The sequence below is a fragment of the Malaya genurostris genome, chromosome 1 (assembly GCF_030247185.1).
Source record: "Malaya genurostris strain Urasoe2022 chromosome 1, Malgen_1.1, whole genome shotgun sequence".
In the NCBI taxonomy this organism is placed as follows: Eukaryota; Metazoa; Arthropoda; class Insecta; order Diptera; family Culicidae; genus Malaya; species Malaya genurostris.
In genome coordinates this window covers 132,941,456-133,085,634 of record NC_080570.1, presented here as the reverse complement: position 1 = coordinate 133,085,634, position 144,179 = coordinate 132,941,456, and the positions used below count along the sequence as shown (strand labels likewise).

At 37.7% G+C, this 144,179-nt stretch overlaps 1 protein-coding gene across 6 annotated transcripts; it reads left to right on the top strand.

The window, feature by feature from the left end:
• The first annotated feature begins 44,007 nt into the window (after positions 1 to 44,007).
• LOC131425812 (chondroitin sulfate synthase 1) lies at positions 44,008 to 111,541 on the top strand. 6 transcript variants are annotated; one of them, XM_058588016.1, is made up of 9 exons: positions 75,011 to 75,738; positions 87,264 to 87,763; positions 108,588 to 108,776; positions 108,844 to 109,158; positions 109,214 to 109,326; positions 109,387 to 109,699; positions 109,776 to 109,921; positions 110,019 to 110,331; positions 110,395 to 111,541. In XM_058588016.1, the coding sequence occupies exons 2-9, from the start codon at positions 87,628 to 87,630 to the stop codon at positions 111,450 to 111,452; spliced, it is 2,583 nt and encodes an 860-aa protein (XP_058443999.1). In that variant the 5' UTR covers positions 75,011 to 75,738; positions 87,264 to 87,627; the 3' UTR covers positions 111,453 to 111,541. The 6 variants fall into 6 exon arrangements, with proteins under 6 accessions (XP_058443995.1, XP_058443994.1, XP_058443999.1 ...); XM_058588015.1 differs by having other exon boundaries at positions 109,764 to 109,921; XM_058588012.1 differs by lacking the exon at positions 75,011 to 75,738 and adding an exon at positions 44,008 to 44,968 and having other exon boundaries at positions 109,214 to 109,699; positions 109,764 to 109,921.
• The last annotated feature ends 32,638 nt before the right edge of the window (positions 111,542 to 144,179 follow it).

Sequence of the window (144,179 nt, the reverse complement as noted above, 5' to 3'; positions counted from 1 at the left end):
AAGAGCCAGAAGAAGCTACCAGAGGGCAAGAATCCTCCCGGATAGAGAGGAGCGGAAGTTGGCGTTCCAGGAGGCCAGAGCCGCATTTAAAAAGGAGATAATCGTGAGCAAGTCGAACTGCCACAAGGAGCTATGCAGAGAAGCCGACGCAAACCCATGGGGTAACGCGTACCGAGTCGTGATGGCGAAAATCCAGCGACGCCAGCCGAAATGTGCCCAGATAAGCTGAAGATAATCGTAGAGGGTCTCTTTCCGAAGCACGACCCAACGACGTGGCCACCAACACCGTATGGTGAGGAAGACGAAAGTAGTGCGGAAGCTCGGCAGGTCTCCAATGCCGAGTTAGAAGCAGTGGCGAAAAAACTGAAAGTGAACAAAGCTCCGGGTCCGGACGGGATCCCCAACATGGCGTTGAAATCGGCGGTCATGGCCTACCCCGATATGTTCAGGTCGGCGATGCAGAAATGTTTGGAAGAAGGCCACTTCCCAGACATTTGGAAGGTACAGAAACTGGTTTTACTGCCAAAGCCAGGAAAACCGCCGGGGATCCAGCATCGTATAGACCGATATGCCTGCTGGACACACTTGGGAAGCTGCTGGAGAAGGTCATCCTTAACAGAGTGGAGCCGTTTACAGAAGGAGAGATTGGACTGTCACGGCTGCAGTTCAGATTTCGGAAGGAAAAGTCGACTGTGGATGCTATCCGGACGGTCCTAGAGAGGGCCGAGAAGGCGTCCAAACAAAAGAGGAGAGGAAACCGGTACTGCGCCGTAATCACAATTGACGTCAAGAACGCGTTCAATAGCGCCAGCTGGGAGGCTATCGCCGTAGCGCTGCATAGAATGTGGGTTCCAGACTACCTGTGTCGGATCTTGAAAAGCTACTTCCAGAACAGAATCTTGGTGTACGACACTGAAGCTGGACAGTGGAGGATGAATGTGTCGGCGGGAGTTCCACAAGGCTCCATCCTCGGACCAACGCTGTGGAACGCTATGTACAACGGAGTGCTTACGCTGCAGCTACCCACAGGCGTCGTGCTCGTGGGTTTCGCGGACGATATCGTTTTATCAGTAACAGGCGAGACGCCGGAGGAGGTAGAAATATTGGCGGTAGAATCGATCGGCATCATCGAAAACTGGATGAATGGAGTCAAGCTGAAGATAGCCCACCACAAAACGGAGGTGCTATTGATGAGCAACTGCAAGGCAGTGCAGCGAGTGGAAATCTCCGTCGGAGAACACGCAATAGCATCGAAGCGACAACTGCATATGCAGCGAGCGCATATAGAACGATATCGTCGGACGCAGTTTGTGTGATTGCAGGGATGATCCCAATCTGTATCACATTGGAGGAGGATATCGAGTGCTACGTGCGGAGGACGACCAGGCAAGTGAGAACGTTAGTGCGAACGGCCTCAATGGCAAAGTGGCAACAGGAGAGATGGACCCATCGGCTCATCCCTAATGTATCGACCTGGGTGAACCGGAAGCATGGAGAAGTGAACTTCCACCTAACCCAGTTTTTTGTCTGGTCATGGCTGCTTCAGGCAGTAGCTTCATCGGTTTGGCCATGCCGCTTCGCCCTTCTGCCCGGAGTGCGTGAACGTGGAGGAGACACCGGAGCACGTAGTGTTCATTTGCCCCAGATTCGAGGCGATAAGAAGATCGATGTCGGCATTAAATGTAGAAAACGTTGTCGACGAGATGTGCCGCACTGAGGAGACGTGGAACGCGATCAGCAGGGCAGTTACAAAAATGCTGACGGAGTTACAGAGAAAGTGGAGGAGCGACCAGCAAGCTGAGATCGCTGGAAGAGTTTTAGCAGTACGATAAGTGCATGAGCACGGATTAGAAGCGACCAAAAGTGCATGAACACAGCAATAGAAGAGTGCAGGAGCACATTGCCCCCCCTGAAGCAGTCGCATCAGTGCTACCAGGGGAATCGAGGCATATAGGTGTAGCAGAGTTTTTCCAATCGGTTTTCTCTGCTGAGGGAGGTTGGGAGGAAAAAACACACACACACACACACACGGATCAGATTTCATCCATTTCCAAAAAATAAAACCCAGAGAAGTCTACCACATTCGAGTAGTTTCCAACACTATACATTTTTGTTTCAACTGCATTATTCTATGAAAAAATTGTTGGTAAAATTTTTTCAAACCAAAACTTCCTGTAGCTGACTGTTTCGTTATTATTTCTAAAAAACTAAGAGGTCGAAAATAATGCTACATTTTACATTTACACATAAGAATGTTCAGAAATATTTGAACTGATAAGAAAGGTCAAAATATCATTTATTAATCTTTTATTCGGAACAAAGCTCTACACATAATCATAATACAAGGCACAAATCGAAATCTGGTGTGGGAAGAAAACGCTTTTGGAAAACATGACCTTTTCTGCTAATTTATCCCCAGGGCAACTAGTCCGGAAAAGATTCTTCCAGTTGCTTTCGGTTTAATTTGCTACCACTCGTTCCACATTCGTCACACGGCAGCAAATATTTCCTTATCCCACATCAAATAAAAGCTATTTTTGTCATCCGAGACCTATTCACTTTGCCCCGAGAAGTTTCATTACTTTCCCTCCTAACCAGCCGGGTTGGGAAACTCATTACGTGCTGGGTAGGAAAAACTGCCAAAGAATAGTTATCCATCTTTGCATCACATTCAAGAGCAAGTGTCCAACAGATGATGCTATGTATGACTGATCCGGGCTGACCAATCCGTCCAGCCGGGCTCGTAATGATAATTGGTCCCCAGCCAGGAAGCCGGGCTATATTACGAGTGACCAAACGCCTCCCTTCCGTACCGTAAAGGTCAGTCATTAGAACAGGAGCAGTTCAATAAACCAGAAGTGACGTGGCCGTTTATGATCCGGTTCGAATTGACTACCACTGTTTCCAGATGAGATTTATTGCCACTGCTTGTCCCGACACTCCGCAACTTGTGTGTAACAAGTGCACTTTGCTTTATTGTGTACCACCTTTTTGACATGTTGCCGAGTGACCGAAGTGCAGGGCGTCTTTTATTGATCATCCGGACAAATACCGCCCCGCCGGTGGATCCAGATGAGATATACGGTTCGGGATGCCTTCGGCCGGGGGAATTTTATGACAAACAAAGATAAACAATTGACCAACGCACCTGATCCGTCCGTCTTCCGCCTTGATTGACGTGCAATTGAAATAAAAGTGTTGGTCCGATCTAAGGTTTTTATGGTAGCCAAGAGAATAGTTTATCGACAGTTAAAGAGGATGTGTATTGTCTTGGGTGGAATTTGATTGATGTGATTGAGAAGTTTTCAGGAAGAAACTTCAATCGAATTTCAACGTTATTTGACATTTAATGCTGAAACAGTTTACAACTAATTGAATTTTGTTTCGACTGCAATTCCATTCCAGTGTTATCTAGTAACATGTATCATTAAATCAACTGGCGATAGAAAGCATCGATAACCTCTCAAATGCAATGGAACGAGTTTTAAAAACTCCGCTGAAGCTCCGAGAATAATAAAACCGACTCTAATTCTCTGTCTCCTTCTATCTAAATTGCACACACACGCAATGAATTCCATTTCACTAATGCTTCTTGAACGCCTAATGCATTTTAAATTACACACAATTTCCATTTCAATTTCCTACACTATCAATAAACGATTTTGCAACACGATTTCACCTCAACGGCTCGGAGGCTATCCTTCCGGCATAATAAAATCGAAACATGCATCCTTTCCCCCATCATACAAAGTATAAGATTGCAGGCTTTCGGGCACCGGCTTTCTATCTGCCAGTCAAGGAAATCCCCGACCCCGAAATGACCAATCGCAATCTCACTTAAAATCCGGATCCTATTATGCTAGTGCCTGTCGTCGGTCCCGTAATACTGCATATTGCACAATGGATCCTGCAGCAGTTGCCTCTCTCGACTAAGACCGGCCGGAAGGCGTTCAATTTCACACCTTTCAGATACGGGTGCAAACCCGATGGCCCGTCGGCCTCCGAGTAAACTAACTTCACATGGACTTCGACTCAGTGGGACTTTGTACCATTTCCGAGAGCTGTTCAAGTGGAAAATATTATAAATGCGGAAAAGATTAGATATGTCGCTTCCAGCCTCCAGAATGATAGGCTTTACTGGCTCGGGGCTTCGGTTTGACCCCCCCGTACGTCACTGGTCATCAGTTGAAGGATTTTGTTCATTTTAATTTTAATATTGAAGGAATGGATAACCTGCTGCCTGACTGAACACTGGAACTGAGTGAGTTTGCACCCCCACCCGGTGCCAGGTTGACAATGATTATATTTGAGTTTTAAGCAAATCTCCTTTGGATCGGAAACCCGGACTGGCAGTGGAAACTAGTTTCCCATCCTCCGTTCAAAGAACCGGACACATTGTAGTCACCAAACGCGTGTGAGTGGGAAAGCACGAAATGCACCTTCCTGGAGCCATCAATCGATCATTAATTTATTGAATAGTGCATAGTCAAAAAGTTTTTTTTGGTTTAGAAATACTGCAAAGGTAGTAAGTATTTTATTTATTCATATTTGTAAGGTTGTACCATTTGCAATTGTTCAAATTCAAGAAAGTTGATCAATAAATTTTGAGTTATACGAAGTTTTATGTCACATTTTTCAGTTTTTTGCTAATATCTGTCACAATTGACCTTGAAAACAGAATATGTTTTTAGAGTTAGATTGCGCATGGTAATAGCTATTCAACAAGACATACATTGTTGAAATCCGTCCATTCTTAACGGAGATATCGATATTTTTTATGTAAGCGACTTTTCGCCTTATTGCAGTAGTAGGAGTTTTACACGCTTGATAATAAAGCGATGTTTCGGAGCAAAGTGAAACACGATTTTCAATACTGAATTTTTACAGTTGTTTCTTAGCACCTAAACGACTATATAAAGCACCCTTTTTCATGACGTTTCGATTTTAGCACGGTTCGTTTTTGGTAACAGAATCGTCCGAATATGACATATGTAAACCATATGATGGCAGAATTTTCGAGTTGAAAGCAATTCCATAATTATATTGAAAACATAGCACTGATATACCATTCAAACACTGAAAACAGACAACCAAGCTAGTACAAACTTTTTCAAAAAAAACTGTGTGAAGCATAAAAGTGAAAATCCTTTAAAAATCACCGATGCGTACGACTTTGCACGCATTAATTACCATTGTGTGGAAGCTCGAACGCAAGAACCCATAAGGGATTACTGGACTATTCGAAGCGCCTATACCGTTAAATTTCTTACACACATTGAAATTTCTACTTGGATGTCTGTTCTCTGTGATTCGAATCAGTTCGTCGAGATCAGCAAGTGTTCTACAAACTCAGATTCATATTAAAAGTCGTATGCTCCCAAACAAGGTTCCTGAATTATGTTTGGATCCGACTTCTGGTTCGGGAACTACAAGATGATATGTGAAACGAAATTAAAATAGTATTACTCCTTTTTCTCGTAGATGGCTAAACCGATCTAATATTCAAATGAAATCTAGGAACCATAAAAGATTAAAATGAAAGGTCTTAGTCCTATAAAAAATCCTGCATTGCAGTCAGATCCGATTTCCGGTTTAGGAGATACAGAGTATAAATTAACATAAAAATGTCCATTTCACATGATTTAATCAGATTCATCGGGTTTGCAGATTTGGATAGTCGACAACCAAATCAACTTATTTCAGTTTTAGCGGTATTCAGTTTTTGATTCTGAAAGTATTCTTAAATTAAACTCACGCTTGGATATCTCAAAGATGTCTACACTGATTTTTGAACATTTTGAATCAAATGTAAACTATACAGCAGCTTAGGTGAATTTAACTGACTTCGGCTAGACGGATTTTCGAACTCCGGTTCCGGTATCGAATCGTTTCTAACATAAAAGCTCAATCGTTTTCTCAAAGAAAGTTAAATCGAATTTCGTAAACGGAAATTCAAATTAAAAGACTTATTGGTGAATTTTATCCAATTCCGACTTCCGATTCTGGAATTACAGGGTGAAGAGTTTTGTAAATTCGAACCGATATAGAAGATGACAATTCTAAAACGCTTCAAAGTTGAACTCAAAACTATTGCGATTTATTCATCATACTTATTTACGGCAATAGGAATAGTTTTGGGTTATGCTGGTACTTGAATACCGGCTCTGGAAGTACCGTAAATAATAACGAAAAACTCTAAACTGTAACTTACTTCGACATCTCAAGGAATGTTCAATCGATTGTCACACGTTTGGACTCAAATTCGATCCATTCCGAGCAGTTCCGACAATACAGGGTAAAGAGTGACGGCCATTAAAATAATATCATGAGAACTAAAACACCGAAGAGTATTCACGCAAAAAACACATGTGGATTGTTAATAAAAAGGTATCATCTCACTGCTAGGAGGATTAAGAAAACAAAACTGCAATATTTACGATGCACGTAGGGTGGTCATTATGAACAACAATATTTTTTTCCACATTCCAAATAGTGATAATAGCGATGAAAAGCTGTTCTAAATTCTAATAATTGATCACACTGCACTATTTAGATTAAACCCAATAAAACGCTTTTTACTGAATTTGATTCATAGAAGTATCAGGAAATTAATTTGAATTTGACTCATAGAAGTAACAGGAGACAGCAGCGTAGCGTTTGAACGACGCGTTTAAATTGGCGTAGTGATAACCTGCACTCCTGTTACTTCCTCGTATGATATTCTAGCTAAACTGGGTTATATTTTTTAGTCGGCTGCATAACCTGTTTTGTGATTGGATTTTGATTAATGGTTTTATCATCATTATAATCATTATTATTAATCACAGCACATGTGAGAGAGGAGAGTGCTGCTCTCAAAAAAGTATGATTCGAATGTGTTGTTCGATACGTATAGTTAAAAATTTGGTTGAAATAGTTGTTTTGAGTGGTAGTGCTGGTGTGACAAGTATGTGTTTAGTAGTGAGAGTGCTATTTATTGAAAAATATTGATCCGCGATTGATGCTGAAGATGCTAAAGCGGCGGATACTGTGAATTTGCCGCCCCAAAATTCAACGGTGTTAACCTGTTAACCGATCGAAGCGCCGTCTGCATGTCATTGTCGGTGTTGTCGGATTTATATGGAATGTGTGAAAGTTTACAAGTCGATCGTGTCTTTCAGACTGAATGTCTAGGGTTGGTTTGCAGCGAACCCATTCGCGAGTGTTTTTATTTTATTCTTTCTTTTCGCGTTGCTGACAGCAGAGCGAGCAGGAGAAAAGGGATACTGGTGAGATCGTTCCTTGCAGATATTTTATATTTTTCTTACTTATTATATTTCTCCTGAGTATCAAAAATTAGGTTTTGATGAGATCATATTGTTTACCAAAACATATCCGGATCTCTTTCCCTCCCTACTGACAAATCTCCCATCCCATGATGCTCGTGGAGATACAGTGGTCCCCGCGGTCTCTAGAAAGCACGAGTATCGGACTAACATTTCTTCTTTTCCCTTCGTAGCACAGCCTTTGGTCGTAGCCAGCGTCGTTATTGATCATTTAATGAAAAGTTAGGAGTGAGTGGGTATGTACAGTGAAAATGATTTGCTTCTCCCAAGCTTCATTTTCTTGTTTCATTGTACATTTACACTCATTCGGTCAATCACGAAGTGCAACTACGGGCGATCTACTTCAGCTCAGCTCATTATAACCATTATTATTAATCACAGCACTTGGTGTTTTTATTGATGATATTACTCTACCACCACGGTATTGCTAAATAAATATCAAATACACCACCACTATTGATCAACTTGTCAACAGACCATCGAATTGCAAGAGCTAAATATTTAGCATGTTGATTTTTCAATCTAACGCTAACCCTACGCGCTTTGAACATTTTCAGATAGGTTCAATTTTTGTTAATCGGCGAATTTATTCATAATGCATTCTGCAAAGGGTTGAGATAAAGCGGCTATGAAAATTCATTTACCAAAAATCTTCTGGTCGAGAATCATTTCAGATATACACTCTGTTACATGAGAGCGTGGTCACTATTACTCGCTATATAACTCTGACCTCGGGAAATTGCTAGATCCCTGAGGGGAATCAGCCAAAACTCCGACTCCTGGAGATTTCGGATGTGTGGAAGTCCTAATCGTGAAATAAAAGAATAAATACCTTGTTTTCCTATCCTATATTGAATATGATTGGGGGCTGGATCTCTCACGATGGTGTCGTTCGTGGTGACAACGAGGGTATCTTAACGGAGGGCTACGGTGCTGCTAGGTTTTGATTATTTCACGGGTATCGGTCGAACGTCTAGTGATCTTCGGTACTTCCAGAGACTGATGTGGTCAATCTAGAGTCAATCCGGAACTATGCGATGAGACGTCCTGGGATAGAGCACGTGCTATAATTCAGCAACAGGTGGGTACCTGCCAACCTAACCCTTTTGATGTTACGGTGAGGATGCTCGCACAGGCTCCCAATTTAAGTAACAATAAAGCTGTTGGGACCGGCGACTTCACCGTCGACTCTGCAGAAACTTGGAAAAACTCCCAATACTTTTGGGTAGGACTCTTGTAACTACCTCCGTGCTCTACGATGGATCTCGTTCAACTCCTCTTGCAATACCTTCTTTCTTTCAACCAACCCGTTCAAGAAGTCCTCTCTCGACCTCTCTCTCACTCGCTCAGTTCTTCCGCTACATTTCAGTTCATTGGAGGGCCTTCCAATCGCCACCCACCATCGTGACTCCAACGCAACCTAATTTTTCGAACTCCACTCGGTAAAGTGGAATGGTGTTTCAGCATTTTTCCTAAATGAGTACCGCGTACGCTACTCGCTTCGAAGCAGTTTTTTTGTGCTCGCACCCGAAAGGTCCCAAAATGACTCAAGCTGCCGCGGCGATATACATGAAAAAGTCGAAGCAGTTTAAGAGCAAGTGGGTGAATCGTTTTAAAGAGGTGAAGAATGTTGACGACTTTCCAAATCGTGGCTTTGTCGGTGTATTGTCGGGAAAAGACGAAAAAGTGATTGTTTTTGAAGAATATTGAAGAAAATTGACCAAAAAAGGTTTATATATCGTACGGAACTGTTCGCAGACATTTGATCGCGCATAATTCGAAATTTCGAAGTACTTTTCAAAAAACAGATGTTGAGTGAAAAACATGTGCAAAAACGTTCCTCTCAGTCGCCCGATGCCAATCCAATTGAGAACGTTTGGGCAACCACACAATTTCAAACAGCTTGTTCGCTGGATTCACAAGTTTGGAGGTCGTTTTCAGAAGAATACGCGCAAAATCTCGCTCGAAGTAAGCCTCGAAGGTGTCAAGCCATTATTAACGCTGAAGGGGATTGGACCAACGTTGCCAGGTATACGGATTTATCGGTATTTACACAGATATTTGACCTCTATACCGCAATACAGATACGTACTCCCAAAATACCGATAATTCACTGATCGTACTGATAAATACCGATTTTCGTTGATAGCATAGATAGACAGAAGAAAAGTTTGCTACGAGACCTTTTTTTTTGCTCACCAAAATGAGCGGACTTTTCAGCTGTTGAACTTACAGAACGCACTTGAAGTTTGTACAGGGTCCGGCACTCGAAGTGTAACCAATCAAAAAGGCCATAAATTCAGATAGGATAATTACTTTTACTTAATTCAAAGCACAAAATGTGTAAAAATAATACAAAATTCAGAATCAATTCACTTTTGCTCGATATGACCACCTTTTGCCTTGACTATGGCCTTGAGACGGTCAAAAAACGAATCGCAAGCTGCCCGAATGTGACTTGCAGGTGTATTTTGGCCCACTCGCGGACAATAACTTTTTTCAGCGCCTCGAGACTGGTGTATCTTTTAGTTTGGACTTTGCTCTCCAAAATGGCCCAAAGAGAATAATCCATTGGATTCGCATCTGGTGAATTCGAGAGCCATTGTGTGCACGTGATGAAGTTCGGAACGTTGTTTTTCAGCCATTCTTGGTTCACTCGAGCTTTGTGAGACGGTGCCGAGTCCTGCTGAAACGTCCATGGTCTGCCACCGAAATGTTTGCCTGCCCACGGCTTCAAAGCAACCTCCAGAATACTTTCCCGATAATATGTCGCATTTACCTTGACGCCAGGCTCGAAGGTCTGAAGTTGGTTACACTTCGAGTGCCGGACCCTGTAGTACATGTACAAATTTTGTGCATTCTGCGCATTCAATACACTTATGCGCCTTATTTGCCATCAGTTGCTCTTTCCTTTCGACAGATTGTTGTAGATTATATATAATAATTATGTAATTAACTCTGAAAACTATGTCAGGCTTTTTATTACTTTTTATACATTCTTTCATCATTAAAAACGATGAAACTTCTTTTTTCGATCGGGATGTTTTCTCCTGGATAACGTGAAATAAAGATAGAGATAATTTATTATGGATTGAACTACATTTTTTCGTATTAAAGAATAAAAATTCGTTTAACCACCATAAAATCTCTCCTACAAAAATTCCGTAATAATTGATATAAAAACGTGAGATAGTGATAGTTAAGTGAGATGAAACCTTTTTGTATCAATCCGCATGTGTTTTTTACATTTTACATTCTTCGGTGTTTTAGTTCTCATGACATTATTTTAATGACCATCGTTTTAGGCGGCAATTTGGGATTTTAATCACTCATTACCCTGTAATGTTGAAACTGCAAATCGTATCGAATTTCAATCTTAACGTGTGGCAATCGATTGAACATTCCATGAGATGTCGAATTAAGTTCCACTTTTAAGGTTTTCGTCATTATTTACGGTACTTTCAGAGCCCGTATTCAGAAACCAGCGTAGCCCAAAACGATTCGGATGGCCATAAATTGATATGACGAATAAATTGCAATAGTTTTGAGTTTAAGTTTATTTGGTTGTCGATTATTCAAATCTGCAAACCCGAGAAACTGGATTAATTTATGTGAAATGGACATTTTTATACTAATCCGCTTGTATAAGTGAGTGAAATTAGTGCATTTGATCTCGACAAACTGATTCGAATGGTATATAAGTGTTAAGGTATTCCAGCATTTATTGCAGTAAGCAGTTTAAATCAATACAATTACGAAATTGTTTTCAACTCGAAAATGCTGCAACCATCTACTTTACATATGTTATATTCGAACGATTATGTTGCAAAAAACGAACCGTGCTAAAATCGATCCGAGGTAAAATGTCATGCAAAGGGATGCTGTACACTCTTTTTATTACTTAGGTATAATTGTATGTAACAATGTATTGGGAACGGGTGATTTCGCCGCAAGTCGTTGCACCGAAGAGGACATTTCGCCGAAAGGGTAATTTCGTTTTCATCACATAATGAACTAGAAAACAGCAAATTCTGATTATTCATCAAAATTATCTATTTGTTTTTATGTCTCCTGGATAATTGATGTGTCGCAGCCACATAACCAAAGCCAAGATGGCTTGGTGGCACTAAGCTTCCGAGGCGACGCCAGCTGAGTTTGCCACCGTCCTGCCGTCGGATACTCTATCTGGTAGATACTCTAACAAAGCCAACCAATTTTCTTGGGAATTCCGTTCTGAAGATTATGAAATAAAAATAAAATAAAAAAGAAAATAAAAACAATCATTGAAGTCTTTCTGGATTATTTCAGAGGTACGATTGTAGTTCAACAAAACTGGAGTAAACATTATCATTTTTCATTTGTCTTTATTTCAAATCAATACCAATCACGATAAGAAGACCATTGAGGAATTCGGTGAAATAATCCTTTCGGTGAAATGGCTTTCGGCGAAATGGCTTTCGGCGAAATGGCTTTCTGCGAAATGACCCGAATCCCAGTATTCACATTGCTCCCCGAAGAATATTCATTTCGCTTTATCATACAGCGCTCAAAACTACTGGAATAGAGGGAAAAGTCGCTTATACAAAAACATCGATATCTCCGTTAAAAATAAACGGATCCCAAGAAACTTTGGTTTGTTGGTAAGCTATTACCGTGTAAAGGACAATTATGACAGATATTGTAAGAAAAAACTGTAAATTTGGCATAAAACTTTGTATAACTCAAAAAGTAAACATCTGATCTAGAAACCAATCAATAGCCTTCAAGGTGACGGGGAGATCTCTCATTTAAGACTAATTTGATCAAAATCGGTCCAGTCATCTCTGTAAATAGACCCTGTTGGACGTTTGCTTGCTTCAGTCCATGAACGGACACACATCGAGTGCTCATGCTGCCATCTACCCCAAGGCAGTGGACCTACCACTGTGACCCGGCATTACTCAGCTGATGATTCAGTCAATGGCGAATATGAGGCTCCGTTCCTCAAACCTAAACGCAGAAAAACAACAACTAGTTATTCTATGAACATATCTGCTGTTGGAAATTCACAGTGTTAAATTAGTTTCAAACAAGAGTGATTGCATCATTCAGCTTCTGGTCGTTTGCATTGGAGAAAAGGAAACGAAAAAGAGACAACGATGGGGAACATTACACGAAATCAGTGTTGTGAAATTTTGAAAATATACAAAACCAAACATACTAGATTTCAAGAATCCAAGACTGGCAAGACATTGTTTTCACATTTTGTAGCGTTTACTTACTTTCAGATCGAATGATGATGGGTTTTACGTGGTATTCTGATTATGACAGATTTACACGAATCTTCCGGTTCTTTACAATACTCAACGAACATTTTTTTAACTACATTCATATTTAGAACTCGACCATAGAAAACGCTACTAAAATTCAAAGTACACTGAGGTCTTTTTTTATGCGGTCTTTTTTTATGCGAATTTTCAGAGTTATGCGGTTTTTTTATACGAATTTTCAGAGATATGCGATTTATTTATGCGTTTTTTTTATGCGATACTTAAATTCGCATTAAAAAAACTTCAGTGTATAGCTTCTTCTAGGTCAAGTCTCGAACGTGCAAATGACTTGAAATGGCGCCCTACTTCCGGGAATAGAAACGTAATCATCCGTAACCAATTTTTCAAGACTCCAAAGCCACTAACGATCCTTTTCAGGAACCCGAAAGTAACGTGAAGAACTTATTTAGAAAACTATCCTAAACTGCCGCCCTACTTCCTAGAACACAAACAAAATCGTCCTTTTTCAGTACTACAAATCTTAAACGGTCAAACGGTATCAAATTAATTGCTATCTCAAACGCACATCTCCAATGCAGTCCTACGTCAATCTTGCGGTTATGTCTTTGGCATTGCCTACTCCAAGTTTTTAATCTACACTGTCATTGTGACCGCATATTGAAAAACGTTGGCTCGAGAATTTAACGGAGCATTCCGTATTATAATTTGTATTTGGTATAAGATCGTTTACTTGAATCTAAGGTGATCTATTTAAGGGTTTTTACATCGTCGATTGGAATGACGTTACTAATTGCTCTGCATTTCCGTAACCGTAACTCGGATCCCGATAAACCTCAATTTGAGCCCAGTAGACTATAAGACCGAATTCGAATCTAAGTTTGAATCAATTTGGCTGGCTTCTCTGGGAAAACGAAGTGAATTTTGTTTCAGGGTTTGTGACCATTAAATCCGGTACTTCTGGAAACGGAATCCGGGATCGGTATAGCCGAAATCGGTTCATTTAGCCATCAACTTACATGACCGAAAATTTGAACCTAGTTTTGTGTCAAATTTAGATGGTTCTAAATGTTTTTGCATCATCTTCTAGAATGACGACTGAAATATTAAACACTCATCGCCCGGAAGCACTGAAATCGAAAAACTTGGAACCGCTATGTCTGTTGCGAGTTCATGTGGTCATCGACTTACAATACCAGCAAACTAGAGTACTTTACTACTTTTTTTGTGAAATTAGTTCCTATTTGCTTCTTTTTCACATGATTTCAATTAGCAGTATTTTTTTCACTTTTCAATGTGTAGTCCAGAACCGGAAGTACGATAAAAAAAGTGCAAAAGTCGGTTCTCATAGTATTGCATAGCCGTTATTTTTGAGAAGGTAAACACAACAAAATTGTTTCTAATATGTTTCATAATTTTCACAGTAGCAATTGATAAAACGAAGCCGTTTAGAGAAAAAGCGAGAGAGAGAGAGAGACTGCTCTGTATCAGGGTCGCATTTAGCCCCATCATCCCCCTGGGAAGACAGCCCGTAACAATAGAAGCAACAACCATGCGAACCAACAAAAACAGACATCATTGGCCATTGGAGAAATGAAATGAAGCGTATCGTAGAAGACACACATGCATTTTCCCACTCCAGCAGGTTTCGAAGGTCCTTCAGGTTGTGTGCAAATAGACACGGATGCGAGCGATGGGTTCTAGCTTATATCATCATGGTGGACGGAGCAACCATTGTTGGATGAAAATTGGAAAACCTGTTAAGGGATTTTGTTGAATACTTCTATGTAAGCAGAAAGAAAAAAGCACTCATCTCCTAAGATACTAAGTTCACAAATGATTTATGTTGATAAGTTTTGATTTACTTGAGGAATTGAGTTCCATATCTTCGGTTCAACACAGCAATTTTCGATTAAGCTTCGAACGCCGAGATTAAACTAGTATCATCGGACAAACGCAACGAAATAGACTCTATCCGGATAAGTTTTATGATAATTAAGGCAAACAACAGATGCAGGAGTCTTCCGTCAATCGTTCGGACATGGACACTATCTCCCGGACACCAGCTTTGTCTTCTGTTACACAACCGGGGGTGCTCGGCAACCGGAAGAGAGGAATTAGTTCCACCCGCATTTCGCTACTCTCGCTAGACTGAAGTGTATAATCCAATGTTTGATCAAGTTTTGAAACAAATATTAATCTGGATTAGGACATGTTCCCGTAATGACGCTCTGATGGACTTCTGTTTGTGTTTGCGGTGCAGCAGATTTTCATGCCTGTCTTTGTGTCCTGGATGCAGGTACGAGTTCGGGATTTTACTTCTCGGTGGAGTTGGTTTCAATTTTTTGTTTTATTATCATCCTAAATTGTTAATTTTGTAATGATTATTGTGGTCTGAGTATTGAGGTTTGAGTCTTTACTCTTGAAGTTTGAGTCTTGAGTCTTGGCTCTTGAGGTTTGAATCTTGAGTCTTGCGGTTTGAGTCTCGACTCTTGAGGTGTAAGTCTTGAAATTTGAGCCTTGAGTCTTGACTCTCGAGGTAGGAGTCTTGAGGTTTGAGTCTTGAGTCTTGAGTCTTGACTCTCGAGGTAGGAGTCTTGAAATTTGAGCCTTGAGTTCTGAGTCTTGAGTCTCGAGTCTTGAGTCTTGAGTCTTGAGTCTTGAGTCCTGAGTCTTGAGTCTTGAGTCTTGAGTCTTGAGTCTTGAGTCTTGAGTCTTGAGTCCTGAGTCTTGAGTCTTGAGTCTTGAGTCTTGAGTCTTGAGTCTTGAGTCTTGAGTCTTGAGTCTTGAGTCTTGAGTCTTGAGTCTTGAGTCTTGAGTCTTGAGTCTTGAGTCTTGAGTCTTGAGTCTTGAGTCTTGAGTCTTGAGTCTTGAGTCTTGAGTCTTGAGTCTTGAGTCTTGAGTCTTGAGTCTTGAGTCTTGAGTCTTGAGTCTTGAGTCTTGAGTCTTGAGTCTTGAGTCTTGAGTCTTGAGTCTTGAGTCTTGAGTCTTGAGTCTTGAGTCTTGAGTCTTGAGTCTTGAGTCTTGAGTCTTGAGTCTTGAGTCTTGAGTCTTGAGTCTTGAGTCTTGAGTCATGAGTCTTGAGTCTTGAGTCTTGAGTCTTGAGTCTTGAGTCTTGAGTCTTGAGTCTTGAGTCTTGAGTCTTGAGTCTTGAGTCTTGAGTCTTGAGCCTTGAGTCTTGAGTCCTGAGTCTTGAGTCTTGAGTCTTGAGTCTTGAGTCTTGAGTTATGAGTCCTGAGTCTTGAGTCTTGAGTCTTGAGTTATGAGTCCTGAGTCTTGAGTCTTGAGTCTTGAGTCTTGAGTCTTGAGTCTTGAGTCTTGAGTCTTGAGTCTTGAGTCTTGAGTCTTGAGTCTTGAGTCTTGAGTCTTGAGTCTTGAGTCTTGAGTCTTGAGTCTTGAGTCTTGAGTCTTGAGTCTTGAGTCTTGAGTCTTGAGTCTTGAGTCTTGAGTCTTGAGTCTTGAGTCTTGAGTCTTGAGTCTTGAGTCTTGAGTCTTGAGTCTTGAGTCTTGAGTCTTGAGTCTTGAGTCTTGAGTCTTGAGTCTTGAGTCTTGAGTCTTGAGTCTTGAGTCTTGAGTCTTGAGTCTTGAGTCTTGAGTCTTGAGTCTTGAGTCTTGAGTCTTGAGTCTTGAGTCTTGAGTCTTGAGTCTTGAGTCTTGAGTCTTGAGTCTTGAGTCTTGAGTCTTGAGTCTTGAGTCTTGAGTCTTGAGTCTTGAGTCTTGAGTCTTGAGTCTTGAGTCTTGAGTCTTGAGTCTTGAGTCTTGAGTCTTGAGTCTTGAGTCTTGAGTCTTGAGTCTTGAGTCTTGAGTCTTGAGTCTTGAGTCTTGAGTCTTGAGTCTTGAGTCTTGAGTCTTGAGTCTTGAGTCTTGAGTCTTGAGTCATGAGTCTTGAGTCTTGAGTCTTGAGTCTTGAGTCTTGAGTCTTGAGTCTTGAGTCTTGAGTCTTGAGTCTTGAGTCTTGAGTCTTGAGTCTTGAGTCTTGAGTCTTGAGTCTTGAGTCTTGAGTCTTGAGTCTTGAGTCTTGAGTCTTGAGTCTTGAGTCTTGAGTCTTGAGTCTTGAGTCTTGAGTCTTGAGTCTTGAGTCTTGAGTCTTGAGTCTTGAGTCTTGAGTCTTGAGTCTTGAGTCTTGAGTCTTGAGTCTTGAGTCTTGAGTCTTGAGTCTTGAGTCTTGAGTCTTGAGTCTTGAGTCTTGAGTCTTGAGTCATGAGTCTTGAGTCTTGAGTCTTGAGTCTTGAGTCTTGAGTCTTGAGTCTTGAGTCATGAGTCTTGAGTCTTGAGTCTTGAGTCTTGAGTCTTGAGTCTTGAGTCTTGAGTCTTGAGTCTTGAGTCTTGAGTCTTGAGTCTTGAGTCTTGAGTCTTGAGTCTTGAGTCTTGAGTCTTGAGTCTTGAGTCTTGAGTCTTGAGTCTTGAGTCTTGAGTCTTGAGTCTTGAGTCTTGAGTCTTGAGTCTTGAGTCCTGAGTCTTGAGTCTTGAGTCTTGAGTCTTGAGTCTTGAGTCTTGAGTCTTGAGTCCTGAGTCTTGAGTCTTGAGTCTTGAGTCTTGAGTCTTGAGTCTTGAGTCTTGAGTCTTGAGTCTTGAGTCCTGAGTCTTGAGTCTTGAGTCTTGAGTCTTGAGTCTTGAGTCCTGAGTCGTGAGTCTTGAGTCTTGAGTCTTGAGTCTTGAGTCTTGAGTCTTGAGTCCTGAGTCTTGAGTCTTGAGTCTTGAGTCTTGAGTCTTGAGTCTTGAGTCTTGAGTCTTGAGTCTTGAGTCTTGAGTCTTGAGTCTTGAGTCTTGAGTCTTGAGTCTTGAGTCTTGAGTCTTGAGTCTTGAGTCTTGAGTCTTGAGTCTTGAGTCTTGAGTCTTGAGTCTTGAGTCTTGAGTCTTGAGTCTTGAGTCTTGAGTCTTGAGTCTTGAGTCTTGAGTCTTGAGTCTTGAGTCTTGAGTCTTGAGTCTTGAGTCTTGAGTCTTGAGTCTTGAGTCTTGAGTCTTGAGTCTTGAGTCTTGAGTCTTGAGTCTTGAGTCTTGAGTCTTGAGTCTTGAGTCTTGAGTCTTGAGTCTTGAGTCTTGAGTCTTGAGTCTTGAGTCTTGAGTCTTGAGTCTTGAGTCTTGAGTCTTGAGTCTTGAGTCTTGAGTCTTGAGTCTTGAGTCTTGAGTCTTGAGTCTTGAGTCTTGAGTCTTGAGTCTTGAGTCTTGAGTCTTGAGTCTTGAGTCTTGAGTCTTGAGTCTTGAGTCTTGAGTCTTGAGTCTTGAGTCTTGAGTCTTGAGTCTTGAGTCTTGAGTCTTGAGTCTTGAGTCTTGAGTCTTGAGTCTTGAGTCTTGAGTCTTGAGTCTTGAGTCTTGAGTCTTGAGTCTTGAGTCTTGAGTCTTGAGTCTTGAGTCTTGAGTCTTGAGTCTTGAGTCTTGAGTCTTGAGTCTTGAGTCTTGAGTCTTGAGTCTTGAGTCTTGAGTCTTGAGTCTTGAGTCTTGAGTCTTGAGTCTTGAGTCTTGAGTCTTGAGTCTTGAGTCTTGAGTCTTGAGTCTTGAGTCTTGAGTCTTGAGTCTTGAGTCTTGAGTCTTGAGTCTAGAGTCTTGAGTCTTGAGTCTTGAGTCTTGAGTCTTGAGTCTTGAGTCTTGAGTCTTGAGTCTTGAGTCTTGAGTCTTGAGTCTTGAGTCTTGAGTCTTGAGTCTTGAGTCTTGAGTCTTGAGTCTTGAGTCTTGAGTCTTGAGTCTTGAGTCTTGAGTCTTGAGTCTTGAGTCTTGAGTCTTGAGTCTTGAGTCTTGAGTCTTGAGTCTTGAGTCTTGAGTCTTGAGTCTTGAGTCTTGAGTCTTGAGTCTTGAGTCTTGAGTCTTGAGTCTTGAGTCTTGAGTCTTGAGTCTTGAGTCTTGAGTCTTGAGTCTTGAGTCTTGAGTCTTGAGTCTTGAGTCTTGAGTCTTGAGTCTTGAGTCTTGAGTCTTGAGTCTTGAGTCTTGAGTCTTGAGTCTTGAGTCTTGAGTCTTGAGTCTTGAGTCTTGAGTCTTGAGTCTTGACTCTCGAGGTTGAAGTCTTGAGGTTTGAGTCTCAAATTTTGAGGCTTGAGTGTTGAGTCTTGTGGTTTTCATAAAACGTATTTCTTCTTTCGACTTCCGACTGACGTCTTTCGTCTTTAGCTATTCATATTTTGTGATTCGTTTTATAATAAAACTACTCTCTAAAAATTTTCCACTTTCTCTCATTCTAGGATCACGATTCTGCTAAAACCAAAACATACAATCGAACCCAAAATGTGCCCATAAATCTTGCAATTTGAATTTGCCATCATATTTTGGCACTGTTTTCTTAAGTGCCAGCCAGCAGCCCTCATTGCTAAACCCTAACTAATAACAGTGTTTGTAATCGCGACAATGAAAGAAAAAAAAATAATAGAAATAGAACCATTCACTCATCCGCGACTTTCGAAATGGATTGCAATTTTATTGTTTGATTTGTCGTTCAGCGATGGGTAAGGCATTTTAAAGTGTCAAACGCTAAAATTAATTATTATTGTTGCAAATGTCGCTATTTTCGTTCCCCCCCTTCCCGTCTGGCTAGTGCTGATATTGCAATTGAACAACTTCCGCGGTACGTTCCCTCCGATGGTCTGCGCCCTGGAGAATCGAGGGTACACCGATCAGGACATAAATCAAGGTACACTTTTAGCCAATAATGGGCGACGATGGTTTTAAAGTTTTTTTTTTTGCTCGTCGGCTGCCGAAATAATTGAGAGGGGTCTGAATCGCATATTGATCTCTTTAGAACTCGATTTGGCATGCTCGAGTGCGGGACAATCTGGATATTTTTGCCGAGATAATAATTGGTGGCTTTGAACATGTGTACTTTGGGGTGCGAAATTGAAGTAGGTTCGAACGGAAGGGGTTGGCATTGAGAATAGCTCGTCTTCGATGGCACTGGCCATGTCGAATTACTATCGTTCGGAAAGCCGAATGGATATGAAACATTAATTTTGAAATACCAATTTTGGTGGTCTTCAAAGCTTATCCGAGTTGTAGTGCGTTTTCAGATTTTTGTGGAAAAGATTCGAGAGACATTTTCCGTTTTTGTTTACACATAAAGTCTTCAGTAGCAATTATGTGTAAACCTGCTCTCAGGCAAGGCACGTTAAAATTTATGCAATATGCCAACGCATTCTGTCTACAATAAAAATCATGTCATTAATTTGGCTCATCTGCTATTTTATAAAAATTTGCATCTCGTTTCGCCATCACTTTTGAAAAAATCCCTATGAAATTGAAATTTTATCGAAACTTATCGCGCTGTAATACCGGAACCAAACGTCGGCTCTAAAAGAAAAGCTCAAAAAACGGAACTCACTTCAATTTCTCACCAACGGTCAAATCATAATTCAAATATAAGCTCTCAGTATCTTTAAAGACACTGTGCAATTTCATCTAGATCCGACTTCCAGTTCCGAAATTATAGGGCAATGAGTATCAAATTTTTCAAACTGTCATGCAAAATGATGCTAAGTCGGTGCGCATCGGTACGTGCTGGTACGGAAGAAGAAGAAAACGCACCCACCTAGCGTGCTTTGTTAAATTTTGTATAGCCACATTTAAATCTATATGCACTTGATTTTTTTGATTTAATTAAAAAAAAACTACTAGAGCCATTGATGTAGAACAAGGCAACCAAAATTTCTAATGATCGACATTTTCAATTAATCGTCACACTTTGAATCCGCAAATGCACGAGAGTCCGCTTAGATTGATCTTTATAAAGAACCAACACTGAACACGCGAACCCAGAATATAGACTCTATTTGTCGTGATTTGTATTTGTATTTGTAGTCGACGAAATTACATCAATAGCCCAAATGTATGCATTTATATGTTTGTACATGCTTGCGATTCGGGTATCGATATTTAAGCTTCTCTTCGCTAAGCTTGTTCAAGATTTGTATGCAAGCAGTTATTTTTATAGCGTTTCTCTACCATTACAACCATTCTGTGATTTACTCTGGGGTAGTTGTCAATTTCTCAGCTTTTTCCGGCTTTTTCCGTCACCGTCACCGGAACGTCAGCCTCCGTCAAAATTAGTCAAATGAGTTTTCCTTTTGCGCATTCACACGATCCAGCAGAGATCCAGAACGTCAACGTCCGTCAACGGCAAGCTCCGTCAACATTTCTCCGAAAGAATATTTGACGGACTGTGATTATCGCACACATGCACGATTCATATGATTACGGTATTGATCTGACGTTTGTTATGTATGTATTCGGTGTCAAGATCCCACTCTTAAACGAAATATACCACATATAAGTAATTAAACTTATCAGTAGATTTGCAAAGTACGTTACGTTGTAGAGTGGAACTGATTGTTTTGTTTTTTCCTCTTTCTAATTAATTTTAAAAGATATTTATTCGATTAAAAGATAGGAAAACCACAGATCGATTGGCTTCAAAAGCTTCCAGATTTTGTATTAGTGGAATAAAATTGTGCGAAACTAAGTTCTTCAAATTCTGCGTGTAAGAAAATGACATGACGGACACGGATAGGAAACCGGATCGTGTGAATCAGAATGACGGTGACGGACGCTCACGTTCCGGTGACGGTGACGGAAGAAGCCGGACCGTCTGAATCGTACTTAAATCTTTAAATTGTTTTATGGCACATTTTGTCTTGCTGCCTAGCAACAACCTACCTCTAGCATGCTACGCGTAGGACTGAAACGTTAGCTATAATTTGCACCCCTATATAGAAAAAAATGTGTTCCACATTAAAAGTTTGAAAAAGAAAATCTTTATCGAATCTTCTAGTGATAAAAAACATAAGTAATATAAGAAAGGCATCATTACACCACTAGGTGGATTAAAAAGGGTTTTTGCCTTTCTCATATAGAAAGGTTATGTAATCACTGTGAAAACCGACTTTTGAACCGAGGCCCGGAGGGCCGAGTGTCATATATCATTCGACTCAGTTCTTCGAGTACGCAAAATGTCTGTATGTGTGTATGTGTGTATGTAACGTTTTTATGCGCTAACTTTTCTCGGAGATGGCTGAACCGATTTTCACAAACTTAGATTCAAATAAAAGGTCTTGAGGTCCCATAAAAATTTCCTGAATATTATTTGGATCCGACTTCCGGTTCGGGAGTTAAGGGGTAAAATGAGCAAAAAAAGAAAATTTATGTTCTAACTTTTCTCATAGATGGCGCAACCGATTTTCACAAACTTAGGTTCAAATGAAAGGTCCTGTGGTCTCATACGTAATTTCTGAATTTCATGCGGATTTGACTTCCGGATCCGGAAATATAGGGTAAAGTGGGTTAAAAATACCACAGTATTATATATGATAGTTTGATTGATATGAGAAAGGCATCATTACACCACTAGGTGGATTAAAACAGATTTTTTGTATAGCCTGGCTATATGAGAATATTCCTTAAATTGTTATTTTTGAACTGTTTAAGATGTGCCGAAGTTTCCAAGCTATCATAAATTCTAAAGCAATTGTTTTTCTTTTCTTTTCTAAGCTCATTTTATTTCCGAGGTGAGCATTCATAATGGCTATTCAATTTCTTTAATGTGAATTTTTCTCTTCACTGTTCGCTTCAGACATATTTTGTTCTGATACACGGATAAAAATCTATTGCCGGTACCATGATTTTTTAATCATGACCATGTCTTCTCATGAAATTTCATGACCAAAATGATTGATATCATGATAATTTTTATAGAAGTAGTGTTATTGTTCATGATATCGATCATTTCGCTCAAGAAATCATGACTTATTGTTCATGATTTCATGATTTTTAATCATGGTACCGGTAATGGATTTTTATCCGTGTAAATTTGAGGCACACTTGACGTTAGCACCGATACGGCGTTGTGTATAAAGGATGCATTCGATAAAAACAGAACACATCTATTGACTCACTAAAATTAAAGCAATTGTCGAATTTTCTTGAAATTTTGAAGAAATGAAAAATGTGTAGGGAGATCTGATTAACAATTTTTTTGTTATTTTTGCCCAAACTTTCACCAACTCCAGCTATGTTTCAATAGTTAGATAGCATATTTGCGATGTTTGGTATTCATGATTTTTTCAATTGGGCGAAGTTTGAGTGAGCTTGGTAGCACAAAACTGAGTTGCTTCTCTGTGCTTCGTTGAGAATGGTAAGAGTTGGTTCGATGACCAACTTTGTGTAAAATTTCCGGAAGAAGGTTTTGGCAGTCATTGAGTAAATTTTTTATAAAGATCGATTTAAAAAATTTTCCAATAGACCTTTCTTTGTGGGATCACGTAATTGGTCGGCTACAACACAGTTGATTATTTATCTCAGTGTTGCTTGAAACTTCATGGAAGATTGCTTTAACAAAATATTGTTTAGAGCAAATGTTGAGAAATAAACCATTTCTGTGCTTGTGAGAAGCCAAGGCTACAATTAGGGAAGTCGCAATAAAGTTTGGTTAATCGAATAATCGATTAATAATCAAGATAATATAACACTATTTAATCGATTAGATAAAGACTAATATTCGACTATTAAACTAATCGAATAATATGAAAATTTCGTTGTAGGTGAAGTTACAGACATAACCGCGAGATTGATGTAGGACTGCTATCGATAAGGGGCAGATCACTTTAAAAATGCACATTTTTTTATGCAACTTTCTACTAATAAATCAGCTATTTCAAGTAAAATCTCATTAGTTCTTTGTAAAATATTTTAGATTCGGAAATGTTTACGTAAAAAACATGGTATTAAAAACAATTTTACACCTTCTACAATTTGTTTCGTGAAAGATTTAGAGAAAATACCAACTCTGGAGCAATTTGATTACAGTTTCGTTCTGTGTTATTTTGAAAATGCATTCAGGTGAGCATAGTGAAGAAAAACGTAGTCCTATGTCAAAATTCGATAACAATAATCGTATAATTAACCGAATAATCGATATACGATAATTATACCTTTTTTGTTGAACAATCGAGTGATTCAAAAAATCCGACACGTAGTTACACCTAGTTACAAATTAATACAATGAACCCAAGTAACATCTTTAATTTTGATAAATACTTGTTACAGTCTTCTGTGTTACATCATAGATCTAGCATTCAAACTTTAAAGTCCACGAAAATCTACTGGAAATAACTGGCTTTAATCTAATTAAGGTCGTTCACCGGGGTGATCTACGTTAAATCTATATCTAGATTATTTAAAATTTAGGAAAGTTTTAAAACCATCTTTGTTAAAAAGAGTGAATTTTTAAGCGGTATAGGATTTGACAAAAAAAAAACCCTTTTTAACCCACCTAGTGGTGTAAAGATGCCTTTCTCATATTGTTTATATTTTCAAAAACACCACTAGAAGATTCTGTCAAAAACTTTCTTTGCTATAAACTACCATCACCTTTTCAATTTGTGAAAAGTTTTGTAAAGTAAAAATAGATTTAAATGAGGCAACCCTGCACGCCACACAAAACTGAACAAAGCACGCTGTGTGTTAGGCGGTGGCGTTTTCTTCTTCCGTACCAGCACGTACCGATGCGTACCGATTTTGCATTATTTTGTGTGACAGTTTGAAAGTTTTAATACACATCGGATCTAGATGAAATCTAGATATCTTTTTAGACACCAATAGCTTTAATTTGAATCATGATTTGTGAAAATCGCTTTAACCGTTGTTGAGAAATCGAATTGAGTTCCATTTTTGGAGCTTTTCTTCACTATTATCGTTGCTTCCAGAAGCGGAAACCGAGGACTACTAGTCCCGAAGTAGAATTATGTGTCCACTAACTAACAAATCTGCCAACTAGATGAATTTAGCAGTAAGTTCTATAAAAATGTGCACCTCGTATCGCCATTGTTTGTGATAAAATACTCATGAAATTGAAAATTTTCACCAATCGCTCTGCAATACCGGAACCGGAAGTCGGATCTTGATCAACTTTTCGTTAACTTTTTAAAAAATTTCAAGACCTTTCATTTGAGTCTCAGAGTGTAAAAGCGGTAGAGAAACTTCCTAGAAAATAGAATGCGCATTTTTTTCATAGATTTGCACATATTGCCTTGTAATTACGGAACCGGAAGTCGGATAAAGATAAAATTCAAAAGCGATCTATGGGACCATAAGACCGTTTGAGTTCAAGTTTGTGAAAATCGGTTCAGCCATCTATGAAAAAATCGAGTGACATTATTTGTCACATTTACACATACATACATACTTACACTCAGACATTTTCTTAGTTCGTCGAGCTGAGTCGATTCACATATGGCACACTGCTTAAGCTCTAAGATGCCAAGGGTAGCTACTTTTAGTTATTGGTGTTCAATATACTCAAGTGAACACGGTGTGCAACAGACGGAAAATGGCATCTACACACCGTACACAGTACCAAAGTGACTTTGCTCACAGCCAGGGGTTGACCAAACAAAAATGTGTTGGAACATATATTTATAGATTCCGTTTTATGCGATAGTTCATACTATTCAAATCGGATGAGACGATGCCATCATTATGGCCTGCTGTGATTGGCTCGTGAAAACATAGGTTAATTCAAACCAATATTTCAATGATATACTATTAAAATACTTTAACGAAATTGCCTCATATGTTTAAGGTAAATGTTTCTGAATCGATTAAAGTTAAATTATATAAATTCGTCAACATTTTGAGCATTCAAAATTATGCCAGAAAAAGGTTATGCGGCTAATTTTGCATTTTTTTTTATTGACACCCGATCCCGCATTAAAAGAAAAGGACAAACATAGTGAAATATTTGTAAAAACAATAAGCGGAATATTTGTAGATGAACCTTTAGGTAGAAGAGCCTGACAGCGTAAGTGAGAGAAGCTAATCCGAGTTGAAGACTGGCATTAGCATGTGAAAATTGAGAAATTTACTAGCAGCAAATCAAAGAGAACATGGGATAGTAGACTAATTCGGCAAGCGATCTCCAATCGCCTGATAGCAAATATGAAAAATACAAATGGTTGGGAATTGGATTCCACACAAATTGAACGAACAACAAATGTAAATGCGAAAAACTCAGTGCAATGTGCTCTTTTTACGTTACGTACGAAAGATTTTTTTTTGTATCGGATTGTAACACGCAATATCCATTATCTTTTTAGTTGGTTTGACGAAAGGTCGCCATAACTGAATTAAGTTTTTGCCACTGCAAAGTAGAAAGACAAACTGAGAAGTTATATGAATTGAAACTCCAAGATAAGATGATTCATTTTTTGGAAAAAAATATACATCAAGAGGCAGGCCTGCGTTTATTAACTTTGTTATTCTCTTCTTCTTAGTTTTTGCAAAACCTGAATAAAACGAGGAAGTTCATAGAGAATTCTGAACCTAATAAATCATTTGTAGAAACCAGGCAAGTCATCAACATGGAGTGTAACACCGAATCCTTTAAGAAAAAAGCGTGTTGTGGAATCAGAAGAGGTTTGTGTGCTACGAGATTCCTAATTCCGGTGAAACATTAATGAGTTGAAGAAAGCATTAATCGAAAATAAAGACTGTTCTAGAAAGTATGGACGCACATTGATTTGGCTGTAAATAATTCACAAGTATTAGATATTCAAATTTTATTCGATATACTGATAATATTAGATTACAACAACAGAATATTATTCTCAACATTTGCTACTTAGCCATTCTAGACTAGCTGGCGCATCTTCTTGCGAACGTTCCTCATTAAATTCCGTACAGACTTCTTGGCGACAAGTTTTGACACTTTTTCCAATCTTTTTCGAACTTTTGAATGGTTTCGGCTGCCGAGACATGTTTCCTAAGATGTGCCTTCGTTAATGCCCAAAATTCCTCAATTGGTCGAAGTTGTGGGCAATTTGGTGGATTCATGTCTTTTGGGACGAAAGTGACATTTTTGGTAGTGGCAAGACATTTTTGGTAGTGGCAAGAAGCAAGATCTACCCAAAAGACAACGGGATCCTTGTGGCTTCGAATCATGGGTAGAAGTCGTTTTTGTAAACATTCCTTGATGCATATTCCGCTATTCATTGAAGTAGTGGTGATGAAGGGTTTCGAAATCTCACCGCAGCTACAAATTGCTTGCCAAACCATAGCTTTCTCACCAAATTTTTCGATTTCAATCAATGTCTCGGACTGGTTTAATACTTGCCCTTCTCGCACCGTATAATATTGTGATCCCGGCAAGGATTTGTAATCGAGTTTCACGTAGGTTTCATCGTCCATGATTATGCAGTTCAAATTTCCAGCTAGAATTGTATTGTACAGCTTTCGAACCCTCGGCCTGATTGATGCTTCTTGTTTCGGACTACGTTTTGGTTGTTTCTGCTTCTTATAGGTTCGAAGATTCAAACGTTCTTTAGCACGAAGAACATTTGACTTCGTAGTGCCCACTTTTTTGGCCACATCCCGAACTGAAACCTCCTTCTTTTGCTCGAACGCCTTCAGTATACGTTTATCCAACTGAGGGTTGGCAGGACCTTTTTTCGACCCGTTTTCGGTTTATCCTCAAAGGTGTTATCCTCACCGAACTTCCTGATTGCATTTCGCATGGCTTTTTCACTTACTCCTTTCATTTTTGCTATCTTTCTCAGTGACAGTCCGCGTTCTGTGCACCATTTGTACATAATTTTTCTACGTTGTGGTGCTGAAAGTCCACGCATTTCGAAACAAACTAATGAAAACGAATAAACAACTGCACAAGTGGTTAGAGAAGAGTGTAAACAACAGGTCGCAGGCATAAAAATTGACAGATTCTGAACCATGGCAGTGATTTTTGGTTGCGTCCATGCTTTCTGGGACAGTCTTTAGTCAGAATAGGTTCGTAGAAACGGTAAAATCATTCTATAGTTTGATAACGCTCTTGCAAATTCTGCCACAATTCTTACGCTTTGTTGAGACCCACCATTTTCACCAGACCGGGCTCCTTCCGATTATCACCTCTTTTTATCGATAGGATACGCCTTGGCTGAGTAGCATTTGCACTGTATTTGTAGCAGTCAGTTAACAAATATTGATGAAAATTGACATTTTATATACATTAGATGGTAAGAATTTAACGTTCGATTATATGATACAAATTTCGTTCTGAGAAAATCTTTGTAAATCATAGTATAGCGATTTGATATCACTGTTTATTGCACTGAAGTAAATAAAAAAATCATTTCTTCCACGTACATTCATGATCAGAAATCATATTCAATGCATTTGTTTCATGAGTTGCGTCTTTCCGCTTGCTCTTCCCCGGATGCTTCTGCCTATAGTCGAACAATGCTTCAGGAATGTCACCACCAAAGGACTGCAAACATCAACTGCAAGATAAACACACTCATACACACAAGCCCCTTTTCATTACTGGTGGATGGTAATTTTGCCCCATTTACCTAGTAACCCACTCGCCCTCCGGATCGGCTGAGCTATTCAAGTTGTACAGCGGCAAGTTCCAAGGATTCAGCGCAATAATCAGAATCAACCCTTTCTTTTTTTTTGTTTGTCGTCATAGCTGTTACAAATATTATAAATATGGGAAAACTCCGAAACACGACCAAAGAGGGGAAATTGTCCGCATCACGCTCCCCAGAGTGAATTGGGTATGCATCAGAAATATAAAAAGCATGCCTGATCCATAGTAATCTGCACGCACTTTCATCTGCTGTCTCAGTTTGTCTTGGGCAGCCTGGAGAAGGGGTTGATTTTTAATCTTTAAGACAAATGGTTTCAATGATTTCTGTTGCAGCTGGAGGAAAACCAGAAACCAGCTTCCCGCAAGCCTTGTGTAATGTGTGTGCATTGAAAAGTGCAACGACCTTTCTTTATGCGAATTCTTATGAGGGGGGGCTTGTGTTGTGTGAAATAGAAAATTTACTTGAACCCATTCGCTGATGGAACGAAAAAGCAGACCGGTAGCTGAATGTTCCAATGAGAAGAAAAAAAAATTAGAAATTCAAACATTTAGCGATTAGGCTTTGATTACAGTCTGCTTCATTGATAATCTCTTTTTATTTCCATGGCTGAACATTTTCCGTACCCCAACAAATCCCTCCAGCAGATGTTCTCAGTTTCGCAAGGGCGCATCGATTCCTTTGTTTCAGCAGTTCTTGGTCGAGAGATTAAATCCGCATCAAGGATTTACGCAAATAGCACGCAAGTTGCGTGCAGGAGCACAAAATGAAGGGTTCCGCAATGCTCTGTAAAGTGTAATGACTTTCTTTCTTGCATTCCCTGTCACCATCTCCTCCGACACCAATCCCGTACGGAATCGGTTGGTAGGGTCTGCGAAACCTCTTCCTTGAGTAACTTCTTCCGATTCCACGTTACAATTAAAATTTGCTCGGTGCAAAAAAAAAGAAAGAAAGAAAAAAGTGCGTGAATAATACTTTTAAACGATTCATTGAACAACTGAATTCCGCCCGGGAGGCGAATGTGGAGCAAATTAATTGTAAACCACCTGTGCGTTAATTAATCGCAAAATGCTGCAGGATTTAGCCCCGTGGCAAAGAACTGATTGTCGATGACTCCTTTCAAGTTTACTTTCATCCGAAAGAGCTCAGGTGCAACCAGCCGGCGGGAGTTCTGTAACGAGTTATCCCGCGGTAATTCAATTTACGAGCCAAGCGGACCGTGAATTACGGAACTTCTGCTGCACTCGACGACGGTACGCCTACATCGCCTTCTCGGTGGGCAGACACCCCCTTGCGATGGAATGCTGGAAAGGGGACAAAAAATACGATTTCTCCGTTTCGAACGACCAACTCTAATGAGTCGTTAATCAGGAGGAAAATTAGATGATTAAAAGTGGTCGAAACCGAAACGAGCCCGACCGATGATTTGATGAAGACGTAGAAATGCCACGCTACTATAAGTAAGTTAAGTACGAACGGTGCAATGCGGGTTGCAGAACAGCTGAGAGTTTTCGAAATTTCATCGCTTCGCTTGGATGGTACCGAGCAGTGATTTTGGAGCTCGCCGCTGGCGGAGTGGCGTGCAGCTCTTGAAAAATGCTGGGAACAAGCAAATGCAAACGGATGAAATTAAAGCAAGGGTTCTGTCTAATTTAAAACTGTCCAATGTTTTTTAGGCTGTGAACCTTTTCGCGGTTAATTTTAACTTTTGGTTAAAATCTGACACTCGAACGGTTAATTTGGTGTTGTCAAAAATAACCCTGTTCGAGAGCATGATTTTTTTGACAGATCGATGGTTATTTTCCGACACTGAAAAAAATCTTGCAATGAAATTTCTGATATTAATTCTTTAGTTGAAATTATTTCCAGTGGAAAATAAACCCAAATTACTTTCCGTCCGTCAAATTTTGAAATGGGCCGCAGTTTTAGTTAAATTAAACTACTCGACACAAAATAACCACTCAAGTGTCAGATTTCAATCAAAAGTAAAAATTAACCGCGAAATGGTTCACAGCCTTAGTATCATAATCTGATATGAATATTTAGTTCGACTTCCAAACTATCAACGAGTGAGCACGTCGTCTCGTGTTATTGCGGTGAAACTTCAACTAACTTGACTAGCTAATATAAGAAAAGTATATAAGCATTCTATTTGAATCACATTAAATCTAAAACGAAAAACTTTGTTGAGACGCAGTAATGTATTGGAACCAGTGGCCGCGCTCATAATGAAATTCAAGCTCGGCATAATAAAATGCCGAATTATATCGGCAACACGATTGTATACTGATAGGTTAGTAAACCAAATGCTCTTTTCCTACATTCGTTTAAATCAGGGGTTCCCAAAGTGGTCGATATAGACCCCTAGGGGTCGACATCCCTTTTGCGGGGGTTGACGTAAACGAAAACTGACTATGAGGGTCGACGAAGTCTAGAAATCAACCTTCTATTGTTTGATATAAGTTGTTATTTGAAATATTTACGCTAAAAAAGTTGTGTTTATTTCACCGTTCGCAGAAATTCGTAAGTATTTTACATCAATATTAAAAAAGCAAGAAATTGAATTTTCAAAGGAATATGTTGATGAGGGTCTGAGGCCTAAGTTGATTTTAGTAAAGGGGACCATGACCCAAAATAGTTTGGGAACCCCTGGTTTAAATTATACTTGATATCTCGGCAGATGACCCTCTTTTCGCCAAAATTTGGAATAATTATTTGATAAACTTTTCAGTAAATAAAAAATATAACGAAAACAGCAAATTCGTTTACCGAGATTTCGAGTAGTGAGTTACGCACTTAAAATAAATTCTCGTGCTCGGTATAGAAAAATGCCGAGACAGATCGGCAACACACCATTTTGCTGAATGCTCAATAATAATTAATGTTATGTTTCCAGAAATTTGTTTAGCTAATTTACTGATTTTACGCTAAAGTGCATCTTTTTGGCGAGATTTGGCAGAATCTTGTGCTGAACTCATCAACGATTAACAATTATCCCGAAATCAGCAAATGCGAGATTTCGGAACATGTAAGAACTGTTGCCGGCAAGACAACTGTCATTTGCGTTTCCGTTTTCGCTTGGCACTACGCAGTTAATTTCTGATCAAATATTTCGAAAAAATTGTCCAAAAGAATAGTATAGTAGGTATAATAACTACAATACATTATTGGTTATTTATTGAATGCACCTCCTTCGTTGACTATCGGAAAGTCATTATAGGAAATACCGAAGAACTTCCATGACATGCCAACCACGCATTCAACAAACAGCTTTGGGCCGAATGGCATATTTTTAAACTGTACATGCTCGAAACAAGTAGTATAATGTATAGTTTTTGTATGTGTATAGAATGAAATCATGATCCCCAATTATATGTTATGTTATGTATATAATTCGAGTTCTTTGTTTACTTTTAATTACTGAAGGCACAGTAATTCATAAATTCCACTTCGCTGCTTTTGCCGAACATTCAGTAAAGTGTACTTTATGTTTCGTCTTGGACTCGTCAGTACAAAACAGTTTATATTGAACTGTTATGCCACCCAGCAGTTCAACACAAACTGCTAGAGAGCCATGAGGTTTCTGCTACTTGCATAACACTTTTTTTCAATAACTGACGTTTGTCCAATTTGAGATTACCGAGACTCTCAGCAATTTCATCTTTTGCCGAGATGATTACAGGCTACTCGGCTGTGCAAATCTCGGCAATTATTTTGCCAAGATTCAGCGAAAAACGATAAGTGTGTAACTTTTACCGAAATTATGTAGCACACTTCAGTTGTAGATTTTGCATCACACCACGTTGCCTTTTCTCGTGAAATAGCAAAAAATTACAAATTGTGTGAAAGAAAAGATCTCAATATTTCACGAAAAGATATGAGAAAAAGATTCAATAGCCTACTGATTAAGTGAAATCATAGTCTAAGGACGCTTTTCTCTTACATTCTTTAGGGCGTGAATCATCTCGTGAATTATTTTAACTTTTATTTAAAATTTGACTGTCGAGCAGTTATTTTGTCTGTATCAAAAATAACTTTGCTCGGAACAGTTATTTTTTCACAGTTCAATAGTTACTTGCCGACACTGAAAAAAAAAGTGCAAAAAAACCAATTTCAGATCTTTAGCAAAGATTTTTTCTGTGTAATTTCTTTTTATACTTTCAGTCTAAGAAAACACCTCAATAGAAAGATTCAATACATTGTCAAACGACATAAGTTTTTCTCGAAGTTCTTCTTACGTTACAATCATTATATAATTTGATATCATTTTATTTTCGGTGCAAAATAAACGGTTCACGGTCTTAGATATCTATTCATTAATAGGTAGAGCCGAATTCTTCAGCCATCCTATTTCTTGCGACGGGGTTTCTGTTTTTGTTTTAAATTAAAATAAACTTTATTTAAAAAAAAACATCTCTTCCCAAACACTAACAATAATAAAGCAAAATTTTTTGTACGTTCCATCTATGATTGCCCAGATTCTCAGTAATTGTGCATTTTGCCGAGATGATTACGGAGCGCAGGTTGGGCAAAATTCGTAATTTTTTTCACCGAGATTCAACAAAATTTTATCCAAACGTTGTTAAAGCCGCTAACAAACGACAACAATAATAACAAAATTTTAGGGATGCACACTGCAAACAAACTGTTACCGAATATTGCTTAAAAACTATTTTATTAAGGCCATCGTCCAAGTACCATGCGCGCGGGTGAGTTTAGGGAAATTTTCGATGAAAATTTTGAAAAATTTGACAAAACCAAAAACATACAGACCTTTGAAATACTTTTATCTATCTACAGGGAGAAAATGGCTGGAAAATTCGAAGGATTTTCCGAGTCTTATCAAAAATAGCACTGGAAAAATGAGCTTTTTTGTAAGTTTTCACAATTATTTGAAAAAATAATTCGATGGAACGAAATTTTTTTTTCGAAAAAAACTTATGCTGTCAACAAGGATCACATTCGAAAACATTTTTGGAAAACCTTTTCACGCTTTTCATGGAAAATCAACTAATTTCATATTACCGATCTCGTGGAAATTTTTGAAAGCGTGAAAAGGTTTTCCAAAAATGTATCCGAATGTAATCTTTGTATCCATCATAAGGTTTTTTTGAAAAAAAAAATTATGTCATCGCATTATTTTTCCAGATAATTGTGAAAGATCACAACAACACTCATTTTTCAGAGCAATTTTTGATAAGACTCGGAAAATCCTCCGAATTTTCCAGTCATTTTCACCCTGTAGATAGATAAAAATATTTCAAAGGTCTGAATGTTTTTGGTTTTCTCAAATTTTTCAAAATTTCCATCGAAAATTTCCTAAAACCACCCGCGTGCATGGCACTTGGACGATGGCCTTAAAAAATAAATTTATAAAAAAAAATATTTAATTCTTATTCTTTTGAAGTTTTTGTAATAAATTTTAATTGATAACTGAAAATTCATACCGAAAATCTTGATAGATGCTAATTATCTGTCATATCGAAAATACTGGGAATTCCGACAGTTTTAGAGTTTTTCGATACCAATGTCAAGCCGTCAGTTGTTAGAATTTCGGCAAATTTAAGTTTTCACAATTCTTCAAAAATTCAATTTTTGTCGTGAATACGACTTACTTTACTATGGGGTGCCTTTCCAAAATTTAACCTCTGAAAGAGTGATAAGTTTTTGATCGTGAATATCTCTTGTTGTAACTAACGGATCAACATAATTCTTGCTACATGTCATCGGAAATATGATCACAATTTTATGATAAAAGTTTCACTTGTGTGACATAATCTCAAATAGTTCAAAATTAAACTTTTCTGAAATGTTTGGTATATACGAGTATCAAAGAGGCGGTCATAAGGCGCGTTTACCTTTCTCGTATTTTGAAAGCTCATAGCTCAGTGATCTGTGAAAGGATTTATATAATTTAACTACCAATAGAATCGAAATTTTTCAACTTAAACGTGTATAGCAACAGCATTGAAGTATTTCAATAGAACATTATTGAAAAATCTGTCTCATTTGACTCATGTCAACACCATCCAATCAGAACGCGTTCTGAGGAAGAGAACAAAATATCTGCTGCTGTACAACAAATCGTTCGAGAAAAATTTGACGAACATTGCTTAATATCGTAGTGAGTTCAACAATTTGGTCCTTCTGAAGGCAGGAATGAATCCCGTACAGCTTCCTAATAGTTTCTTTGAATGAAATAATCGACATTAAAATTCTCTATGCGGCTATTTTTATAGCCGTTAGGACCGCCCATTAGTGAAATAGCCACAAACGAAATCACGTAAAAAGAAACCTCTTATCAAAAATTGGATCAATTTGAATTCTACCGCCACTGTGAGCAGATGTATTGTGTTTCGTTTGCAAAGCTAGTTTCGCTTCTCATAAGAGCGATTACGTCACAGCTGCTAGTCGTTTGCCTTGGTGAAAATACAACGAAAAGGGGACAACGGTGAAGAGCATCACACAAAATCAGCCGTTCTAATGGCTCTAAAAGTTTTCTAAAGAACTATTAGGATTTCTTCGCAAATCGAAGGTAAAAAACCTCAGTTTAGTGCAAATCTAGAACTGTTTGATTATATTTGTGCACTTTTCGCTGTGTGAAATTCACAATAATCGAGATCAAGTGAAGTCTTCTTTGTTTTTGCGAAAAATGTGAAAAAGGGAAATGCTTGCATAATTCATACAATTGATCAACTAATTGATATTCGGAAGTGTTAAGGAACATGTCAGTTGTTTTCGTATTCACGACATCCAGTTATGTCTTTGACATTACCCACCCGCCTTTTTTAAATTCATATCTTGACGTCGAAATTTAAAAAAATCAGTTCTTAATCCTATTTATTCGTCTTCACTTTTCAATACTTTGAAAATGCATCGAACTTCTGTAATCTAAAAAATGTTTATCGAGATTTCAGCTAATTGATAACATTGATTTACTGATTCTGGTGAAATTGGATATTGCTGTTGAATACCAGTTCTTTACTAATGTGTTTATCAGTATAACATTTTGAACTGTTTAAATTTCCGAATTAGGCAATCGAATGTTTTAAAATAATTTATAAATTACTTTATTCTGAAGTAGAATAAATTATTGAAATGAAATCTAAAATTCAAGCTGGTATTATTTCTATAACACAAGCTATTCTGGCTGGATTTAGCTTCGCGTCATTGAAAAGTACTGGATCATCATGAATTAGACGCTACGGAAACATGGTAAGGAAGTAGAATCGGAAGATAGGAAAAAAAAATTGGATTTCCAAACGTTTTAAAAGTCCTTATGAGTAGTGTTAAGAAGAAGGTTCTTGTATTTGGATATCGTATTGAAATTGAATAAAACGAACATGAAAAACGTTAAATAATATCTTAGATTTGATTCCTTGAAAGTTTGAAGATGACCGGTTGAATGGGTGAATTTATCCAAAAATTTTCTCGTAAAGCAACTTGATTCCTATTCAAGGCTTTAGACCGTAAACTATCTCGCGGTCTTATTCAAAGTTTGGCGGATGGAAAGTTATATTCCAACAAACTTCTAAATAGTATACAGAGAGAAAAAAGTTTTTTTTTTATTGAAATAGTGACAAAAATATAGTGACAGAAAATCTGGTTTGGTATAGCAAATATCGCTGCTTTAAACTACAAAACATAATAACTAATTTTTGTCAGTGGATTGGTTTGTTTCAATCAATATATTGATAAAAATAACAAATATTTAGACATGTGTGCTCCTGTCAATTTATTGACCAACAATTTCACAGTAAAAACAATTTGACAGATTTGTTTTAAATGAACGAACTCTAGTTGAAGTTGATAATTGTAAAGACTGTCCCAGAAAGTATGGAAACACTTTGATTTCGCTGTAAATAATTAACAAGTGTTAGATATTCAAATTTTATTCGATATACTGATAATATTAGACTACAGCAACAGAATATCATTCTCAACATTTGCTACTTAGCCGTTGTAGACTAGCTGGCGCACCTTATTGCGAACGTTCCTCATTAAATTCCGTACAGACTTCTTGGCGACATGTTTTGACACTTTTTTCCAATCTTTTTCGAACTGTTGAATGGTTTCGGCTGCCGAGACATGTTTCCTAAGATGTGCCTTCGATAATGCCCAAAATTCCTCAATTGGTCGAAGTTGTGGGCAATTTGGTGGATTCATGTCTTTTGGGACGAAAGTGACATTTTTGGTAGTTACCATTCTACCGTTGATTTCGAGTAGTGGCAAGAAGCAAGATCTACCCAGAAGACAACGGGATCCTTGTGGCTTCGAATCATGGGTAGAAGTCGTTTTTGTAAACATTCCTTGATGTATATTTCGCTGTTCATTGAAGCAGTGGTGAAATTGCTTGCCAGACCATACCTTTATTACCAAATTTTTCGACTTCAATCGATGTCTCGGGCTGGTTTTTAACACTTGCCCTTCTCGCATCGTATAATATTGTGGTCCCGGTATACGTTTATCCAACTGAGGGTTAGCAGAACCTTTTATTCGACCCGTTTTCGGTTTATCCTCAAAGTTGTTATCCTCACAGAACTTTCTGATTGCATTTCGCACGGCTTTTTCACTTACTCCTTCCATTTTTGCTATCTTTCTCGGTGACAGTCCGCGTTCTGTGCACCATTTGTAAACAATTTTTCGACGTTGTTCTGCTGAAAGTCCACGCATTTCGAAACAAACTAATGAAAACGAACAAACAACTGCACAAGTGGTTAGAGCAGAGTGTAAACAACAGGACGCAACCATAAAAATTGACAGATTCTGAACCATTGCGAAATGGCAGCGGTTTTTGGCTGCGTCCATACTTTCTGGTACAGTCTTTATCTACACATTTGTGTCTTAACGCTCGCATTATACGGGTATATCGAATCGAAAGCGTGAAAACATATGATTCGCAATTGTTAAGCATTTTTCACGCAACAAATACATTTTCAATAAATTGTAAAAGGAGTGGTAGATTCAAAAATCAAATGCAATGAAAATCCATAGAATCAGCCTACCTCCGTAAATATGACAATTATAGGGTTGAAATTTTGGGAAGATTGTCTCAAGTCCAAGCTCTGTTACATATGGTAAAAGGATATGGATTTTCTTTGGGGCAGAGTTCAGATTTTGACAGATCCACAATTTTATTACCAAACGCTTTGTTATCAATTCAATTATCGAATTAATTAACGAACGATAAGCTATTGGAAACTCGGTAAATCTTTACAAAAAAATTTCAAATAAGTAAATGTTTTGTTACCGTTTAGCATTTTTTAATTGTGAGTGGTTGATATTTTTTTCATTTATTTAATTTTTCATATTTATTTCATCCAAGTACAAAGCAAAACGATCCAAGACTATGCTTCTGGAAATCCATTGCACTTTATCGTGTAGGAGGAGCTCGGAAAATTCAGTAGTAATTTCTTTTAAGAATTCTACGAAATGTGCGATGAACTTTATCATTTCGACCGGAAATGACGACATTGACAACGCGATTCGGTGAGAAGTGAGTACACGTGGTAGAGAGATAGAAGTGGTATCGAATACTCGTTAATCGATTTCGATGGCTTTTAATTACTTTTTTGTAAAATAAACATTATTTGTGTATAGAACTAAAGAGCCGCAGCATCCTATCCAAAGAGCCTTGGGCTATCCTGATTCCCGCCTTCCTGTTCCTGAAATAGTGGTCATATACTCAAAAATGGAACTCACTCACTTTTCGTAGAGGTCGTTTAACTGATATTCACAAATTTAGGTTCAAATAAAAGTCCAAAACTCCTGAACTTTGCGCGGATGCACTATTCTGAAATTATAGGTATTTAAAATTTAAACCGTCGTTTAAAGTACGATGGTCGAATCATATAAAATTGACTAAAATTGACTAAAATTAATACAGTTTGTAAGTCATGTTAACAGATGGTCATTCGAACCGACTTCATTTATACCGGTTGCAGAAGTACCTGCAATACTAAAACTGTTTCATTTTGTTGGTTGTACTAATTGATGCGCAATCAATTTTTTTTTGTTTTCTTTTAAGAAGCATTGAACAGTCATCAATACACCATTCCTTCTAACTGGAACTTAGTCCACCAGGAAATTGATTCGAAACTCACGAAGCTTTTCCTTTCCTGACACTAAATTAGATTGAATTGTTCCTGTTCGGTTGCAAAAAAACTTCCGCATCGTGGAACTAAAAAAAACTATTGAAGCAACAAACTGTTTATCAACTCATTGTAGAAATTTAATTGTAGTGGAGGTACTATTCTGAACCATCGGAACTGTCTGCTACTGACACTGACTGTTTTTATCCTGAGTTTTTCATATCTTCCTTTTATTGCTGATATGCTTTGAGGCTGTCATTCTGATATGGTGAAAAAAACAAACTGTCTAAGCACTTCATATTAGTAGTGTATAGAAATGAAAATGGCATATCGAAATGAAATTCCCATCCGAGACGTAAACTTCCTCACATGTCTGCAACATTTAGTCAATGTTTAATTTGCATCCGTCTAGTTTCGGGTCAGTCAGTAACATAACAGTGTCCGCACACATGGCAAAAGTTGCTTCGGTGCATGCATGCTTGTAAACTTGACTGCGAAATGACCGAACATATTCCGACAACGAGTGCCGCACAAAGTTACTACGCTAGTCCCTGTTGTGGGATAACAAACGTGTGAGTGTGTGTCTAACTTAGAAAGGCTGCTCCCAGGAGAACCGGGAACAAGCGATAAATTGTTGCGGTTTTAACCAGCTGCATTGCAATATGTTTGAAATTGGCTCTTCGAAAACGAACATGACTTGAGAAAGTTTTCAACTGCTCTTACGTGACAGAACTCCGGTCGAGCGGTCGTGACTGTTGAGTTAAAAGCAGTTGTTTGAAAGTGCCCGGACTCTTTCATCACTTCCTGTAATTTTGGACCTGAACGAAAACCTTTCCCGGCGTACGATCAGAATTGGAGCAAAGAATGTTAATAAGATGAGAAAATAAAACAATTTCGATTCGTTTCGGATTTTTTTATTCAACATTTATAACACAAAGCACCCAAATACACTCTTCATCTTCGTTTTCGACACTCCCAATTTCACTTACCGGCCAATACATAACAGCCTATTATCGGGCATCGTTACAGACAATCTGCAGTATCGGTTAGAAATAATTGCAGCCTGGCGCTATTTGTCTGTTGGTGGCCGCTCGTGCATCGTCGAAAACCGTACGGCTAATGGTATTGTTGTTACCGCACAGCACCCGTGCGCAAAAATAAAAACTTCGTAAGTAAGGCGTGTGTGCGCAAAAAAGAAAAACGAAACTCGGTGACCGGCTTTCTGTAAGCATTTTCTCTCCGTTAGCAGTTCACTTCTATCCGAACTCCGGCCACATTCCGACCGAAACTGTACGTACGTAGGAAACTTCACAGATTGATGGAAATGCTTTTCTCCAAAGCGGCTCATTAGCATATCACTGTTGAGAGATTTTTCTAAGGCGCTCAGAATCGGCATTCTCTCGTTCTCTCCCCAAGCACGCATCGACGCGTTTTCTCTCGGTAAAGATTTGATGACGCTTTGTGAACCGGTTCAAAACTATTGCTTTTCTAGCGACTTAAGTGCGATTCAAACATCACAATTCTTATGGAGATATTCACACACCAGTATTATACTAATTTTGACGCTGACGCAAACATTGACGGACTGTCTGAGTCGACCTTTAGGCATAGACATTTAAGCCTAGCGCTGTTCTTCTCGTAGTCTTGTCATTTCATCCAACCGGTAGAGAAAACCATAGTCGCCCGGTTCGTTCCAATGCACGATGTCGCTTCGACGAACGAATGATAAAACGAAACAAACATTGCTGGGTTTGTGTAGACATATTACGGATATGCGATGATCAGGCAAGAATGGTTCTCGAAAGCATAAAAATGGAAATGTGACGATGTAGCAAGTACGTAGTGAGCAATGAAGGAGATTTAGGGGCCCAATGATATGAGGTTTGGTTTTGTATCTTAGAAAAAGACTGGAACGCACAAAAATTGGTTGACAAAAAATCGTTTTACCTTTTTTTTACCTTTTTTTATATATATATAAAAAATAGGTATAGAATTCGCTCAAACTTTTGAAAAATTTTCTGAGGCCCGGAGGGCCGAATGTCATATACCAATCGATTCAGCTCGACGAACTGAACAAATGTCCGTGTGTGTGTGTGTGTGTGTGTGTGTGTGTGTGTGTGTGTGTGTGTGTGTGTGTGTGTGTGTGTGTGTGTGTGTGTGTGTGTGTGTGTGTGTGTGTGTATGTGTGTTGTCAACTAAGAGGTTATTATTTTTAACAGAAATACATCGAAATACTCAAACAATATTACATGTTCCTGTACTTAATTTTGCGTCAACTGCGATGCTCCAATTATATGCAAGTTTAAGATGTAAAATCACAATGTTCTTTTCGGGTGGGCAACGTCAGTGATATAACTGGATTAAGAGAATACGAATCAAACTGACATATTTTTCCAAATTTTGCCAAATTTTTCTTTAGTTAGAGCGACTTCTATATCTGTTTTTACTTATTTTATATAAATAAAAAATAGGTATAGAATTCGCTCAAACTTTAGAAAAATTTTCCGAGGCCCGAAGGGCCGAATGTCATATATCAATCGATTCAGCTCGACGAACTGAACAAATGTTCGTGTGTGTGTGTCTGTTTGTGTGTTGTCAACTAAGAGGTCGAGATCTCAGAGATGGCTGGACCGATTTTGATCAAACTAGTCGCAAATGAAAGGTCTCTCCGTCACCCAGAACGCTATTGAATGGTTTTGAGATCGGATGTTTACTTTTTGAGTTATACGAAGTTTTATGTCAAAATTTTTAGTTTTTTGACAGTGTCCGTCACACTTGACCTTGAAAAAAGAAAATGTTTCTATACTTAGATTCCACACGGTAATAGCTATCCAACAAACCATAGATTGTAAAAATCCGTCCATTTTCAACGGAGATATCGACATTTTTGTATACGCGACGTTTCCCACTATTCCAGCAGTAGGAATTTTGAGCGCTGTATGACAAAGCAATGCTTGGGAGCAACGTGAAACACGATTTACAATACAATTTTTTCTAATTACATACAATTTTTTCTAAGTACCAAAAATACTGTTTACAGCATCCTCTTCCATGACAATTTGCCTCGGACCGATTTTAGCACGGTTCGTTTTTGGCAAACATAATCGTTCGAATATGCCATATGTAAACCAGATGATATCAGCATTTTCGAGTTGAAAGTTATTCCATAATTATATTGATTTAAACTACTTACAGCAATAAATGCTGGAAGAACATAACTTCCATATACCATACGACTCAGTTTGTCGAGATCAGCAAATGCGTGTGTGACAAATAATTTCACTAAATTTTTTTCGGAGATGACTCAACCGTTTTCTACAAACTCAGATCCTTATGAAAAGTCGTATACTCCCAAACAAAGTTCCTGAATTATGTTTGGTTCCGACCTCTGGTTCCGGAACTACAGGATGATATGTGAAACGAAATTAAAACTGTGTAACTCATTTTTCGCGTAGATGGCTGAACCAAACGAAATCTAAGAATCATCTATGATTCAAATGAGAGGTCTTAAAATCGTATAAAACATCTTACTTTTTAGTCAGATCCGACTTCTGGTTTAGGAGATACAGGGTGATTAGTATAAAAATGTCCATTTCATATAAATTAATCAGGTTTATCGGGTTGGCAGATTTGGATAGTCGATTACCAAATAAATTTATTTCAGTTTAACAAACACTCCTCAGATGAATTTAACTGATTTCGGCTACACCGATTTTAGAATTCTGGTTCCAGTATCGAATCGTTTCTCAAAGCTCAATCATTTTCTCAAAAAGGCCAAATCGAGCTTTAAAAACAAAAATTCAAATTAAAGGACTTAGGCTCCCATACAAAATTGGTGAATTTTATCCGATTCTGGAATTACAGAATGATGAGTTTTTGAAATTCATACCGATATAGAAGATGTAAATTGTTTGGCGCATTAATTTATGGACATTCGAATCATTTTGGGTTATGCTAGTCCCTGAATACCGGCTCTGGAAGTACCATAAATAATGACGAAAAACTCTAAAGTGGAACTTATTTCGACATCTCATGGAATGTTCAATCGATTGTCACACGTTAAGGTTGAAATTCGATACGATGTACATAAATTGAGTGTCGCATTACACGTAAATATACGTTCAAGAACATGTACATGAAATTCAATGAAATAGAATAAAAATACTGACAGTGGAAGCGGCGACTTGATCCGAGAATCATTGGATCGCAAAGTACGTCCATTAATCGACTGAGCCATGCAATCTGCTTTTCTTACACATAATTTCAAGCAGTTGCACCTGCTAGCCGAATAGAAATATCATTCGGAACCAGGCTCATCCAGCATTAAGTCATTACAAATGGAATTTTCCGTCATTTGACAAATTAAGTCTTAATTAATTACATCATATGTGGGATTAGATCACCTGTAAAAATTCAAAATTTGTGTGTGAGTATTTTTTAATGAATTCGTTGTTCATTATCAAGTTCAGTGCGGTAAAATTTCATTTTCAATCGAATTATATAAGATGAAAATGAAATTTATGGCCGCTGACCGTCAGCATATCCCTACTAATTCATTTGACTTTTGCTGCCATTTTCATGTGAAGCTCCCAGAATTCATCGTCATTTGAATAATCGTACCTAGTCATTTGAAGTTTTGCTTGCTCAGTTTCAAGTGCCAAGTAGTGTAGCTGCTTCATTATCTTCGCTCTTGGTAGTAAGCAGATTCGAACGAATAGAATTATAAATGGAGTAAAGTATTAAAAATAAAAACTGAAGGAGGAAACAATTAATTTATGTGTATTCTGTGATTGATATTTCAGTTATCTGATTTGTCTTTCATCTATTATTTTGAAGCAATTCGAATGTTTACATGAACCTCATTTGAAGGCCGCTCTCACACTATTGAAAGATATATTTTGTTACTTCAAGAGCTCAACTGACGGTGGTTAAACTGAGCCTCGATTGAAGAGAAACGTGATGAACTGAATGCTGCTCGTTCGGGCTGTCAGCAAACATTGTGTGTGTCAGAGAGTGAAGTTTACTGCAGTGGAGAGATCGTCAATGTGTTCCACATTCAGTTTCAATTGAATTGAATGAAGTTTTACTGCACTGATCAGGTTAACGAACAGTATATTGAATGCCACTGTCATTTGAATTTTTCAACGTCCAGCAATTTATCATTCTATTGCTATATTTCTAATAGAACATTTATTTGGCACGCTACGTAACATCGATTCTTTACGACTTCGTTATGGTGGATCTCGCTTAAAGCGGTGCCTAGACTAGCGGTGAGAGAGAAGTAAAAAAATAAATTTTCCTCCTGGTGATCTAAAACGATTTAACAATCGGGTTGAAAAGTCCTGTAAACTTAGGAACGGCTTCGTATTCGACAGAAGAGAAAATAAATAATAAGTTGCGACCATTTGAAAAGTTCACAGAGAATTCAAGAAAACTATTTTGGTTGAGACGAAGTTCGACGGGTCAGCTAGTTGATAATAAAGTTTTTTCAATCGATTGAATCAACTTAGTTTCTTATTCAGTTGTTAGCAAGGACTCTAGCTTTCCATTGATGTATATGTCCGCATAATGTGCACTTAGTCAGAAATTATAAGCTTAAAAGAAAAGGGTGTCGGTAACCGAACACTCTCCCCTATTAAAAAATAAAACATTTTCGACCTACAAACAGTTGAATCTCGCAGTAAATATAATATATATATATATATATATATATATATATATATATATATATATATATATATATATATATATATATATATATATATATATATATATATATATATATATATATATATATATATATATATATATATATATATATATATATATATATATTGAAAGAAACAAACAAGTATTTCTTTTTTCCATCGCAAACCCCCTCGACAGCGCAACCTGAGAACAAATGTGTTGTCTAATCTATATGAAGTCGCAGACAGTAAACGAGCCAACCAGCCAGCGAGTCAGAATCAGTGTAGCTTAAGAAACCGGTTTGTTAACACGCACAAGGCGATCTCTTCAGAGACTGTGAACTTTATGCATCTTACACTCTCTCGCTCTGTTTTTTTTTTGTTCTCTCTGCCGCCACTTTTCTCATTCTATATCTCCCGCAAAGAGCCACCTTCGTTTTTAGATATGCATTTTCTCGAAAAAATGTTTTGAATGAAAAAAAACAGCCGCTCAAAAGATCACTGCAGCACACGAGAGGAAAGATGCTGGCGCAAAATCTGTCGACCGCTGGTATAGTCAGTGCCTCTTGATCTTGAGCCGCAGCCGCAATGTGTTGAGCAGATCTCGCACAGATGCTATCATCGGTCTCTGCTGGGATCGTTTATCGTTTGAGATTTTGAAGTGAAAATAAGTGATTAATTGAACGGAATATAAGGCAACGATTGTGCTTACGAGCACGGTCAATCACGGCTAAATTATGATGCTGAGATATCCCGTTAGGCGGGCAGTGTGAAGACATTTATCTATTCCAACTCTTCGCGGGAAGGATTTTACGGTTACACGGCAAGGGAATGTGTGCGCGTCCCGTCTAAATATACCGGTTTTATTTTCTTCTAAAGCACCGTTTTAAGCGACATCCACGGACGGCACTCAGCGGTGGTGTGACACTTATCGGAAGTCGATAATCAACAAAGAAAAAAAAAAACGCAGACCAAGTGATACTAGTCGTAGTGCCAAAATTGTAAATGCGACTGTGTAGAGATAAGCTATCGCTATCTATCTGCGTGACATTGAATGCGAACTATTCCGAAGGGCTATGCGCTGACAATCCTGTTCGTAGTAATCCTTGCCAGAAGGCGGGCGCCCAAAAACTAGTATTTTCTTCGGTCTCCAGGGCGCCGCGACTTTGATCAAGTCACTTTCGTCACGCGGGAATCACCGAGCAAGCCATGGAAAACACGGGAGCATTGAGCTGTCATCGGTGCGTGCGGTGATCGTTGCTGGAGGTAAGACGAATCGAATTACAATGTCTAGGGAAAACACGTTTGTTCGGTAGGTAGGTACATATGGGAAAAGAGTTGACTGTCGGTATGCATTATGCTAGTCTGAGTGTGCGATAGTTTAGATTTTTTTAAATCCATTGTGCACTATCTGATTTCAATTTCAATTGATTGGATTCACTTCTCACTATATCGCTGTGACAGCATGACAACACAATCAGTAAATTACTCTTCCCTTTTCTTACCACACAAATTACTTTAATTTGTCAATGACAGAACACAAATTTTGACTGACATCTTGGATGCTGGTTGCTTGGCATTTCAACGATCTAATCCGAAACGGGGACAAAATAGGAAAACAAGTGTAGGAAGCTGCGCAGTCATATTTTTTCGCGATTGCACTAAATTTCTTTTGCGAATCTATTTTCTTTTTTTTTGTCATTACCACCACCGAAGGCACACAAACAACATCAGTAACAGCAGCAGCAGCAGCTCGTTGCTACGACGATGGATACGGTAAATACGTTACCGATGAGGATGTTAGTGGATAGGCATCTTGTTCAGGTGAGCAGTTTTGCTGCTGGCGGAGAGTTCAAGTAGACCTTGAAGAGATATTCACTCCCACTTATTTGGAGAAAGACTAAGTGGTCCGTATGGAGTTGTGTGCGGAATTCCGCTCCCTTGAACCACGGTTGCTCCAGTGAAAATGGGCATCGAAAGAATACTCGTTTGCTACGGAGTGATCACGCGAGCTTAAGGTGACTCCGTTGCGCAGGAAAATAATTAGAAACACACATTTGGCGGTGCGTGTAATTACTTAGTGTACGCAACGCACCCTGCCTGTCATTTGTAGCTCAGATGTTTTCGATGTAACCGAATGAACGTAAAAACCTTAGGCTTAGATCACTTTACTTAGGCAATGATGTGTCGTTTGATGTACACACGCTGCGGTCTTGGCATATTGCAGTCTCCATTATTCGGCAAGCGCAGATGCCGCTTTTATAGACACCAAAATAAATGTGTGTAAATGGTTTGTTTACATTTCAATTTCAAGGTGAAAGTGCTCCAACACCAACGCTGCTGGGTAAATCTTTTAACCTTACAGAGTATTTCGTTTTTTTTTCGATGGGAATTCTATGCATCTGCATGAAGTTCAAAGTGAGTTGCAATAGCAGAACAACAATCTGGAATCGGCAATCAAAGCATATTGACTCAGCTGGCACGTTCACTTTCAGTTGTACTTTACCATTAAAGTTTCACCTTTTTTTTATCCTGATCTTAAACAAAATTCCGAAATCGAATATTTTTTTGATTTTCGAAATCTCAGCTCCAGAGAATTGATTTCTTTTCAAAAAATGTTTTTTCAAGATAACACCAGATCACGACGTTTCATGCAATTCTACGACATTTGGCATTAAACAAAAATGTTCAAACTTTGATCTCTGGGCGTTTGTCTAGGGATTTTTTAAGGGTGCTTAATCAATTGAGCACCACCGCACAGTGGGGAAAAATGAACCAAAAACAAGACGATTTTTTTGGAGGTAAGCCTGACCACAAAGCACATTTTTGGTGTAAAATGATCAGTAAAATCGATTCCGCGTATTTAGAAGGACCGCACGAAACGCTATCATGTTTATTTTACTTCAAGTTCCTTGTTCATACTGCATTGTATTCAAGCTTAACAATATAACATAAAACCGAAGAACTGGCAGAGGAGCGAATAGAGTGTTTCTGATGTAAAAAAGTCTAACAAATCGATTGCATATAGTTTCAATGACAGCAGCAAACTCGTTGTTCCATTTTACCCCATTTCTTTTCTAATATTCAGTTGAAATATGATCTACAATCCATAAGCAGATCCAAAACGATCTATCAATATTGGTTCATATTACGTACAAAACATCTGTGGTCCAATTAAACACAATGGGAATGACAGTACTAGCCTGTTTAACCGGTTTTACCTCAATTTATATCAGAAGTCGTATTTCTGGTTAAAATTTCTTTCGCATACCGAAAGCAGGCTGATTATGGTTGATGAAATTCGATTGATATTACGAAGAAAGACTTAGAAATATGATTACAAATGGATTCAATGGCCGCACGATTCTTGTTGTACCGTTTCACATGAATTTTTTTCCAATTGAGCCTTTTGATCTACAATTCGGAAGCATATCCAATACGAATTATCAATAGTGGTCCATATTACTTAAAAAAACTTCAGTGATTCAAATACATTCTCTGGTTTATAACTATCATTGAAGGTTTTAAAACAGTTTTGAGGTAAAATTTTCCTGAATTCTGAAAAGAGTCTGGTCGAATCGATTTTTTTTTTATTTGAAAGATATTTTATTCAGGCCTATTTGCGTACAAGCTTTACGTGGTCGATTTAGCTGAGTTTTCAAATATTTTTTTTTGTATTGGATCTCGTTGTCACCCTTTTTCTAAGGGGAGAGGAGCTTCCATTTTTCTCCTGCGAGGATTGAGGGGCAGTTTGTTCGCGGTTCGTCTCGTCATTCATCGTCGCATCGGTGGTATTGTTGTTGATTTCGTAGCTGGTTGCTGTAGATGCGTCTTATTGTACATTGTTGGTTGGTTGGTTGGATGGTAATTTGTTAACTGCAGCTGGTGTACTTTGTTCTATAGGGGATACGTTGGATGGTTTCGTTGAAGGGGATGCTTCCCTGTTGTTGGTGACTGTCACAGGTGTACTGGGGTTGCTTGGGGTTGGTGTGAAGGAAGCACCGTTGTACTTTGGTGTAGTTATCTCCTTGTCCAGTTTATCACATGGCTTACCGTAATGAACAGCTTCTTGGCAATATTGACATGTGACCATCTGATTGTCATAGGTAACAAGTGATTTGCACGGGATTCTTGTATCCTGACCGAAAATCACATAAGTAGGTATAGGCCTCCTCAAGCGCATGCGTAACAAACGTACGCCATTTAGAATACCGGGGAAAAAATTCTTCCACTTTTCTTTTTCGATAGAGAGAAGCTCTCCGTATTGGGACATAGTTTTACGAATATAAGGATCGATGACGCTTGAGGGAAGATCATGCACACACACTTCTATAGCACTATCTTCCATATATACTGGAATGTTGTACTTAATGTTCTCGTGCTCCACATAGTGCACATTATTATTGTCTTTAGCGAATTGAATTGCATCCAACTCTTTATAGAACTGGATATAAATAACATTATTGGTCTTATTGCATTGAAGTAAATGCACACGTTTAATATCAAGATGCATTTGCTCCTTAAGCAAACCTTCAAGTTCTCGTATCGAAGGTCTAATTTTGCACTGCCTGAAGTCAACAACAATTGTGTTCTTTCGTGTCGGCGGTAGCTTTTGTTCATTTGGTTAACTCATTTCGAGGTCGTTCTATTGTTCACTACACAATACTGTACTTGGTTTCTTCTGTCCCGAACGTAAGCGGTTTTGTTTTATCGACTGATTTGGATGAGATGAGAAAGCGAACTGAATCGATTATTGCTAAAACATTATACAAACATTTGGTTGAAAATACGCAGCGGCCTAAGCAGCTCTTTGAACATTTTCGCAGTAACATGATCAATGTACCTTGATTTGAAAAAATGAAGGTTCAACCAGAAATATGACTTATGAAATAATTCGGGATAAAACGGTATAACAAGATCCGTGCGGTCATTGATTTTCATTTGCAATCAGCCTCCTATCGGAATGCGAATGAAAGTTCACCCAAAGATACAACTTATAAAATGAATTGGGGTTAAGGGGGTTAAACGGGTTAGTACTGTCATTCTAATTATGTGTATTTGGATCACTGAAGTTGTCTACGTAATATGAACCATATTAAATCTGCTTCGGGATTGTAGATCTGAATTCAACATAAAATTGTATTTGTGGATCAAATGGGGTAAAACGATGTAGTTATATGTGAAACACAGAACTGCCTTGTTTAACCATAATTGGTCCAAACACCGATCAGTAGAACTTTTTTTCTGTAAATTCATGGAAGAAGATGACTGGGGGTGAAACAGAATACAATTGTTTGCGGTCAATTTTATTAAAAACAATCCTTTCATCTAACTTATGAACATGTCAGGAATACCTTCCGATTGGTCGAATTAATTTTTTTCCAGAGTTTCACAGTTAGTTTTTAAAATAAAGTCAGAAAAAGAGGAATTGGAGCAAAACGAGCTTGATAGTGAATTTTGCGGATCTTCTAACTATCATAAATCGATTCTACGGAAAAATTTGCATAAAAAATACTAACTTTGAAAATATTTGTTTAGGTTTTTCCAAAATATTTAGCAAAGTCGCGTTTTAAATCGTTTTTCCCCACTACCCGAACAGATGCACATAACTAAATCATAACACAAGTATATTAACAGTTGATATGTATTGCAATTTGTGTTATTTTGAGATATTTAACAAATGAAAAGGGTTGAAAGCTAAAACTTATGATTACAATGTAATAACAAAATCCCAACAAAATAATGTTTTACTTTCATTTGAAAGACTCATAACGCTCATTAATTGAAAATATGAGTTCTTTCGTTGCTTTATATCGAACTATAATGATCAGAATTTCAAAAAACTAAACGACGAAACCCGATCACTAAATAAATTATTCATTTAATAAAAAAAATCAATCAACAATTTTGGATTGAAACGATGTTAGATGTTGACTGTGAAATAATTTTCCTGTGTTAAATTTGCTATCTAACTTATCACAACTATTGTTGAAAATTCCTGCTTTCGGACACCTGCAGTTATATAAAATTCAGTAATAATTGTGATACAAACATTTCAAAATGTTATGATTTTTGTTATTTTAACAGTTTACCAGCCAAAAATATTTCAAACTTTGTTACAAAATATTTCTGAAATAAATTACTCCAGTTGTTATAATTCTGTTATCTTCATCTGATCGGGTGTGCACCGCTTTACAAAATTATAGATAACTTATAAAACCGATACACTGAAGAAGGATGTAAATAACATTCCGAAATACGCGTATCTGTATTGTAACGTTTGTTAGGCTTCATTAAAGTTGTAGTGACTTTGTGAAAGTGTAATAACGTGACAGTGAAATAGTGGAATTAAATGGTACATAAATAGTGCAAATATTGAATATATTCCGCTAACAGCTCCAGGTAAAAATAGTGTCTGAAACAAGCATACGGATTTTTCCTCAGTAATTTTTTAACCAGTTATTTATTATATAATACTAGTAGTTTAGCAAAACATTGATAACAGTTTGTAAGGGAAAGCAACAAATTAAAAAACTGAAAAAGTTCATAAATGAAGTGATTGAAATAATAGCAGCATGAAACAAAAAAAAATCAAAGTTATCTGATAACATAAAACCTGTTTTAATCCACCTAGTGGTGTAATGATGCCTTTCTCATAAAAATCATACTAACATATATAATACTGTGGTATACTTCAAAACAATTTTCTTCAGTTCTTAAAAGAATAATCGGAATCGCTTTGTTTGGTCGTCAACTGATAATGACTATACTTGAAGTAGTTTTGAGGCCGGTTTAGAAAATTTTTCAAGTTTATTGTTTCACTCTTTTAAGCGAGAAATTTTTAACACACTTTACCCCATAATTCCGGGACCGGAAGTTGGATCCAGATGAAATTCTGAAGTTTTGTATAGGGCAGCCATTGATTTAAATTTAAATTTGTGGACCGATTTTTACAAATCTAGATTTAAATCAATGGCCGCTCTATACAAAACTTTTGAATTTCATCTGGAACCGGCTTCCGGTCCCGGAATGATGAGGTAGAGTGTTTTAAAAATTTCTTGCCATCACTTAAAAGAGTGAAACAAAAAAACTTCACTATCTTTACGTTTCGTCTTAGACTCGTCAGTGCAGAGCAGTTCAAATTGAACTGCTTACTGCGAACTTAAACAGTTCAATTTGAACCGCTAAGCAGACATAAAGTTATTGCTATTTGCAACACACTTGTAATAAGCACCGAAGTGCTAAGTCTTTCCTGACGTGCCGAACGAAAACAAGTTTCGACTAATACTGGCCGATTCAGATGGTCATTTAGGGGTTATGTGCCCTAGCACAAAATAAGGTTAACCCCTAAATGACCATCTGAATCGGCCAATATTAGTCGAAACTTGTTTTCGTTCGGCACGTCAGGAAAGACTTAGCACTTCGGTGCTTATTACAAGTGTGTTGCAAATAGCAATAACTTTACGTCTGCTTAGCGGTTCAAATTGAACTGTTTAAGTTCGCAGTAAGCAGTTCAATTTGAACTGCTCTGCACTGACGAGTCTAAGACGAAACGTAAAGATAGTGAAATTGGTTATGTGCCCTAGCACAAAATAAGGTTAACCCCTAAATGACAAAAAAACTTGTTAAAAATGAATCCATCTCTGAGAAAAGTGAGTAAGTATTTTGAAATGGGAATTTTCACACTACTCACTCTATAATTCCGGGACCGGAATTTGAATCCAGTTGAAATTCAGAAGTTTTGCATAAGACTTGAATCTAAGTTTGTAAAAATCGGTCACATCATCTCTGAGAAAATTAGTACGCATATTTTTATAAATTCAGATTAAAACAAAATTCTGGAAGTTTGTTGAAATTTCTTAAACCATCTCCGAGAAAAGTTGGTCCAATTGAAATTCAGGAATTTGATATGGGACCACAAGACTTTCCTTTTGAATTTAAGTTTGTGAAAATCAGTTTAGCCATAATCGAGAAAAATTAGTGCAAAAAATGGTATACATACACACATCCATACACACACAAACATTTAGCGTACTCGACGAACCGATTCGAATTGTATATGACACTCGATTCAAAAGTCGATTTTCAAAGTGATTGCATAACCTTTCTATATGAGAAAAGTAAAAAGGTGAGAGAATAATGTCAGAGACATAACTGGATGACGTGAATACGAATAAAACTGAAATCCTGTTTCCCTACATCCGATTATCGATAATCGCTCGTACAAATTGATTGATTGTGTGAATTTTGAAAACTTTCAATGCGTCACTTGCCTAATTGTAACGATACACACGAGAGCAAAAGTTATGGGGTCGTCTACAAAACCGATTAAATCCAAACGGGCAATGTTTAAATTCATTCATAAATTGAAAAATCCACAACAAATTGTTTTTAGCCTTTTAGGACTTCTAAATTTAAGTTGGAAATTAATATGACATTTATTTCAATATCTCCGCCTCGAAAATCCCATTTGTATAGCGGTTGGAAATAATATCCTCAAACCGAATTTAGGAGTTCAAAATTATTAAATAATGATATCCACGCGCCAAGCGTGGACAAAAAGTATCTATAATTCATTAAAAATTATAAAAAATGGTAAAGTTTTTGGCCAGTTGCGATTCCATAAGAGATCTAGTTTGTATATTATTATATTCTTTTAAAAAATAATATATAGTTGGGATCAGCTAGATGAAGTATGCCATTATGTCTGTAACAATAAACAATTTCGCAATAGCAGACAAAATCAAATACAACAGCATTTTGGTTATAATGTCGTAAGCCCACTGCACTCAACCACTGAAAATATTCCCTATTCCTATATGTCGGTTGTGCATGATATGCTTTGTGCGATGATTCGTTCAATTCATGCGGTTGCGCGCCTTACTTTGGCACCGAATTTTACCTTAATGCTTGTTCATCATAAACAGCTGACCATGTTTCCGATGATATGGAAATAAAATTATGTTACTGCGTTAAATGCAACAAGAGATATTCGCGATTAAGTTCTATCCATTCTTGTACAGGGTAAATTTTGAAAAGGCGCCCCATAGTAAAGTTAGTCATATTCACGACAAAACTTAAAACTTTTTCTATTAGAAGTTATTAGTTTTCGATAGAACTTTGTATTTTATTCTCAACTTTGAGTCACAGATATCTTGAGATTTGGTTAGCTTCGCTGTTTCACAAATATTGAATTTTGGGTTAGTCACTTCTACGCGGCTTGTTACGAAACTAATCAACATATCAACAAATTGGGAATGGTAGCTAAAGGCTGAAGCTATACAACGTTAATAAAATAACGAGTAAAAATTTAATTGTAATGAATGTTTTCTTTTCTAATTTACAAAAATATGTCCGGTTTAGCTTCGGTATCAGCTACCGGGTTCGGAAGTACCGGATATAGTGGTCGGAAGCCTTCGTCATTCAGAGCGACGAGGTAAAAATGGGGAAATCCCCTATAAAATTGGCTTAATGCTGTTTCGATGGGGAAGCGGCTAATCATATTTTGCCCCGGGTGCTTATTATCCTAGTTATACGCCCTCAGAGAAAAACAATTCTTTCTTACTATTAAATGCTGTTATTGATGGAAAAAATACTACTCTTTAATCCGTTTATTAAAAATGTCTAACGTATTTCAAAATTAGCTCCGTGAGGTTCTTCATTTATGAACTGAAACTATCCTCGCTGCTCGGTTTATTTATAAAAATTGTTACGGATGGGAAAGGAAATCATTTCGTGAGCAAACATTATTTCTTTCACACTATAATGAACCAAGACTTTGATACGAAAAAATATTTGTTCAACATGGTTTGTTAAGAAAGGAAACAGTTCTGTTATTGCACTCGTCTAACCAGTTGAAGATAAACACAAGATTCTCATTCATTGATCCTTGTGTTGGTTCAACTAATTGGAGCCATTATTACAATTTCAATTCTTAAATTAGCGTACAGATACTTGTGAGCTTTTATTTGCTTTAAAAGGATTGGAATAGCAAAAACGATGTATTATAAACATATGACGTGATACATACGCAAAGGTACGCTAAAACGCATAGAAACCCATATCACAAAACTGTTATCTATAAGGATTCCAGGTCATTTTTTTTAAATTTGTCATCGGACCAAAAAACAATATGAGCTAAATCTGTGTACACTTTCCATAATATCATTTCATATCGGAATCATTTTTGCAAACAAAAACAAAGTTTCAATCTGTGTTTTCCCTAGCAATTTTGAGACTTTTAGGGCCTTATTGTATGTCTGTGATCGATTTAAAAAATTTGTGTCATTTTCTAAATCTTTGCAGCACATTGAGAATCTGTGAAACGCAGATTAATCTGTAAACCTGGCATCCCTGGTTATTTGCGCAAATTTGATTCGAAGCTATCTGTTTTGGTGCGACTGACCTGTCAACACATGTCAAAAGCTCAGCTGAGATGCCAGTTTCACAGATTAATCTGAATTTCAACGATTCTCAATGTGCTGCACAGATTTAAAAAATGACACAGATATTCACAGATTTTTGAGATCGATGACAGACGGCCATAGTGAAATAAGCCTCTAAAAGTCTTCCAATTGTTAGGGAAAACACAATAAAAACGTATTTCCTATAGAGCGTTTTAAAGTGATTAAAAAACAAGCTTTGATTAAAACTTCAGATGAAGATAGGTGAAATGGTCACTTACTGTTTTTAGTCAATGAAAGTAAATGAAATACAAAGCTTTGCAGCAATCATCGACAAAAAAACGTTAGACAACATCAGCTGATTTCAATCATCGCTCATATGGAATGGCACAGTTTCGTTTAATTAGAGTAATCAATAGCACTTACTGCTCAATTGACAGAACAATCATATGACACTTTCTGGACAATATAGGTTGAATTATTTTCAGGTGTTGATCTTATCTTACAAATGTTATTCGAAGTACAATCTGTCATTACGTAGTATAGCGGACGGGTGTCGTACACAATTTGTGTCTTGCAAAATTGTTGAACAATTGATGGAACAATATAATGAAATTTTGATTTTCAGAAATATATTCGCCAACTAAGACATGAGTAAGATACCAGAGAACATTTTTTTATCTTTATTCGGAGATTAGCCTCATTTTGTGCTCGAAGCACATAACCGTTTTTTGTCAATTCCTATGCATCACTACTAATCAGCAACAGACAAAGGAAAAAAATAAATATACATGAAGGGCTCGAACCTGCACTCTTTTTCTTTACCAGGGAGACGCTCTACCAACAAGACTACTCTGGCACATGTGTAGAACACGCTCCAGACCTTAACAAATGAACTTGTGTGTGATACTGCACACGAGCCGAGTGAGTTTCAACTACTGTTTTTAATACTATTTCTAGGCGCAGAATAAATAATATGTACAGGTGTTCCTGAGCCGCAATTTTTAAAAATATACTATGAAATGACTAAATAATGTTTTCGATAATTTCGTTATTCGAATTGATTTAATTACAAATTAAAAGAACTTTGTAAAAACATTAGGTGGAAACCTTAAAGGTATATTCAGACTTAAGATAACTTATTAACATTCTATCAAACAATCCCACCACACGAGGCCGAATTTTATAATAAACAATTTTTTTAAATTAAATTTTTAATTAACAAATATGAGGCCGACGTATTTGTGCATGTTGTTTAAGCAGGTAAATTTAGTCATTAAATTTATAACCAAAACACTCTTATAATTGATTTGCTCATATATATCAAAATTGGTTCCTCTGAAAATACAAAAAATACGAATAGTTTGTGTAATTAATTTAAAAAAAATTGGTTTCATTTGACCTTTTACATGTTACAGGTCGTCGCCATGATTTTACTTACAGTATCGTGAAAAACGCAAATTATCGAATTTTTGATAGGATTCGACAGGAATGTATTCCTGTAGAATCCGCTTTAGAGAAAATGTTTCCAAAGTGTGGAAAAACGTGTCAGTTTTATTCGGATTTACGTCATCCAGTTATGTCTCTGACATTACCCATCCGTCTTTTTAACAATATTTTAAACTCTTTCATTTCCTAGCAGAGTGAAATAATCTTAACATGATGATATAGACACAATATTGAAGAATTTGTTTCGAAAATGCGCATCGCTACAATACAAATCAATCAATTTTTTATGATTTTGCTTCATAGTTCCGAACCAAAAATATTAACTTCGCTCTGTATTGTATGATAGGTAAACATTTAAGTATCAAAAGAAAAAAATTGAAGATTTCGTTAAATATTAAGTTAAATACTACTTTGTGTTTTGAGTTAAACGAAAGAACATTCAATTTGTGAACATAAAATTTCGTTTTTTGCGAATTGAGTTACCCTAATCAAACAATCAGTTACTGAAGCGAACAGCTGAATCAAATCAGGATGGCACTGTCACTGTCAGATCTTGTAATACACTGAGATAAAGCAGACAATTGGTTCGTTATCATTGATTTCTTTGAAATGCAGCCATGATGATTTTGCTCTATTTTTTTTCTGTTTCGCGTGTAAGAATTTAAAAGCATATGGTCATTTACCTCTCTGCCTTTTTTTTACTTTTTAATTCCATGTGCGGGATAAGGGGATGGGGTCCAATGAGAGATTGATAGTACCTTTTCGCTTTCTCCGGACAAAAACAGCCTAGAGGCCGTGTGGAATAAGGCGGCAAACACAAGAGAAGATCCACTAGGCTCCTGCTTTCATATCGTAATATACCCTAGTAGGGATACTTTCACTTCTAGACTTCAACAAAGTGTTTATATTTATTTAACATTTTTCGAGATAATTTTTTCTAATCTTTTAAGAATAGTCTAATCTAGGGAAATAAGATTTCTTCTTTCGTGTTATTTCTCGCTATAGGTTGTTGAGCTCAATTCATACGCGTTTCTCATCGCTCATTCTCACGAAGCTTCCACTGAAAGCGTTCCGCTTAGTTAGTTTTCTTTATTTCACAAACTTTTTTTCACTAACTTAAATTTTGAAATTAGTTTTATAATGCATGTTCTAAGCCGTCTTAGATGGTGCTGAGTCAAATTTGTTCGCATTTGTCCTTTGTCTCTTTTTCGAATATGGCGATTCATCGGCAATAAAATTGTTCCACTAGAATAATATGCATGATTTTATTGATCTTACACCTTCTTATTAAATATGCTGGTTAAATGATTTGTTTAGTGTTTTTATGTTATAATTTTCATATAACTATTTCTCTCTCTCGGTAATCGGCTGCCTAGAGATTGAAGGAAAAAAAACTATAAGTTTTAAAACTAACAATTCATTAGAAATTTACCAATGCATTTCAGCATTTCCTTTTTGCTTGATTATATCGCGTTTGGAGGTACGATTGGGGATTCTATTGGTTTCAAATCAATTGACTACCGACTATTACATCTTTAAAATATCGCGAAGGTAAGCGTCGTCGTGATCGGTATTGTTAAAATCAATTTACATTATCATTTTTTTCTTTAATACAAGAGTCTTCAAATCTTGATTCTGTAAAAATCTCAATCTTGATAATACAAAATTGACAAGCGAGTTATTTCAAAGACATAACCGAATGACGTGTATACGAATAAAAGAATCGTTCGGTGCTAAAAACTGTCGAGAGAAATGTGAAAAAGCAATTGTTGCTGTCCAAATAGAATTCCAAATGCTGGAACTGGATCTGATGCTACTCAATTACTGGAACTGGATCCGTTTAATTAAAAGTGCAGGACCGGTTCTAGATCCAGGTTCAGGATTCGCATTTCGAACTCCTAGATCGAGGAACTGGGTCTGTAATATGATAGGTGCAAGTCCACTACCAGGATCGAGACTTCAATCAGTAATATGTGAAATCACGGTTCAGTTCCAGATACAAATACATGTTCAAGTTGAAATACATAAACGCAATTTTTACTAGATCTTGAATTCAGAATTGGCTTTGAATTCTGAAACATAGTTGTCAACTGAATTCTGGTATTGAATTTTGGAACTGAATTTTTGAACTAAATTCCAAATCCGAATTCTGGAACTAGCTCGTGGACATTAATTCAGGACCTTGGTTCTGAAGCTGAGTTCTAAGAGTGAATTCTAGAACTAAGTTATGATAAGGAGCTGAAATTTGAAACTGAATTTGAGAATTGATCTGGATTCTGGAACTAAATTCTGAACATAAATTTTCGAGTTAAATTTTTTAAATGAGTTCTAGGTTTGGATTTTGGAACTGAATTCTGGAATCGAATTCTGGAATTGAATTCTAGAATTGAATTCTCAAATTGAATTCTGTTCTTGGATTCTGGATCTGAATTTTTAAATTGAATTTTGCAACTAAATTCTTGAATGGAATTCTGAATCTGAGTGTTAGAACTGATTTTTGGATAACTGTATTGTATTTTTACTGTAACTCTGTTACTAAGTACTGGACCTGAATCCTGGATTACGGAATACGGGAATGATCAAAGCTCGTTTTTCGAGCAAGAAAACGACAAATAAATTTTGGAGCTGAATTTTGGAACTTAATTTTGAGCATGAATTCTGCAACTTAATTCTAAGCCTGAAACCTTGACTCTGAAAAGCGAGAATGATCAAAACTGTCCGTAAATCTCGGTAAAATAGTCATCAAAACGTTTCGTGCGGCCAGTGTAGGTTCTTCCATTCGATTCTACAGACTTTTTTACATAAGATAAGCTAGATTTAGTAAACTTTCAATAAGTTTTACCGAGATTTAAGGACGATTAACAATAAGATATCATGAAATGGGGTAAAACAGCCACCAAAACGTTTCGTGCGGCCAGAGTACACTCTTCCATTCGATTCTCCAGACTTTTTTACATAATATAAGATAGTTTTCGTATGCTTTCAACGTGGTTCGCTTAAGACTTAAGGATGATTTAGATGAAAATTACACATATTGGAGGAATTGGGGTAAAATAGCCACCAAAACGTTTCGTGCGGCCAGTATAAGTTCTGGCATTCGATTCTACAGACTTTTTTACATAAGATAAACTAGATTTAGTAAACTTCCAATAAGTTTTACCGAGATTTAAGGACGATTTACAATAAGATATCATGAAATGGAGGAAATGGGGTAAAATAGCCGCCAAAACGTTTTGTGCGGCCAGTGTACACTCTTCCATTCGATTCTCCAGACATTTTTACATAAAATCAAGCTATTTCAGTAGATTGCACTCGATTTCTTTTCAAGTTACAGAACAAATACTACAGAAAACCCTTAAACTGCTGGGCATTTGGGGTAAAATGAGCAGGATGGCGATTCGTACGGCCATTAAAAACCACTCCATTGAATTTCTTTGATTTTTTACATAGGAAACACTCTTGTTTGATGCCTTTTTTCATGGTTCCCGATTTCTTTGCGGGTTTCCCACTGTGCAATGCTTCTCAAAAAAGTTTGATATGGGTCGGTGACATCATCGAACCGGACTTCTTCAAAGAAGACGATAGGCAGAACGTTACTGCGAGCGGCGAACACTTCCGTGTGATTTTCTATGATTTTTTTTACCCAAAATGGAAGAAATTGACATTCCTGACCCGTGGTTTCATCAAGACGGTGCCACATCCCACACGGTACGCGAAACAACAACCAAATTGAGAGTCGCCTTTGGAAAACAGTTAACCTCACGTTTAGGACTCGTCAATTGGACGCCTTTGGACTGTTTCTTGAGCGGCCATGTCTACAAGGACAAACCAGCATCAATTGACGCACTGGAAGGCAATATTGAAACATTTATTTGTGAAGTACCGACCGATATGTTTGAAAGAGTGTGCCAAAACTGGACCTTGCGCATGGCATCTAAAGCGGAGACATGGCCAACATTTACATGAAATCATCTTCAAGCATTGAATTAAATTTTGTTTAACATTAAATTTGCATTCGTGACTTTGAATCTTCTCTACTTCTCTAACTGAACGAAAATCTCTATAGCGCTTCAACCATATGCAGTGATCGTAGCTCAGATGACGTTTGATCACGTTGTCAGGCGTTCAGAATTGTATACTTCTTTTTGGCAAACTAAAATGTTAATAACGAGGGAGCTGTAATTTCGACGAGGACAACACACATAAATATTTAAAGATATATAAAGTAAACAACAAAACGCGAACAAGCACAACCGCTTGACAGTTGCGTCTTCTTGCGATCAATCTGCGTGTTTTTTTTCATCGGAATGCCAAATTCGAAGGCGAAATCTCTTCCCTTGCGTTTGTTGACGCGGTGTCATTTTGGGCTGGTTCTTCGCGATGCTTGCTGTACTTTCATTGTGACTTTATTGTTTGGGAAAATATGAGTTGGAAAAAACATACTGGTGTTTGTTTATTGTTCCAAAGGTATAGTGCCGTCTGTTGACATTGGCGGTGATTGCCATGTGCCACGGATGAATTCTCCTGAAGATCTCTTACAATATTGATGTGCCATCTGGTTTTGGTGGTGAAGTAAATATCAGTTTCAAGAGGGCACCGACGGATTTATGAACGGTATCTTGTTAACCCAATAAAATATTAAAATACCTCAGAAGAGAATGCTTTATGTTGTATGAAGTTGTGGAAATATTTAACTAATTCGCTAATATTATAGGAAGAATGAATATCAAATTTGAAATGAATGAGTGTGTTTACTCACTACAAAATAATTCATGTTTTTTTAACATGTGCGGAGTTAGCACATGTTTTCATATATTAAATTGGCTGACGTTGGATGACTAGTAATCGAACAACAGCTGCGCTCGTTGACCATATTTGGAAATTCCTGAATTAGTTCGGTGACTCCACATAACTTACCTACCATCAATAAGTCTGGTGGAAACTGAAATATTATATGGGCCGTAAATTCGCAAATTCATCATCATTACAGCAAGCCAAAAAGTTCATGCCATTGGACACTGCTGTTGTGCCAAGTGCCAGCAAGTCCATCGCCAGGTCCCGGGCAGCCAAAGCAAACCCCTTAACACCCATCAAAACGCATATTAAAACAAAAAATAAATGAGAGCATCGTTCCATCGCTCTGTCCGTAAATCGTACGAAAAACCAAACGATTAAAAGCGCCGAGTAAGATTTCCATTAGTCTCATATTCCAACTTCCTCTTAATTGCGGACGCATTAAGCTAACGTTCCACTTTTGTTGCTCGCCATGTTTTTTTTTCGCGACGATGCGACGCTACGCGACACTACCACAGTGACACTTCCTCCGCGCATCTCCGTATCGAACCGAGACATCACGGAGGAATCGTGCACTCGTGCACACTCTGTCAACTAAACTAACGCAAGTACTTCCCATCAATGAGGCGTTACGAATCATTTGAGGTTAGCTTCAATTAGCCATGATCCGGTGAGCTGAATGGTTTAGAGTTGCGTGAGCTGATTCTCGGTCGCGTAGGACAGTTAAGTTATTTGTTGGATGTGACGTTGCTTGAGTTACATATGCTTTTTTGCCGTCCCTATCGTTGAGCTGTCGACTGATTTGATATTGGAGAAGATCTGAACGTTCTGGCGTTTTGCCTTCTGTTCTTTGTTTTCAACTTACTAGTCTATCAAGACGGTCTAACCTGTCTAGTCCAGTCTAGTCCAGTCTAGTCCAGTCTAGTCTTCTGTCTAGTCTTCTGTCTAGTCTTCTGTCTAGTCTTCTGACTAGTCTTCTGTCTAGTCTTCTGTCTAGTCTTCTTTCTAGTATTCTGTCCAGTCTTCTGTTTAGTCTTCTGTCTAGTCTGCTGTCTAGTCTTCTGTCTAGTCTTCTGTCTAGTCTTCTGTCCAGTCTTCTGTCTAGTCTTCTGTCTAGTCTGCTGTCTAGTCTTCTGTCTAGTCTTCTTTCTAGTCTTTTGACTAGTCTTCTGTCTAGTCTTCTGTCTAGTCTTCTTTCTAGTATTCTTTCCAGTCTTCTGTCTAGTCTTCTGTCTAGTCTGCTGTCTAGTCTTCTGTCTAGTCTTCTTTCTAGTATTCTGTCCTGTCTTCTGTCTAGTCTTCTGTCTAGTCTGCTGTTTAGTCTTCTGTCTAGTCTTCTTTCTAGTATTCTGTCCAGTCTTCTGTCTAGTCTTCTGTCTAGTCTGCTGTCTAGTCTTCTGTCTAGTCTTCTTTCTAGTCTTCTGTCTAGTCTTCTGTCTAGTCTTCTGACTAGTCTTCTGTCTAGTCTTCTGTCTAGTCTTCTTTCTAGTATTCTGTCCAGTCTTCTGTCTAGTCTTCTGTCTAATCTGCTGTCTAGTCTTCTGTCTAGTCTTCTGTCTAGTCTTCTGTCCAGTCTTCTGTCTAGTCTTCTGTCTAGTCTGCTGTCTAGTCTTCTGTCTAGTCTTCTTTCTAGTCTTTTGACTAGTCTTCTGTCTAGTCTTCTGTCTAGTCTTCTTTCTAGTATTCTTTCCAGTCTTCTGTCTAGTCTTCTGTCTAGTCTGCTGTCTAGTCTTCTGTCTAGTCTGCTGTTTAGTCTTCTGTCTAGTCTTCTTTCTAGTCTTCTGTCTAGTCTTCTGTCTAGTCTTCTGTCTAGTCTTCTGTCTAGTCTTCTGTCTAGTCTTCTGTCTAGTCTTCTGTCTAGTCTTCTGTCTAGTCTTCTGTCTAGTCTTCTGTCTAGTCTTCTGTCTAGTCTTCTGTCTAGTCTTCTGTCTAGTCTTCTGTCTAGTCTTCTGTCTAATTGTCTGTCTAGTCTTCTGTCTAGTCTTCTGTCTAGTCTTCTGTCTAGTCTTCTGTCTAGTCTTCTGTCTAGTCTTCTGTCTAGTCTTCTGTCTAGTCTTCTGTTGTGGAAATCGAAGCTATCCAATCTCCATTATTGCAAAAAAAAATATCACAACAATTACAGAAATTTAAAATCAGAATCGAGAGATCTTTGAGTCCAAGATTGTGAAAATCTGTTCAGGCATTTCTGAGAAAATGAAGTGAGTTCGGTTTTAGAGTTTTTGATCACTATTTCCGGTTCTTCCGGAACCAGGAACTGGGAACTGAGAACCAATATATCGAAAATCAAATTTTTCGACCATCAACTAACAAAAAAATTTGATGGTTATGCGTTAGTAGCAGAATGAGAGGGTACGATATGGCCTACAAGTTACCGCCCATCCATTTTCAGCATTGTCATTGCGGTTTGAAATTTTGAACACAATTCACCCTGTTGTTCTGGAATCGGAAGTCGGATCTGCACAAACCTCAATAAAAGCTATATAACCCTATCATTTTTGTCAAAGTTATGGCGGCTGATTGGATGCCTCTGAGAAAATTGAGGAGAGTTCTGTATTTTAGTTTTGGTCACTATTTCCGGTGCTTCCGCAACTGGGAACTGGAAATTGGTATAGCTGAAACCGGTTGGCCAGCAACTAACATAACCTATAAATTTAAATAGTCAAGAGCCAAATTTTGAAAAAAAATCCGGTTTTTGCATTATCGTTCTGAATGATGGGTTGCAATTTCATGTACACTTCACTCTGTATTTCTGTTATCAGAAGCCGGATCTCGACAACTTATGGGAAAAACAATACTTTTCATTTGAATCTAAGTTTGTAAAAATCGGTTCAAACGTTTCTGATAAATTGGAGTGATTTTCAGTTCACAATCTTTTTTCAGGTTCTTCCGGAACCAAAAACGATGATTCGGTATACTCAAAATCAAAATAACTTGATCGGCTAAATTGAATAATTATACGACTAGGTGAAATCATTTTGTATTCTGTAAAAAAAAACACGTTTTTTTAAATGAAATTTTAATAGTTTGTAAGATCTTTCATTTGATTTACTTTTGAATTTGGTCCATCGCTCCCTGAGACAGTCGCGTGCACTTTTTTGTAACATATTTGCACATTTTACCCCGTTATTCCGAAACTGCAAGTCGGATGAAGATGAAATTCAATAACAGACCATGGGACACTAAATGGCCTCTCATTTGAATCTGAGTTGAAGATAATCTGTTAAGGTGAAATGTAGTCCCGAAAAATGTGTGCAAAATTTTAGCCACTTGAGTTGAACGAATCGTCGCACAAAGCATAACAGGCAAAACTGACCCATAGAAACCAGGAGTATTTTCAGAAATTGGGCGCAGTGGGCTTACCACACGTTTTGTTGGTTTGTACAAGAGACTCTTATTACGAATCAATAAGAGATGGATTTTTTAATATTTCACAATCTGAATATATCCTAAAACAATGCATTTTCTGTTATTGATTACTATTACACTAGAACTTTTAACCAATAGTATTTATAATTGACTAACATGCTAGCAATGTATGTGCCTGAGTTTAGTAGCAAGCATAGATTCCTTCTAAAAGACGATTGAAAACAAGAAAATAATCAAATACTCGCGATGCTAGTACCAAAATGTAATTCACCGCATGAGAGAGCGTGGACAAATTTCATTGTCGTTAAAAAAACTGTTGAAAAAATAAATTACTGGACATTCTCCAGATAACGAAAATGCACCAAATAAATACATTTTCCGTAAACGTTTATATTTTTGAATTGTGATTCTGGCACCAGGTTATATGACTGGTATATGTTTCAACGTTCTAGCTGAACTATAATATTTGGCTTGTGTTCATTTCATTCACTAGCCTGTCTAGGTATAATTTGTATTTTTATCTACAACCTGAAATAATATCTATTATATTGTTCTACACAAGCAACGTCAATCAATTGAACTAAACCGAGTTGGACACTACTGGCATTATTAGCGTCAGTTACCTTAGAAAAAGAAAGTATTATAAATCCATTTTATTATATTCAACTCGTTGATAGTTCAACACAAAACCCAATGCATAAATTTGTGTAATTTTTTTATATGTACCGAACCCACCGTGCATTTCTCACACCACCATACGAAACAGCAGCGCGCAAACAATACAGAAAATGAAGATAAATTTATGAAATTTACTTGAAATTTTCTCACATTTCGGTTAATTCGGCTAAAATAATAAAGTTTTATAATTTTGAATTGCCTTTTTAGATTCTTTGTGAAATTTTGCTTCAAATACTATTTTTCAGTTATAAAATCATCCCCGTGGAGCGGAACAAATTTCGGTTCGGCAAATTTCAAAATTTTACTTGTTTTAGCTGTAACTAATTTTCTGAAAGGTGCTAATCAAATTATCGCAAAATCTTAGTTTAAACAGTAAGTTTAAAATAATAAAACACTGAGGTCGTTTTATTACGTGGGGTAATACGTATCGTATTGCGTAAAAAAATCGCGCAAAAGAACCCCACAAAAAGAACCGTATAGTTTCGAAAATTTGCGTATAAGACCGCAAAACTAAAGAATTTCTTTTTTTGATGTCAAATGTCTTAGAAATGTATGAAACGCCGAGATCAGGTGAAGTTTAAAAAAATATTTTGTATTTAAATCGTAAATTTTCTTAGTGTCAGAGAAAGGACTTGAAACAAATTCGGGATAACATCAGATCTCGACGTTTCATGTATTTCTTAGATATTTGGGATAAAAAATTCTTCAGTTTTGCGATATTTCTACGCGGATTTTCGAAGTATCCCCTGCGTAATAAAAGATGTCAGTGTTTTATTATTTTAAACTTACTGTTTGAACTAAAATTTTTCGGTAATTTGATTTGCGCCTTTCAAAAAATTAGTTACAGCTAAAACAATTCGCAAAACTTCAAATCAATTTACGTATTTGACTCAAAATTCGACAAAAATTTGCACTTGATTTTCTCAGAAACCGGTTAAGGTGAAATATAGCGGAGTGCGCGCGTCGCCTTTTTCGATCAATTAATCAAAAATAAAACAGAAGTATTCTTAGAATTATTGAATTTGCCGAGCCGTAATTGGTTTTTGAAATATATAAACGGTTACTTTTCCGCTTCACGGGGATGATTTCATAACCGAAAAATAGTATTTGAAGCAAAATTTCACAAAGAATCTAAAAAGGTAAGTGGCAAGTGAATTTTATAAACTTATCTTCATTTTCTATATTGCTTAATAACGTTGAAAATTTGCATAAAAATACCGCGTAACTTTGGAAATCCGCTCTAAAAAAACCGCGTAACTTCGGATATTCGCGTTAAAAAATCCGCGTAAAAAAACCGCATAAAAAACCGCATAATAATAGACCTCTGTGTATTGAAAAACCCCTTTAGAAATTCTTCCTTCTCAATATCGTTTTTCGAATGATTTTCCAATTATTTTGGTGAAATGTAGCGGAGTGCGCGTGTCACTTACTTGATCAATTATTCTAAAACTAGGTAGAATTTACAAAAAAAACCCAAAAACACTAAAATTGGTGCAATTAAATTTATCACAACTAAGTATTCTTAGAAATTTGAAATTTTGCTTTGCTGAGCCGTAATTTTTGTTTTGAAATATATAAATATTAAATATGTATGACACGTTTTGTGTTAAAATAACAACGTGTTCAATACAATAAAATGGGTGTTAGAAGAAATCATTCATTTTCTAAGCCAACTCTCGTTCATAATGCAAGTAATGTCTGTTTAGCTCAAAGTATTGATGTTGCTTTGTTCTGTAATATCAACTACCCCTTCGGGGCCAATTTAATAAGTGTTTTGCAAATAGCATTAACTTTACGTCTGCTTAGCGGCTCAAGTTGAACTGTTTAAGTTTGCAATAAGCATTTCAATTTGAACTGCTCGGCACTGACGAGTCTAAAACGAAACGTAAAGAAAAATAAATCAAATAACAGATAACAATCACAAATTTCTTACGGATCAAAAAGAGTCTTTTTATTACAAGCCAATAAAATGTGTGGCAAACCCACTGCGCTCAATCACTGAAAATATTGCTGGTTTCTATGTGCCAGTTTTGCCTGTTATGCTTTATGCGACTATTCGTTCAACTCATGTGGTTAAAATTTTGCGCCCATTTTCTCGGAATACATTTCACCTTAAGGTCTGAGGACAGAGGGCCACGTGTTGAGCTTTAAATCGACCACGTGGCTCGCTCAATTCCCTTTGCGCATCGTATTTCTTATGTACTCTCTCGTATATGAGCAAACTGTACCGGGTTGCCAGCATACATTTTATTATTTTGATTAGATGTTTTATCACATAAATCTATCGTATGGATTGAACATTACATGGATTCCAATGAACAATGAAAAAATATTCAACTTTCACAAAGATTGAATGTCTGTGTGTTTGGCAGCCTTGTCGAGCCAATTTTATTTCTCTCTCCTTGTTCAGAATGCTATCAGGAAACCAAAGCGAAAAAAATGGTGGATGCATTGAAACTGGCTTTGTTTCACAGAAGAATACAAGATTTTATTTTTATCGCGATAACATATATGTTTTTATGTACTAATCGCATCTAAACTAAATTATCTAGACTTTGTCACGGTAGATTTATGATACAAGCCTTCAAAGCCGAGATATTCGATGAACAAGTAGAGGTATGCATTTCCGAGCGTTCCAATTTTCAGCAGTTCTTCAGTCAAAAAAAAATATAACACGACCGCTAAACTCAATGAATGATTCTGAAAATTTCACAGAATATTCTCAACTAAATTTCGAAGACATTGTCAGGTGGGTTCTTCTATATTCTGCACCGTTCCCAACAAAATTTAATTTGAAACGGGAAAATAGCAAAAAACCTACCACTTTACGGTACTGTCCTCAGCCCTTAAAAGGAGTAATCTACTTTTTCTCCAGGGTGTATTTTTTTAATTGAATTTAGGTTTCCAATTGATTTCCTACAACTTATTCTTGGACACTATTTTTTTTTCAAGTAATAGTTTTTGAATGAATAAATCTGATGACCTGCTTTCCATGTCCGGAATTGCCAATCTACGGACAAATCAACACGTGTTTTCCAAGGGAATGACGTACACCACTAAAAATGTCAAATAACATGAAAATAAATTCACCTAATCTCACATGTCAATCAAATTTATCAGCAGTTGGTCAAAGCTCACTTTGAACTCATACGTAAGAAAATGATCCTGCTATTGAGTAATTATAGAGTAGGCATTATCTCCCAATCATTCCCTATCAATTACGATGGAGCTGAATTTGATATGAGAAATGGAGTGCCAAATTTATAACGCACCAAAAATTGAAATCGTCGATTCTCTGATTCTCATGTTTTGGTTGCTTAGGAAACCCAATCTTACTCATTTTATCAGCACAGCTTAGAAGCCGGAACTGAAGGCTGCTCCAATCGGGTACAGCGTCGTCACGGCCGTCGTCGTGACCGTCATCGGCAAAATAGCGAACTCGGAACGTTTATAATTGAAATTTATGGAAATAGAACAGCAGTCAGAGGCGGGAAGATTAGCAATGCGAGATATGATACAGGACAGGATTGGGACTTGTTGTTGTTGTCTATGGATATCTAAACGTACCAAGGCAAGTGCTAGTCGGGGCTAATTTCGGTAAACTATCACTAACGATGATATGTTCCGGTTGTCGGTCGTGGGTGTGACAAGATCAGCACCAATGTCGTGTTTTTGCTGTAGCGAGCGCGGTTTTTATTGGTGGTAAAATGTGGCGCGTTTGATTTTACCGTCAACTATTCGGACAATCAACGCTCATTTTGAACCACCAAACACTTGTAGGTAGCGTGCAATTAGTTCTGCCACGGCAGCGTTTGTTCCTTGTGTGTCTAGCAATTTGCGTGTCGTTGCGGAATTGTTTTCCCATGATTATGCATACGATTTAAAAATATTGACTGCGAGAACGAACGCGCTACGAAAATAGTCTGGGAAGCCGTACTTTCGAACACCGTTTATAAATATTGATTTTGCTGCTACTGCGATAAGTTGGGGAAACAAGGGTTGAATGAGCAAATCTGATTTTTTTTTCTCGGAATCAAATATTTATCACCAAGAAAAAAAAACGGTCTAGTATCACCAAGATTGTTGTGATATTATATCGTAATCGCTGCACATCAATAGTTAGTAGTGTTGGTGTCTTTCTAAAGGTTGTAATATTACACGAAAAGATGCATAATTTCCATCAGAATACAGTCTTCAGTCAAGCTGATGTAATCTACTCAATACGTTGTTTCGATGTAATAATGTGTGATATATTTTTGGAATATATTATTCAACGAAAACCACACACTGGTAACGGACATTCGTTCCTTTGCCGTGCCTTCCTTCAAAACGGTTGAAAATTCGGGCTCATGTGTGCTCGGTGCCGATGGACTCACCTGTGTCAAGCCAAATCAAGCTTTGGTGTTGAGTTTCGTTTTTTTCCCGTGTTTATGAAATCGATCACCGTACACAGCGTGCTTCGTTCGTAGAGGTGGTGTTGTGTTTTCTTCTTTCGTGACACTGCATGAATGTACCGGTGCGCTTAATAAGACGGTTTGAAAGATAATCATCTACTTCTTACAAACAGCGAAAAAGCTCGAAAGTAGTTCGAGAGTATGTTATTTGGTTTTAATTGCCGCATAATGTCTACTATATCAATTTTAATTGTTTTTTTTTTGGAAAGCTATGAGATATGAGATGAAATAAAGGATGGGTATTCTAGATTGATTCTATTTTACCTTCTACTTGAGGGGGTCGAACACTAAATTCGAGTCCCCAAGTATGGTCGGAAGAACTACACTTGTTCTGATTAAGCAAAATACTTGGGTTTAAGGTATACCAAAAAAACTCACTTTCAAGGATCACATTGAAGGAATCCAGGCAAAATGTAATAAACATATTAAATTTTTATATCCTCTTATAAACAGAAATTCTAAGTTCTTTTTAAAGAACAAATAACTATTTAATAAACAAATTTTCAGACCAGCCATGCTTTATGCAGTACCAATTTGGTCAAGTTGTTGTTCCACCGGGAGGAAAACGCTTCAATGGAGTCAGAATAAAATTCTGAAAATGATTTTGGAGCGTCCTCCCTGGTTTAGTACAAATGAGTTACACAGACTCACAAATATAGAACCATTAGATGTAATGTCACATAATATTATAAGCAAATTCCGACAAAAATCGATTCAATCTTCAATTGAATCGATTCGTTCTCTCTATTAGTTAGTAAGTTAGTATATATGTTCTGTTTCCCCATTACACAATACAAGTAGGTTTAGAATTTTCCCTACACAAAAATCACAGAATTGCGGAAGCAAATGATGTCTTCATGGTAATAACCAAATCATGTATATATCAGGTGTAAAATTCACCACTTGTCCAATTTAAATTTCAATCCTAATACTTTAATTCATATTACAATAAATTATACTACAATAAATTATACATTAAAAAAGTAGTAGGTAATGTTGGAGACATCCCGATCAGATGGTTATAAAAGAATTATAACAACTGAAGTAATTTATTTCAGAAATATTTTGTAACAAATTTTGAAATATTTTTGGCTGGTAAGCTGTTAAAATAACAAAAAAGACTCTAGCGGGAACAAAATCGTATCAGATTTTGAAACGTTTGTATCACAATTACTACTGAATTTGGTATAACTACAGAAGTCCGAAAGCAGGAATTTATAACAACAGCTATGATAAATTAGTTAGCAAATTTAACACAGAAAAACTATATCACAGCTAACTTTTAGCAACGTTTCAATCCAAAATTTTTGAATGATTTTTTTATTAAATGAATATTTTATTTAGTGGTCTGGATTCTTTTTTTAGTTCTTTGAAATTCTGATCATTATATTTCGATATGAAGCAGCCGAAGAACTCGTTTTTTTTTTTTCAATTAATGAACTTTATCATAGGTCTTGCAAATGAAAATAAAACATCGTAACTGATTTTGTTGTTATATTACTATCATAAGTTTTAACTTTCAACTGTTTTTATTTGTTAAATATCTTAAAATAACAAAAATTGTTATACATATGAACTGTTGATATATTTGTGTTATGATTTTGTTATGTGCATCTGATCGGGATAGCAGCGAGATTGACGTAGAGCTGCTGTCGACAAGGCGCAGATCATATGAAAAAATGCACATTTTTTTACATTGTTTTACTAATAAATTATCCATTTCAAGTAAAGTTTCATGAGATCTTTGTAAAATGCTTTGGATTATGAAAAGAACATAAGGTTACCATTTCTCCAACTTTCAACACAGTAGAGAATTATTTCCATAGGCAAAATTCCGAACAAATCGGTTGCCTCTCGTTTGGCGAACGGCGCGCAAAGTAAATCTGCCACATGCTTGTGTGCCGTTCGACTACAAGTGTGGCACCCATGAAGTTAGAAGTCGTATGGATAGGTGACGACACTTAGAACTGTCGATTTGTATTTGCATTCTCTACGTTGTGTTCATACTTTGATGAATTATCCGCACTTGTTTGAAGCGAAAGACGCACTGCAAACGGAACGAATAATGAAAATAGTAGATCAAAAGCTCAAAAGAACGATTCTAACGGCTACAAAAATAACAACGTATAGTATTTTAAGGTTTATTACTTCATTTCGGATTATCATTTTTCATTTTGCGGGTCGATTAAATGTATTTTTTCTGTTACCCTCATGCAAACGACCAACAGCTGAATAATGTAAACGCGGAATTCATATTGATATACCGTTTGCAAGGAAAGTAATATTAATAGTTCTTTAAATAACATTCAGAGCCATTAGAACGGCTGATTATGTAAAATGTTCCCCATCGTTGTCCACTTTTCGTTTTCTTTTCCTCCAATGCAAACGACCAGACGCTGGATGATGCAATCACTTTTGTTTGAAGCGAAGCTAGCTTTGCGAAAAAAAACCCAACACGTCTGTTCGCACTGCCGACTAATTTTAAACTAAAACGATTTTGGTTTTTGGTAGCTTTTTCACATTAAAAAAGAGTAAAATATAGAATGTCGATAATTTCATTTTGGATTTGCATACTTCATTGAAAGAAATGATCAAAATGCTGCACGGGATCAATGACTGGCATTCAGAAGAGCCAAATTGTGGAACTCTCTACGATGTTAAACACTGTTGGGAACATTTTTCTCGAACGAATTTCGCACAGCGAAAAGCTTAAGAAGCTAATGAAATTATTCTAGATTTGCACTAAACTGATGATTTGCAAAGACAGTAATCTTAACGATTAGTGCGTCATCGTTTAAATTTTCAATCGCACGTGAGGTGTTTCGATTCGTATTAAAAACAAGAAGTTTCGTAGAATTTCATAGTGCTCTCCTTTGCACTTCAATAGAATATTATTATTTTCATTACCGAGCATTATTGTGTTTCCTACGAGTCGGACAAAAAATCTTTATTTAAAGCAAAGCGAGGCATTGCACAGCGTTTAGCAACGTGTTATCTTACTCTGCCCGAATCAGTGCAAACTCTGGTACATGGTCTGATCCTGATTCCTGAAGAACTACAGTGAACAAGAATGGATAGACTTAATCACAAATATTTCTTGTTGTATTTAAGGCAGCAACATAATTTTTTCTCTATATCACCAGAAATATGGTCAACAATTTATGATAAAATTTTCAGTGGTATGAAAATAACCGCAGCAAACTGAAAATTGAAGTTTTCTTAAAATGTTTGGTATGAACGAGCAATAAGGTGAAATTCAGAGTCAAAATAAAGCACACGAGATTCCAACTGCATGAATTGAACGAATCGTCGCACAAAGCGTGTCGCACAAAACCGATGCATAAAAATATGGAATATTTTCAGTGGTTGAGTGCGGTGGGCTTATCTGTCTAGTTTGCTAGTAAAACAGACACTAACTATGTATGGTAATTAAGCATGCATATTTTTATTTTACTATTTTTTATTATTTCAGCTGTCCAGTTTTTTTAACTCCTACATGTTTTGGGACACTGTACCTTCCTTCCGAAAGTGCCGCTTGACAATTGCCTAATACCTTTCAATTGGCCGAAGATCCGGGCAGTTCGGTGGGTTCATGTCCTTTTCCACGAATTGTACATTATTTTTTGAAAAGCCAAATCCGGCCAGAGGAGAGAAGGAGCCTTATGCTTTCTGTACAGTGGCAGCATTCTCTTCTTCAAACATTCTTCTTCGTACACCTTGCCGTTAATTGTGCCCTTCGTGAAGAAAATCGACGACCGCAAACCACAGGTACAAATTGCTTGCCAGACTAACACCTTCTGGCCAAACTTTTCCATCGCCACCGTGGTGTCAGTGTCGTCCAGGCCTGGTACACCGATTTCGTATAATATTGCGGTCCGGGCAGCGCTCGAGAGTCTTCCTTGGCGTAGGTTTCGTCGTCAATGCATCCGTCTTTATTCTGTTGAATCCAGTTATACAGTTTTCGCGGTCTTGTTTTGGCCTAAACTTGCTGTACCAGGGACTTTTTCGGCACCTTCTGTTTCCTGTACGTTTTCAGGGAGTTCCGAACTTTGATCCGTTGAATCATCCCGATGCTGGTGTTGAACTACTTGGCTAAATCCCGCGTCGAGGCCGATGGGTTTTTCTTGATGTACTCAACCACTTTTAAGTCCCGGCCGGGCTGGCTGGGATCTGTTTTCCTACCGGATCGGGGCAAGTCCTTCATGGAAAGGGTCGTACCGAACTTCACGATAATATTTTTGACACCGGTGTGGTGCACTTTAACCCGTTTTGCAATTTCGTTGTACGTGACACCACTTTCTGAGCACCAAGTGTGCAGAATTTTCTTTCGCGTTTCCGGATCAATTCGACTCATCATTGAAACGGTAAACCGTACCGAAACCAATCGATTGCGCAGCTGTTATTGACATGTAAACAAACATGTCACCGCAAAACACGCTGCAAAAAATTAAGCCATTTCAGAGTAATAACTGTTTGAACGTTGCTAACTACTTATCGATACACTCCTTAGTTGAATTTATTAAAGATGGTCGAGCTGTATATGTTCGAAACCCAGAAACAGTTATTTATAGGTTTTTATTTTCAGTATTTTTAGTTTTCACACGTGTATTAATAGAACCAAGATGTAGTTCTATGTTAAAACCGAAAGAACTTGATATACTGTTGCTTTGAGTGAAATAAAAAATTCTTGTTCCCAAGCAATGAAAATATACCGATAATCTTTGAAAAAACTTTTTCGTTTGCCGGGCAAGTTAAAAACTACAAGGGATAGCTGGTTGTTCGAAAAGTTGACGTAGAACTACGCATATATTGTTTAATTTTACAGTTTATTTTTGTTCTGAGTATTCAGGTAGCAGCTATTTCACGGTTCACATATACACTGAAGTCTTTTTTTTATGCGAGTTTACGTACCGCATAAAAAAAACCGCATAACTCTGAAAATTCGCATAAAAAAGTCGCATAAAAAACCGCATAAAAAAAGACCTTAGTGTACTCATTTTTATCTCTTCAAAATATACTTTTCAATATTATTGTTTGAGAATTCTAAATGCCCCGAAAAGGAGCGTTTAGTTTGTTGGTGAGAGGTGCTGATTATGGTCGTCAGGCATTTTTATCAAATTCAAAAAATCATTAAAAATTCCAATGAAAATGATTGCCGTGATCTACTTACTGATGTGTACAATAAACTAATGCGTCAACGAACCGCACAGAGAACAAATCGATTCAATACTAATTCCGGTTGTATGAAGAGAATCAGTTTTAAATAATACTACCCATGCAATGCGAAATGCAAAGTGAACTTATTTATATCGAATCACCGCCCATGTTAGGGAAAGCCATGATAATGGATCGAAACATAGCAGACAATTAAACATTGTTTGTTATTAATTGAGGTTTCGACCACTAATTACCAAAGTATGAATAGTGTATTTCCAAGCAATAAGTGCAATGAAAATATGGTAAAAAATTGATCAAACAGTAACCATTAAACCTACTGTTTGCACGATACATTTCTTCGTCTGGAAACAAAGACGTAGTCCTACGTCAAAAGTAAGAAATAGTTCGCTTAAATACCTAATCTAGTCACAATGTTCACAACAGTGCTTTTGATCAACCTTTTATCTAAGATTAAAACTTTTACGAAAGTCGAAATAAAGACGCATTTCTTACGAAATAAAGATAGGAAGTTATTAGTTCTTGTTCATAACATTTCACTATTCACGCTCAGATCAGTAGTTTGAGAGATTTTTTTAATCGTATGATTGCACGATGTAAATATCACCATTTTTAGTGGAAAGGTTAGTTGCGGTTTTACTATCGAATTCAGAAGTTACACTTTATCTCTGAAGGAGTGCCAAATTTTAGTTAATTAACAGAAAAGTAGTTCTCTAGTCAAGAATAATAATTCACTAAACACTTCGTGATTGGTTCATCAAAACGAAAATGTTTCAAGCGATATTTTTCCAATCGGATCAAATTTTATGAGCCGTCCTTCTATAAATTCCCAAAGTGGAACACCGCGCCCCTCTGCCAGTAACCTGAATCGAGTTTCATTGAACTATGCACAAAAATAAGCCTACAACCCTGAACATTCCCGTCACCTCATTCCAGGTCAGTCTCTCTTATCATTTGAGTGGCGTCGATTTCGTTGCTATCAGCTAGGTCTCCCGATAGTAGGAATTGATACGTCAGAGGGAACACAACAGCGCAAACGAACACGGAAGGTGGGGGGACGGGACGGGTAACAGGCGAGGTTTCCCAAAAATATGATAACGGGTTTGCCGAAAATGAAGCACAGCTCGTCGCTCGTCGAAGCGCGTCTTGTATTCGCTCCAATAGTTAGTAGGTGCTCGCATTCCCGGGCGGCGCACATTTTCCACGACGCGCCACAGCCACTATTGATTCGCCAATCTTTTCGCGGTGCAATATCGCCTGTTCGGTCGTTTGTGGCTCTAATTATTTGATTAATTAGCGAAATAGAAAACATTATCGCCGGTGAATGTCAAGGTATGGCGGGCTGGCAACGTGCGGTCGGTTACTGACTAACAAGCTTACGCTGGTCGGTCATGAAGGTGGACAAAAACTGCAAAATCAGAGAAATTATTATCGCGCGAAGGCACCTTCAGTGGCGGGTGATCGGCAGTGCATCGGTGCCATTCCTAGAATTGATTCGCGTGGTTGTTTGACAAATGTGTGCCATTAATGGCGATCGGTTGTCGTTAGTGATTGTGTTGTTTTCCGTTCGGGTTCAGTCAGATTAGGACTGATAAGTCGTGGTTTAGACGGTTGTGCGTCCCTGAGATTATCCTCAGTTTAGTAGCCAGGATTAGTAAAATTCCTTGAAGCAGTGCGTGCGGAATCGATATGAAGCAATAAAACGTACCCAGATATGGTAAGTCCAGTGGATTTCGGCTAACGGAAATCAAGCAACCTTGTGTGAAACGTAAACAGGGCCACATTCGCCAGAATCGTTCAGTCAGTCAATGCAATTAGTACTTCATTTGTTGAGTTATGTCATAAACACCGTAGTGGCCTCTCCAGAAAAAAAAATTACTCATGCCGAGTGTTGTTTGTTTTACCAGTTTTTCACATCGGGCACGCTTTGAAGTAAGAAGCAAACTGCTGCTGCTGCTGAACCATTGAACTGCGAGAATTGCTATCCGACCGCGTGATATGACTCAACACCGAATTCTTCTTCCGTGCAGTGGCGAAGTAAGGCACCGCTTTTATGGAGGTTAAATATTGATATTTGTTATGCATGAAATGAGACAGTAATTAGGTAAACAGGAAGTTATCAATTCTGTGTTCAAAATTGCATTAATTCGTGATAAAACTCGGACAAAACAAATAACACCGAACTCGACTGTTTAATTAATAGTGTTTTGAATTTTCGCATGAGAAGAATACTTGCTCAGCGAAACATTAAAAATCAAATCAAATTCAATATAGGATATAAGAAATACCAGTGCTGACAGTAATGAATTTGTGTACACATCAAATTTTGCTTTCGTTATTCAGTAATCATTTTTATTATTACGAAAAATAAGCTGTGAGGCTGTCCATAAAATATGTCACGCTTTTTTTTGGCAATTTTTGACTCCCCACCCCCCCTTTGTCACAAATTGTCACAGAAGCAAAGACCCCCCATCTCCCCTATCACATGTCATGAATTCAAAATAAATAAAATTCATCTTAATACATACTCAATATGTATGACGAACCATACAAATATGAGGGGAAATTCTATTTATTACATGCTGCCATTAGATTAAAAAATATCACTAAAACTACAAAGCCATCGAAATTATTTTATTAATATTAATTATAAAATTTAACAAAATGTATTTGATTGGAATTTATGAAACATTTAAATCATCTGTTTTAATCCTCCTAGGGGTACACAGATGTTATATTATTTTTTTTGCTAAGAAATAATATTTCCTTAGTGTAGCATACAGGGCTGAAAAAATAAAGATCAAAACCTCATCAAATCGAGATCACTGCCGAAGAAAATTGCTTGTGATCTTTCCCAATAAAGATCACTTCTGATCTGATCTTTTGAAGATCAGTTGACCAGTGATCTTTAAATCACATCGATCAAAATCGGTACTGATCTTCCGTCACACAAAATCGGTAGTGATTTTGAGCTTAAATGATTCTTGATTCATGTAAGTTCAATCATTGAATGATCATCTTTGATCTTGGTGGAGGAAAACCATATATGATCAAGATAAGACATGACATGATCTTTATGATTGAACATGTTTTTCTTATCATTATAATTATTGATAATCACAGCATATATGTTAATGTTATTTGCTGGTTTCATTAATATTACTCCGCCTGAATGAATTATAAATACACCAAGAAGCATGAAATTTCGATGCGACCGACCAAACAAACTTCTTGAAATTCTTTCATTCTTTGTGTGGTTCATAATCCACATCCGCTTACTACCTATCATTAGATTTCCGAAAGTTAAAAAATCCAAATTTCCAAGCGATTGGTGCACCCATATACTCATATACATTGACTAAAATTGTCAGTGCATAACCTAAGTTAAACCGTTTGGAGGCATCTATTTTTTACTCATATTAGGCAAATTTATTAATTTTGCTAATTTACTCGCCCCTTCGTGCACTTTGGCTGATCACAACAGAAATGATTTCCTGCATCATTCATTCCGGAAATTAGAAGAAGAAGCTTTTACATCAACAAATACACTTTTTCTTTAGAATGCAAACGTTTATTGTGGAGACTTTTTTCAGGAAATAGGGTAAAGCAGTAATAGGTATTTCAAAAATGCGTTCATTGAAAATATTGGACGTCACATTCCAACAACCCTACCCCCTGTCACAAAAGGTCACGTTTTCTGAAACACCCCCCTCCCCTTGCGGCGTGACTTCTTTTATGGACAGCCCCTTTTATTTTACTGACATGAACTGCAAACTTTGCAATTCAGTAAAATTTTGAAAATTTCAGATTTCAGTAAACATTACTGACGTCTTTGGTAAGAATTATATCTGCAGAATCAATGATACACAAGCTAATCAGTTTTAGACTAGACTTTTATAAGTTTTTCATATAGTTTCAACTCGATTGTTGAGAGAAAAATTAAAAAAAAACTAACAAATTTTCCAAAACCGATGTACTAGTTTCGAAATCCAGCCTAAGGATCGGAAGAAATGGGGATCGATTAGTGAATGATATTCATTGGAATAGTTTGAAACTAATATTCGATTATTAAACTAATCGAATGATTCGAAAAATCCAATAATAATAATCGAATATTTATTCGAGTAATCGATTAATGACCTTGATAATCGATAATTTGATCGATTAGTTGGAAAATTTTACGCGATTATTGAACAATCGAGTACTTCGAATAATCCGACATCCCTAATCCAACTGCATTGTTTAGTTCTAAGTTTGCCGCTTGGGCAGCGCTACAATCGGCGTGTTGATGATTTTAACCAATTATTCTGCGATTGCTGCGCTGCCCAAGTGGTGAGCTTAGAACTGAACATCTGATTTTGCTTGAGAATTTGAGAATTTTTTTTTTTTATATTTCCTCACCACGAATCCAATACCAACAAACAAAAACTCGATTATTAATTTTTCTGTGACATTCTGTGGTATATTTGATTCATATTCTTGGAAAAATTTTACCGCACTGGTTTTAATACAGACGATGTATTTGCAATTTTATAGAAAAATCGTCAAATATATCGTCTCATATTTTTGGGGGCAAAACGACCCGAATTGTGTAAGGGAAAATGCTCAAGAATTTGCTTACAAAAAATATCCATAAGTTATCAATTTAATGAATAATAGTGAACAATCTTCCACCTGGCAAATATTTTGTCAACGAAAAGTCTAAAGTATTCTTAAAATAAGAAGAAGAAGCTTTATGAGGGTGCATATTGCCCCGTGGTTGTCATGAGCTTTAATCCGTTGTTTAAGATCATCCTGACTCTATGTTCAGATAATCGTCACTTTGCGTAATTTATAATGTATATTTTTCATGTTTTCCACGATCGGGCGTCATGCCCCGCATATTGAAATAGACAATTTTTAAGGGTTTTGGAAAATAAGATATTTCATGTATTTTTCAATGCATTTAGCGAGTATTTGTACGTAATTTTGAGGAGTAATGATTACGGAAGATAGTCATGCATGAAACTCTTCCGTGTTATTCTCTATAGTTAAGATATAGCTATATTTCCTTAGGGGTGCATTCTACCCCTATTGGGAAGCCAGACTTCTGTGCATTATGAATTGTGTAATTTAATAATATTATATAATTTAAAAATTTCTAATTGGGATCCCGTCGTTGTGCACTATTCTTTTTAGACTTTACGAATTTGTTTGGTCTGTACGGGTCCGTTTGGTTTTCACAAAAAGCGCAATCATGTTGCCAGTCGGATCTCATACCAAAACAAACATTCCGTTCTAGAAAGATTTTTTTTTATATTCGGCAATTTGTATCGGAAAACAAATGCGTGTTCTACCATCGATCAACAATCGATATCTTCAAATTCGACTTTTACCACCATAATTTTACCATTTTGAAGGCTTTACAAAATTCGATGTCTATGTTACATGACATTTCTAACGAATTCGTAGCTCCCATCTTTTTTAATGTTTCATGAAAATCCTGTATTTATGTTTAGTGATGTATTTTTTGATTCGATTTATCAAAATAATCGATTAAAAGGCTAAAGTAATCGAGTATTTGTAATCGATTAACGGCAACACCACTAATCGAGCTAATCGATTAATAGAAATCAATTATTCGAGATTCATATCAGTTTGTAGATAACGTTTAGCTTCAGACTGTAGACAGAGTGGGCGCGAGAAGCTGAGCCGAGCTGGTGACTTACATTGACAAATCAAAAGTGGGAATGATACTAGCAGCAAATCAAAAGGACTCTTTCATTGTACAAATGAGAAATCGGCTCAGCTTTCACTCTGACAGGGTCCCTATGTTTTGCTGTAAGTACGTTTCCTTTTTTGGCCAGCATCAAGATCGATTCAGCCTCTCGCGCTCACTCTGTTTGCACCCTAATGGTGAAACCAGAGAGAAAGCGACGCGAACCGAAGCGATGCGAAACTTGACAGATCGCACGGAGTTGCGCAGCAGAGCTCCGTCCATTCAAGTTCAGCAGAAAAATGACAAGTATGTCAGAGTGAACAAGATGCGTTGTGGCGAATACTGCCGATCGCATCGCACTCACTCTGACATACATGTCATTTTTCTGCTGAACTTTAATGGACGGAGCTCTGCTGCGCAACTCCGTGCGATCTGTCAAGTTTCGCATCGCTTCGTTTCGCGTCGTGTGTCGCTTTCTCTCTGGCTTCACCCTAAGGCTAAATTTTGCTATGATGAGAGTTGCAGTTTCATCTGTCATAATTCAAGGAAATGCGAATTTCAATTTAAATAATGATTCATGGTCCATTCTGCCACGGTTACAATGTTCATAAATGTTTCCATCCGTTTGATCATAGATTTTATTGAATATTCTGAGAAACTGACAATTTTCAAGACATTTTAACCACATTTTCTCATATTTTTGCTTGCTGTTTGATACAATAATGGCAGCTTTGATTCTGTATAGAATAATTTGATCGATTAATTGCATTAATCGATTAATGCTTAATAGTAATCGATTACACTAATCGACTCTTTTTTTATCAATTGAAAACCTAATAATCGATTAATACGAAAAATCAGACATCACTGTTTATGTTTGTTTTATTTCTGTTTTAAATTTTGATCTGTGCAAAATTTCTTTCAGTTATCCATTGTGTAATAGTAAAGAAGTTTTGAAAAATAATGTTTGGCCTTCGATTCACTTTCAGTAATTCGAGAAACTTTTCCTTTTTTCGCAGTCGCTTTGTATTGTAATTTTCACTGGCGGTCAACAAAGAATGCGATGCGACCAGACAGCGACAAAATGCCGCAAAGATAGCGAAACTGTCATTCGTATTGATTTAACCCCTTCGAGACCACAAACCAGAAAAATATTTTTTCTTAAATTGACCGTTAAATGACAATGTTTTTATAATAAGAATAATTAAACAACGATACTTTGTATTAATCGACGTATTTATCTTCAAAACCTTGCGCTTCACTCGAAATATTATTAATATTAACTATAAATATAAACTACTATAAAAAATTGTAAATCGTCTACTCAAGAAATTCAGTCGTCTTTGACAGATACATACTTGTTGAAGCTTTTAGTGAAGAAACAAATAATTCTTGTCATTAGAGAACATTACCTTTTAAATCTGTAATTGCCTTTAGTACACCAGACGATTCATTTTTCTATTTGCTCTTATGTTTGATATTAAAATGCTGTAAACTTCAGTAAAATAGACAGTGAAGGGGTAAAAATAACTGACCAACTTTTGGCAGAGATGCCAAGTAAAATTTTTAAGTTTGCTTACTAGAAATCCTCCAGTGCAAGTGTTAAATTTTATAAGAAACCATCTGCCTTTCATAGGGCATTGATTAAAAGCAGAGACAAGATATCGAGCTCTCACTATTCCCGAATAAATCATTGACAACATCCTTTTATGGCTCTGTCAGCTCGTGCATGAGGAAATCCTAGTTCTTTCACGATAACTTCCAGCATGTAAAAGTACCATTTGATCAGCGTAATAAACTATTTCATGTATGATCCAACCCATATTCTTGAACATTTGACGATATCTTGTACAGTTTTTTTAATAGTATTCGTTTATGCGAGTTGTCAGTTTACCCAAAATAGAACATGAAATGTTTTGAACGGCGTAAAAAAATCATAGTGATTGGAACCATAAATGCGTAAATAAGGTAATCAGTATACTTTCGAATAGCTGGTACTAACATACCGGTGTTAGAGGGTTGGCAGGCATAGAACTGAACAATGATAACTGATTTTCAAACTCATCTACGAGACTAGAAAAAATTGCTTGTTTTCCTAGTTTTTTTCTGATAAGAAATATTTGAATTTAGAATTTCGGTATAAAAAACGTGCTTTATCCACCTACCAGTGAGATGATACCTTTTTTTTATCAATCCGCATGTGTTTTTTTCATGAATATTCTTCGGTTTTCATGACATTATTTTAATGACCGTCGTTTTAAGCTGCAATTTGACATTTTAATCACTCATTACTCTATCTAAAATGGTTACAATCGATTAAACTTTTCATGATATGTCGAAGTGAGTTCCACTTTAGAATTTACGGTAATTTAAGGTACTTCCAGAGCCGGTATTCAGGAACCAGCATAAACCAAACCGATTCGTATGGCCATATGACGAATAAATTGCAATAGTTTTGAGTCCAACTTTCAAGCTTTTCGGGATTATCATCTTCTATATCGGTTTGAATTTTAAAAATTTATCCTCCTGTAATTCCAGAATCGGAAGTCAGCATTGAATAAAATTAATTTTGTGTGGGACTATAAGTTTATTTTAATTTGAATTTTTTTCTGAAATTCGATTTGGCTTTATTTGAGAAAACGATTGAGCTTTGAGAAACGATTCGATACTGGAGCCGGAATTCGAAAATCGGTTTAGCCGAAGTCAGACAAATTCACCTGATTAGTTTACATTTGTTTCAATATGTTTAAAAATCAGTATAGACATCTTTGAGAAATCGTAGTACGAGTTAAATTGTTGGGTGCCTTCCGAATCGAAAACTGAATACCACTAAAACTGAAATAAGTTTATTTGGTTGTCGACTATTCAAATCAGCAAATCTTAGATGATTCTTAGATATCATTTGAATCTTAGATCGGTTCAGCCATCTACGAGGAAAATAAGTTACACAATTTTAATTTCGTTTCACATATCATCCTGTAGTTCCGGAACCAGAAGTCGGATCCAAACATAATTTAGGAACCATGTTTAGGAGCATACGAATTTTCATATGAATCTGAGTTTGTAGAAAACGGTTGAGTCATCTTCGAAAATAAGGTAAAAAATTGAGTGAAATTATTTGTCACATACGCATTTGCTGATCTCGACGAACTGATTCAAATGGTATATGGGTGTTTTGTTCTTCCAGCTTTTATTGCAGTTTAAATCAATATAATTATGAAATTGTTCAGAATTCGGAAGTACTGCCATCTTTCCAATATGTCATATTCGAACGATTATGTTGCCAAAAACGAACCGTGCTAAAATTGGTCCGAGGCAAAATGTCATGAAAAATAATGCTGTTCACAGTCTTTTTGGTACTTAGAAACTATTGTATGTAACAGTATAAAAAATCGTGTTTTACGTTGCTCCCAAGCCTTTCTTTGCCATACAGCGCTCAGAACTTCTACTGCTGGAATATGGGGGAAAAATCGCTTACACAAAAAATTCGATATCTCCGTTAAAAATGGACGGATTTTAACAATCTATGGCTTGTTGGATAGGTATTACCGTGCGGAATCTAAGTCTGAAAACATATTCTGTTTTCAAGGTCAATTGTGACAGATACTGTCAAAAAACTGAAAATTTTGACATAAAACTTCGAATAACTCAAAAAGTAAACATCCGATCTCAAAACCATTCAATAGCGTTCTGGGTGACGGGGAGACCTTTCATTTGCGACTAGTTTGATCAAAATCGGTCCAGCCATCTCTGAGATCTCGACCTCTTAGTTGACAACACACATACAGACACACACACATACACACACACACAGACATTTGCTCAGTTCGTCGAGCTGAATCGATTGGTATATGACATTCGGCCCTCCGGGCCTCGGAAAATTTTTCGAAAGTTTGAGCGAATTCTATACCTATTTTTTATATATATAAAAAAAGGTAAAACGGGAGTAAAAATCGAATATATATAACCACGAGGTAGTCGTAGGACAACATTCAAGTAATGGTCCTGAAAAAGAACATTTTAGTAAAGATTTTACAGCCTTTTTAATCCACACAATTTTCAAACGAGTCTGAGTCTTTCGAAATCGATTCTTTCATCTCCGAAAAATTTTATTGCATTGAAAAACACTGGGATTTGTCGGTTACGTAAGCTCACGAACCGGAAATATTCACCATGTCCCTTCGAAATTTGATTGAAATTGTTTACTTTCAAATTAGTTTATCGAAATTCGTTGAATCATCTGCGAGAAAATTCAGCCGATGAACGATGTCGGTTACGTCTCTTATACTATTTTTTCTTCAGAGCCAGAAGTGACAACAATTTCTTTTTCGAACTTTATCCACAATTAAATAGAAACTTACAAATAATCCTAGGCTTGTTAAAATCGGACCAGCCACCTCTAAGAAAATTGAGCGGTGAAAAAACAATGTGTTTTGTCGGTTGTGTCACTTATACTATCATATCTCCGGAACCAGAAGTCACAGCTAATTGATTTTCGAACTTGATCAATTGCCCAATAGTAGGTTTCAAACGAGTTTAAGCTTGTCAAAATCGGTTTAGCCATCTGTAAGATAAATTGAATCAAATGGTATATAACACTATGGATCTCCGATGCTCCGTTCGAAAGCCGATTTTTCTAGCAATTCCAATACCTTTCTATAGCGAAAGGCAAAACTGGTACACTTCTATTGAACAATCCAATCAGCGTGGTCACCACGAAAAAACGTTATGGTGATTGTTTTGACATATTCCATGTATTTAGAATAATTTTTGACGAATTTTTCAATTTACTTGAGTTTCTTCCTGTCAGTGATACAATGTTCTAGAAATAAAAGTGATGTTAGACACAATCTTACAACAGTTTAAACTTGTAAAAATAATCAAATTTGGATTTCACACAACGATTTTTTTTTATTGAAATAGTGACAAAGAAAAATCTGGTTTGATATAGCAAATAAAACAAGAAAACATGATAATTCATTTTTCTCAGTGAACTGGTTTGGTTCAATCAATGTTTTGATAAAAATAACAAATATATTATTTGTGCGTTCCTTTCAATTTTTACCAGTTTTGCATCGTCATTTTTATCGGTTATAGAGATTTTAACATTGTTGTCATTCACCTCTTCGGCCCAGAAAAGTTTTCTGACCCTATGTGCGCGGGGTTGGGAATCGAACCCAGGTGGGCAGCGTGAAAGGCATCGACTTACCCATAACGCTATACCCGTTCCCCTGCATCGTCATTTTGAATTTGAATGTTATGACACTCCTCGCCCTATAACTTCGGAACCGGAAGTCGGATCAGGATGAAATTGCACAGGATATTTAAAGGCAATGAGAACCTTAAGTTGAATAATGACTCGTGAAAAACGACTCAACCGTTGCTGAGAAATCGACGGGAGCTCCGTTTTTGGAGATTTTCTTCACTATTACCGGTGCTTTCGGAAGCAGAAACCGGGGACTAGTAGTCTCAAAGTAGCTTTATATAATCACTAACTAATCAGATCTGTCAACTAGATCAATTTAGCAGTACGTTTTATAAAAATGTGCACCTCGTTTCGCCATCGCTAGTGAAAAATACTCATGAAATTGAAAATTTTCACTAATCGCACTGTAATACCGGAACCGGAAGTCGGACCTGGATCAACTTTTCGGGGACTTTGTAAAGAATTTCAAGACCTTTTATTTGCTTCTTAGTTTGTGAAAATTGGTTAAGAAATTTCTGAGAAAATTGCTTGCATATTTTTTCATAAATTTTCACATATTTCCTTGTAATTCCGGAACCGGAAGTCAGATCCAAATGAAACTTAGGAAAATTGTATAAGATCGTAAAACCCTTTCTTTTAATCTAAGTTTGTGAAAATCGGTTCAGCCATCGTTGAGAAACGTGTGTGACTATTTTTTTTCCTTTTTTTGGTGCATATCACCCTATAATTCCGGAACTGGAAGTCGGATCCATATGAAACTCAGGAACTTTGTATGGGACCTCAAGACCTTTCAGTGACATTATTTGTCACACACATACACACACACACACACACACATACAGAGACAGACATTTTGTGATCTCGACAAACTGAGTCGAATGGTATATGACACTCGGCTCTCCGGGCCTCGATTCAAAAGTCGGTTTTGACAGTGATTGCATAACCTTTCTATATGAGAAAGGCAAAAACTAAGTTTATATCACAATTTTTAGTTCAGCATTTTGTATTAATGCTGAAATGAAATAGATCTCCCATGTATGCTAATAGAATTAGATTCATCTGGAAAAATACATAAATTCAAAATTTATGAAAGAATCCGCTTGAAACGGTGCCTGACCACGCCAATGCCAATCGCAGACGGCAATCGCTTTGTGTGTTTAGCCATTCATTACGGCGTCGGGCGGCTACGAAAGAAAGGCCCAATAAATGAACATGAACAAATGTATGATTGAATTTCCACACCCACCGGAAATGGAATCGTTACGCCAGCTGTCAGTGATTGTCGAATTTAGTTCTACGTTAGCACAACGTAGGTTCGCGAAAAAAAGCACATTTTTTTAGTTTGGCTGCCAGCTTAAATGTATGTATGTATGTATGCAATGACGAACGTGCTGACGAATTTAAAAGAAAAACTTGATCAGTTGTGTCAGAGTCTACAGTTAGCGCGGGAAAGAGATAACGATAGATGGACTGATATAGCAACGAACATAGGACAGAGAGGGAGGAAATTAGAGAAGTTCATTGAGCCTGAGAACGAACCGACCGACAGACCGACAAAATTAGGTGAAATAAGTAAAAATAACGATTGCCATTTTTTGTTTTGGCGAAGGTCGAGTGTCGTCAATTTGCTTCGCGGCTTAGTACAGACACCCGTCGGTTTGTATGGTTTTGTTATATTTTATACTTCCTGTAGAAGGGTTTTTTATTGAGTGTTGGTAAATTTGAGTTATTCTTTTCAGTTGGAAATTCGATAGAAATTCTGTGAGCACTACTGACTTACACGCTTATTCTTCATTAGTCAGTTGTGCGAAATAGGCCTTCATTTAAACTTCGGTAAACCACATTTAAATTATGAACATGATACCATGCAATTGTTCCAGTATTTTTAGGATGTCTGTTTGAATTGAAGTGAACTGAATTTAAAAACAAATTCATTTTTTTTTGAAACTGACTAGCAGCAAATAACCGTGTATTGCAAAATTCAAATGACATCTACTTCGCTCGTGAAAGTCCAATTGGTTTGCTTGATTTACCCACCGCTATCAGATCTTAGAGAATGCAATCCTTGCCTGATTCAATGATTGAGAGGAAGTGTGAGGCAAGAAATAATTATGGAAAGCAAAAAAAAGTGCAAAGCAAAACAATTACAGTCACCGGTAATACCAGGGGCGCAAGGTGCTGTGATTGATGCCAGATATCACCGATTCAGGTCAACTCAAGGTCTAGAGGTATAAATATCTCTCACGATTAGCGTTTTTTTTTGTGTGTGCTGATGTGATTGTTTTAAGTCAATCCCAATTAAGAGGTAAAACACTCGTTTTTTTCTCTGCCCTTCCAGATCTAACATGATACTGCGCATCGATCAGCGAATAGCCTCGGTGTCGCTTCCAGCAGCTCTAGCATCTTCCGCACTGCCGTTTGGACGCTGGAATCTTCTGCTAGTCGACAACAAATGGAACTACTACTGCCTGTTGGTGCGCCCGTTGAAGACCTTTTACCGCAAGGAGATTATCCGGATCCGATCCGATCCATCCAACGGAGGTGCTCTCGGTGGTCCCGAACCGATCGGATCGATGAAGCGAGGATTTTATTCATTGCCTAGTTTTGGATTAGTGAGTTACTAATAAGTGTAGTGTGGCAGTGAACTAGAGTGAAAGTGCGATCTTACGGTTAAGCTGAAATTTAGAAGACTTATTAGAATTATGTCACAGCGGAAGAAGATTCTGTACGGACTGTTCGGGATCATCATTGGACTGTGCGTCGGGGCTCTCTTCCGAAACTATCGAACGCTCGAGATCGTCAGCATGTGTAGCTCAATGAACAGTATAAAACAAAAGTGTAAGTATCTCTTGTGACTTTTCAGCCAAATTCCTACCAGCTGAAATCAGAGAACCTAATTGGTGGGGTTCGAAGACGAAACAGTGAGAGAGGGAGAGAAAGAATGATAAGGGGGGAGGGGATCATCTACACCAGTTTGATGAGAAAATTACCTGTCGTTCTTTGAGTTTCCACCGCAAACCGCACGATAGTGTCTGCGGGCAAGAGTTGCCTCATCCTCTTCGAGAGGGCGACCGACCGACCGACGGATGAGTGTGGGTCTGGATATCTTGCTGCCACTTATGATTGTTAAATTGTAGCTGATGAGAAAATTGCTGTTCGTTCAACGTTCGTCGACGCGAGAACCGCTTGGCTCTTCCGCGAAACACAGACCCGGTCCAAAAAATCGGTGGCTGTCTGGCTTGGTCCGTTCGTCTTATTGTTCGTCCGTTTAAAAAAAAATGTGTTCCGCGAAGGTCTTGCCGGAGGAAAAAAAATCGTAAATGTACGGATTGACTCTCGTTAGAGCTTCTGCAAATAATTCTAACTCACGTATTAGTGAGAAAGATGAAATTTACGTGAAAGATCAGAGTTTAAGTTTTCGTTTGAAATTCGTTTTTCGTGTGGCGTAATTGAAAAAAGATTCAACTGTGAATATTAGTAAATGAGTCATTGTTGAAAGACTAGCTTTTCAATCGCAGATGTTTGATTAAAAGTCAGATTAAATTGCCTGACCTTATGTGCGGGGTTGGGAATTAGGCCCAGGCGGGCTGCGTGAAAGGCATCGACTTGCCCATCACGCTATACCCGTTCCTTGTTTTGTCACCATGATACTTCCATCGGAGTTTCAACTTTCTTAATATAACTGATGCCTCGATTAAAATATTGCTTCATAAGAAAGGATGAAATAGTGACCATAGTAATTGAGTTAATCATTTATTGAGAAATTCAGGTACCATGTCCAATATCTTTGCCAGGCGAACAATAGAAAAGGAAATTTGGCGCCTGCTGATGACTGTACAAAGTGTACTGCGTTCAAGGATGACTTTTATCGTATCAAAGAACACTCTCTTGCAACTCTTCACACGATTCAATCAGTGCCATCAAAGAGAGACGGATATCATCGTACCAACAAAAAACTGGCAGTGCGAGAGCGAATTTCTCTCGATGACGCGTCTGAAGCAACAAACGGTCGCTTATTCTCGTTTCGCGATCCGATTCTATACGGGCAGTTGATAATTGCGATAGAATCATTTTACTATTGCCGCTTATTCTAACTATGTGCATATTACCTTTTTATGAGTTGTGTCCATGAAAATGTATGCACGGAATGATCGAAAGCTCTTTGGCGAAAAAATTAGTTGATTTTCTGATTTTAGTTAGTTATTTTTTGAGACAGCTAAAAAAATCTTACTTTTGCTGATTTAGATTTTTTAATTCTCATTCCCTTAGTAATAATAAAATATTTGCTGAAATGGCTATTTTTTAGTTAAATTCACCAATTAAACGTGCTGTCATTTCTTAGCAAAGGCACACTCCATTTTCATTCAACTAATTTTTAAGTTGAATTAGAACAATAAAATGTTGTTTTCAACCAACATGAATGGTTCAACTGGCTTCTGCAATCTGCAACTATATGACGTACTGTCACAAAGAAAAACATTAACACTTTTGATGTTCTACAGTAAAACCATATAAAAATAGAAAATGAAGGAAGTATGACAGACTTTCAGAACTAATTTTCGGAACACTAGCACTATTTTTTATGCAACGAACCTGATTTGTACCGAAAATGTGATTAATCACAGAATTTTGTTTGTAAATCATGCCGACTTTTGCAAAATCCGCAAAAATTTCAAGTTGTTCAGTAATAATTCCTTTTTTACCCGCATATTCACAATAAAAATAAGAGCGCATAAACTTTTAACATTGAGCCTCAAAATAGTAAATAAATCTAAGATATTCTTTTTATGTAACCAATAAAAACGGCATGGCACACACATATTCAAAAAAAATGCTTTCAACGAAACATTTTATTTATTACGAAATTTTCATAAAAAGGATTACGTTTATCATAAAGCTGATTTTAAAACCTTCTTGAATTTGAAATCATTCCGAAGTAGATTTGACATAGGTTTGATGCTTCGTTTTACTTCATAACGCTTATGAAAAATGATCTACTAGGCTGGAATATAATCTCATAATGGTTTTATTAGGATTTTGAGGAGTTTAAAGTTGTGACTACACAATTGGTTTATTGATGTATTGAATATTTATCGTTTATTATTACCACATGTGCATTCAAAATATGAATCGTTATGTGTTCTAAACCAATTTCGACAATAAACTTACATGTTATTGAACAGAAAACAATAACTCAATAGTGCTGATTTTATGTACAAATATGAATATATTCTTTTCCTTACTAGTATTTAAAGACTTCACCAAATTTATGTACATTTCTTGGTTTGACTGCTTTTTGAAAATAAGCTACAACGTTGATAAAGTGTATAAGGGGCTGTCCATAAAAGACGTCACACCGCAAGGGGGAGGGGGGTGTTTAATAAAACGTGACCTTTTGTGACAGGGGGAAGGGGGGGAGGTTTTTGGAATGTGACATCCAATATTTTCAATGAGCGCATTTTTGAAATACCTAATTATATTACTGCTTCGCCCTAATTCCTGAAAAAATCTCCACAATAAACGTTTACATTCTATAGGGAAATGTGAACTTGTTGATGTAAAAGCTTCTTCTTGTAAATTCGGAAATGAATGATGCAGGAAATCATTTCGGTTGTGATTAGCAAAAGTGAACGGAGGAGCGAGTAAATTAGCGAAATAATTTTTTTTTCTTAATATGAGTAAAAAAGAAAAAGATGCTTTCAAACGGTTTAACTTAAGTTATACACTGACAATTTTTTCAGTAATTTGATTTTCTAGCATTGAGAATAGTATATCGTAAGAATTGCTCTTATTTGATTCTGATGCAGTTTATTCAATTGTACTCCATTTAAAAAAGGGCGGGAGATCAACGGTTTCAGACGTAGATCATGTCATGTCTTATCTAGATCATATGTGATTTTCCTCCACCAACTTCAAAGCAAAGTCTTGGCATTACATTCCTTTTGTGGAATTTGGTCTTTCTGTTTCAACAGACAACATCAAAGCTTATCGAATCATCCAATGATTGAACTTACATAAATCAAGAATCATTTTAGCTCAAAATCACTACCCATTGTGTGACGGAATATCAGTACCGATATTGATCGATGTGATTTAAAATTCACTGATCAACTGATCATGAAAAGATTCACCGGCAGTGATCTCGTTGTGATGAGGTTTTAGTCTTTATTTTCTCAGCCCTGTATGTTACACTAAAGAAATATTATTCTTTACCTAAAACAATAATATTATCTGTGTACCCCTAGGAGGAATAAAACAGATGATTTAAATGTTTCATCAATTCCAACCAAATACTTTTGATAATTTATATAATTGATATTAATAAAATAATTCCGATGATTTTGTAGTTTTAGGATTATTTTTTAATCTAATGACAGCATGTAATAAATCGATTTTTTCCTCATATTTGTATGGGTTGTCATACATATTGACTATGTATTGAGATTTGAGATTTTATTTATTTTGAATTCGTGACATGTTACATAGGGGGGGTAGGGGGTCTTTGCTTCTGTGACAATTTGTGACAAAGGGGAGATGGGGAGTCAAAAATCGTCAAAAAAAAAGCGTGACGTCTTTTATGGACAGCCCTAAGTTTTATGCTACTGGTTAGCATTTTTCAAATTTTCAAACAAAGGTTGTTTATTATTTGATACTCTGAAGAAGGAAATATTGTTTCGTGAGTTCACCATCGGTCGTCAATGGCGCTGGTAGCAGTAAACAGTGATCTGATTTTGCACAGTACAACGATAAATAACCGTAGTACGGAAATCACCGTTGTATCATGATGCTCGCGTGATACCACCGTGATTTAGGGCGACAGACATGTGATTTCACGATGTACAGTGATTCCGATATCACATGTCTGTCATAAGCATTAGAATGCAACATTCGAAACTCACTTCACTGTTTCACGTAAAAACATTATTACGTACAATCGAATCGAAAGAGGTCAAATTCTGAACAAAAACACTTTCCACCAAGAGTTTATGGCATTTTACATATCGGTTTGGAAATTTAAATATGGATATATCGTGGCACATGCGAAAAACTTCAAAACAATTTGCAATCAGTTTCAACAAGACTATCTATTTGAACGTTTTAATGGATTGTTTTACATTGACACTTCTCATGAGTTTTGGATAATAAACTTCTCAATACAACCGTTTTTGTTTTCTATGTGCTGTCTTTCAGCAGTGGTGGTGACAGATAGATAGAGTCAAATTTTAATTCTGGTTTTAATCACAAAATTAGTTGCCAATGAGAATTTCGTTTTTAATTGAAATTTTGCTGGTTTGCGTCTAGAATATTAGGCAACGAAACACATTTTCTAAAAACAATCATTTTTTCAGCAAACTAAATTCTTAATTTCAACTAGTTTAATCGTTTTATTAGGAAAATTTGTTGTTAAAATCAACGAGCCCCGACAGGGAAGGATTTTTAGTGTCAGTGAAATAGTAGTACACCCAAACCTCCGTTTACGTAAACTTTTTTTACGTTACCTCTTTTTACATAACTCGTTTTAGGAACAAAACTTCGTAAAAAGAGGTTTTTGCATACAATGAAAATCATTTCCGGCTCATTTATATTCCATGGAAATTATTACAATATGGGTATTTTCGGAACGGGTTGGATAAGTAGATGTCGGAAAACGATGTTTGAGGTAGTTCTGAATTCCAAGATGGCATAGCCATCTGCTCCAGTTCTTTATATCCAGAATTTCTTTTTATTTAGGGCACTTGTTCAACAGCTTTTACAGTCTTGATAATCTGAAACTGATTCGACAGGTATTTTGGTCTTTTTTTTTCACTGAATCCGGCTATAATTTAGATCTGCCGCATATATTATGCTACTGCATAAAAATTTAAGCGCCTACTAATGAAATGTCATAGCATGCAATGATTATGTACGCTAAGAATCGGCAGCGACGTCTGTTTGAAACAGTAAGGCCCAATTCCACAATGGGAATGTTATGCCAGAACTTAGCTTTGCTTAAAATTTGCTAAGTGATCAGTAGAATGCACTGAACATCTTCCTGTCATAATTATACTGACTTGCTCAGCCTGTCAAGTATTTCTGTTATTTCAGTAAATTTAATTAAAACCCTCGTGAAATAAAGGGTAAATATAATTTCGACATTTTCGCTCAATTTTTGATTACTAAATTATGTACCCATTGTCTAAAAATGGTTTTTAGAGAGATATAATGAAATTGTAACTAAATTTGGGTTTCACGCAACAGCAAACGTACAGCAAATATTGTTACTTGACACAACAAAACTAGATATTTGTTTTTTCTCAGTGGATTAGGTTGTTTCAATAATTATTATGTAAAAATTAACAAACATTTTACTTCTGCTTTCCTGTTAATTTCTTGACAAACAATTTCATAGTAAATTCAACTTGCAAATTTAGTTTACTATGAAATAATTTTAATAGATAAAAGTTGTTCTAAAGCATGTGCTTTTACCTTATAAGTTTAGCGAAGAATAATGCGTCAAACATAAAATCAGTGCGGTAAATCGTGAAAGAAATAGTAAACAAAGAGAAACTGTCATCTGCAGTTAGGCCCTTTTGTCGTGGGACTGTCGATATGGGTAATTTTAGAGACAGTTGACCGTTTTTTCTTTGTCTGTTTTCACCAGGTCTCTGCTGGGCCGCCATGTTTTTGTGACCATCATCTTTTCCGCAAAGACGAAAACAACGAAGAAGTGTGTAACATAATTAAAAAAATGTTCATGGTAAATATCTGTGATTTGTTGAAACAAAGTAGATTTTTATATGTTTGATTATGACTGTGATATCGTTATGAAACGTGCGGTGCCAAATTGCAATACTGACTTTCACAATCGATGAAGTGTTGTATTTGTTTACTTTGCTCTCACTGACACGCTAGCTTTGAAGTCCCCGAAGGACCGAGATGTTGGTAACGATAGCACTGGCTAGAGCGCCTAATTGTTGCCACCGGGCTGATTTTCACGTATGCTATGAATGATGTCGAATTTGTTGGTGTAAGTGCAATATATCCAATCGGTAGTTCCACGACAAAATGACAGTTTACCTTTGTTTACCTTTTCTTTCACGATTCACCAGATTGATTTCATGTATGACGCCCTACTCTTCGCAAAAGTATCAAGTTAAAACCACAAGCTTTCGATTTATATTGGAAACTTTCAAGAAACTGCAGTAATGACTCCGTAATAATCAAAAGAGAAAGTAAACAAAGAGAGGCTCTCATTTTCAGTTAGGCCCTTTTGTCGTGGGACTGTCGAAGTGTTCAGAATATCTTCTGTATTAATTGAACAATCCAATCAGCGTGGTCACCACGAGATAGCGTTATGGTGATTGTTTTGACATATCCCATGTATTTAGAAAAATTTTTGACGAATTTTTCATTTTACTAGAGTTTGAAAGATTGCAGATGGTAAAACCTTACAAATATGGGTAAGAAAAACGATTATTCACGTGTTGTCATCAAACATATGATTTCAAATTGTCCTATACTCTTGACAATCTGGGATGAAATTTGAAATTTTCAGTTCACATACAGATTTGATTTAGATGATAAAACATGAGTAAATAGACTAGTCATAAAACTTTTGATCATAAGTTATCAATTATTCTCAAAATCCAACCCAAAAAACATAGAATATCCCAAATATGAAAACAGTACCCAACCTCACTTCTTCGAATTTCGTATTTCATGTTACGATTTCTCCATAAATATCAATCAAACATACCACGGAAAGTTACTGAATCATTTATGATCGATTTTTTTACAAAATTTTCACACGTTTTTGTGTTAGTATTCGATTCATAAGAAAAAAAAATAAAAACCCTGCATTTTGTTCGAATCTTCAAGCAAAATCTGAAAATTATCACCATCGCTTAGTTCAAAGCTCGCCACTCGGACAGCGCAGCGATCGCAAAAGAGTTGGTTGGATTCTTCAATTGTGATGGCAACACGTAACTGTTAATTTCTTTTATTTCCACACTCACCACTATGTGGATTACAATATTTGTCTAAAACACTAAACAAACTGACTGAAACCTCAATTGTCCGAATTAACCCATTAGGCGAAACGATGTTCATTTTGTAAATTTTGTAATTTATCATCAACACATATTGTATTGCGCGTATATTGATTAATCATTATTTATGTTATATATGTACAAATTTTTAAGAATTTGGTAAGCCATCTAGCATGCTGGATCCTGAGCCTAAGAAAGCTTTGTTTGGTACAATTTTCTTCAAATAAGAAAGATAAACAACTATCGAATGTTTGGAATTAACTCAAAGAGCTGTATGATGAACGCTTCACAAAAATTAAAATTGTTAGTAGGAAGAAGAAAATAGAGAAAAATTAAAAACACAAAAAAAAAATCATGGCCATTCAAAGAGATCATTGCGCCTCGTCTGTTGCATTTACATAAATATTCGGTATCTCTTAAGCATCTTAAATATTCTTCCAAAAACTGTTCCCTGATTCGTAAAACCCATTGTTTCGAGCATTAGGCAGAACATACTCGAGCGCCACATGTTCGTCTAATCTGATTTTGTTTTCTGTCTTCCGACATTCGGCAAGCGAATCCCCATCCATCCGCAGGAAGATTCGAGTGCAGAGCAGAAATTTCTGCTAGCTTGTACATGATTCCTGTGCTAAACAAAATGATCTTGATGATCTGCATTTTTTGACAGCCCATACCGGCACGGCTTTGATTATCCGCGCGATTCAGTTATAAATCAAAGCTAATTAGTGAAACGACAAATTCATGATCAAAGCTTTTGTTTATTGCGGGGCAGACCGGGAGCAGCAAACCCAGGCGCAAATTGACGGAACTCGTTGGCGATGTGTTTATCCGAAAACGTTCGTGCAAAAATGCATCCATCGGATCACGCAGACTAAATTCGCCTTGAGAGGAATGCTGGATTTTAAACAATTTTTCCTACCACACAAACACACTTTCCGAAACACTGACGACCTCCCGGATGGAAAGCAGGCTGTAAGAAGGCACTTGGAGCGGAAATCGGATCCCTTGGGAAAGCGGCTTCAAGAGAGTACACTTGTTTTTTTTTGTTTTTTTGTTCAACCAATCAGTCAGTCAGTCAGTGGCGCACATGTGGTGGCGATGTGTAAACCTATCATTATACAAATAGCATGGAAAATCCGCACCCACGATCCCGTCTTCCAATGTTTACCTCAGCTGTGTGTTGAAGACGTATTGACGAGTTCAAAGTTTCTGCGAATTCTGGTTCGTCAGAGGCGACATTTCAGTCGAGACGGAGCCGTCGCACTTGTCATCTGTCCAACAGAAGCGCAGTTCTTGACTAGATCTTCTGTTTATTGGATAATCACATGCACTTAATAGTGACTCAATGCGACTTCGAATCAGAGCATCCGAGTGCAAAGCGCATTGTTGGAACGCAGAATGAGTTCCTTTCAGCTGTAGCAGATTGCGCCATATTATGTCGACGGCTCAAGATCGCCGCATTCCATTAGTTTGAGGTTAGGTGCACGCCGGATCCGCCAGACAAGACGTATACGTACATAAATATAGATTGATACGATTTCGGGCTTGGACTTTTACTTCAAGGGCCTGGCGTTCGATCGGCTCTATGCACTGAAAGCAGTAAAAAAAACTCAATTTCCCATGTGTTTAACTTCATAGGGACTCTTCAGTCGAGTCGTTTAACCTATGTGTTGTGTTCTGCTGTGAATGGTTGGTAGATTGTGGGCGGTAAGGGGAAAGGGAACCGAGGAACGTCGTTCAGCTTGATCCACTGCTACCGTGTAGTGTTGTAACCGCATATGCTCTCTTGTGGTTGTGATTTATAGCGATGCAAACTATAACATATTGTTTTGTGAATACGGTTTTGAATTAGGAGAGTTTTTAAATCACTGCTATGAAAACATTGAATCAAGACATTCGATAAAGAGTGCGATGTTTGTATCATATGAGTAGAGTCAAATTGATTATTCTTGTTATTGCTCAAAAGCATGGATATCTGATGACTGATATGTCAACTAAAAGAGTCAATTTACATGTTTCTGGTAATGTACATCGTTTGTGTCTTGCGGTATGATCGGCCGAATCGAATATCGATTTAAATTGAAAACTGAGTACGATTCATAGGTGTAGAGTTTCCCAAATACTGTTTTTCTATATTGTCTGATGGTAAATTCCACTGCACTAAAATTAGTCTCTTTGAAACTTGGTTTGTGGTTTTGCTTTCTGTCGCGAGTGATTATTTCGATAATACATCAAAAAAATTTGTTAGTTAGCATTCATGTTTATTACTTGTTCCCTTCTACGGTATTGATTTCAAACATTTTTGCACGAGTGTCGAATGTGCAAAATTAAATAGACAGATTAAATTACTGTCAAAGTCCGATCGAGCAAACAAAACCTACGTACCTCATTTTTCGATCAATTCACCTTCGTTCTAATCGTTTTACAAGTTTAAAAACCCTTCCTTACCCACCTAGTGGTGTGACAATGCGTTTCCCTTTCTTCAAAACAGTCTCATGAAAATATTGTTTTTTGTTCATTAAATAATTTCTGATACTAATTTTGCGCTTATTTTTGACGCCAAATAATTCAAATTATTTCGAGTAGTCCACAAAAGCATGATTCAGTGTTTATGTCACATATTCGGCATCATTTCTCAATCCAAGTGCTCGACATTTGCATACCCTTTTATATGAGAAGAGTGATGCTAATCTAAAGATCATCATGTCAGACAAGGCACATTTCACGTTAAATGAATGCGTAATAAGCAAAATTGTTGGTTCTATGCCACCGAAAAATGATGTCAAAATATGTTTTTTTTCGCTTTTTTATCAATAATCATAGTTGTTAACTACTTTTCGATACACTCCTTATGTTGGTAAATGAGAGCACAGCGGTTTTCGCAGCGTAGTGATTCAAAAATCAAATAGGACGAAATACTTTCAACTTTCGTACCCTTTTGATCCGATCGATGTGAACATTGTGATACAAGGCGTAAATTGTAACTTCATATTCCAGAACACTGCGCACTAGTGCAATATAAACATTCCAGAGATAATACACATCATTGAAGTTGCATGTGATGAGTACCAAAACTGCATAAGCTTTCGCAGCAACAAAAACAATCTTGATGCCACTTCGGTTACACATGTATAAAACCCTCTCCATTTGACGACCACTACAATCTACTACAATATATTTTTAGAATTCACTTAGAATTCAATCCAAGAAAACTGAGTCTAACCGAATCTGAATCAGCATAGCCAAACATGCTTCCGAAATGCGCTCGCGTTCGTCTTTTTAGTCCTGAGTATGCATCCGCCGAAAATCTTTTTCATATGTAGAATCTTACTTTAAATTTTTCCATTCATCCAGACCCATTTCATTTCATGTAATGTTAACACTGTCCCTTGTTAGCACACGGTGCAATCCAAAGGAGCACTAGTTTCATAATCTCGTATCATAACTTTTGTTTGTTTTACCTATTTTTATATATATAAAAAATAGGTATAGAATTCGCTCAAACTTTCGAAAATTTTTCCGAGGCCCGGAGGGCCGAATGACATATACCAATCGATTCAGCTCGACGAACTGAGCAAATGTCTGTGTGTGTGTGTGTATGTGTGTGTGTCCGTATGTGTGTTGTCAACTAAGAGGTCGAGATCTCAGAGATGGCTGGACCGATTTTCATCAAACTAGTCGCAAATGAAAGGTCTCCCCGTCACCCAAAACGCTATTGAATGGTTTTGAGATCGGATGTTTACTTTTTGAGTTATACAAAGTTTTATGTCAAAATTTTCAGTTTTTTGACAGTATCTGTCACAATTGACCTTGAAAACAGAATATGTTTTCAGACTTAGATTCCGCACGGTAATACCTATCCAACAAGCCATAGATTGTTAAAATCCGTCCATTTTTAACGGAGATATCGAAATTTTTCTGTAAGCGACTTTTCCCCCTATTCCAGCAGTAGGAGTTTTGAGCGCTGTATGACAAAGAAATGCTTGGGAGCAACGGAAAACACGATTTTTTATACTGTTACATACAATTGTTTCTAAGAACCAAAAGGATTGTGTACAGCATTCTTTTTCATGACATTTAGCCTCGGACCGATTTTGGCACGGCTCGTTTTTGGCAACATAATCGTTCGAATATGACATATGTAAACCAGATGATGGCAGAATTTTTTTTAATTATTTTGTTTTAAACTACTTACAGCAATAAATGCTGGAACAACATAACATCCATATACCATTCGAATCAGTTCGTCGAGATCAGCAAATGCGTGTGTGACAAATAACTTCAATTAATTTTCTCGGAAAATTTCTTTTCTACAAATTCAGATTCATACGAAAAGTCGTATGCTCCCAAACAAAGTTCCTGCATTATGTTTGGTTCCGACCTCTGGTTTCGGAACTACAGGATGATATGTGAAACGAAATCAAAATTGTGTAACTCATTTTTCTTGAAGATGGCTGAACCGATCTAAGATGCAAATGAAATCTAAGAATCATCTAAGATTCAAATGAAAAGTTTCAAAGTTCTATAAAACATCTTGCTTTTCAGTCAGATCCAACTTCCGGTTTCGGGGATTGTATAAAAATATCTATTCCACATAATTTAATCAGGTTTATCGGGTTAGCAGATTTGGATAGTCGATAAAAAAATTAACTTTTTTCAGTTTTAGTGGTATTCAGTTGTCGATCAGAAGGCACCTAAAAATTTAATTCGTGCTATGATCTCTCAAAGATGTCTTAACTGATTTTCAAATGTTTTGAAACAAATGTAAAGTGTACAGCTACTCAGGTGAATTTATCTGACTTCGGCCATACCGCTTTTAGAATTCCGGTTCCAGTATAAAATCGTTTCTCAAAGCTCAATCGTTTTCTCAAAAAAAGCCTAATCAAATTTCAGAAACAAAAATTTTAATTAAAACAAACTTATATACAAAAATTAATTATTTTATCCAATTATGACTTCCGGTTCTCGAATTACATGATGATGAATTTTTAAAATTCAAACCGATATAGAAGATGACAATCCCGAAAAGCTTCAAAGTTGAACTCAAAACTGTTGTAATTTATTCGTCATATGGCCATACGAATCGGTTTGGTTTATGCTGGTTCCTGAATACCGGCTCTGGAAGTACCTTAAATTACCGTAAACTCTAGAGTGGAACTTACATATCATGGCATGTTTAATCGATTATCACACTTCTAGATTCAAATTCGATCCGATTTGCAGTTTCGACATTACAGAGTAATGAGTGATTAAAATCTCAAATTGTCGCTTAAAACGAGGGTCATTAAAATAATGTCATGAAAACCTAAACACCGAAGAATATTCATGCAAAAAACACATGCGGATTGATAAAAATAGGTATCATCTCACTGCTAGGTGGATTAAGCTCGTTTTTCTTCGTCTTTTCGCCTCCCAAACAAGGCGAACATTTATTTCAAGTTGTTTAATATTTATAAAAATAAATGAGTAAATAGTATGCTCTTACAATCTATCTATTCACAATTGCCCCCTCCCCCCCCCCCTCTGGGTATGTGCCAGCAAGCAATCGGAATAGGAAGAGGAATATTTTTCTGGAAAAAGAAGCTATTTGTCAGACCCTGTCCTAGGTTTGAACCAGAGGTGGAAATAAACCCATTTTGCGCTCGAAAATGCGAGTCAAGATTTCCGATTGTGAATCGAAAAACAGAGCACCGTGAATTAAAAAATTGGGTAACAAAACTAAAATTACGATATTTTTTAAAATGTGGGAACTGTACACACAGAGTAGCAGCATACGAGGTCTGTTCAAAAAGTTCCCGGAATTTTTTAATTGCGCGCGTCTGGAGAGTCCGGTGGTCAAATTTTTTTTTATTGTGTTGGTACATATGTCCCTAATGTATGGTGAAATTTTCAGCTGTATTCATTGTTTACATTCTGTCTTGTAGCGGCTGGTGTAGACGTGTTTTTTTGAGCTCGGCGATTTTTGTTAGTGTAAACAATGGAAGAATTGAGGAGTCAAAGTGTGCGAAATGTTACAGAGAGCCTACGGTGAGTCTACTATGAAAAAAACAAGTGTTTACGAGTGGTATAAGCGTTTCCAAGATGGCCGCGAAGACGTTGAAGACGACGAACGCTCCGGTCGACCCAGCACGTCAATAATCGATGAAAATGTGGGAAAAGTGGAAAAAATGATTAAGGATGATCGCCGAATCACTATTAGAGAAGTTGCTGATGAAGTTGGCATATCAGTTGGCTCATGCCATCATATTTTTTCAAATGTTTTGGGCATGAAACGAGTGGCAGCAAATTTCGTTCCAAAACTGCTGAATTTTGATTAAGAATTTTGGCTAAAAACAAGACTTTAATCATGCCCTAACCTCCTTATTCACCGGATATCGCTCCGTGTGATTTTTTCCTGTTCCCAAAGTTGAAGAGACCCATGAAAGGACAGCGTTTTTCATCGATTGAAGAGATAAAGGCAGAATCGCTGAGAGTGCTACAGAGCATTACAAAAAGTGACTATCAGGGGTGTTTCGAAGACTGAAAAAAAAACGCTGGCATAAGTGTATTATATCTAGGGGGGATTACTTTGAAGGGGACCATATAGATGTAGACGAATAAATATTTTTTTAGAAAAATGAGAATTCCGGGTACTTTTTGAACAGACCTCGTACCTTACGCATACGCGTTCGTTTTATTGCCCTGAAACAAGTTTCTTCTCATTCTTAGAAGACAACCATGCGCAGCCAAAGAGCTTTAGCTGCACTTACAAAAACTCGCACGTACATTTATGTACGCGACAGAAATGAATGTACAACGCTTTGTACGTTCTCAGCGCATTTAGCCAAGAACGAGGTTCTAGTGCTCTAGACGCATGAGAATAGGCATCGCAACCTGTGCTAATCACAATTTAACATTGATACGATTTTGTTAGAATATTGAACCTCACATTTTTTGGCAGTTGGCAGTATTCTGAGACTTGTTTAATGACTTTCCTTGGCGTACGGCACAAATATTAATAATTAGGTTTGCAAAAGCGGGGAAAAGTATTTGTAACTATTAAATCATTCTAAAGATTTTGATGTGGAACACATCTTTATTTTCTATATAGTGGTGCAAATCAGAAAAACTACACGTAGAAATGTGGTCAGGTTTTAAACACTTACAGCTCAGTCTATTTTGTATCAATTATTAATATTATTTCATCATTTGATAGGAAATATTTCTTCGTTCCGATTTGAATGTATCAAGTCACGTATTTTCAATTATATTTGATTGAAATTTTTATAAGTAGCAAGCAGTGTCCTATTTGGCTGCTAAAAATCTTTGGCATACCGGATTTCCCTGCCATAGACGACGGTTTTGAAGGAGTAAGCGATGTATTAAAGAGAGAGCATCGCTCTGATTGGTCAATCGATGCAAAAGCGAAGCTGTTGGAAGCACGCGAATCTATAAATAGAAGCGAAATTAAAGCTAACGTTTCAGTCCTACTCGTAGCATGCTAGAGGTAGGTTGTTGCTAAAGTGCAAGACAGAAACGTGTCATAAAACGATTTGAAGCTTTAAGGGCTGAGGACAGTCGTTAGCGTGAAACCGTGTTGCTCGTTGTGCGTATTACATTTTTCTCCATGCTCTCTCGCAAATGTGTAAAATGACTCTCGATGTGGCCGGGTGGCCAAGAAAGTTTTGATATTTTCGGTTACAAGTTTGAATACATCACCGCTTGTTTGGCAGCCTTGCTGAGCCGATTTTATTTCTCTTTCATGTTTCGTTTCGTTACCAGAATACAAGAGCAGAAAAAAATTGTGCCGCCATAGAAATGGACTTACCATTACAAAAATAACATTCACTTAATTTTTATCGCGACAACATATATGTTTTTATGCACTAATCGCATCTGAACTAAATTATCTAGACATTGTCAGGATAGATTTTTGATCCATGCTTTTGAAGGCGAGATATTCAATGAACAAGTTGAATGTTGCCGTTTTCAGCTATGCAATTCTTCCTTCAGAAAAAAGACTTTCCCGACCACTAAAGTTAATGAATCATTCTGAAATTTTCACAGAATAATCTAAACTAAATTTCTAAGAGATTGTCAGTTGGGTTTTTTGATATTCGTCACCGTTTCTGAGAAAATCAGATTTGAAGCGTGAAACACACACTGGCCTCAGCCCTTAATTGGTATGCTCTGATCTTGTGTCATGCAAGCTCGGAACTCCATGTTAAGTCGTTTCCCCATGAGAAATTGACAACTACCTCTGGATAAATTTTGAGTGCTTAAGATTAATTTCTAATTTATATTAGATGAACTCGATTGATAATGAGAAATAGTTTATCGCTTCAACCAAAATCACAGAATGGTTGAGAAACTTAACGCTAAAAAAACTGCTTGCATAAAAAACTTGAACACAAGCTTGGCGAAGAGAAGCTTAATTATCGAAATCGCAAGTATGTACAAAGATATAATTGCATACATTTGGGATAATGGTGCAATTTCGTCGGTCATAAAACAAATGCAAATCCAGACGAATCTCGATGAACATTAGAAAAGGTCCCAAGTGCAAGTGACAGTTTCTCTTGGTTTACTTTCTCTTCCAATTATTACGGCAAATTCCAGTAATTTCCAACAAATTCCACAGTGCATATCGAAAGTTGATGGTTTTTGCTATAATCCTATGTGAAGTGTTAGATGGGAAGATTGCTGATTGGACCGTAATACTCGAAAGAGAAAGTAAACAAAGAGAAACTGTCATTTGCACTTAAAACCTTTTCTCGTGTTTGTCTTCAAATGATGTGTTGGTGTTGGTTCGGATTGATTGAGCTTTTTTTATTGTAGATCATTAGAAATTTTGGTTGCCTTGTTCCACATCAATGGCTCGAACAACCCCATGGGGCTGATCCTTGTAGTTTTTGCCTTTCTCTATAGAAAGGTATTAGAATTGCTGGAAAAACCGACTTTCGAACGGAGCCTCGGAGACCCATAGTGTTATATACCATTCGACTCAGCTCGACGAGATCGGAAAATGTCTGTGTGTGTGTGTGTATGTGTGTGTGTGTGTGTGTGTATGTATGTGCACTTTTCGAAGATATTTGAACGCGCTCAAATTTCTCAGAGATGGCTGAACCGATTTTAACAAACTCGGGCTCGTTTGAAAGCTACTGTTGGACCATTCATCAAGTTCGAAGATCAAATGGCTGTGAGTTTTGGTTCCGAAGATATGATTGTATAAGTGACGTAACCGACAAAACACGTTGATTTTTACCGCTCTTATATATATAAGGGTGCCAAAATTTTGGGATCAACTCTATTTTCGTAAAGTTCTAGTGCTCAAAAGTTTAAGCACCTCGAAAAAAGCCTTCATGCAAAATTTGACCTAAATCGGACATGCTTAAGGAGTGCTGCCCGGTGGTAAAGGTTTGGCAATTTTCGATCTTGAAAAAGCACCATAGGGGGGAGTACATGAAATTTCCAAAATCGAAAATTTGTTTTGATGCCAAAACTCTTAAAACTGCATAAAACATCGAAATTTAGTGTCATCTCCAAAAAAAAATTTTTTGAAAAAATCAACTTTCTGGGACTTGGAAAAATTTTCATACTTTTTCTAAGTCCCAAAAAGTCGATTTTTTCAAAAAAATTTTTTTTCGAGATGACACTAAATCTCGACGTTTCATGCAATTCTAAGCCTTTTGGCATCAAAAATTTTTTTTCGATTTCGAAAATTTCATGTACTTCCCCCTATGGTGATTTTTCAAGATATATGAAAATTCCACTAAGTGGACTGAGAAGGGTTTTGCCTTTCTCTATAGAAAGGTATTAGAATTGCTGGTTTTAGATTAGCATCACTGATTACAAATAGGCAACACAAATGTCAAGCACTAGTTTGGAAAAATGATGCTGACTGTGTGACATAAACTCTGAAGCATGCTTTTGTGAACTACTCGAATCAATCTGAATCAATTGGTGTCAAAATTAGTATCCAAAATTATTTAATAAAAGTATGAAACATATTTTCATGAGACTGTTATGAAAGAAAAGAAAGGCATTATCACACCACTAGGTGGATTAAGAAGGGTTTTTTATCTACTTCTTGAAAATCCTAGTGCCATCTTACTCAACACCACTTTAAATTTATTTAAAATTGTTTGCATGGTCATACAAAAAAAAAATTCAAATATCGTCTAGAATTAAATATAGTAATCACGTTAGTAATTTTATTTATATTAAACTACTTTTGAAGCCTGATAACATCGATAATTGGAGTAATTTTTTACATTTTTATGAATATTGATTCCGAAAAATGTTATATTATCGAATTTAATTCGTCAAGATGAAAACGTCTGGTTTCTATACAATTAGATTAAAATGAAAGGTTCGTCATCAATATCCAGTATTCAAAAATTTTGAAGGTTGAATAGTGGGTTGCAAGCGCAAATGTTTTATTAATACAGCAAACGACTTTGAATCTGTTAGATAAAATATATAATATTTAATATGTAGAATGAATCCCGTAGGCGAGGGAAACACGTAGAAAGTTTCCATGCAAAAATCAACACAGTTGTCTTTAACTCCAAAATGGAACTGGTATCGATCGATTTTCACTATTTTTCGGATTCAAAAGAAAGTTATTATGAACAGAATTTCATTAAGATTCAACTTCCGAATCTGCAATTCCAGAAATATGAGGCTTTTAACGTTATGGTTATTAACTTTCTTCGGATTAGAAAAACTCCACAGAAAATAAATTAACTGGCCTATAAATTACCACAAAAAGGTTATAAATCTTCAAAACTGGTCTCACACATTCATTTCAAATTACCTTCTATGTCCAATATATAAACACAATCAGGAATACTTTTAAAAAATATGGCTAGATTGATTTTTTTGCTCATTTGATAGAACGTTTTGCTGAGAATTTACGAATAGTTTAGGCATCATTTTGTCAAAATTTTGCATTTAATCCTGAAGATCCTGCAGTTGAAGTCTTGAATTTTACAGGCAGTGAAACTTTTAATTTCGAAGACACTCTTGAATCTGGGTAATCACTAGCGAAGATGATCGCTTGTGATCTTTTCCAATAAAGATCACTAATGATCTGATCTTGTTGAGATAATATCAATATCAATATTGACCTTCCATCACACAAAATCGGTAGTGATTTTAAGCTACTATTAACACTGATTCCTGTAAGATCAAATCACTGGACGATTCGATCAGCTTCGAGCATTGTGGAAAAAAATCACATATGAGGAAGATCAGACATGAGTGCCGATTGATTAACGTCTAAAATCTTGAGGAGTGTGAAAATTAACATAACGCGTGTCAATGAGACTTTTAAAATCGTGGAAAATTTGTAATTTTGTAGCTTTGGGAAGTTTAGTGATGGGTGATAAGGAATATTAAAGGATCATGTACATCAATGATTTTTGTCAATTTATACGCATGAGGGTGCTCAAATTGAGCAAAATTGTCAGTTTGTAACTTTCAGGAATGTTCCTTTAACAGTCCTTATCACCAGAGTTGGGAAAAATACCGGTTTCATTACGGCATGATTACGTAATTTCAACATATGTTCTCGTTTGATACAAACCGTGTTTGATTTCGCCACCTGTTGTTTAATTCGTAATAAAATGAATAATAATAAATAATAAAGGTTTTATGAAAATAATCAGTTGGAATCGTAATCACATTGATCATGTAAAACATCAAATAGTGATTTTAGCGGCAAAAGACTTTGTTTTACTTCCAGTTGGTTGATGCTGATGATAATGTTCATGCACTTTTTAGATTGAACTCAATAAAACGCTATTTGACATGAATTTGATTTATAGTAGGAACAGGAGCGCAGCATTTGGCGCAGCGTTTGAATTGGCGTAGCTAAATCCTGCACTCCTGTTACTTCTATGTAGGATATTCAAGCTAAATAGATATTATTCAGTCGCATGGCACGCTTTGTGATTGGATTTTTCTTATCATCATAATTATTATTCATTGCAGCATGCATGTTAACACTATCTTTATGATATTAATCCACCACGACGGTATTACCGAATAAATTTCAAATACATAACGAATCATAGAATTTGAGAATGCGACCGACGAAATAAGCTCACCTAACGAGCCTAAAATTATTGATATCGGATAATCCATATCCGAGAAAATTGAGCGGTAGTCAGTTTTGACATTCACATTCAGCTATTTGAACTTGAACGAACACAGAGTAGCATTAAGACGATCCTAACTTTGTTGAAATGTTGTTGTGATACTAATAACGATGAATATATTTTCAAATTACAAGTAAAACCAAAATTTATATTATCGAAAATCATTCGTTTCAAAATTTATTGTAATTTCTATAATAAATATGTGATATGAAAAGATAATACTGACTATTGTTATTTACTGTGAATCAAAAAACTTGCTTATTTCCATCCCTGGTTTGAAAAAAAAATGACAGTGTAAAACAAATAATAATCGAGTAGTTCTACCAAATTTTAACCATTTGAATTCAGAAACAAAACTACACTGATAAAAATTTGAATGATCGATTCATATGTAAATAGCACTTCAATATAATATGGGTTTTCATTTCAATACAAAGCGATTTGTTTTACGATTTTATGTGTAAATTCGCCAAGATGTAAGACTAGATTATTTTTCACTTAGCTTAAATGTGTTTTTCATTTTGAATGAGATGTTTTTTTGCTATTGAATCGACCTACATCTATTAAACGCTTCATTTTCTAGTGGAAATGAGTACAGCACAAATGTAGGTGCAAAACAGTTGATTCGGTCAACCGCGTTTCAATTGCAATCTATATGGAAAACAATGTGACATTCACATGAAATTCATATAGAATCTAGAGGTAACGATATATCTTATAGCTTTGAAGTGCAATTCAGATAAATGTAGCATACTTTCCACTGAATATCAACAGTTTTTACACTCGTTTTATGAGTTAATTGTTTATTTTTATGATATTCACGTGTTCTACACGTACTAACAGTCCAAATGCTTTGCACATGATACTAGCGTGCAAATTATGTTCAGTGTAACGTTCTAGTTGTATTATGATCATGGGTTGTTATGATCATAGTTCCAACATGGTTATTTCGGCTTTCAATTCTGTTATGCATTTCGCTCTAACGCTGGTAGTTTTATCTCTCTCTCTCTCTCTCTCTCTGTAATATCTCTCGGAATCACTCCAGTTTACGATAATTGTCTTGCAATCATGTTTAAACTTAGCTCAAGGCAGTATCAGATACGTGCATTATTAAATTTCCCCCAGTCAAAACAAAAACGATTGATTCTCTGTAATTTAAATCCAGACAAAACGTTTTGTTCAGAGAAGCAAACTACGTTCCCACTTCGTACGGTCAGATTATCGAACTGGAATTAACTGTTTGTATATACGCAAAACCTGATGCCGGCTAATGCCTAGTACCAAGCGTAATTTTTATAACACGCATGTGCGAGTAAAAGTTCCGCGGAAAGTAAAATTAACGCCAAACCGCGGATAGTACAAGCAAAGCAAAAACGAATGAATAGTTTTTACTTTCATTTGGATGTTGATTAAAGCATTTCCTACGAACGAAATTGTAGCGAGATTCACTTTATGACAGCCGTGTGGTTTGTTCTTTTCTCCCGCCCACAGCCGCTCTCGAAATAATCGGTCTGCATCCGTCGGAGACACCGGAAAATTCGCAGCACAATCTCGTGTTCGTGGGTGTGATGACGGCAAAAGATTTCCTGCCAAGCCGCGCCAAGGCCGTGTACGAAACCTGGGGCAAGAACATCCCGGGAAGAATTGCTTTCTTCAGTTCGGAAGAATCATTTGCGAGTTGTGAGTTTTGCGATGGTTTGAGATTTGTTTTTTTTCCGTTTTGACATGACATCTTCCCTTTGGACAGATCTACCCCTGGTGGCACTGAAAGGTGTTGACGATCGCTACCCACCGCAGAAGAAAAGCTTCATGATGCTTCACTATATGTACGAACATTATATCGATAAGTTTGAGTGGTTCGCTCGGGCGGACGACGATGTGTTCATTCGGACGGACAAACTGGAGCAGTTTCTACGATCAATCGACAGCTCCAAGCCCCAGTTCATCGGTCAAGCTGGCCGTGGAAACAGTGAAGAGTTTGGTCTGCTTTCGCTGGAGTTTGACGAAAACTTTTGCATGGGCGGACCCGGAGTTATAATGAGCCGCGAGACGTTACGGAGGGGTGAGTTTTAACAGGACTTGAATTCGAACTTGAATAGCACACTTATCGTCCACAGTGGCTCCCCATATTCCTACATGCCTGAAGAACCTCTACAGTACCCACGAAGACGTCGAAGTTGGACGTTGTGTTCAAAAGTTTGCAGGTATTCCGTGCACCTGGAACTACGAAGTAAGTTTGTTGATGTTGATGTCACGAAAAGAAATAAAACGTTTCATTCACCTTCCACAGATGCAATCCATTCTTCATCACAACTCCAGCGGGAGCCGTGCGTTTTCCGGTAACCTCAAAAACAAAGAAGTCCACAGTGCCATCACGCTGCATCCGGTCAAGAAACCTGCCTTCATGTACCGCCTGCACGCGTATACCCTAGGACAGAAGGCGCAGGAACTGCGCCAACAGTCGCTCCTGCTGCACCGGGACATTGCCCAAATGACCACTTTGCTACAGATTCCAAAAATCAACAAAAACCTCGCACCAGGTGTTCCGATTTTCCCATCGGATGAAACCAGCGCAGACTATCTGGGCGATCACAACGTTTTAGGTTTGTGAAACTTTTGTGCGTTCCAGCATTTCCTCGCTAGCAACATTGACTATTTTACTTCAAGGATTGATGCCAGATCTGAACCGGCACCGGCCGTCACATTTGCCCGAGGTCATCGAGTGGGACTTCATTGCCAAGAGCCTCTACTCGGGAATGCATCCGAATCCAAAGCGGAAGATTGAATCATCGCTCAAGGAGGGCTTGAACGATGTTGTCCGAGAGGTAAGTGGCAAATATGCAAACCATCGACGGATCAATTCATTCAAGTCGATGGCAAACCAAACACAGGCTAATAAATGCTTTGTTTTTTTTTGCACAGATTATGGAACATATCAACAACTTCTCACGACAACGAGGTCGAGTGATCGAGTTCCGTGAGCTACTCTACGGCTATATGCGAGTCAACAGTTTGTACGGTCAGGATCTGATATTGGACCTGCTTTTAGTGTACAAAAAATACCGAGGCAAGAAGATGACCGTCCCCGTACGGAGGCATCTATACATTCAGCGCTCCTTCACCGATATTCGAATCCGAGAGATCACCGGAGGAGTTGCACCGGCGTACGCGGTTACGTTAGATAACCGGTTAGCGGGGGATGTCACAAAACCGTGGAATAATTCAACGAGTTTAGGTAAGTAATTCAACTAGCTGAAATACGACTTCGGGTTTACTTAATAACAACCTTCCATTTCAGATCGAATGCGGTCGATTCTGAACAGTGGCTGGGAGAAACTATCCGATACCTTTGCCATTAGTAGTCCGCAGATGATGGAGGCTGCTCCGCCCAAGGATCGAATTGTATTCATCATTCCGCTCGCTGGTCGATCGGAAACGTTCATACGTTTCTTGCGCAACTTCGAAGAGGTTGCCCTCAAGCAGGACCGTCGAACGGATCTTCTCGTTTCGATGTACGTCGACCAATCGGAATCGTCAATGATAGCGGGTCTACTGGACCAACTACGCGTACGATACCCCCTGAATAGGATCAATTACTTGCAGCTGTACGGAAATTTCTCCCGTGGAGTTGCCCTAGATCGTGCCATCAAAAGTCCGTTCTGCAAGCTTGATGACATTCTATTTTTCATCGATGTCGACATGGTTTACACCCTACAAACACTGGAACGGATACGGGCCAACGTGATACGTAACAGACAGATTTATCTACCAATCGTGTTCAGCGAGTACGACCCGCATCCGGAAGTACTCGGTAGAACGTTGGCGATTGAAGAAACCCGACCGATCACGACGGAGCATTCAAATCAAAGCTCTGGTAGTCGCAACTTCTCAATACCATATCCCGTGACCAACACGGATGGTTATTTCCGGCAGTTCGGGTACGGCTTAGCCGGCATCTACAAATCCGATATCCTTAGGCCAGATCTCGGTGGTTTCAACACCGACATCAACGGTTGGGGATTGGAGGATGTTAAATTTCTGGAAAACATAATCGCTGCCAATCTGAAGGGTAGCCTGCGGTTACTGGACGTAGCCGACGGTAAAGTCGATCCGTTTAAGGATCCACATCAGGGTCAGCAGCTCCAACAGGAGCTGGCCGTGTTTCGTGCACCGGATCCGTCCCTGGTGCACATTTTTCATCCCATCAATTGTGATAAAAACCTTAAGGAGGCCCAGTACAAAATGTGCCTCGGAACGAAAGCTAATACTCTGGGCAGCTTCCGGACGCTGGAGCAACGCTTCCTCCACGATCGGGAGCTGCTGCACTACGGAAGAAGCGGTCCGGGTAGTCGATAGTGGAAACACATGGTACATGGTTTCCTCGGTGAACTGAGCGTGTCTATGTAAGATATTAGAAACAATTAAATTTCACTTTATGATAGAAATTCGATCATTTTATTTCGACGAATTGGCACTTCATGGTTTGGTCAGCTTTAAAATGTTCATACTCTTGGAAGTTTTGAGACTGATTGAGCCAGTGTCGGTTGTTTGTTTGATTATATCACATCGAGTCCACTTTTGTCACTCAAAATAAAACTCAAAAAAACTAAATGGGAGGTCGCTAAATGCTGCTCAGATAATATGTGATCTACCTGATCAACACATCGTATCTAAATTATTTCTCATTTTAATATTGGTTACAAAAAATGTTATATTTTAACTACCAACAAGACCAAAATTTTGGTTCTTTTTTGATCATAAGGTATATCAGAACTTGCTACGTAAAAAGCTTCCTGTTATAAACTTGTTAGGGCTTGATGATCGGGTAACGAGGCAAAGAGATGGTAGTCGGATGGGACCAGTTCTGGTGAGTAAGCTGCATGATCAAGCATTTCAAGCAATTCCCAACGAAGTCGCAAAATCCTCATGATACTTTGTCGTGAAGGAAAATCATATTTTTTTGACTTACTTTATACTGTTTTTGGTTTTCCTCTTTTCTTTCTCTGATCAAATCGTTCATGTGTTAGTGATAGCAAGTGTCGTTGACTTGAAGTAGACCATGTCATGCGATGCTACACTTGCATTAGAGATGGTCGGGTTTCGAGTATTTGTGCCCGAAATCCAACCCGAACCTAAACTCAAAGGGTATTGATCGGGTTTGGGTACAGAAGAAGATATGTTTGTGGGGTTTGGTCAGGTACGGGTGCCGATTTTTTTTTTCATTGTCAACGGAACCAGTAACCGTTCGGATTTGGGTTGAAAAATTTTGTCGGAACTCGGTTTAATTTGTGTTTCGGTACTTTTTTCGGGCTGGGCAATGTTAGCGGCATAACTGGATGACTTGAATGCGAATAAAACTGACATGCATTTTCCACAATTCCGGATATCGATAAACGCGAGTACAAGATTGATTGTGAGAATTTTGCAAAACTTTCAATGCTTCGCTTTGTGGAATTGTAACGGTGCAAATATAAGACGGGACACAAAATTCACAGCACAACAATCTAGGATTTCTAAATTTAGGTGAAGAATTACGATGACATTAATTTCAATAACTTACTTGTCAAACCAGTTTTGAATATACAAATTATTTAGCGATTTTGAAGAATATCCACAAACTGAAAGCCGTCAGCATGGATTTTAAAAATTCTACAACTAAAAATAACCCTGCTCCAAAATAAATAAATAAATAAATAAATAAATAGTAGATATCCACTCGCCAAGCCCGGACAAGAAATATCTATAGTACTTTCAAAAACTCATGAGAGCTGGAATATTTTTTTTCAGTTATAACCAAAGGTTTTTACACATAATTAGAGCAACATGGAACAGATCAATAACAAGGAATGTATCGAAAAGTAGTTAGCAAAATTGATTATTGAACAAAAAAGCGAAAAAAAAACATATTTTGACAACAATTTTCAATAAATTGTAGAAAAATTACATTTTAATGCATTTCACTGATTATATTGAAGAAAATCCTAGTTTCTGTGAAACGCTCGCACTTTGTACTTGGCATTCTTCAATAAATTCTGCACAGTTACTTTTGTGACTTTCCTGGTGGCAGCTGTCCATTTTTTTTTAACTCCTGCATGTTTTGGGACACTGTACCTTCCTTCCGAAAGTGCCGCTTGACAATTGCCCAATACCTTTCAATTGGCCGAAGATCCGGGCAGTTCGGTGGGTTGATGTCCTTTTCCAAGAATTGTAATTGACAACCACTGTAGAACGGAGTTGGCGTAGTGGGCGGAAGCCAAATCCTGCCAGAAGATAGGAGGAGCCTTATGATTTCTGTACAGTGGCAGCATTCTCTTCTTCAAACATTCTTCCTCGTACACCTTGGCGTTAATTGTGCCCTTCGTGAAGTAAATCGACGACCGCAAACCACAGGTACAAATTGCTTGCCAGACCAACACCTTCTGCCCAAACTTTTCCATCGCCACCGTGGTTTCAGCGTCGTCCAGGTCCTGGTAGACCGATTTCGTATAATATTGCGGTCCGGGCAGCGCTCGAGAGTCTTCCTTGGCGTAGGTTTCGTCGTCGATCAGGATGCATCCGTCTTTATTCTGTAGAATCCGGTTATACAGTTTTCGCGCTCTTGTTTTGGCCTGAACTTGCTGTACCAGGGACTTTTTCGGCACCTTCTGTTTCTTGTACGTTTTCTGGGAGTTCCGAACTTTGATCCGTTGAATCATCCCGATGCTGGTGTTGAACTGCTTGGCCAAATCCCGCGTCGACGCCGATGGGTTTTTCCTGATGTACTCAACCACTTTTAAGTCCCGGCCGGGCTGGCTGGGACCCGTTTTCCTACCGGATCGGGGCTAATCCTTCATGGAAAGGGTCTTACCGAACTTCTCGATAACATTTTTGACACTGGTGTGGTGCACTTTCACCCGTTTTGCAATTTCGTTGTACGTGACACCACTTTCTGAGCACCAAGTGTGCAGAATTTTCTTTCGCGTTGCCGGATCAATTCGACTCATCATTGAAACGATAAACCGTACCGAAAACAATCGATTCCGCAGTTATTATTGACATGTAAACAAACATGTCACCGCAAAACTCGCTGCAAAAAATTAAGCCATTTCAGAGTAATAACTATTTGAATGTTGCTAACTACTTATCGATACACTCCTTATATTCCATCCTGGTTTTCCTCATCTATAAACCTAGTCTGCTGCAATTACTTCTTTTTGGGAACTTGCAAATAACGGTTGAAACTGAGTAATACAAACTGAGAAAAATATTTTGAAAATCAATAAATTCTGGGTAAGTTCGAGGCGTGTTTTGGCTACTATAATTACAATAACAAATCTGGTTTGATTCAGCAAATGTTTTGACGTGAACACGTCCTACTTTACTATGGGGCGTCTTTTGAAAATTTACCATCTGAGAGAGGGAACAAATAGAAGTCGTTAAGTGCTTTGAGTAGAATAATAGAAGTGTTTAGTTTTTTTTTTCATAAATACGTTTATTTCTTAAGGCAGTTTACATAAGTTTTTCTTCGCCGTAGCATCACTTTTACATAATATTCTTATCCTAATTTAATTCTAACATAGTCACAACGTTTTGAATTTATTAAAACATATTCTCTTATAGCTTAAATATCATCTTAGGTAACTCGTCATTAATTATGAAATCTACTCGGAAATATTATTTGAACCAAACGATTAACTTCTATAAATTATAAAATAAGCTGTTATTTTCAGACATTTTGTTGATAATTTCATAAACTGTTTCGAGTTTGTTTGTATCATTACATAATTTTTATTCTAATTTAGCTATTGGTTGAACTCATGGATGCAGCTGGGATCAGAACTAAGTCTTAAAAGGGGCCTTTATTAAATTGAAACTCCAATTTTCTTTATGAAATGATAAATAAGTTTCATGTATGAAAGGTCACGACAAGCAAGAATGTCTCGAACTGGGATATTGGATAGTTTACCTTGGGTACGCAAAGAATTTATAAGTTGAGATCTGACATCACGATACTCCACGCATGTCCAAACGACATGATCAATATCCCGATAAGCTTCTCCGCAAGCACAATGATTAGTCTCGGAGAGCCCAATTCGAAGGAGATGTGCATCTAACGTGTATTGATTAGACATGAGTCTGGACATCACACGAATGAAATCCCTACTCACATCCAGTCCCCTGAACCATGCCTTTGTCGATATTTTCGGAATAATTGAGTGCATCCACCGACCCAGATCATCTCTATCCCAAGATGCTTGCCAGCTGGCAAGTGTTCTTTGGCGAGACGAGCTATAGAATTCGTTGAAAGCAATCGGTCGCTCATAAATTTCACCCTCAATAGCACCACGTTTGGCTAAAATATCGGCTCTTTCATTGCCAGGAATGGAGCAATGAGCCGGGACCCAGACTATAGTGATTAGATAATTATTGTTCAATATGTCGTTCAGGCACTGTTTTATTTTGCCCAGGAAAAACGGTTCAGTCTTGCCAGTCATGTTTGAGCGAATGGCTTCAATTGCACTCAGACTATCTGTGAAGAGGAAATAATGGGTTGGAGATAATGTGACGATTACATTCAAGCTATAATGAACTGCTGCTAACTCTGCTATATAAACAGATGCAGGTTCTTGAAGCTTGAATGAGGCCGAAACATTATTGTTGAACATACCAAACCCTGTCGCTTCTTCAATTCGCGATCCGTCCGTATAAAACATTTTCTCAGAGTCAATATGCCTGAACTTACTTGATAATATTTTTGGGATTTCCGTCGAGCGTAGATGATCCGGGATTCCACGCACTTCACGCTGCATGGATGTATCGAAAAATAAAGTTGAGTCAGGGGCACTTAGGATGCTGACACGGATAGGAATATATCTTGAAGGGTTGATTTCCTGTGACATATGGTTAAAATATACTGTCATAAATTTTGTTTGAGATCGAAGCTCGACTAGTCGTTCGAAATTATTAATTACCATGGGATTCAGCACCTCACATCTTATTAGCAGGCGTAATGAAAGCTCCCAAAATCGATCTTTTAATGGAAGAACTCCCGCCAGAACTTCAAGACTCATTGTATGTGTCGAATGCATACAGCCTAAGGCAATTCGCAAACAACGGTACTGAATTCGCTCAAGTTTGATAATATGAGAGTTTGCAGCGGAACGAAAACAAACGCATCCATATTCCATCACTGAAAGTATCGTTGTTTGATACAATTTTATTAGATCTTGCGGATGAGAACCCCACCAAGATCCTGTTATTGTTCGAAGAAAATTTACTCTTTGTTGGCATTTCGTTATCAGATACCTAATGTGTCCTCCCCACGTGCATTTGGAATCGAACCACACCCCGAGGTATTTAAAAGTTAAAACCTGTTGGATCATTCTTCCCATCATATGGAGCTGAAGCTGCGCGGGATCATGCTTTCTTGAAAAGACGACTAACTCTGTTTTCTCCGCAGAGAATTCGATACCAAGATGAACAGCCCAAACGGACAAGTTATCTAAGGTATCTTGCAATGGTTTATGCAGATCAATAGCTTTGGGCCCAGTAACTGAAACCACGCCATCATCTGCCAATTGTCTTAGTGTACATGGGGTTACTAGACAGCTGTCAATGTCATTCACGTAAAAATTATAGAGGAGCGGACGGAGGCATGAGCCTTGCGGGAGACCCATGTAGCTAATTCTGAATGTTGCCAAATCGCCATGTGAAAAATACATGCACTTCTCTGACAAAAGGTTGTGCAAATAATTATTTATAACCGCTGGAAGTCCATGTTGGTGGAGCTTGTCTGAAAGAACATCAATGGAAACTGAATCAAATGCTCCTTTAATGTCTAAAAATACAGATGCCATTTGTTGTTTTTGAGCGAAGGCAATTTGGATGTCAGACGAAAGTAATGCAAGGCCTTTTATTTCTACGGAAACCAAACTCTGACAACAAACCGTTCGTCTCGACCCAAGTGTCGAGAAGTCGTAGAATAATTTTTTCGAACAATTTTCTGATGCAGGACAACATCGCAATGGGTCTATATGAGTTGTGATTGGAAGCTGGTTTCCCCGGCTTTTGAATGGCGATAACTTTCACTTGTCTCCAGTCAGGCGGAACAATATTTTGCTCAAGAAACTTGTTGAACAATTCCAACAAACGTCTTTTTGCGAGGTCGGGCAGATTCTTCACCAAGTTGAATTTAATTCTGTCCCACCCAGGGGCGTTATTGTTACAAGACAAGAGTGCTATAGAAAATTCCATCATTGAAAATGGGTTATTAATAAAACCATTATTTGGAGGAGATTCCCGTATAATGCTTTGCGTAGGAACAGAATCTGGGCAAACTTTCCTAGCAAAGTCAAATATCCATCGGTTCGAGTATTCCTCACTCTCATTGCCCACGTTACGATTCCTCATTCGTCTGGCCGTATTCCAAAGAGTGCTCATTGAGGTTTCTCTTGACAAACCTTCGACAAAATGTCTCCAATAGCTACATTTTTTGGGTCGAAGTATGCTCTTGTACTTGGTTTCTAAAACCAAAAGTTTTTCAAAATTCTGAGGAGTTCCTCCTCCCCGTTTTAGAAACGTCTTGCAAGCATTTTGTTTTGCGAGTTTAGCCTCTGAGCACTCTTTGTCCCACCAGGGGTTGGGAGGCCTTCTGTTAGTCGTTGGCCCAGGAAAGCGTTTAGTTTGGGATTGTTCTGCTGCCTCCAGAATCGAACAAATGAGGAAGTCATATTCTTCAAGTGGAGGGAGCTCTTCCATTGAATTCAAAATACTAGAGATTCTACTTTGGTATTTAATCCAGTCGATATTTTTTGTCAAATCATATGGAATACTAGCTGAATTAGCAATACATTTGTTACAGCTAATTGAGATGATGATTGGTAAATGATCGCTACCGTGTAAATCAGGCAATATTTTCCAGGTGCAATCTAGTCGAATTGATGTTGAGCAAAGAGATAGATCTAATGCATTTGGGCGTGCAGGAGGTCTTGGGATCCGTGTCATGCTACCCATATTTAATACCGTCATGCTAAAATTGTCACAAATGTTTTGTATTAAAGATGATCTGCTATCATTGTAAACGGAACCCCACATCAACCCGTGCGAATTTAAATCCCCCAGAATCAATCGTGGAGCAGGAAGGGCTTCAACCATTTCATTAAGCTGTCGCTGTCCAACTTGTGCTTTTGGAGGAATATAAACCGAAGCTATGCAAATATCTTTGCCTTTAATGTTTATTTGGCAAGCAACAACTTCTATACTAGAAGTTGAAGGGATGTTTAATCTATAAAAGGAACAGCATTTCTTAATTCCCAAAAGCACTCACTTTTATGGAACCTAGTCGCTGATGGTTTGTTAAGGAAACTTTATAACCTTGGATTTCCGACTTATGGTTTTGCCGACGATTATCATATATTGATGACCGGTATAAGCATTAACACTCTCTTTGATTTAATGCAGCAAGCCCTGCGATCTGTTGAACAATGGTGTTGTCAGGTTTGGATTATCTGTAAATCCGGGCAAAACATCAATGGTGCTTTTCACTCATCGTAGGATAATTACAGGAGCTCGTCCGTTGCAGTTCTTTGGTTCAGGGGTCACTGTGGTCGATCAAGTTAAATACGTCGGGGTTATTCTTGACTCAAAACTGAATTGGTCTGCTCACATTGATTTCAGGATTAAAAGAGCTTGCATGGCTTTCGGCCAATGCAGACGAGCTTTTGGAAAATCATGGGGACTCAAACCCAGATATATTCATTGGATCTACACAACTATTGTTAGACCAATTTTAGCATATGGTTGTCTTGTATGGTGGCAGAAAGGAGAAGTCGCGACAGTTCAGTCAAAGCTAAATCATCTCCAAAGGATGGTCCTAATGGCGATGACAGGAGCATTCACGACAACTCCTAATGCTGCTCTAGAGGCGCTACTGTGTATTAAACCACTACATGTGTTCCTAAAACAAGAAGAATTATCTTGTGCATACCGTCTTAGGGTTACAGGACTTTGGAACAGTAACCCATTAGAATATGCTACCAGTCACACTCGCTTGTGGTCTCAAATGTTTCCGTGGGATGAGTATTTACTCGCTCCTAGTGACCTAACTCTCACAAGCAGTTTTCCTTTTAAAACATTCAATGTGAGCTATCCTCTTCGTTAGGAATGATTGTCTGGTTGTCTGGAACGACAACTTGATGAACACATAGTTTGTTTTACGGACGGTTCTCTGTTGAATGGTCGTGCTGGTGCTGGTATCTACTGTCGTGAAATAGGCTGGAGCAGTCTCATTCACTTGGTAGATGCTGTACTGTGTTCCAAGCAGAAATCTACGCAATTCTGTGTGGAGTACAATCGGCACTTCAGCAGAGGATCTGTGGTAAACGTATTTATTTTTGTTCCGACAGTCAGGCAGCCTTAAAAGCACTCAGTTCGAATGACTCACGGTCGAATCAAGTGATCGCATGTCGAACTCAAATTAAAGACCTCAGCATTTCAAATGCTGTTTACTTCTTATGGGTACCCGGCCATTCTGGTATTACTGGAAATGAATGGGCTGATGAGTTGGCTAGAGCTGGTGCAACGAATGATTTCGTTGGTCCTGAACCAGCTTTACCACTTTCAACTAGTTGGATAAAGCACAAGATACGTTCTTGGGCTGCATCCAAACATGCCAGCTACTGGCGCAGCTTGCAAACTTGCGCTCAGACAAAAGCATTTCTACCAGATTTAAATCTGAAAATGTCAAAGTGTCTACTGCATTTCTCCAAGTATCATTGAAGTATTCTGGTCAGAGCTCTGACTGGACATTGCAAACTCAATTATCACATGGCTACTATTCAACGTGCTGAGTATTATTCGTGTGATTTGTGTGAATGCGATTATGGTACTTCATATCATCTGATATGTAACTGTCCCGCATTGACGCAGCTACGTATCCGGGTTTTTGGTTCTCCATACATGGTTGAGTCTGTGTATGCGGAGCTAAAATTGAAGGATATTCTCTCGTTTCTCACCCAATGTGGTAAGGAGCTATAGTCAGAAGGGTTCATCGTTCTTCCTGGAGTGAATGAATCCCTTCTGTATTCACCTTAAATAGGGTTTGGCAGATTGTTTGGCATCCTCTGAGGGGTACCGAATTTACTTCTTCTCGTACATACTGCGAGTCGTTCTGCATTCTTCCGGGAGTGCAGAATGGTGTCGCTTTTGTAAGATCTCTAAATCCTCTCGGGGGTTGGAGGTTTTATTAACAGCAGACTGTTCGGGACCTCGTAGAGGTTCAGAATTTCCTTCTGCTTCCACTAAATGTGATCCTCAGCAGATTGTTCAGCATCCCTTAGGGGTGCAGAATTTACTTCTGCTTTTATGTGTTTTTGTGTCGTCAATTTTTCCCATCCTCCTAGTCCAACCCTTACCATTTCCTTTCAATCCTTCCCTCTTATATATCAGGAAAATGATGCTAAAAACAAATTGATGGCAAGGCACAAATCTCCAAATATCAAGGGGAACGTGCCATTTGAGCCAATTTGTTCTGATTCCTGATATGCAAATATCTTTGCCTTTAATGTTTATTTGGCAAGCAACAACTTCTATACTAGAAGTTGAAGGGATGTTTAATCTATAAAAGGAACAGCATTTCTTAATTCCCAAAAGCACTCCACCATACGGAGAGTCTCTATCGAGACGTATAATGTTAAAATCATTGAAATTTAAAGCTATGTTTGAAGTAAGCCATGTTTCGCATAAAGCAAATACATCACATTTTTGACTATGCAATAAAATTTCAAATGAATCAAGTTTTGGCATGATGCTTCGACAATTCCACTGCAGGACAGTGATTGTATCATTTGCGGCGGGTGATAAATTATCCATCAAAAGATACAAAACCTGAGACAATTGGCCATTGAGCTTATAACTGCTTCAAAAAATTTCTAGCTATTGGAAGGAATGCCATTATGAGGGTCTTTAAGGGTTCAGATATATTGAATGCTGAGAAAATCCATTCAACAATTTCCGAAAACTTCAGTAATCCTGTTGGTGGCTGTGAAATGGAGCCCACAGGATTATTACCTTTTTCTGTGCTAGATCCTGGATTGGTTTGTGAATTTGACAAACCAGGAGGCACAGTCTTTGGTTTTGACTTTTTTTGTTTAACACGGGGATCTTTTTTTGAAGATGAAACTTTAGGTGTCTTTTTTGGTAATTTGGAAGAAGACTTCTTTCTCTTAACTGACCCTTGGGTAGTGATAAACGAATTACCTTCACTATTTTCGTCAGAGTCAGAGTCCTCTGTTTCCTCTAGATTTGAAAACCCGTTTTCGGTTTCCAAAGGGGGGACATCAATGACCGTTTTAAGCATTTCTGCATATGTGCGCTTAGACCGTGCTTTTAAAGAAAGCTTAATTTTGTCTTTGTGCACTTTAAATGCAGTGCATACTGAAATATCCTCATGAGGACTTTCCCCACAATAAATACATTTTTCAATTTCCTTGTTGCAATCATTATCTTTATGAGGTCCTTCACACTTAATACATTTTGGTTTATTGCTACAGTAAGTAGCTGTGTGTCCGAATTTTTTGCAGTTCGTACAATTCATTACATTTGGAACAAAAAGCCGAACAGGGAGGCGAATTTTATCGACATAGACATGGGACGGCAACGCAGATCCGGCAAATGTCACTCGAAACGAGTCTGATGGGCGATAAACTTTTTTTCCCTCTTCATAAACTACTGAGTACAGTTGTTTGCACTCCAGTATTTTCACACCCTCAAGCATAGAGTTCTTGAAACGACCAACACCATGCTTGAGTAAATCATCTACCGAAAGACTCGCTTCGGTAACAACACCGTCAATTTCGACATCTTTGGAGGGTATGTAAACTTTATACTCTTTATTGAAATGTTCCGAAGAGACAATATCATTCGCGTGTTTCAAATTATTTACCACAACACGAATTTTATCGTTATTTACTTTTATGATCTCTTTGATTGAAGAGTATCGTGATGTCAAACCTTTAGAAATTTGGTAAATTTTTAATGGCTTTGATATACGTCTAAAAAAGACTATCCAAGGCCCAGAAGAGCTCTCCTGATATTTTTTCGTTCGTGGGGGTATAGGATTCATGCTAGGATTTACGTCCATGGATTCATCCATCACATTAAAATTTTTAATCAAACTTTAAAATAAAAAATGAAACCAACACTACACAGTACCCAATCAAAAGGAAAAGAAAAAACTTCTACCTTGAAATTGTTGTCTATCTCCGTTGCACTGCCGTGTAGATCCTCGTTGCTCTAGATGTTCTTGTTGGATGCTGATTGTTGGATGTGATGCTACTGCTACCTGACTTCCAGCACCACTCGATTTCCGATTTACTTTTGTCTTCGCCAGCTGTAACCAGCGCAGGTCACCGGTGTATACCTGCGTGTTGTATGGCAGTGGAAAGACCGAGTTGTCTTGTTTCCTTCTTCCTTGTGCTCCGCACCGATATGCTTCTGCACCGAAGTGCCTTCGCACCGGTGTGCCTTTGCACTCTCCTGCTTCTGTGTGCCTTTGCACTCTTCTTCTTCAATGTGCCTTTGCACTCTCCTGCTCAGCACTTGTGGCTGTGTATTGTGGCCGGGGTAAAGCGTGGGAAACGCCCTTTGTTGTTTCCTTCACCAGCTTGGCCCAGCACTAGGGCTCTCTTATGCAGCACGATTTTACGTTTTAACGGCTGCTGCCAACAGGTCTCTACCTGTAGTTCAACCGTTGTCGTATTTAACGCGTGTAAACTAACCAGCGTTATTAAACTGTACGCTTCTATACACAACCTTCTCGGTTGAGAAGTGTTTAGTTGTTTGAGCCGATGTGTGAGAACTTGCATTATCGTGATGGAGAATGATTTTGCGTCTTGCGTTTGTTTTCCTTATTTCACGAAAAATTTCTGGCAAACAAATGGTGGTATACCAATCAGAAGTGACTGTCTTACGATTCTCTGAAGCAACGGTAGCGATATGTCCGTGCATACCGGAAAAAAAAACAAATCACTATTTTCTTTAAAATGCTTCGAGCGCAAACGACTTTTGTTGGATTAGGTTCTTCTTGGAACACCCATACAGTCAACTCAAATTTTTCTCACGACTAAATGTTCATGCAAAATAACATTTCCACACGGGACGTCACATCTCGGTTGATTTCTCGGAAGGCCGTAAGAGCAAGTGACAGTTTCTCTTCGTTTACTTTTTCTTCTATCAGTTACCAAGAGGTTGCCACGTTTATCACTCAACTCTTTGCATACAAAGATACCCGAAACCTTCGACTTTCAAACAAAACTGCGAAATCCAAGAAAATCTTTATAATCACATCACAATAATCGAAAGAGAAAGTAAACAAAGAGAGACTGTCACTTGCTCTTACGGCCTTCTGAAAAACCTACCGATACATGGTGATCTTCCATTATCAGGTTTTTCACAGCATTGATGTTTTCTGGCAAAACAACTGGACGACCTTTTCTGAATTCATCGGCAAGCGAACTACGACCACGATTGAATTCGTTAGTCCAGTTTTTTTTACAGTCGCATAGGATGGTGCTACACTGCCAAAAGTCGAAGTAAGTTGATAGAAGCACTCTTGTCTTGATAACCCCACGACGAAAATCGTAATGAATCTTTGTACGAAAATGTTCATGATTCAATTACATTTTTTGCTGAAGTAAAATTTTCAACTCACTGTAAACAAAACATATAGCGCTCAAATGACAGAATGTTCTGAAGATGGTGATGGTTAAAAATGTCAAACTTTATGATGGAAATGTCAAATCCATCGAGCAACATTTAGTGTTGCTCAGATTAAATACATAAGCAGCAACATACGTATTTTTTTATCGGTGGTGGCAATTTTCTTTTGTTTTAAATCAACAAAATTCAAGATGATTTATTTTTAAATCAGATGATTTGTTTCCATTATCTCAATGTTTTTTTATTGTATATCTTTTTACAGATATTTTTAATTCGATATAAATTTAAAAACAATGAATCCATTATTCATCAAACATTTTTTGCACAAAAATCAAGTTTTTTTTAGAATCGGATATTCTTAACGATGATTTTGATTTAGAGTATTCTTTAGGTCACAAGATCTGTCGTTTGAATTTAATTTTGTGAAAATCGGTTCAGCAATCTCTGAGAAACGTGTGTGACTATTTTTTGTTTGTTTTTGGTCCATATCATCCTGTAATTCCGGAACTGGAAGTCGGATCCTAATGAAACTCAGAAACTTTGTATGTGACCTTAAGACCTTACATATGAATCTAAGTTTGTGAAAATCGGTTCAGTCATCTCTGAGAAAATTGAGTGGCATTATTTACACACAAATCTTTGGACACTTCTATTTGTTAGTATTTTTCTCAAATTGAGTATTTTGGATACTTTAGTTAATAGAGCTGCTAAAATAATTACCGAAAAATGTGTTTTAGAAAATTTTCATTAAACTGTTCCAACTGAACGTTTTCATTAAAACAAGCATCTGATCAAAATGAATTCAGAGCTATATTTTTGACTGATATAACATATTTCTAAAAGTTTTCCAATCATAAATAAACGCACGTTATGAGGGGAGAAACTTTTCAGAATGAATAATTATCTCTACTGGCAACAGTGTTAGCGAGGAATGTATTATTTATCACAGGGAACAATCGGAATAAGAAGATAAATATCGTTCTGGAAAAAGAAGCCAGTTGTCTGGTCCTGTCCTAGGCATAACCTTTCTATATGAGAAAGGCAAAACCATGATGAAAAGAAGACAAAGAGACTAATCCATTTATTGTTTGTACGGATTTATATTCGTTACGTGTTATCACTGTTCTTTGTGACATTTTGTATGGCGGCAAATCGAAATTCGATTGCAATTTAAATGGGAAAATACAGTACAAATCAAAATACAATACAAATTAAGGATGAAAAACAGTGCGCAGTCAAAAATTCAATCAATTCGCAGTCAAATTGAGTCAAAAATGCAGTACGATACTGTAAAATACAGTACGGATACGAGCGTTACACATCCCAAGTAACATTTCCAATATTATTAAATACTTGTAGCTGTATTCAATGCTACATAATAAATCTTGCATTAAAACTTTAAACTCCACGAAAGCAGACCCTGTTAGCTTAGAGCGAAATCAATCTTCAGTTCAGCACCGCGCATCACATTCAACATATCATGTCAATTATCGGGTAATTTTTCAAAAGGGCGTAAAAGCAAGTGACAGTTTCTCTTTAATCACTCTCTCTTTCGATTATTGTGATGTAATTAAAAAGATCTTCTTTGATATCACAATTCTGTTTGAAAGTCGAAAGTTTCGGGTATCATTTCATGCAAAGAGTTGAGTGATAAACGTGGAAACCGCTTGGTAATTAATGAAAGAGAAAGTAAACAAAGAGAAACTGTCACTTGCTTATACGCCCTTTTGAAAAATTAACCGAGAATTGTATGGGTGCGCAGTGCTGCTATTTTGGTGCGCACGAATTTGACGTTTCTCTCCCCTGCTTCTAGGTACGAGATTCGATGCGGACTCGCTTGAGGGCGCCATGTTAGCAAAAAAGGATCTTGCCAATGATTTGTTCGGGAAATGTGAGAGCTGGATATCTTGTTAATATGATGTCTTTGACGAAAGCCTACTGAAAATCTCTATAATAGCATGTTCCTGCCAAGTGGACCATTCTTCATAAGGTTTATAAAGCAAAGTGAAGAATCAGCATAAACCTGGGTTAAAACTCCAAATTCAAGAAAATTTTGAAACCAGCTACATATAACATATCAACATTAAATTTATTCGGCTGGAATATTAATATTTTTCTTGACTATGTGTGTGTCATGTCTGCTTTGAATGCAATCAGTAAGACATTATTTTTATTGTGAATCTATGGATAAAAATAAGAATTATAACTTAATATAACTTGAAATAAATTTGCGAAAATCTCCATGATTTATGAATATTATTTTTTGAGATTCATCGTCATTTTTGTACGAAACTATTTCGCGGCGTTAGAACTTGTGCATGCGTACTGAAAATGAATCATGAAAGTCCATCATTTTTCCTCGTTTTTGCATTTCGAAGTTTATTTGATGTCAATAAATGCAACGGCAAAGAACATCATAACGGATGGCGTCCATGAAATTTTCTTTTATGCAAAATACACTTAACCTAAGAAGGAATAAATCAAATAGCCAACAACAAATGTGTCATAAATGTACTTTAGAACCCTCAAATTTGCCCAGAGTGAAACTGTCATCCAATGAACACGCACTCACACAAAACTGGATTTATGAAAGAATTCAACTGACAATAATGTTTTAAAGGAAATGGATGAAAGCAATATTAAGAGTGTTTGCATGGTTTTATTCTAGTACAAATTGTTTTATTTTTAGTCCAGTTGTTAGTCTAGGTAACGGATTTTATAGAAGCTTTAAAAACTATGATATTACTGGTCTAAAGAGACACTTATTATAATTGTCATAAAACAGGTAGTGATTGAAAAATCAATTATAAAACTCCTATAAATTATAATCAAAACCATAAGTAGAGCTGTGCGCCGCCGCGCCACGCCGCCGCCGCCGATAATTTCGACACGCTGCCAATTTAAAAAAAAAGATGATCAGCGCGCCGGTTATCACATTTCAATCATGCCGCCGATTATATTACATCAGCCGAAAAATTGATTTTATCAATGCGAAAAGATGTTTACAGTTTTCATGAAAATTCATTGAAAATTACAGTACAGTCACTAAAGCATTTTCAGTACTACCGATGTCAACCGAAACCAATGTCATTTGATTCAAAGTCTATTTTCTATCTTTATTTAAAAGGTTTTGCGCTATTGGCACATTATCGCAAAACTGAATTACCGGTCGCGACATCTGAAAAATGGAACCAAGGAAAGGATTTTCGTTTATTCAAGAGTAAAATTAGATATCAGCAATAAAAGTAAACTCAGAGTAGAAAAAAATAAATAATGTTAGGTTTTTTCGGAATAACATTTTTTTAGAAACCAGTGTAGTGTTGATTTCTAGGGTACTAGAATGTTTAGCGATCGAGTACCATTTATTTTGGATACTTTATTTGTTATTTCCGGGCATTTGAAAAATGGTATTGAACAAAGTTTCATGTTCCATTCTAAATAAACGTTAGCTTTCGCACAATAAATTAAGATCAACGGTACCAACTCAAAGTAAAAATATTTTTTTCTACTTCTACTATGATTTTTCAAATGAATTTACCCGTTTTTATAAGAAATCGTTACAAATGTAAAGTAATTAAAATTTGATTATGATATCTGAATGAATTTGAGCGCCAAATCAATTTTATGTTAATTACATACGTACGAAAAAGATATACTTATTTTTTTCACTCATTACCCTTCAATTTAAAAAGGAGCCTCAGCAGTCTTATCTAAAAACGCGTTTATAATTCAATTTAGTCTATGCTCTATGTCAAGGATGAATGCTTGTTCATTTTTGACGTCACGATGTAACAAGTACAAGGTGATATATTTTGGATTACACTAGCAATAAATGTAAATAAATGTAGCATTAAAGAAATCACTTTGAGCCATGGTAATTTAAAGTTATGATTATTATTGTGCAAACCGTTTTCTCCCTACGCGATTCAATATTTCACTGGCGTTGCCTATCGGAGCCATATATTTCTTAGAATTCAAATTCACTTACGCGGCATTGAACCGTTCCGAATGAAACTAACTGCAACTAACTGACCGATCACTCAGAGGGAAGATGAACACATGACAGGCAGTTACGGTATCCAACCAATGTACTTAGTTCTCGCAGATGACCTTTCCCACCCTCTTCGTCTCCTTCACATTGCGCAAGTGCGCGGTATAAGCGGGCGGCTTGGAGAAACGATTGTTTGCTTTCCCACGGTTTGTTCTTCCTGGTGGGGTTTAACCAGCGAGGGGGGATTCCTTACAAACGACATGTATGTGTATATATGAACGCGCAAAGAACGAAATGGTTTGATCTGGATAGTTGGTGAGAGAGGGAGATGCTGGGTTGATCGGTGGGTGATTGACCCTTGAAGAACTCGGTTTGATAAGAGGTCGTTGTCCTGTTTCGGCTAGATGACGTCCTTCCGGTTGAGAAATTACAAAACCATAGACACTTGCGATAAATCTGAGGGTTCTTAGCAACACCGACTTCAAATCGACCTGGATCGTGGAGGAAGACAGAAGTGAAAGTGTCTAGTGCGTGTCGCGTATTGCATAGTCAGGTAAAACGCGTTTAAAGGGTTTCTAGTCCAAGTAGTTAATATTTCTATTCCCCTAAGATTGGTTATAGTCAGTGCTAGTTAGGTTCGTGCAGAAAATAGGTGCGAGTGCTAAAAAGTTCTATTGAAGGTAAATTTACTGTAGTATGATGTGCTAAATGTTACGGAAGCTAATAGTTTCGAGCAGCCATCCGGCGAATTTTTCCGCTTGACAGTCTTCTTCGTCGGCTCGCCACCCACGCCGATACAATTCTACAAAACGAACCTAGCGACGCAAAACCCGTCGTTTGGCATATCTCGTCGTCTACTTCACGATCCCGCAGAAGACCCGACACTCGTCTTCGTCGTCATGCGACGCCCGTCATGGCGTAGAATTGGCAGCGTCAACCACGTTCACCGTCTTCACGTCGAAACTGCCGTATCGACAGCCATCATAACGACGCCACCTTTGTAAGCCACAAAACGGAGTGAGTAAAAACCTTTGACATGCGCATGATCATTTGGTAGATGTACATTTTAGCACACAATTGTAGCGTTCTTGGGCGATAAATGTCGCTAGAACGGAAATCGCACGCCTTAGATAATTAAGCATCAGGGGAACATAAAAATGTTAATGAGTTAATGTTAGTGAATAAATGTTCATTATTGGTTTGTAAGATGGAGTGAAATTGTAACGAGACTTTTATGATTTTCGGTTAAAGCAACCTCCCCTTAAATATGACAACTTGGTTCTAGAAAAGCTTTTTCCCGCGCGTCCTCGCTTCGCTGTTTCCTTTTTTTCAGTATTCATTTTTGTATCTACTCCGAGTATAGGGTTGCTTGGGAATCTCAACCCCCATTTTCTCCTCTGTTATTCCGAAGCGTGGCAGGGAAATCGCAAGTCGGGAGTTGCGCCTATGATGATACACGTAAGTAGAATATTTTCTGGATCGGTCGAACGACAGAGTTTTGTTTAGTGTCGTTTCACTCCTTTTAAATCTGGCTCGAAGTCTCCGCTGGTTGTTTGGGTCTACCAAATCGTTCATTAAATATCGAAATTTATTTACTGAATCCTCCCTGGGGTTAAACTCGTGCCGGGCAATCAAACGTGACAAGCGGTCCTCTCACGAGGTGGCGCGAAGCCGCTTGTTTGAGTACTTTGGGAAAGAGCAGCAACGGACCCCAAACCGCCAGCAGGACGAAGGCCAGTTATAACTGGCGCCCAACAATACAAGGCATTTCCTGCTTATTATTTTTTTTTTTTGTTTAACTGGTTTTAGCCAAAATTATATTTGGTGCCCTATAAAACCAGGCATAGTCAAAACTTAAGTTTTTCATTCTGGCTAATCAGATTAAATTTAGTGTACAAATACATAATTCGACAACGGTTTCCCCCCTCCGATCAAGGCAAACAAAAGTCCTTCAACCCCTTTAGCAACTTCATGTTGCGAACAGTGAATAGTTTTCCAGGACATTGAATCCACAGGGGAGACGTTTCTCAATAATAATTAGGAACGAAAACACATTGCACATAATAATATATTTACTCTACGAAATATAATTCCTTTACTAGATATATTTATTTTTCATCATACAATCATTATTATTATTACAATTATTTATTTATTAGCCTGTCCATTCATTATTCCATCCCATTTCTTTGTACATACATTTCGTTACTTACTTATTTATTACACTCATTAATTTATTTGAAAATATTCAATATCCTGCAAGAAAAAGTCCAATCAGAAACAAAAAAAAAATGAATCGACTGTTCCCACACGCGGAAGATCTAAATCAAGAGGAAGTCGATTACGAGTTGATGATTCGCAATCAACCAGAAGAAATTTATTCTCTAGACTTACAGGGAAAGCAAAGGCGTTTACGGAATCTGTTCAGAGCAGATCAAACCGAGGGTCGGAACTACAGGTCTCCCATAAACATTAAAGATGAAGTAAACCACATTGAGGGACGAATCACTAGTTTAGAAAAAGCTCTTTCTAGAAAGGTCGAACCAAAACTAGAGTCTAGGGTCCTTCATTACTGGTATCGGGTAAAAAGGAGTATAGCCAGAAATGATGAGGAGAAAAAAATGCGCCGTGACTTGAATAGAAAAATCGAGAAAGTCATGAAGGATTTCCAGTTTGGACCTCCGATGTCGCCTTTTAAAAAACAGATAAATGATTGCATTCAAATAGCTGAAGGGGCAGTGGGCACACAAGGTCAAGAAGTTACCTTTTGTTTTCCTCCCGGTGCCACTCCGAGTAAAACTCAGTCGACGGCGACGCAACCGATTCCTGACAAAGGGAAAGGAGCCATACCTAAACAACCAGCCACCCCAAAGCAACAGAGTATACCACATACGGAAGTGAATGAGCTCACAATGACCGTTTTCAGAAAGGACTGGGAAGAAATGCAAAACACACTGGCAAAACTGACGGAGCATATCCGTACAGGAAGCCAAACAAACAGTTTCGGGCAGACAAAACAGTCAAAGGATCCAACATCGAACAACAATATAGTTCAAGCGAGCAAATGGACACCCAGCAAAACGGAAACGCACCAACAACGAACTACAACTCGACTAACGAAAACAACACCCTCATATCGGAACCAAAGCGCGGAGTCGAGCGAGGAGGAATACGAAATAGATTCTTTAGGAACGTTTTCAAGAGACCAACAGAATTACTCATACAATACAGACAGCGAGCATACTGACTATGGAGGAGACCCATATTTCAGATATTCCGCTAGACAGCGTAGATATCCGGAGAGACGTTTTCACCAAAGAAGGTACGAGACCAACGGACGTGTGGAGAAATGGAAACTAAAGTTTACAGGAGAGCCCAAGTCCATGACAGTAGAGAATTTCCTCTACAAGGCGAAGAAGTTAGCAGAACGAGAAGAAGTATCGAAGTCGATTCTACTCAGAGACATCCACATGCTACTGGAGGGACCCGCTTCAGACTGGTTTTTTACATACGTCGACGATTTCCACTCTTGGGAGGTTTTCGAAACAAATATAGTTTATCGTTTTGGCAACCCGAACAAAGACCAGGGAATCCGATCGAAAATTCAAGAAAGAAAACAACAACGCGGAGAATCGTTTATAGCATTTGTAACGGAAATCGAGAAATTGAACCGTATGCTTTCCCGACCGCTCTCTAGGCGAAGAAAATTTGAAGTGATCTGGGACAACATGCGTCAGCATTACAGGTCGAAAATTTCGATAGTACAAGTAGAGGATCTTCAACAACTTATCAGTCTAAACTACCGGATTGACGCAGCGGACCCGCAGCTACAACAGTTAAATGTAGAGGGGCAATTTCGTCGGCCGATCAACCAAATCGAGGCTAACAGCAGCGACGGCGAAAGCGACAACTCGATCCCAATAAATGCGTTGAGGAGCCGATATAACCGGGAAGCGTCACACCAGATGACAAGAACAGCACAACAATCGACGTCGGGAACACGGGTCCAAAGAACGGATCTACCTAACCATAGGCAACCTACGATCGAATGTTGGAATTGTCAGGGAGAGAGACATGGCTGGAGACAGTGTACAAAACCCAAACTAGTTTTTTGCTACGGCTGTGGAAGTTTGGGACGAACAATAAGAAATTGCGAATATTGCTCAAACCCTACAAGACCAAACCAAAGTTCGCAGGGAAACGAATAGAGGGGTGTGAGTCTGGGAAAGCAAGCATCCCATATTCCAAAAATATTCCCAAACAAATTCTCCAAAATCTAAACTTTGACCCCCTCTCACAGGTATATCATATCAGAATTCGCGTTAGTAAATGTCCTCACCTAAAAGTTAAAATATTCGACACAGAAGTGGAAGCGTTACTAGATTCGGGGGCGGGAATCAGTGTACTAAATTCACTTGAAATTGTTCAAAAACACGGATTGAAAATCCAACCTGCTTCAATACGTGTTTCAACAGCAGATGGGACAAATTACAAATGTCTAGGATGCCTGAATATCCCCTTCACGTACAAGCATGTGACAAAGGTAATTCCAACCATTGTAGTACCAGAAATCTCGAAGAAATTGATCCTCGGGGCGAATTTTTGGGAATATTTTAACATAAAGCCAATGATAGACTTAGGACACGGACCGGAGGAACTCGAGACAGTAAACCCAAAACACGATCCGACAATCTGTTTTACCATTGAGCCTACGGAAGATCCACAGACAGTAAGAGAAGAAGAGGTAGATGACACGCTAGATATTCCGGTGTACGAAGGGCCAACGGATTCAACACCCGACTTCGACTCGATAGAAACTGAACATGTCCTCAACGCTAGGCAAAGAAAATTGCTGACTGATGTCATCAAAGAGTTCGAACTAACAGCAGCGGGCAAGCTGGGACGAACACATTTAATCGAACACAACATAACTTTGAAAGAGAAAGCGATTCCACGGAACCCACCAATGTACAAATGTTCTCCTTACATACAAGAGGCCATCAACGCAGAAATCGAGCGCTTCAAAAAACTGGACGCCATAGAAGAGTGCTATTCTGAATGGACGAATCCACTGGTCCCGGTGAAGAAAAAGAACGGAAAAGTAAGAGTTTGCCTAGACTCCAGAAAAATCAACAAACTGACGGTTAAGGATACCTACCCAATGCGGAACATGCTGGACATATTTCGACGTTTGGGAAAAGCAAAATATTTTTCGGTAATTGATTTGAAGGACGCTTACTTTCAAATACCTTTGAAAGAAGACAGTAGGAACTTTACCGCGTTTCGAACCGCGGAAGGAGTATTCAGATTTAAGGTTTTACCTTTCGGTCTGATGAACGCACCGTTCACAATGTCTCGATTGATGGCCAAGGCAATTGGATTCGACCTTGAGCCACGAGTGTTCGTATATCTCGATGATATAGTTATCGCATCGGAATCATTTGAAGAGCATCTTAAGCTTCTCAAACTAGTGGCTGAAAGACTGCGCAAAGCTGGGTTAACAATTTCACTGGATAAGTCCAAATTCTGCCACAAGCAAGTAATGTACTTGGGATATTTATTAAGCGAAAACGGTATAGCCATCGACAGCACAAGAATCCAACCGATTTTAGACTACGCACGTCCAAGAACACAGCAAGATATCCGAAGGCTCATGGGTCTCGCCGGATTCTATCAACGCTTTATAAAGGATTACAGCAGGATTACAGCACCAATAACGGACCTGTTAACGAAGGATAATAAACGATTCACATGGACGAAGGAAGCGGAAAGCGGATTTAACGAATTGAAATCGGTATTGACATCAGCACCTATTCTCGGAAACCCGGACTTCCACCTTGAGTTCACAATCGAATCGGACGCGTCAGATAGAGCAGTCGGTGCCGCGTTAGTGCAACAACAAGACGGGAACACACGTGTAATTAGTTATTTTAGTAAAAAACTAACTCGTACACAACGGCGATATTCAGCAGTCGAAAAAGAATGCTTAGGGGTTCTATTAGCAATACATCACTTTCGCCACTACGTGGAAGGGGTGAAATTCCGAGTAGTAACGGATGCCAGGAGCCTGCTCTGGTTGTTTAATTTGGGAACAGAAACCGGAAATGCAAAACTACTTCGTTGGGCTTTGCGTATCCAAGCTTACGACTTTGATCTGGAATATCGTAAAGGAAAGAGCAACATATTGGCGGACTGTTTATCAAGGTCTATAGAAATAGATTCAATAACCGCGATCCAAAACGATCAGGAATACGAAAATCTACTGGAGATGATAGAAGCGAACCCTTCGAAGTACAGCGATAAACGTGTGGTAGATAGGAAAGTCTTCCAGTATGTGAAAACCAACAGTCGTCAGTATGACCCACGATTTGAATGGAAATATGTTCCACCGAAGGCACAACGCAACGGAATCGTCCAAAAGGAACACGAAAAGGCACATTTCGGCTTCGAGAAAACGTTAGCATCCATCAAACAGCACTTCCATTGGCCTAAAATGAACAAAGAAATTCGCCGCTTCTGTCGTGAGTGTTTAAAATGTCAGATGAGCAAGGCAGGTAATGTCAACGTCACACCGCCGATGGGAGCACAGAAACCAGTGGAATACCCATGGCAATTTGTAACTTTAGATTACATCGGCCCATTACCTCCCTCCGGTCGGAATAGAAGCACTTTTCTCCTGGTCGCCACGGATGTCTTCAGCAAATTTGTGCTGGTGCAACCGTTTCGAGAAGCTAAAGCAGGTTCGTTGGTCGAGTTCGTAGAAAACATGATATTCCGCCTATTCGGAGTACCAGAGATTGTTTTGACAGACAACGGCCCGCAGTTTGTCGCGAAATCCTTTAAAACTCTGCTCGAAACGTATCACGTTTCTCATTGGCTGACACCGGCGTATCACCCACAGGTCAATAACACGGAAAGGGTGAACCGTGTGATAGTAACGGCAATTCGTGCCACCTTGAAAAAGGATCATTCACATTGGGCTGATAATATTCAGGATATTGCCAACGCGATCCGAAATGCGATACACGACTCCACGAAATACAGTCCGTACTTCATTGCTTTTGGTCGCAATCAAATCTTAGATGGAAGAGAGTACAGTAGGATACGTGATAATTATCAACCAGGGTCAATAAAGGAAGAGCTTATATCCGTTGAACGGAAAAAGTTGTTTGAAGAAGTAAAAACCAACTTGACAACAGCCTACCAAAAACACGCGAAAACGTACAATCTTCGCTCAAATGCACATTGCGCTTCATATAAGTTAGGAGAGAAAGTTTTGAAACAAACGTTCGATCTCTCGGATAAAGGAAAGGGGTTTTGCAAAAAACTTGCACCTAAATACGAACCGGCAGTTGTCCGACGGGTGCTTGGTCCTAACACGTATGAATTAGAAGATATAGCGGGGAAAAGAATTGGGGTTTACTTTGCCAACCGATTGAAAAAGTTTCACCCTCCTTCCGAAAATGATTAAAAATGTAAGGTTTTTTTTTTTTTTAAGCTATGGACCTCCATATGGAGTGACGAAGTAATAAACCGTTATGAAACACCCTTAGGGTAAAATTACGATCTTTCGCGACTGGCTCATAGAAGGAAGCCGTCAGGCGAATTCACCATTTAGTTAACCCCGAATGCCGGACTAGAAACGAAACGTACCGTTCACTAGGGCAGTACTCCTGCGAAACAAACGATCAATGTGCGATATTAATCCGGTACGCGAAATAACCAGAGAAAACCAAAAACGATCGCGAGACTCGGGACATGTCCTATTAGCGATGGATACATGTAAATAGTAGATTAGTAACCTAATTCTCTAAACCTTAGCTTATTATTAGTACTTAAACTATGCTACTTCGATTATGCAAATACTCACGGTGTCTAACGGCGGTTGAGACCCTGCATACTTCCGTCCTTCAGATGGAATATTTGTGATAGAGTAATCCGGCAGTACGTTGATGACGTCATCACCTCAAAAAGTAGCATGATAGATAGCCCCTGTAGAAGTAAAACGTAAGTTTAGTTCAAAGAAAATAATAAATATTCCATCCCTTTTGCATTCATCTCGGTTTCAGCAATCCGATCGGTAGATTATGAAGCTTCCCTTTTTATCCGGTAGACTGCTTCTACTCTACTATACAGTCCACCTTCTCAAAGTAGATCAGCGTTCGAAATTCCCACCATCCATAGGTTAGACAGAACTAATAAACAAATATGTTCCTATCTGAGAGCGAATATGTCCATAAACGGTTTATCCCAAAGTAACGGCATCTTGCCTTCTCCATCTTCCGTATCGCGAAAAAAAAAATAGCGAATTCATCTTTTTCAATCCCATGATTTTTTTGGTAGCCATGTTGAAGTTAGGCACGTTTTTTTTCTAAAAATAAACTGAAAAGAAACCAACTTACACCCAATAGGGAACGATACAAATAAAAATACTCTCCTCGTTCCAGAACAAAAACAGGCCTATATCGCGATTATTTCCGCGGAAGTCGCAATTATTTCCGTTGGCGTCCGGTTCTCGACGTATTTAATTTTAATACACGTTTTATATACGTTCCTAGTTAGGAACTTCGAACTAGTGAAGGGCCATACTCTTTTTGGTTTGACATTTCGTAGAAGAAGAAAGCTGGGAAATGTGATGGACTGGTAAGCTCGCATGACAGAAGTAGATGGATTCTGATGCGAGTAGTGAGCGTAGTGAGTGAGGATAGAATGAGTAAAATCGTGTTTCCTTTATGATTTCGCATAGTCGGTGGAATACTGGCGTATGAAAAATAATTTCAATATTAAAATTTTTTGTTTCTGGTACATTGGGCGAAATTCGCGGATTGATATCTGCGGCGGCGGAACGTATCCAGGAACGGTTTAGTTACTCATGTGTTAATTTTTTTTGGGGAAATGGTGTGTTCTGTAAACTCGCAATCATGCAGGGGTAAGAACACCTATTGCACCTAATAGTTATAATTTCATGTGGTATTTGTGAATGTTGTTTGGTTAATCGGTTCGTCCTGGTGTAGAAAACAACATTCAAGTAATTTTTGTTGGCGTACTCAAAGTTAGTGAATGTCTTTGGGTTAAGCCAAGATTATGTGGAACTAGAATGAATGAGAGGAATGAATGGAAAGTATGAATGAAGTTACCGCCATCACAGATTCGAAAGGTAGAATAATTTTTAGATTTATCTTTGCAAATTTTTGTTTTTCCTTCCCCTGTTTCTGGGTTAGTTTAAGAGCGCTATAATATATCGGTAGGCATTGAGTTGTATTTGTTGAAAATTTTAGTAAACTTTTGCTGGAGACTGGAGACAATGTCGTTGATAGTCAGTAGCAGGCTCTACCTGTACCGGGTAAAGTGCTGTAAATAGAGACTGAGCCAATTCAGGTTGGCGATGACCATATATGACCCCGAAAGTGGAAATGATTTTCTGAAATATAACTCATTTCACCTACGAAAATTTGATTGGTAGTAGAAATTACCATTTCAACGCCAATCAAATTTTCGTACATTTAGTAGGGAATGATGTAACAAGTACAAGGTGATATATTTTGGATTACACTAGCAATAAATGTAAATAAATGTAGCATTAAAGAAATCACTTTGAGCCATGGTAATTTAAAGTTATGATTATTATTGTGCAAACCGTTTTCTCCCTACGCGATTCAATATTTCACTGGCGTTGCCTATCGGAGCCATATATTTCTTAGAATTCAAATTCACTTACGCGGCATTGAACCGTTCCGAATGAAACTAACTGCAACTAACTGACCGATCACTCAGAGGGAAGATGAACACATGACAGGCAGTTACGGTATCCAACCAATGTACTTAGTTCTCGCAGATGACCTTTCCCACCCTCTTCGTCTCCTTCACATTGCGCAAGTGCGCGGTATAAGCGGGCGGCTTGGAGAAACGATTGTTTGCTTTCCCACGGTTTGTTCTTCCTGGTGGGGTTTAACCAGCGAGGGGGGATTCCTTACAAACGACATGTATGTGTATATATGAACGCGCAAAGAACGAAATGGTTTGATCTGGATAGTTGGTGAGAGAGGGAGATGCTGGGTTGATCGGTGGGTGATTGACCCTTGAAGAACTCGGTTTGATAAGAGGTCGTTGTCCTGTTTCGGCTAGATGACGTCCTTCCGGTTGAGAAATTACAAAACCATAGACACTTGCGATAAATCTGAGGGTTCTTAGCAACACCGACTTCAAATCGACCTGGATCGTGGAGGAAGACAGAAGTGAAAGTGTCTAGTGCGTGTCGCGTATTGCATAGTCAGGTAAAACGCGTTTAAAGGGTTTCTAGTCCAAGTAGTTAATATTTCTATTCCCCTAAGATTGGTTATAGTCAGTGCTAGTTAGGTTCGTGCAGAAAATAGGTGCGAGTGCTAAAAAGTTCTATTGAAGGTAAATTTACTGTAGTATGATGTGCTAAATGTTACGGAAGCTAATAGTTTCGAGCAGCCATCCGGCGAATTTTTCCGCTTGACAGTCTTCTTCGTCGGCTCGCCACCCACGCCGATACAATTCTACAAAACGAACCTAGCGACGCAAAACCCGTCGTTTGGCATATCTCGTCGTCTACTTCACGATCCCGCAGAAGACCCGACACTCGTCTTCGTCGTCATGCGACGCCCGTCATGGCGTAGAATTGGCAGCGTCAACCACGTTCACCGTCTTCACGTCGAAACTGCCGTATCGACAGCCATCATAACGACGCCACCTTTGTAAGCCACAAAACGGAGTGAGTAAAAACCTTTGACATGCGCATGATCATTTGGTAGATGTACATTTTAGCACACAATTGTAGCGTTCTTGGGCGATAAATGTCGCTAGAACGGAAATCGCACGCCTTAGATAATTAAGCATCAGGGGAACATAAAAATGTTAATGAGTTAATGTTAGTGAATAAATGTTCATTATTGGTTTGTAAGATGGAGTGAAATTGTAACGAGACTTTTATGATTTTCGGTTAAAGCAACCTCCCCTTAAATATGACAACTTGGTTCTAGAAAAGCTTTTTCCCGCGCGTCCTCGCTTCGCTGTTTCCTTTTTTTCAGTATTCATTTTTGTATCTACTCCGAGTATAGGGTTGCTTGGGAATCTCAACCCCCATTTTCTCCTCTGTTATTCCGAAGCGTGGCAGGGAAATCGCAAGTCGGGAGTTGCGCCTATGATGATACACGTAAGTAGAATATTTTCTGGATCGGTCGAACGACAGAGTTTTGTTTAGTGTCGTTTCACTCCTTTTAAATCTGGCTCGAAGTCTCCGCTGGTTGTTTGGGTCTACCAAATCGTTCATTAAATATCGAAATTTATTTACTGAATCCTCCCTGGGGTTAAACTCGTGCCGGGCAATCAAACGTGACAAGCGGTCCTCTCACGAGGTGGCGCGAAGCCGCTTGTTTGAGTACTTTGGGAAAGAGCAGCAACGGACCCCAAACCGCCAGCAGGACGAAGGCCAGTTATAACGATAAAAACACAATTTGGTTTTAAACGAAATTAAAATAACCTCATAAAATAAGCTGGTAATCATCGATTACCAACTGCCAAATATTTGTTTGCATGTTAATTCCATTCTGTTTCATAAGATTTTTATGTCATTCCACTGCATTCCAGGATGATCAAACCACCGAAAGGTGTCAAAGATTAACTTTATTTGTCAATAGTTCATCAGTAGTGCCATCGTGTAAAAATTAATTATCAGAAATTGTAATACCCAGTTAAAACAAAACTCAGTTTTGAGTAGTTTTTTTACCATGCTAAGTAGTTGTGGATGAGTGTGTACATATTTTCTTTCGAAAGTTAATCGCTGTAAACTTTAATTACGCAATGCCGTTAATTTTAAATTTAAACGAAGTTCCTATTATGGATCTTGCCTTGTGTAAGAAAATCAAGTAACGCATGGAATTATTTCGGAAAACTTCAGCACATAAAGAATGAAAATTTGATTATATTGTTACTGATAAAGTGTTTTGCTCATTGTGTTTTGCGGTAGCAAAAAAATCATGTTCTAAGGAAAATACTACGGAGCTCTGCGATGATAATTCTAACCTGAAAACTGTTTCAACTACTTTGGACCGATTTGGGAAGTAAGTTTACCATGCACTTTGGTTTTGTCGTGATTCACAACCATTTAGTGCCATTGGTGATGAAGGGATGCTGGATTTTATGCGAGTAAGATGCATTTATTTATTCAATTATTCAATATTTCTGTTGAATATACACGAAAATAATGAATTTCAGAAATGGGGCATAGTTGGCGTCGATGAAACTCTTCCAAATCGAACCACGATGTCAAGAGATGCGCTGGACGATGTCACCTTGCGCACAAAAGTTATGTCGGAACGGAAAACTGGAGAGAATATTCGTAATGAAATTATAGCTGTGCGTCAAGATTTCGGACTGCGAAACAAAACATTGTGTGCTGTTACTGATGGTAGCATGCAGATTGGCTGGCGTAGAGAATCATCATTGCTTGGGCCATGGATTACACAATCTTGTAATGAGTGACGGTCTTGAGCAAAGTTCTACGAAGTTGCTTGTAGCTGCATTAGTTGACCCCCGATTCAATAATCTATCGTGTATTGGCAATGAGTTGAAAGCTCGCGGAATAACTAAAATTGAGTTTCCTGTAAAATATATAAACGATAATATAAGACTTCAAGAAATCAACTCCCAGTTGCCTTCATGTCAACAGTTGTTTCATCTGTTGACATGAAGGCTCAGGATACCACTACAAAATCAATTATTAGATTAGCTTTGAAGCATTCAGACACAACAGACAACGCAACTTCAGCGATTGAACAGGAAGTCACAGGCTACATATCTACGTCTCATCCAAATCAAGTTGAAAATTCCGATATTCTTCTATTTTGGGAGCAACGTCAAACTCAGTTCGCCTTAGTAGCAACTACAGCAATGAAAATTATGTGTATTCCTGCTACTAGTACTCCAAGCGAGAGAGTATTCAATATTGCTGGGCTAACCGTTTCAGCGAAACGATCAAGTATCAACCCGAAACGAGTTGATAAAACGATTTTTATACATGATAATTATCAACTATGTAAAAAGCGATTTGAAAAATAGTTCCGAATGGGGGACGGGTATAGCGTGATGGGTAAGTCGATGCCTTTCACGCATCCCGCCTGGGTTCGATTCCCAACCCCGCACATAGGGTCAGAAAGTTTTTCTGGCCCGAAGAGGCGAATGACAATAATGTTAAAACCTCTATAATTGAAACAAAAAAAAAAAAAACAAAAAAAGTTCCGAATGAAACTTCATATTTCTTGCTCATAATAAAAAAAAACCTTTGTATTTATTTTCATCTCAATTTACGACCTCTATTCACTACGTTGGCTTTAATGGATCACATAAACATTAGGATCGTTGATTGTAGGTCGACAAAACAGTAAGATAGGGAAATTGTCCTGTGTGAATCAATATTAAAATTAATAATATGTTTATAATTGATTACGCCGAATCGCGCCGCCTCCGCCGCCGATATTTTCAGGAAATGGCGTCACGCCGATTCGACGCCGCCGCTGGTCAAAAAGACGCTTTAGCCGCCGATGTTGACAATTTTGATCGGCGCACAGCTCTAACCATAAGGCATTCGAATTGAAGAATCCAACCAACTCTTTTGCGATCACTGGGCTGCCCGAGTGGCGAGCTTTGAACTAAGCGATAGAGATAATTTCTAGATTTTGCTTGAAGATTTGAACAAAATGCAGGGTTTTTATTTTTTTTCTTATGAATCGAATACTAACATACAAAAACGTGTGAAAAATTGGTAAAAAAATCGATCATTAATGATTCAGTAACTTTCCGTGGTATGTTTGATTGATATTTATGGAGAAATCGTAACATGAAATACCAAATTCGAAGAAGTGAGGTTGGGTACTGTTTCCATATCTGGAATATTCTTTGATTTTGGGTTGGATTTTGAGATAAATTGATAAATTATGATCAAAAGTTTTATGACTAGTCTATATACTCATGTTATATCATCTAAATCAAATCTGTATGTGAACTGAAAATTTCAAATTTCATCCTGGATTGTCAAGAGTATGGGACATTTTGAAATCATATGTTTGATGACAACACGTGAATAATCGTTTTTCTAACCCATATTTGTAAGATTTTGCAATCTGCATTCTTTCAAACTCAAGTAAATTGAAAAAATCGTCCAAATTTTTTCTAAATAAATGGGATATGTCAAAACAATCACCATAACGCTATCTGGTGGTGACCACGCTGAATGAATTGTTCAATTGGGATCGTACATAGTTTTCGAGCAAGAAATTCTGTAATTCGTACTTCACTTACAATCATCATCTTATCACCTAAAGCGCACTCTTATGGTGAGCCTAACTAAATGCGCCGCGTGGAGTAGCCCCACTAGGCGTAAATAACAGTAATTAAATCACATCGCATATATACGAAACACAAACTACTCGAACACACTGAAAACCCCCCTGCGACGGTCTTCCGCGAAGTAATTCGGACACTTGTCGGTCGACCCACATCGCTCATAAATCCGCGTACGACATTCAGTAAATCATAATTATTGCATGTTTTCCTCGTTTTCGGCCTCCCCGAAGCGAACATCCTTAATCATCCTGATCCTCGCATCCGACCGATGATGAGAGAATGGTAAGGGTGTGCAAATCTCCTCGTATATCACTTTTTCACAAATGAACTGTGGACTACTTTGGCAGACGACCGGTCATCGGACCGAAATTCGAACATTGACCTGGAAAATTTACGTCCAGTGCCATCGACAAATGGCATTCCGTTCTCTTGTCATATGAGGGTAAACAGGCGCCTATTGATACAGTTCCACTAACCACACAAAGGACAAAAGGAATACACTTACATATTACCACAAATGGAGCGATTTTTTTCCACGTGCTTGCGAGAATGGTGTATCAATAAATATTATTAACAGCCGCACAATGAATGTTTATTTTCATCACTGCTTGGTACAATCATTGTTTTGTGTGATTGGTGGCGGTGGCGGTGGCGGTGGCGGTGACGGCCGGGACGAAAATAGTGGTCAGCTCGAACGCGTTCCGGGATATATGGCAGATGATGCATAATATTCAGATGCGGGTTGCGAACCATTTTCATGAATTATGGAGTGCGGGCGGATCCGCATGTGCAATTGAAGGGTGTGCACGAGAGTGTCAGTGGTTCCGAGTCTATTCGAAGCTGTAGTAACTTAGGGAATTACCGAACCCGTCACGGTTGAGTGTATGCTGTCAAGTGACAGCACGCTGAGCTGTATTGGGTGTACTGTGCACTATATTTTGGCTTGTTACTTAATACCGAGTATAATCTTTTTGCAATTCCTAAGCCTAAGCTTGTTGAAATCGGTTCAGCCATCGCTGAGAAAATTAAGCAGCAATAAGTCTTAGAAAGGTACACACATAGATTTTTTTCTATCTCGTCGAGCTTACAGCTCACTGCACCGTATTATTCAAAGAGTTCAATTTTACCTTTAAACAAATTACCTTCAAGAGAAAATGAGAAAATAAACCGCAACTATGAGGTGCTGCTATACGATTGACCTGCGAGTATACTGTGGCGCTCAAATGATTGTTTGTCAAATATGTCACACCTCCGCGGACCCACACGGACCGAAGGATGCGGCCAAGATAGATACATACAAACGTCATCTGGAAGTCTCTCAGAATATATTCAATCCACTGGCCGGTTCCGATCACCAGCTGAAGGCTGAATCTGCCAAAGTCCACCACTGCGACGACATGACCTAAGTTTTAAGTTAGTCGTTATTCAAAATTAGAAAAAGCCCTTGGCATCTCAGAGCTTAAGCAGTGTGCCTTACAAATTATATTGTTGAATAAAAAAAATATGTCACACCTGATATCAAAAGTGATTATTGTTGTTTTCACATGCTCAGTTTCCTCTCCGAAAACCGCCAAAAAAAACGCTAACGAAAGTTCGACCAAAGCGAAGATGAATGACATGTAACAAGCTTTTAGGGTTTTTATCTACATGTAGTTTGATTAGCAAACTGTTGATAAACGAGTTCACTTCACGACCACGATTGGTTGTCGAGCTAAATTTCCAGTAAATTGATAGCGAAATATGCCCAGTGTAAGTCCCTATTCGCTAATTTTACCTTTCCAATGTGGAAAGAGAATGCAATCACTGTAAATACCGGTTTTTGTGTTTTGTAGGGAAGAAGGTGAAAATTTGATGCTTTATTCAGTAGTTGATTCGTACAGTTCAGACCTGAATCCAGGACCAGAATTCAATTCTGGAGCTCAGTTCTGAATCCTTAACCAGATTTTTTTTTCATTCCCATAATCCAGATCCAAAATTCAGTTTTTGAATTCTCGTTTAGAACTCAGCTCCAGAATCGAGTTCCACAATTC

Coding starts and splice junctions, on each gene's coding strand:
- LOC131425812 (XM_058588012.1), top strand. CDS start 87,628: ATGTCACAGCGGAAGAAGATTCTGTACGGACTGTTCGGGATCATCATT. Junction 108,777..108,843: donor GGAAGAATCATTTGCGAGTT/GTGAGTTTTGCG, acceptor CCCTTTGGACAG/ATCTACCCCTGGTGGCACTG. Junction 110,332..110,394: donor GAATAATTCAACGAGTTTAG/GTAAGTAATTCA, acceptor CTTCCATTTCAG/ATCGAATGCGGTCGATTCTG.